At 32.6% G+C, this 125,382-nt stretch overlaps 2 protein-coding genes across 7 annotated transcripts; both read left to right on the forward strand.

The window, feature by feature from the left end:
* The first annotated feature begins 13,694 nt into the window (after positions 1-13,694).
* Positions 13,695-100,441, forward strand: LOC143080342 (hemicentin-1-like). Of its 6 annotated transcripts, none has more exons than XM_076256146.1 (58): positions 13,695-13,828; positions 31,821-31,976; positions 33,309-33,596; positions 34,013-34,324; positions 34,960-35,250; positions 35,452-35,772; positions 36,155-36,457; positions 37,158-37,466; positions 38,106-38,435; positions 38,894-39,202; positions 41,117-41,422; positions 42,182-42,487; positions 42,955-43,263; positions 43,519-43,824; positions 44,142-44,450; positions 45,107-45,412; positions 45,672-45,980; positions 46,482-46,787; positions 47,287-47,595; positions 48,236-48,541; positions 48,963-49,271; positions 49,607-49,897; positions 54,653-54,970; positions 55,406-55,723; positions 56,318-56,626; positions 57,541-57,852; positions 60,018-60,326; positions 73,826-74,134; positions 74,633-74,938; positions 75,469-75,780; positions 76,071-76,385; positions 76,796-77,098; positions 77,429-77,737; positions 78,030-78,335; positions 79,048-79,347; positions 80,050-80,349; positions 81,306-81,602; positions 81,987-82,286; positions 82,659-82,967; positions 83,469-83,768; positions 84,135-84,443; positions 84,959-85,264; positions 85,681-85,977; positions 87,188-87,490; positions 87,846-88,151; positions 88,717-89,016; positions 90,574-90,876; positions 91,490-91,795; positions 92,140-92,439; positions 92,662-92,916; positions 93,332-93,634; positions 94,128-94,379; positions 94,779-95,042; positions 95,861-95,989; positions 96,218-96,335; positions 96,593-96,661; positions 98,147-98,203; positions 99,448-100,441. In XM_076256146.1, exons 2-58 carry the CDS (start codon positions 31,889-31,891, stop codon positions 99,719-99,721), a joined length of 16,206 nt encoding a protein of 5,401 aa, XP_076112261.1. In that variant the 5' UTR covers positions 13,695-13,828; positions 31,821-31,888; the 3' UTR covers positions 99,722-100,441. The 6 variants fall into 6 exon arrangements, with proteins under 6 accessions (XP_076112261.1, XP_076112260.1, XP_076112262.1 ...); XM_076256145.1 differs by lacking the exon at positions 13,695-13,828 and adding an exon at positions 27,442-27,597; XM_076256147.1 differs by lacking the exons at positions 13,695-13,828; positions 98,147-98,203 and adding an exon at positions 27,442-27,597.
* Positions 60,333-73,816, forward strand: LOC143080344 (basement membrane-specific heparan sulfate proteoglycan core protein-like). The gene is made up of 11 exons (XM_076256151.1): positions 60,333-61,707; positions 63,420-63,725; positions 64,131-64,457; positions 64,869-65,174; positions 65,605-65,910; positions 66,196-66,501; positions 66,846-67,157; positions 67,631-67,939; positions 68,302-68,607; positions 69,002-69,304; positions 71,437-73,816. The coding sequence occupies exons 2-11, from the start codon at positions 63,518-63,520 to the stop codon at positions 71,439-71,441; spliced, it is 2,688 nt and encodes an 895-aa protein (XP_076112266.1). The 5' UTR covers positions 60,333-61,707; positions 63,420-63,517; the 3' UTR covers positions 71,442-73,816.
* Positions 100,442-125,382: the final 24,941 nt, after the last annotated feature.

Here is a 125,382-nt window from a genome sequence, read left to right on the forward strand (position 1 = left end):
ACGAATTAAGCATTAGACAAAATCCGATGAGAATAACAAACATGACAAGGACTTGCATAGCTTCTTACTATACAAATCCTTGCGTTGTCTCTGAAAAGTTTTCAGTTACTAATTTTTTGGTTATCTGTATATCCCCGTTTTAATAGCAAGTGAGTGTGCACTGATTTTAATTTTTGTGAAAAAAGGCCCATTTAACGAAATAAAAGTTATATAAATTACTGATATGTGTACGGTTGTACGTAGTACAGCAAACTTATATTTCACATTTCTAAGATGTTTTAATAATATCAAAAATCATAACATAAACTGAGAAAGAACATATGCATCAAGGTGACGATGATTATTATCTTTACAAAGATGGTGACCTCTACTTTATTTTGTACTTCATTTATGTAGCCTATGTTGGATACCGGCTGATATTTAATGATAAAAAGGTAGAGTACAGATTTTCCGAATACTTTTTTTAACATTTTTAATGAATTACATTTATTGGCAGTTTTGTTATTTTACATTCCACGCTTTTCATTGAATACAAATATAACAGATGTAATATGATTACAAATGAGACAACTCTCCACCAGAGACCAAATGACGTGGAAGAGATGTTACCTTCTATATGTAATCGTATGGCAATCAACATATACATTGATATTTACATAAAACAATATGGTATACAGCAATAAACGGCAATCACTGATAGGACTTTGGACAGGCACATACTTACAAATTAAACGTAATCTGGCGGAGTTGAAAATGTCTGTTGGCTCCCTTCTATCCCATATCCTTAGCATTGAAGTAACAGAACAACTTAAGAATAAACTATGATAAGGGCTAAATCATCTAATCAATGCAAAGCAGAAAATCAACCAATGCAAACACTAAATAAGCTTATTTTAAATGAATTTAATAGCAAGTTATAGAACCCAGACTGACATGCATGTGCTGTCAATTGACTCTCTCAATATTCAGATAATGAATAAATATGTTATTTTAATTGTGTAATGATAACAATTTTAGTAAAAAGAGATTTATCTGTCACCATCATATCATATTCGTACATAAGTGGTGAAGCCACTATTGTTCTCTAAGATGGATAGATGTGTGTTGCTATTCATTTGGCAGACATAAGAAACTGTTTAAAGCGATGTAATGAAAGTATAATAGACTTTTAACGACAAGAATGTATATGCAACTTAAACATAATAAGATTTTTTGTATTCAACTAACATGAAATAAGCAAATTTAAAAAAGTGCTCTCATGTAGTTATTCGTGTCACATTGCACATGATTTATGATTTATTACACTTAGTAAAAAATATAAGTCTGGCGTCGTTTCACTTTTTTCTTGTATTTTCAGGCGTAGTAATGGATACCCTTCGACACGATTTGGTTTTTTTCAACAAGTATTTCCCATTCAAAACTTATGGATAAATTGAAAGAGTTGTTCCTGCTTTGTTTCACATAAAATAATACCCAACGTAGAAACTAGTGTCTTGACTTTGGGAGGTATAAATCCTACTTTGTAAAAAATAATACTCTGAAACACATTTACTCCGAAAATTATCAAGCACCAAGTCAGGAATATGACAGTTCTTGTCCATTCGTTTTTGGTGCGTTTTGTTATTTGATTTTGCCATGTGATTATAGACTTTCCGAATTGATTTTCCTCTGAGTTCAGTATTTTTGTGATTTTACTTTTTCCTACTTTGTACAAAAAAATACTCTGATTGAAACACATTTACTCCGAAAATTATCAGGCTGCTGATTTATTGATTGGTAACATATATGTTACGTTTGTAGGACGTGTTACATGTTTACAACAAACAATCAACATTCCAAACTCTTCTTGCCCACTTGTAGCTTCATTAATATGAGACTACTTTCTACAATAAAGATGATGCTTTGTCGCCACATCATTCAAAATTTGATGACTTAGTTAAACACATTTATCCAATCGAACTTGTGCTAAAGGATACATAAAGGCAACAGATGTATACCGCTGTTAAAAAGTGATAAATCGATTGAGTAATCCGGGTTGCAACATAAATCTGAGGGAAACACATCAACTATAAGAGGAAATCAACGGAACAGCAAAAACACCGAAGTGCAACTGAATTTTTATATAAATAAGGCCGTTAGTTTTCTCGTTTGAATTGTTTTACCTTGTCATTTGGGGGCTTTTATAGCTGACTATAAGGTATGGGCTTTGCTCATTGTTGAAGGCCGTACGGTGACCTATAGTTGTTAATTTCTGTGTCATTTTGGTCTCTTGTGGAGAGTTGTCTCATTGGCAAGCATACGACAACTTCTTTTTTTTATAAAAAACAAAAACCAACATACATATAAACGGACTATTTGATAACAGCTGCCATATTCCTGGACATTTTAAGATAAAAAAAATCCTTTCGCTTATATGGCAATGTAAAAACAAATGCTGTTATGACAACACTACATGACAGGAATACAGTACAAACAAACGCAGGAAAACTCAGCAGAGAGAAATATATAATATATAAAAGTTCATTACAACTTATAAACCACAGAATTACAACGGAAATCTTCCGTTAACGACAGCTCGGACACTTCAAACAGTAACGTATTTTTGTGACATATATTAAATCTTTAAATTCCTACAATTAAATGGGACGCGATCCTAAAGTTCACAATTATTTTCTCAATACTAGTCCAAAAACAGGAGATACAGTTAAGTTTGTCTCATATCTTGACTAACATCTAGAAATGGACTATGAGGGTCATTGAAAACAAATATCGACATGAAAAGATGATTTCAGCTTCCCATTTGTGACAATTTCGTTACTTTCTATGCCAGCAAATGAAATATACGATATTGCATGGCTTTTGTGTCCTATCATTATTACCTTGATAGAGGGTTGATTATCACACAAGGAAGGTAATAAATAAAGGAATACAATTGGTGAAGTTGAACTCAACCCTGTGCTATGTTCAAGGACGACATGGGCGTTAAGGAATATCTGTTGCACAGATGGTAGCTGATATGTTCATAATGTCGTAACTTCAATCCCATCCCCATTTTTCCAAAATGTGAGCTATAGAATTAGACTTTATTAGAATTAACCGAGCAACACGACGGGTGCAACATATGGATCAGGAAAAGGTTACACTTCCGGAGCACATGATCTGAGATTACCCCCAGTCATTTGTTTTCTATGTTGTGTTTTGTATACTGTTATCTGTTTGGTAGTTTTTGTTTCGGAATTTCGTAGGCAGATTATTTTCTACTTCTGAGTTTGAATGTCCCTTTGGTATCTTTCGCTTCACTTTTAACGATTATTTTTTATTAGAATTATGGTTAATACCTTACTAAAACAGTGATAGAGTATCAATTTTATGACCAAAAAATGACGCAATAAGATATAACTAAAAATTATCCTAAAGTGTAACTGCTCCTGGGCAATTTGAGATAAGGACACTGTTCCTATTTTATCAAAACTATTTGATTTTTTTAACAAGAGAAAGATACAATATGTATTTGTTACTTTGTAAATCAGATATAATAGTCTCATATCTATGATGCGAACGTTTGAAAAACTAACATGTATAAGTAATTCAAACCATTTGTAAAGTCTACATGTCTATATTATATTAAGATGGACCATGAGCGATTGAAACGCATGTCCATACATCAGTGCGGATTCAGTACATGTACATGTTATATATTTATAATGGTGTTCAATTCATACAAAAAGTAATTAAACAAAACACCCGAACTTCAAGAAAATTCAAATTGAAAGTACCCTTATAAAAAGCAAAAGCAAAAGCTCAAACAACAAATCAAACGAAAGGTAAACAACTGTCATAATCCTGGCTTGGTCATATTCCAAGTCAGGAGTAGTGCAGTTGCTATCAAATAGTCCTTTTATGGGTATGCTTGTGTTTGTTTTGTTTGCACTTCAGTATTTCTGCTGTTCTGTTGTTTTATTTTTATTGTTCATGTGTTTCCCTCGGTTTAAGTTTGTAACCCAGTTTTGTTTCCTGTCAATCTATTTATGACCTTTGAACAGCGGTATAAATTATTGTGTCATCTTTTGGTACAGGCATTTCCTTTTGTAGAAAATAGTGGATTAATAATAAACAGTGTTTACAGCTGGATAAACCTCTCACTTTGTTGTATTCTTGTCTTTCATTTTTGCTTATGTGCTTTGTCTGTATGTCTTTTTATGTTTTTGAATACATATGACGTGGCTCTGTACTTATACATCACGTCGTTGTGTTATTTTGCTATGGTTAATGTGTGTATTCTTGACTTTCATTTTTGCTAATGTGCGTTGTCTATATACATTTTAGTGTTTCCTTGGTATATATGAAAGGCTGTACTTGTTACATATCGCAGTCGCATAAAATTCAATTATATTGACAACAAAGCGTGATCAAGATAAGCAAATATAAAAGTTAAAAATCTGGGTACAGCAATCAACAATTGTGGTATTATCTTAATCACTTCAAAAAATATGTCAACAAATAAAAACAAGATGACATAAATACAAATCACATACTCACAAATGAAAGAGAATAATAAAACAATGAACATAGCACAACAGAATGGTGGGATGTATAAAAACCGCACAACGCCAAAAGGAATTACAAAAATAGACTAAACCGTGAAGGCTGGTAATTTACACAGACAAATAAAAGAACCCTAACTTGTAATTAAAATGTTAAAAACGTCAGTAACTAGATTCTGTAATTCAAGACCATCATGTATAAAATGTGAAGTTGGTACGGAATGTTAATCTGTAAAGTCTTGTCATCTGCCGATGAACTTATTCTTTTTAGAAAATTGAAGAGACGTTCTTTGACATAACCCTGGTTCATCAAGTTGTTGTCCAGACACTAGGGACGCAAAAAAGCAGTAGAATAAGAGAAGAATGTCTATGAGATGAATAGATCTGTGAAACGGTCTATGACGACCGACGTCAAATTATGACAAAGCTCACATTGCTCATTTGACGGCAGGTCGATTGAGATTAACAAATCAAGTTTACAATTGTAATGCAGTGAACCTGAGTGTCATTCAAAGAAGTAAAATAACAATAGTCAAATTGTAATTATTGAGATATATCATGCATCTTTCAGGATATATATCATTCTGTCAGCAGTTGTAAAGTTCCAAATTAGACAGGACTTTAGATTTAATTTTATGAATATTGTAGAAAGAAAGTTCAAATTGATGTAGGTGACAACTATGTGTATATGTCCCAGTAGTAGGTTTTATGATCATGAATATCATCGAGCAACGAACCGTGATCGTTCATATCATATGTTCACGTCTTTGCTAAGGTTTAAAAATTTATTGTTTCGGAAGGTCACAGGTTACGACCTCTACGGAAGGAGTATCAGAAAGTAAGCTATTTCCGCCTATAAATCGCAATCTCATTTAAACTTGAAATGCGATATTTTCCCCTCATTCAGGTGAAATCAAAATGACTGAAGGCAGTCAACAACAACACACCTATGTGTTCTTTGAAGAATATGCTTATTCAGAATTGAACATTTTAACAAGTACATCTTCAAAATAAAGACAACATTTTCATATTTCTGCTACAAAAAGGAAATTTTTTCTGATAGACTGCGCAGTATTGAGGACTCACAAATGACCTTTTTTATACCCTGTGAAGCTTTAGTAACTTGAGATTTATTTATTTCCGATTTAAAGTCATTTCCACTCCAGTGCAATTTCTAATATATTATCTTCAGAAGTCTAAATACCAACCAGGTGTGACGGTCATTATTTAGATCCCATTTTGACCCTGAGAAATAATTCGTTATTTGATACGCTGTTGTACTGAAATTCAATTCTATTGTAAAGTTGTAAAACTATGATATTTAAAAGTTCACATTACTATTTAACCAATGTCATATATTATATTCAATTATTTGGATCCTTAATTTTCTGCAGACATAAAATATTTTCACTAAAGAACATGCTTTCAAATGTTCAAAGTGAATTACATTCTTTATACAGTTATCAATTAGGAATAGCTGTTACAGCATTATAACTATCGGAATACAGTAGGAAAAATAAAATTACTGAATCATGTAATCTAAACGGTTTGAGACCAAATGTGTCGACATGGTGTGTGGTCATTTTCACTCATATTCTTCCAGCCATCTTTCATTCGAAATCGACATCAACGATAGAAATTGAAATATAAGTGCATGTTTTATGTGACCATTAAAATATTTCTGTAGTAGCTATAATTCATTTTCAAATGAATGCATATGCCGGCGATTAACTCGTACCCTAGTATAATTTGTCCCGCTCCTGGCCAAGCAGATATTATTTTAAATAATACAGAATTTTATCAGTTACCCAAATTGAATTACACAGCAAGTTGTACCTTTACGAAACAAGTCTAATCTATGTTCGATGATAACATACCACTGAACCCCAAAAGATGGCTTGGTGTTAGAATTTGTAACCTTGTCCCATCCGTTTAACAGTAAGATTGGTGATAGGTAAAAAGTAAAATCATAAAAATACTGAACTCCGAGGAAAATTCAAGAGGGAAAAACCCTAATCAAATGGCAAAATCAAAAGCTCAAACACATCAAACAAATGGATCTAACAACAAATGGATACCTAATGATAATAATGGTTTTAATTGCAATTGGTATTACGCTAATAGGACTTAAAGTGATGGTAAATGATTCTTAGTGATAGATTGATGTATAAATACTCTAAAAGTACCTCAGTCGGACGGAATGTGACGTTACATCTGTTTTCCTGGGTTGGTATTGTGCTATTTTTGCAGACAACCATTTTCGTCCCTTTCAAAAACTCTTTCCTGGTTATAAAATTGATGTTTTACATTAAAGATTTCCATCCGTAACTAAAATAAAGAATGTATAGTAGTACCATCAAATAAGTCGAAAGTAGGAGAGAATATACCAAGGGCAAACATCATAAATCCACTTAAAACAGACCGTCATCATGGCCGGCCAAAAGGTAAAACTAAGAAAAGACGGAGAACAATAACAAAACATTCATCAGAAAACTAAAGGCTGAGCAGCAGGAAACCTCAAACAACTGTGGATAAACTCAGGTGTTCCGGAAGGGTAAGCAGTTCCTGCCAGTGTGGACTAGGGCAGACAACGTCATGGTTAGGTTTTGAGATGATAATAAAATTATATAGATAATCAAGAGTACAAAAAAGATTAAACAAAAACTAAAACCAAGAGTGAAATCAGATGTTCCCAGAAGGTAAGGAGTGTTTGCATGCTAAACATATTCATGATAACCTTTTCGTCCGTAACGGTTGTCCAAGTCATAGTTTTGGCATCACCTCCGAGAAGTAAACTTAAGTATCATCATTAAAAGGTCACCTGGTCCTATTAGAAATTTAAATTTGCACCTCTCTTTCTGGTCAAGTCATTTTGCTGGACCATCGTATTCGCTTTGTAATAGTATTGTCATGATATGCTTGAAATGTTTGCAATTTAATGTTTAAGAAGCCGAAATGAATTGATGATACTAGGTTTTTTGATACAGCTGACAAAATTGACCACTTGACATGTGTTCACGAATGACCTGTTAATGTATCAGTTTTATATTCTTTTCCTTCACGCTTTTTATGTTAATTTGACTGCGGTAGGTTGAACAAACAAGTTTTTTTCTTGTCTTCTGTAATTTTTCCTCCTTCAACGCTGACACTAAGCTAATAGGATTTAAAGAGCGGGTACAGTAAATGCAATTTGAATATGTTTGTATGTCATTTTTTTGCTTAGATTTCCGCTTCAGTCGCTATGACAAAGGTACTTGGCGTCGCTGAAATTTCAACTAGGTGTGTAACCCTCATTTGCTACCATTTTACGCCTGAGAAATTCAAAATGTGTATGACATCGTTTTATTAAATACCATTAGTTCCATCACACTATAAACTACTCCTATGATCTTTACTTGTTATTTCTAGTTTGATTCAGATAGTCTAATTTTTGTTGTTTTTTGTTTCCAATATGTTCTAAAATAACCCCCTTAAAATAAAATACAAGGGTGTTTATCAATATTACATACCAGTAGATCTATAAATTGAAAGGCAAATGAAAATGCATAAATAATTGATTCAATATTTCTAGACTTTCGTAAATTACTTAACTGACTGCCCTTTTGATCTGGATTCAAGCTGACAGAACCACCAGGATAACAGCTTTCTGCGTTGTGGTTTCATAAAGTTACTGGCGTTAAACATTTGTTCCTTTTCTGTGACATTCTTGGAAATATTCTTTATAATATATGTGCAATCGTATTACGATAACATACATAATTGAACGGTTGCACTTTAGCTTGTATTTGGTCATTACTCATTGTTGATAGAGACAGTTTTCTGACCATATCATTATATGTTTATTGTGTCTTTTGTTTTCTTTGACTCATAGTAAGTCATCCGGCTCTGTGATCTTTTTTGACCGATAGTAAGTCGGTCTTCTTTTATAACATTTTTGACTTTTGGTAAACACTTCTCAGTGGGATATGTTTGAAAAGTAACTTTTGAATAGTAACTTTGAACACCGGTATACTACTGTTGCCTTAAATTACGAAAAGGAAAACCTATTTCATGTTAGGTTTTTGTCATCCATTCAAAGTAATATTGTTTTAAAGTGGCAAGTGGAATAAGGCTATTTCATTAATAGTGATTGTAGAAGCATCACCATGTACACTAGTAGACAAATATCAAATAAAACATCTTGTAGCAACGAGTTTGGTCATCTGGTTGTGACCGACTAAAACAAATAGTGACAATATATTTCAACGTGAAGATTTGTTTTTAAAAGTTTAACTAATTCTTAAACTTTTAACACCAGTTTTTGATACGTGATTTCTGTCTGCATGCTAGTACTCATACTTGTATTATTTAATGTGTTTAATATTGTTTTCTATAAATGTATCCTTTCCACGAATGTACAATATTTTGTCCAATTTATTTAATTTAAGATATTAAACGGTCTTCATCAAGATTATTGAAAGGCGACACGCTACCTTAAGCTATCTATACCTATCTTGCATAACAACGATGAATGCGATTCTTAGAAGTTTGCTGTTTGTCCAGATGTTGTGCGGGTGATATCAATCTCAGTAAATATTTGCACATAAAGTAAAATGCATAACAATGCTGCGTGACTTGCATCGCTGTTTTAAGTTATTTTATTAGTTGGACCAATATGCATAACTATAAATATCTCAAGCAGACAAAAGTGGTTTAAATTTAAAATTTGAATGTCTTATGCTATAAATCTAATCAAACCGACAGTGTGCATGTTGTACTGCATCACTTCCATACAAAAGGAAATGGCATGGACTTGCATACATGTATATAAAATTTGTACAGTTTTGTCTTAAAAGTTAAAGAGGATCGCATATTTATCCCTGTCATGTATTCTGTTCTTATATATTTCTTATAGTTGACTTATCCTTTATGGGCAGTAAATATAACTGTATAGTTATTTTTAGTGCATTCGTATTGTCTTAAAAATTTGCAGGAAAAATCTACACTAATATAACAATGCAGTTCCATAAAAACAGTTAGGCCTTATAAAGTTTATAATAAATCACGGTGGGTATGGTTGTCCTGCGAGAGAACGTACTGTGCTGGTGATTTGGTCCTGACGGGTGCTGGTGGGTCCTGATTCTGTGCTGGTGGGTTTGTTTACATTGTATCAGAACGGCAATAAAACGACTGTTTTGTTGCTTAATTTTTCTCTGATGTGTCATAAGTACCATGCAAAGTATATTACAACAATATTATATTGCAAAAGTCGTGCAAGTTCGTTAAACGGAATTGTCCTGACGCTGTGCTGGTGATAAGAAAAACGGTCCTGGTTCTGTGCTCCTATGTCCTGGTTCTGTGCTTTTATATTTTAGTTAAAAGTGGCATATATTCAAGAGCATTGATGCTGTACTGTTGTTGACTAATTAGCTGTTGTCTGCTTTCTTGAAATTGACATTGTTGTGAATCTGTTTACTGTTATTATGAGAGAAAAAATACCCATATTTAAAAAAAAAAAAATTGAAATTAACTCTAATCTTATTTATTGGCCTGTTAATGGAACCCTTCTTGCCCCCTTTTAAGATAAGAAAATATGTTTACGATTTTCGGGATTACGATCATTTTGCAAGATCACCAAAATACGTTGTAATTTATACAATACTTAATATAATGTAGATGATGTGGTATGTTTGTTGTCAATGGACAAATTTCCATAAGAAACCAAAGGAAGTATGTGTTAACAACCATACGTCATCGTACGACCTTCAACAATAACCCATAAAATAAAAATGTGAAAGGTTTTGCATAAATATAGAACAAAGAACTTTCTAAGCGTTTGAATCATGTCTTTAGCAGCTTAAAACACATTTGTTTGTGAACAATTGAGTGTTGACTATAAGAATGACAATAGTATTGCGGGTTTGTTTGTTTGGTGTTTTTTTGGGGGGGGAGGGTGGGGGGAGGGAGGGGGATAAGTTAGAGCGAGGTTACAGTGAAAGCTTGGAATAGTTTCCCGTAAAATTTTAAAGGTGGATTGTAAAAGAAAAATGTATCTTATATTAGCCTTGGTCACACCTTACCGGATAGCTCGAACGGACGCCTAACGGATAACTTTTTCTCAATCCGTTCATGTCCGTTGGACGTCCGTTCTTATCCGTTAGACGTCCGTCCATATCCGTTGCATGTCCGTTAAGCGTCCGTTTTATCCGTTGACGTCCGTTCTGTCCGGTGGAAAATTTTGAGCATGTTCAAACTTTGAACGGACGTCCAACGGATAAAATGTCCGTTGAACGTCCGTTAGGCATCCGTTTTGTACGGTACTCGTCCGTTTTGTATCCGTTACGTATCCGTTATGCATCCGTTGGAGATCCGGTAGACCAATTCACCAACGGATGTCTACCGGACGCCTAACGGATAAAACGGATGTAAAACGGATATTAACGGAAGGATAACGGATAAAACGGATGACTACCGGATGTAAAATGGACAAATGCCAATTGAAATTTCTCATGGTTTATTGCCTTTAATTTTTAGATGGTTTATTGCCTTTAATTTTCAGATTATTTTGTTCATCCGTTTTATCCGTTACGCTTCCATTAGGTGTCTGTTTTATCCGGTACTCGTCCGTTGGATGTACGTTCGACGTCCATTCTGTCCGGTACGTATCCGTTTCACGTACGTTCAGTGTCCGTTGTGTGTCCGTTTGGCATTCGTTACATGTTCGTTAGTACACCAACGGACTCCCAACAGATACAAATTTCGAGCTATCCGGTAAGGTGTGACCGAGGCTATAGCTATTAAGAATCACTTGCTGTAAGATTTTTCCAACATATTTTTTTTTTGTCTAAGCGGTTATCAGGTATTTGTTTTTCGAAAATTCGATAAAACACTAAAAAATCACTATTTTATAATAGGGCAAGCTAGAATATGTCAGAGAATGAAGACGAGATAACCTAGAAAACACTAAAAAACCTAAGATTTTTTAGCTTTTTCATTTCAAAATAAATATTTTTGATAAAGAATTACGGGGGAGGAAGTGAACAATGTGTCCTACTTTTCTATATTTAAATATTTTTCATGAATAAAAATCAAATGTGCCTTGATTATAATTGAAAATGAGTAAATGAAAAAAATACCCAACTAAAATACACTTTTATTTTAATATTGGTAATATCACTAAGCTTTTAAGTTTTGTGTGTCAAACACACCATCTCTGTAGTTATGACTCCTTACTAAGATATTTCACTTCATTCATTTTTTTTCTGCATTTTTTTATATTGTGAATTCATAGAATTATTATATTAAAATGTAGCCTTAATTTATATTTAAAAAACATAAACACGCCTGGAAAGTAAAATGCGTACTCGGCTGTCTGTAATCGACCATTTTTAGACACCCCAGGCTCCTAAAAAACAAGCCGGGGTGGGGGTCCAAAGATGCAAATTAAGTACTTATATCAATATTTTATCTTTTCGTGAACGGTTTATGAAAATGTCAATTACGAAATGTGCATATATCAAGGGGAAACTTCTTGCAAAGCATTATTATTTATTATAGTTCATTATTGTATTTAGTAGAAAAAAGAGAATTTAGTGAAAATAAAATCACTATTTTTGTAGAAAATTCACAGACCTTTGTACAGAGATTTTTGTTATGTTTAGCATGGGATCAATACAAGGGTTCATTACCGAGTAAACAAATCAAAATGTCTATCTACCTTGCACATTTCAGAAAATTCGGATCAGATAACGAAACTTTGTCCAGCAACATTTATAAGCAATTTAAGATTTTGACCCTCACAGTTTCCATTCACCACAAATATTCTCGTTACAACGAATCATTTTAAATACAAAAATACCAGTTGCAGCCTTTCGTTTATCTATTAATATATGTATATATGTTATTTGAAGTTATGAAAGGCAGCAGGGTCATCAGGGTGAGGAGTCCATGTCATCTGAAATAAATGCTAAGCATAGATCTAGAAAGCGACAGATAATCATGACATTAACTTAAACTCTCTTCTTTTCGACTTTTTTCGAACAAATTGACACATAAAATGAATTATATAGTATTGTGGAATTTTTAACTTATTTTAGATACTATATATTGTTATCTGATATTGGACGAAAGATGTTGCCCTTTTATGTTATTATGTAATACAAGTTAAGATCATTTGAAAACACATATTAAACAGCCAAATGGATGCACAAGAGCTAAAATAGGAGTCATAGATCCTGTTGGCAACAATTATCTATTGATTTTGTAACATTTGTTTCAAATATGACCAACTTCTTATCCAAAATCACCAGCACCGTATCAGGACCCACCAGCACAATGACAGGACCCACCAGCACAGTATCAGGACATGAATAAATTGAGAAAATGCTAAATTTTAAGAAATTGCAATGTTTTTTCACAAAATTGTTTTGTCGTGTGGATTGCGGTATAGAAAGCGGACTCTATGAGCATTTTCGTTTTATTTTTTCAGTTCGAGATTTTCTGAAAATGAGCATTTTTGTGTTACGCTTACTGAAACAGTTTAGAGGGTCAATTTTTTAATGGTTTATATATGAACCCATAAGAAACGAAATTGAAAAATCTCAACTGTTTTCTTCCATTTTTTATGAGTGAAAACGTCAAAAATCATCATTTTCGTCTTTGTTTACATTTTTTCATTGATCACCAGCACCCGTCAGGACCGAATCACCAGCACAGTACGTTCTCTCGCAGGACAACCATACCCACCGTGATAAATACTATAAGTCTTTATTAAGGATAAGCATTACCTTAAACTTTTACTGAACTTTAATTCGTAATAACAAATGTGTGTAATAGGATTAAATGTATGGTATATCAAAGCTCATGCTATTGTTTTTATATTGCCTAATAGTTAGTATACAAGTTAACCATATTTAAAGCCTATTGGACCTTTAGTCAACGAAGCACCTGTTTATAAAGAACAAATTTATCAGATCAAACCATATTAATAGGTTAAATGTCTCTATTATATGATGTGTGTGCATTTATGATTTATAAAAGAATGTAATCAAATAAACCTGTTTTATTAGTGCAAATATTTCTGTTAGGATTCCATGCGATTAAGCGACGGCTAAATCGTCCCCATGTTTTGGATCGTTTCCACGCCTAAACAATTAGTTCTTTATTTGCACTCTATTGAACACACCTATATCGATTCATGTTTTTGTTCATACAGCAATTTTCAAAAAGCAATCAAGTGTGCATTTTTTTCGTGGTACATAATAGTAGGAGTTAATAAATGCTCTCAGGGAAAACGTTTATTAAAGGTAGGTTTGTAGTAGATACTAAATTATTCCTCCTAGCAACTATTCATAAAAGATTCGTTTTTTTAAACATTAGTTTAAATCTAATTTTAATTATGCAACTGATAGATTTTGCCTACGATATATCAATCATTGAGTTTGAACGGTTGCCTAGACTTTTTGAAGAATATCCTCCGGGCAGATTTGATATTTCAATACAATACACATTTACATAATAAGTAACTCATCTGTACGTTATCAGGAAATAATGTTGAACACTCGCCTCAACTATCAATTATCCTTTGTAAGATGGAATATTAAATTAAAATATTGGTACTTAAAATGGAGATAACCTGGTCCAGTCTGTACTATATCTAGCAAGAAGGTTGAGAACTTGTCTTAACTTAGTATCACATCCTTCAGAAAATTGAGCATTAAAATATGGGTATTTGTTAAGATGTAAGAAGAAAACTAGCAAAAAATACCGAACTCCATGGACAATTCAAAACGGAAAAGGGTAACTCATCTGTTCAATATGAAGCAACCGGTTGAACACTTGATTGTATCTAAATGTTTTGGAGTATTAACACCCCTGGCTTCTAAATGTTCATGCTTGAGCATTCCTGACGATATTAAATCCAGAAAAGGGCTTCGTCTGCACACGAAAATTATGAAGTGTTTATCTTGTCAACTTAAATCCTTCACAAGATGAAATATTAAAACATGGGTACTAAGGAGATAAAAAGTAAAATAACAAAAATACTGATACCCAAGGAAAATTCAAAACGTAAACGGGGTTACTCGTCAGTTCTATATCAAGCTATCGGTTGGAGACTTGCCTTTATCTTTCTTTTCATTTTAAAGAATACTCTAAGAATAGCTTGAATATCTATTAAAAAGGGTATCTGATATATAAATTATTCAGATTGAACAATAACCTGGACGTGTTATCTAGTATTCTAAAGATGGGTTATACACATACAGACACTTAATTATAGGAAAAAAACGATAAGATTGTCCTGAAAAAATTCCGATGGCATATTATATGTAACATGAGAGTTAAAAAGAGACAACATCCACTATTGTGGTGTACGTTTATATAGTAATACAAGTAGTAACGTCTCTAGATCATTAGCTATGCAACTTGTAAAAGTGTATCTTGGTTAAATTTGGCTATTCTGCTTCGGTGTTTTTGGTCACATGACTTCTAATGTTGTAGAGTATTTACATATTCCTGGCATCTAAATATTTAAGGTTTGAGAAATCCTGAGGATAGTAAATCAAGAAAATGGTTTCGGACGCACGTGACGAAATTTATGAAGTGTTTATTTCATTCAATGAATAACTAGAAGTAACTTATAGTTACTAGCATGTTATTCACAAAGTTTTTCTTGAAGCTCCAAAATATGCCTTCTTAGAATTTCCAAAGGATATGAATTTAAAAGCTTACTATATTAATTATGATTGATGGTCTTCAATTTTATTTTTAAATCTATATGTCCATTTTCTCTTTTCACTATATATTCTGGACATTTTAACCCATCATTACACTCTATACTTTACTTTAGCCTATTTTTTTCTCTTTCTATCCTCTATTTTCAACAAATATTCTCCATTCTGTAAACTTCATTCAGAGCCTCAACAATTGTAAGCCCAAAATATTAATTGAATCAATAGTACATGTAGAAATAAATTATTCAAAGACAAGAATAATTAATTGTTTTGTTGTTTGTTGTTTTAATCAATGGATCACCAATAAAAGGACACCAATGTACCGGTATATGCTTGTAATGTTAGTTAGTTACAACTATACATGATACTATTTGATTAAATGATTGTTATTTGTTTAAAATCCGATACTATTTACGAAGAAACATTTCAAAGACCAGTTTGGTAGTTTGGTTCAGACTTGAAATGTGCAGCACGACGGATACTGAAATCATTTGGTTGGGGTTTGTTTTTTTTTATGCCCCACCTACGATAGTAGAGGGGCATTATGTTTTCTGGTCTGTGCGTCCGTCCGTCCGTCCGTCTGTTCGTCCGTCCGTCTGTCCCGCTTCAGGTTAAAGTTTTTGGTCAAGGTAGTTTTTGATGAAGTTTAAGTCCAATCGACTTCAAATTTAGTACACATGTCCCCTATGATATGATCTTTCTAATTTTAATGCCAAATTAGAGTTTTTACCCCAATTTCACGGTCCACTGAACATGGAAAATGATAGTGCGAGTGGGGCATTCGTGTACTGAGGACACATTCTTGTTTTTTTTTTTTTTTTTGGTGTGGAGGTTTGAACATTTATTTTAGGGGTATCTGAATTGCCTTTCACCATGGTGTTTTATATCGTTCTTTGGCTTACGATTTGGATTGACTTTTTCGTATCTTCTTCCCTTATTCGCTCAATACATTAATGTCCGAACATTTCAAATGGTCCTATACAAAAATATACTCGTTGCATAGAAACAAAATCAATCATATGTTCCAACATAGGAAATGTATACAAAAACATTTTGTTTTGACAAATATAATCAATAAAGTACTCAAAGTGAACTTTATTGTACTTTTACCTTGTGATAACTATCTTTGTGTCTATTGTTAAATTGTCCATGAAGACTAACAACTCTTTGTTATATTATTGCTCGTAGACAATTACTTAATCAATATCTATACGTTTCCAATATTATTATTGTTTCAAGTGGTTACGATGTACATGTATTCATAATCATGGTATTCATTGAAGTCTAATGTAGATGGAAACCATAAATATGATAAAAATCGAAATTAATCAAATAAGTTGATGCATATTTCATTAAATCGATTCTCTTTGGCAACACACGTAATCAAAAGGTACAATATACAAAATATACCTGAAAATATTTATATAAAAATAATAGAACATTTTACCTGAAAAGGGCGAAGAAGATATAATTGGGCAATCAAAAACCAAAGTTTCAGGAAACCAGACAAAACCTCATTCATTTGATTAGATGTATAACTGGCCTTCAGTGGTGTTGTTTTGTGGGTAACTTCATGAGATTTCCCTTTTTAAATTGAATTTTCATGTAATTTCGCAGTCAACGTTGGCGAACCTCAATACTCTATTTATGATAGGTAGCTCATTTATTAAAGCAATCCATAAAGATAAGATAACGTAGCAGTTGGTCAACTCCTCTCCTGACTGGGTAGCTCATTGTCGAGGTCACAAAGTAAGCTATGAGTTTTACTACGTGTATCTTTATTCTACATTGGCTTGATGTATAGGAGGAGGGTTTAGTTCTCACAATAAATTTTTAACCCCGCAGCATTTCTGTTCCTTTCCCAAGTCAATTTTTTTTCAATTTAAGTTCATTTATACGTTTTTGAGTTTAGTATTACGTCCAATTTCACTGAACTAGTACACAGTTTTATCAAGAGGTCAGCTGAGACTCGCATACAGGTGCGAGATTTGCTAGCTGCGTTTTTAAAAGACATGTTGGTGAGCTTCGGCTATTATCTGCTCTTTGGTCTGGTTGTTTTCTCATTGACTTATTTCCCATTTCTATCTTCAATGTTGTTCTAATATTTGTTTGGTTATACTCTTCACGGTGGGATTCAGGACAGTGTAGTTTAATAACACAGTTGTAGTAGTTTTAAAAGTTGTTTTTCTTTGGGGAAATTTTACCGAATTCTGTTAGTGTGAATGTTACAAATATTACCGCTCTCAACTTTGTTTGATATCGGCATTTCATACTTAAAAGAAAATTAAACTCATATAAACTGTCGACTATCTCAATGTGGAATAAAACACTGGCACTGTCCATGTATTAGCTGTGGTAAAGATATATATGGTTTCCTTGACTTCTCAAATCATGATGAGGTATAGATGTACGGTCACCTTGACCTTTCATACTTACTTACCGTCTTACTGCCCTTATACGCCATTAGCATGTAGGACATTTATGTTGACCTCTCAGTATTTGGCTGTAGAACCCGAGGTTTGTGGGTTTTGTCTAACTGACCGGGGTGGTATAACTACGTAGCCACAAGGTCGGTCGGAATAAGAATGTTACATGAATCAACAGCCTCGTGTTCAGCCCGACCGACCAATTTACAGAACCTACCTATTGGATGTATTTCTTTTATAGTCCCGGTCTATTCTGTTGTAGTACACCTTATATTTACACTAACTCTTAAACAAACAATAATCAATCAACTATTCTCTTCCTGAATACACATAGAACATTGACTACGTCAAACAGACAACATTTAATCAATAGTATAAGTTTTGGACCTCAATAGGTACACAATTAAATAATGTCGGGTTGTGCTATACGATGCCATTTATTTCTAAATGGTCTTACATTTCTTTGTCAATGCATTCTGTACTAAATTGATTTCTAAGACATCACAAGGTTTTAAATTGGGTCTGATCCATTGTCCTTTCTTTTCTTTTGACCATAAATTTAGTTTGAGGTTAAGGTACATATATAGTTGTTATATTTCCCGCTTGACGAAGAAAAAGCATAACAAGCATATAACCAGACGAATAAGGCATACAAGACGATTTGGGAATAAAAGACAAAATAAGCATCTAAAAATTACATATACAAAGGGGTTAAAAACTCCGATAAAAGCTTAAAATGAAAACAAATTGGACACAATTTGTCCGTGAAATCGAATTTGAAAATATACACTAATGTTTAACCATAAAGCTTGAAGGCATGAAATTCAGAAACCAATTCAACCCCTATATTTTTGGTAAATGTTCTTTACTAAAATAAATATTTATATATATATATATATATATATATATATATATATATATATATATATACAACTCGTCTAAACATCAACCCAACAATGTTAGATCTGTAAATTTGCTATATGTAGCAATTATTCATTCATAATTTATAAAGTCAATAAATTTAAATTGATCGAATCATTCATTAAGGTCACGTTTAAAAAACCAACCAACAACCCCGCCCTATCTTACATGACTAATGGACAATCACTTTGATAATGAACTGCTTCATTGTGTATATATATTTTGTAGGCGTACTTTCATCTATATTTGCTACTGTACGGAGTCTTTATATTTTCCTTCAGGTGAAAATACCTACACTTATAATCCCATTTGTTAGGCTATTAAAATGTTAACATTGATGGCAGTTTACGATTACACTCCGTACTAACTGGAGGTTAACACATAAATGTCGTATATAGAGTTTTACATGCATTGGTGTGTGCTCAGATAATATCATATAAGAGAAAGTTAAAATGACTTCATTATTTTATTTATGGATGTCATTTAAGGAATCTTATGGCCATATTTCATATGTATCTTACAACATGTCCGATTACCACATGTGATTACTCCCTACCATCTTAAGAACCATTCGTTTTTTGTCGATGGTCGACTCGTATCTCTTTTTATAAAAGATATCTTTTTTTTAAATTGGCCAAATTGAAAGCAATTATTTAGGGGGATAAATTATATATTTCATGCATCAGTGCATGGTGTCAACGTTAATACCAGGAATAAATTATGGCTGTGTTAATATTTGCAAGCAATTATGGGGACAGTGACCGAACTTTCAAAAAAATGTGATTAAGTTCTGAACTTGAAGGTGAAATTAACGGCCGTGAAAATGCTTAAGATCTAATATCTTGAAACATGATTTAAGAAACAGAGTATAATTGTGAGAATTACTTCTAAGTAATCAAGGGTATAAAATTTGGTTATCCAGAAAATTGCCGCCCGGAATATAACCTATGGCCATTTGGTAAGGATGCGTAATTACAAAACTGCGTTCGATGCTAAATTCAATGCTTCATGTTTGCAGAGCGTAACACTTCCTGTACGATAACCAATTCTGACAGTTTTATTTGCATTTCATATTTCCCGTATGCATCATTTTAGTGTATGTTCAACAGGACCTTTTCACTTAAGTCTGTGACTATATTATACTAACAATAGTCCCAGCTCAAGTGTATCACTTTCTGTTGACTTTAAATCTCGCTGCCCAGTTCTCAATTCATAAGGATTTAAACACTAAATCTCGACCTTCTATCCTATTATTATAAAAATAAATATAAATAAAGATTAACAAATATACAGAGGGTTTATAGAGTCAATCACCAGTCTCCATTGGATTTATAATATGCTTGTGTAATTCAAAAAGTAAACACCTATATTAAATGTTTCGGTCAAGCGTATTAAACTTGACACGACTGGACAAACAAACATAAAATTGTCAATGATAGGGATATATGCATTGTGTGTAATCCTAAATAAAAAAGTAAATCGTATGTATGTCAATGAGACCCCAACCAAACGACAAATAAAAACAAAACTGAGATATCTATAGGTCAACAGACTGTCTTCAAATTTCAGACTAGGACACAAATAAAGATCTGTCATTCATATTAAAAACTATAAAGACTTGGAACAGACACATACACTGTATATAGAATGTGGCGGGGTTAAACATGTTAGCGGGATCACAACCCTCCCCCTAACCTGGGACAGTGGTGTAACAGTACAACATAAGAACGAACTATAAAAATCAGTTGGCAAAGGCTTAAATCATCAGATGGATACAAACAGAAATACTACACGTGGACGTGGCCGGGTACTTTTATATCCCAAAACAAAAAGACACTAAGTGCAGATCTGAGAGTACTCGCAGTTACTGACATCTAGTTCAAAGCCACTATCAACTAATTAAAAAAAAATCATGCATGTATTCATTGTATGTACTATAGGCATGTTCAAATAAATCAAGGAGGGAAATTCGTTCAAATAAAAAAATGCGTTTTAATTTGGTGAAGCTTGCGGGCCACAAATAAGTCATATTCAAACCGAAAACCCTTTTCTTTTATTGAAACTCAATGTTAACAATGTTCTGAAATTGTTAAGTAAGAGACCATAAACTCTTAGACTAGCACGATGTCATTATGCTTGTGAAATATATCACTGAACGGTACCTGTATTTTACCTATGATTCTTTCTATCTTGTGACTAGGAAATAGGTGTGCGTATATTACATTGCGAAAAGTAAATTCATCATTCGGTTCAACGATGTTTGATCATACAAATATATTTTTAAAATACTTGTCAAACAGGTTTTCCTTAACTTATTATATATGCAAATCGTAGTAGAGTCACGTTAAAAGTCACCGTCTATGATCTTAGATTACTATATAATCTCAGCTATGATACATCATTATAATTGACTATTAGACTGTTTCATAAGGAGTTATGAAACTTCAAATATATTTTTAAGAATGTTGAAAAGTTTTAAAGAATAAAAGCATGTAAATTTGTAGGCGAGATATAACTATCACGTTGTAATTATTTTCAAACGTGAATTAGACTAGTCAATTACAGCACTTATATGATTTCGAGTTAATTACCTCCTTGCGTATTTGGTATCGCAGTTCGTAATGTTATTCTCATGGTAACTGCCTATGAAATGTTTTGGCAATTTTATCCTAATAATTACCGAACTCCGAGGAAAGTCTCTAAGCAAATGACAAAATCAAAAGCTCAAACACATCAAACGAATGGATAACAACTGTCATATTCCAGTCTTGGTACGACATACATTTTAATATTTAGGAGAAAGCTTGCTATAATCAGAATAATATTTCCAATATCGACAACTGCCAATGTTTTCGAAAAGATTTAATCGGGATAGTTCCAATATGTATAACGTGCGATAACAATGACATCGGATTCAGCTTCCTCCCTACAATTAGATATCCTCCACCCTGGCCTGTAATGTACATTGTGTTACTATTAACTGGAAGGAGGCAATTTATAGTTTGAAGGTCAAAGCTACTGTTTGAGTCAAACTTTAATATGCCCAAAAACACTGTCCGTGGCATTTTCCCCTCAGATATTGCACTCGCAAATCGTGGAGTTTAATTAAATGTTCGACAATATGTATGTAATAATCTTGTTTTGTTCTCTGTGACTTGAGGTTCCTGCTGATAGAGTTTATATTTTTATATATTTATTATATAAGTTTCATTACTTTTGTAATAACAATGCCTATTTAATATAAATTGTTTATTCGATATCTTCAGGTTGCCGAAGGTATCTTATTTCATTACAAAATCTTGTTGGTAGCACATTTTCAAGTTCAATGACCAAAGTATCAATTTGAGGATACGCAAAGTCTATTATTATAATTCCATTTAAATACATGAAGCTTTAAACCATTCATTATTTTGTCGTGTCTCCGTCTATTAAATCATTTATGGAAAACCCTTACACACAAAAGAAGCTTCTTGAATAAATGTCCAATCACACTGATAATATGATATCATTATGAAAAATTGAGAATGGAAATGGGGAATATGTCAAAGAGACAACAACCCGACCGAACAGCAGAAAATAGTGGAAGGCCACCAATGGGTTTTCAACACAACGAGAAAATCCTGCACCCGGAGGTGTGCTTCATGTGGCCCTTAAACACATATGTTAGTATATTATACATGGAAATGACATAAGGTAAATGTTTAACTGCACATGTTTTGATTATTCCGTTCTATCCTCCTATGGTCCATTTTAGTCCAATACTTACGTTTTCGCTTTTTTTTTTTATACAGCCGGACTTTCAATTTGACAAATGTTTGGGTTTGAGCGTTCCTGGTAAAATCAATTTAGGAAAGGGCTTCGGACGCACGAAATTAATAAAGTGTAACACTTTTTTTTTCATTTACAACTGTTTAGAAACTAGTCATAAAATAATGCAACAAATTAAGCCTTGTTATGAAATACGGTGTGACAAAGTTATGTCAATAACCGAATTCTTCTGGAATGTGATTACCATTTTTAGAAATTTCGGAAAGGCTAGGATTCTTTTCAGGTCAGTTTCGTTCTGTTGACAGTTATGTTATATCTATTCCCTTTGTATTATACTGGCATAATTTTTAATAAAGATTAGGTTTCCAATTTGATGTAATGGTATTTTGATAAATTAAGAAGAAACTATATCAGTTGTGGTCGTTTCAATTCAATTATTGATAAAACAACTAAATGAAATACACAATTTTACATGCAAATAATTAGTGAAGTCATTGCTTGTTTACTTGATAATCATCTATGTTCGTCAAAATTTTTAGACAATGTTAAATAAAGAGTGATTGGTATTCGAAACTAAGTGTGCCACTTTTATTGTAGAGTTACTCCTTTTATGTAATGGATACCTATATTTACGGCAAAGCTTCACAAACAACCAACAAAACATCGACTGCAGTCTCTCGTAATTTGGGTGAAACATGTTTGTTTACTATTTTTTTCTGTATAGTTTGTTTGGGGTATTGTACTTTAACTTGTTTTTCTGTACTGTTTGTGACATCGTAAATTAAAATCCTTTTGGAAGTACAGCAACTGATATAATGTGCAGAACGGTATTATATATCTTATTAGCAACTAGAATTTTGAAAAAAGGAGGGTTGGAATATAAAGCTGGTTTTATTGGGTATGTTCCATGCCTGAAACCTCATCTGTCTTGTGTCTTATCTTTTTGTTTTGTTTAATTGGAAAATACTGTTTTAATGGCAGATCTTTCATGTAGCCCGTTAACTACGGAACTTATATGGACTCGGGACGATTAAGAGCATAGACACCAATTGTACAAGAGTGGATGTATGTATGTCTATAATAGATATATTTTGGTTACTTTTTTCGTTGGATTTCTGTTTACTGTATACCCCACATTCCCTTGAACTCATATCTATGTTTATATTATAATAACTGGAATACTTAAAGCAGAGACATATAATACAATTATTGTATTATATGTCTGCTTAAAGTAACATTTACAATATTCAGAAACTTTTAAATTTATGGTGTAATATGACTATCAATGTAAATTTCATTGCTCCGACATTTGCTTTTAATATATTTTAAGTGTTATCCCAGTAACATTCAAAGTATAGATTTCTCCTTGGTGTCAATGAATCTATATATAATATACAAAGCAAACAAAATGCCGCAGTAGATTTAAGGTGGTTAGCAAATTCAAATATAATAATAAAAATATAACAATATGGAGTCATTGTAAAAATTGAAAAAAGGGATTTGTCATACAATTTCAAGGCATTTATAAAACAACATTTCAGTATTCCTGTTTTATGTAACGAAATATATCGATATCGCTATATTGACTATGTTATTACATGCTACGAGCAGTACATATGTCATTGATAACGCGTTGTTAATGTCACTGATAAAAGTTAAGAAGATATCCTGAAGGCCATTCAAAACCATTGCAATCTTGGTCGCATTGCCTGTAAAAAGTGAAATCCAAAATATCCAAACAAAAACAAGAAAAGAATTATTAACACACAAAAAAAGAAGAAATTTATAAGATTTCCTTCCGAAAAAGCATCTTATAATTACGGGACGAAAATATTTCCACTTGTTCTTGGAGAGATATTCGGCCGGTAGCGCTCTAATGGTGCATACATAGTCTTTTTATATGAAGCGGTTGGTACACATACATCACATTGGTCACATGATTATTTTGAATGGTTGGTCGATAAACACAAGTTGTGGACTTACCATACCCCCTTTTTCATAGACTTAGTTTCCAATTCAAAATGTAAATGACATAACAATAAGTATTAATTTGTGTTAGTGTTAAAAGTTTCGGTGATGATAAGCCCGGGTCCCTGTATTTTCATCAACCAACTACTATGATTCTGTACGTTAAAGAACTACTGAACAACTCTTTGTCAAACAAACTCTCATTTTTAGTGGAAGTCCACATTTCAGTAAGTTCCACCACACATCCCAGTCTTCATTCGTCTCAACTCGGCCGATTCCGTACCCTCATCTAGAAGGAGAGTAGTGGATTCTACCGAGGATAGCCGAATGCCCAGTCTTTCAATTTTGGTTTAACTTGCCTAGTGGATTATTTGTATTGACTTATTCTCATTCTTAATAAACATGAAATATTTGCCACTAGACATTAAACAATATAATGTTTATGGATGTTTACACTCAGCAGCATGTCCCAAAACTGAAAAAGTTATTCGTCATTGTTTACTTTAAGAAATGCCAACATGCCATTATGAACCAGTTCTTCAACATTCATACACAATGTATGCATTGTTTTGTGAAACATTTGATATAAAGATAATGTAGTGATTATATAAATGATATCATTTGACTTGATTCATGAACTTACCATTGAAATCTCGTAAAATATACGGCAAATTTATGATGCAATATGAACATTCATTAGTTAAATTTTATGCATTTAACATGAAACCTTCTTTGTTACTTTATTGTTCATTTAATTTTATAATAAAAACGTCAAGTGAAATACCCTAGTTTTAAATAGTATGATACATGTTGATATACGTAACAATGCATCAAAGTATAGGTAATGATTTCACTGTCGCGTGCTTTACGGTGTTTGTAATTTGACTCTCTGGGATATTCAGAATCTTAATTACATATTAAACGAATCATTTTGTAATTGTAAAGCAATCTTATTATCAAAAAAGAGAGGCGAGAGATATCAAAAATTGAATGGACATTCAAACTCAAAAGTCAAAAAGAAACTGACAACGCTATGACAAAAAAAAAACTAACAACATTGGCAAATCACAACATAGACTGAGCAACACGAACACTAGCTTCAGACTAGTACACGAACCCCACCTAAAACCTGGTTGATCAAAGGTGCTCCGGAAGGGTAAGCGGCTGCGTCAGACATTGAACAGTAGATTTTCTACACAAAATAGATTTGTCAACAGGTAGAATGAAGGCCTATCGCAAAATATTGTTACAAACAGAACTCCAATCACTCTAAACACTTCGAAAGAACTTCTCGTAAATTTGTACTTTGCAATATAAATGAAATGATAAAGATGAAATAGTCCAAGATTCGTAAATACTCCGAGGCTTACCAATTTTAAAAACTTGTCGTTGTTTCTTTTAGGAATCTGAATAATTATTGTTTCGATTGGTGGAAATATTTAAAAAAAAAAAAATGATAAAAATCAACCACGCAAATTCGTATTGACTGTAAACTGGTTTGCATGTTTATAGATACGTTACGGTTGAATAAATCCCAAACTACATTGAATTATTCAGATTTTTGTAGTATATTGACTTTCTTTAATGGTCACACTGTCTAGTTTTTTCTTCTATACGTGAATTGTTTGGATTCAATATACTTTTACTGTTACCTGTATTTACCTGACATCCTAACTTTGTATAAGATATTCATGTTGATCTTTCTTTATAACTAAACCATATATTTATAGTCCATGCGTGGTTATATCATTTCCATTACAACTATCCACATCAACTAATTCAAACTATTTACTTAAATGCACATGAAAAGGGGGACTGTGAATGATCTATAAATACTCATGCACGTCTGGCACGATTAGTTACCACCCCCTTTTTTCAATGTTCCGCTCACACCCCAAATCTACGTAATTACCACCAGAAGACTTTCGTATTCTAGTTGTTTCTATATTGGTCATTTATTCACCCGAAAATGAGTATGGAACATCCTCAATCGGATGTTAAAATCAGCAACAATCTATGACATAACACAAATATTTGCTTTATATATATATATACATGAATATTAAAATAAGGATATAATTGAAAATAAACAAACTGTCATAAACCTTTCCCTATTTTGAAATTAAATTTTAACATGTTTAAGACTGCCTTAAGGATACACATCACTGATAAATCAATTTGTTTTTATCCTGTTCATCTAGCCTGTTACATCAGTTAAAGATGTTTCCATGTTATACCCCAAGGGAAAGTAACTTGTTATGGTTTACAATTAAAAATGATAAAAGAACTACTTGTGGCTGAGGAATTTGTCAGATAACTTAGTTCGTTTTATTTAACACTGTTGTATGGCGTCACAAGGCAAATATTTCCTTATGTTTTGAAATTCAATGGAAAACAAACATGAATATAATTTTGTTTGTTGTCATTTTCTTATTTATGTTACAGAAAGCATGATATAATATACAATATGAAAAAAAAAACAATATAATATACAAAACATTTGAAAAATATTCTTCGCCCAAAACTTTATTGAATCAATTTTTATTTTTCAAATGATATCTTTTTATATGTCTTAATTTAAACTACATAGAATAAAACAAATAAAAGATAAATAACCTTGTGAAATATTAACTAAATGTAAACCAAAAGTTTTAAAAAAAATATTTAAATAACTAATGATATCACCAAAAACTTTAATTTACAAACAACTTAGTGTTTAACAAAAATATTTTCTTTTGCTAAACACATATTTATAGTACTTCATTTCACTCCAATACAGCTAATTTATGAAGCAGCCAATTCATAATTATAATTGTCCATAACCATAAACTTCAAAAACAGAAAAATCAGATAATATCTACAACTCAAATTGTGTATTTTTGACGATGTTTTAACTTCAATACACACATTAGGTCTAACCTTACACATTATCAATTTGATCAAATACTTCTTTTTAATTCAAAAGTCAATTGAACCGGTTTTGCAAATAAATCTATTCATAGAAGCAATTTTCAGTCGGGTATAGCGGTGGGATGGTTCGATCCATTTGTAAAAACGGGTAGAATCAAGATCAAAATCGATTTTATGTTTAACTTAAAGAAATCTTGTTCGTCAACTTCCACCCTTTCGGTTAATGTGGGAGGACCTTGTTAGGGTGGATAATTATATAATTTGCTTAAAAATAGTTTGAGTTCTATGAGGTGTGTCATTCAAAAACTGACAGTAGTAAGAGCAAGGATTAACTCCTAAAAGATCACGGTAAGACAAATGCACAAGGATAAACTGCTTTATCTCAAATTATCACTCATTTGCTTTAAATTTATATCATAAATTTCTACAGCAATCTTGAAATGTATATCCCCAATAATATATAAATATATAAAACGCCGGTATGAAAAATGATAATATGCATCAATGTTTTCAGTAGCAGCTTGGATATATATGGCAAAATTAAAGACAAATAAAACTTTATTGATCTTCAAGTATTGATTAGCATTACCAAGGTGTAAGAAATAAATACAAGAAAAAGCCGGAGACATTTCTTAATAAAAACTATATATTTCATGCTTCAAATATTTTGGAAAACAAAAATATATATACTTAAACAAAAGAAAACAACTACCAGAAGGAAACAAAAGTGATCCAAGTTTTCGCTGCTTATATTATATGTATGGATAAAAAGAATTATATAGTGTGATTATTAAGCGTTTTCCATTTTTTTTCTCTGTGGAATATTGTGTTTAACCATCAATTTGTGCGTCTTGTTGATTACTATCCTGGGACGTTTATCTTTTTGTTTTAAAGGATACAGCTGCTGTTTATTATATTAAATTTGTGCAACTTTTGTCCAGCATCTTATCTGATTCTTTATATATTTCAATTTTTTCACAATTTTCGACTTTTTCCGGTATCGTAGTGGAATTGGGTGTTGGTGATATGCTTGGTTAATCACTTAGCACGATCATCCTCCGCTATCATGTGAGGTCATAGATTATGTATGTGCTTGTTAAATCTAATTTACATATTTACCATACATGTTATGGAAGTATTGATCGTGCTTAAAATACTCGAGTACAAACAAACCAAAACAGAAACGGTGCCATTTATGTAAATGTTGATTCACTGTAGTTACACCTGCATGGGAAGGATTATCTATTCGTGGTCTGTTAAGTAATATGCAGCAAGGACGTATATTTTATGAGGGTGGTAAAGGGGGGGGGGGGGGGTGGTTGCACGAAAAAAACGTGAAATAAGACATAATTTCACGTTGAACGTGAAATTATTTCTGTAATGAACGTTGCACGAAAAATAAATACTTTTATTTGAACCTTTTGTGACTGAGTCACTGTCTTCTTGTATATATTAACTCTTTGTTTTACTTGATATTCCCGATTTTGTATACACATTTATGATATAATTGGTTTACGGCTTTTAAAAAAGTATTTCTTGACGATCCCTGCCAAGTGTTTGAATTTTATTTGAAAAATACCGAGCACGCAAAATAAGACTTTGAAAATCACGATGCACGTAAAATTAAATAAGCAGAACACGTTGAACGAGGCACCCGTCTTGCACGACTGAACGTCAAATAAAAAAGCAAAAACACGTTGAACGTGAAATAAAAACGGCGATCACGGTGCACGAAAATAACCCTTTACCACCCTCTTTTATTATTGTTAGTTATACGTCCTTGTATGCAGTTAGTCTTTTTTACCATCAAACTAAATATTTTCGTGGAAATAAATGAAATACAGATAAATTCCATATATACAATTGAGATTTGAAACGTGGAATGTCTCAAAGAGACAACAACCCGATCAAAGAGTAGAAAACAGACTATGTCTACCAATGGATCTTCAATACAACGAGAACATCCAGCACAATGAGGCAGGTTCTTAGGAAAAAATACACTTTAAAACGAAAACAGAAGTGGAAGAAATTTTAATTAACTTGATGTCTTTTTCAGTTTTCGACAGTCAAAACTAGGTTCATTTTCTTGGTGTATCAACTCATCGAAGCAAGGGAGTTAAACACAATCTTCCAATGATTCACTATTTTCTTCTTCTTCTATTTATACAGCCGATCGTGCGACCCTCATGGGTATTCATGGTCGTTAAAAAAACACACTGACTCCCATTATTCATGATCATTCATATGTCAGTGTATGATAAGAAAGATACTGATAATTTATACAAAAGGGAAATCCAAATCTAATAAGTCTTAGAATAACTGACAACGCCAATGGGAAAAAAACAAAAAACGAGGAAAACACGGAGTAGTCCACAAAACACAACATAAAAGAGCTATCATGACACCCTTTATTTTTTTTCTTCTTCTCACATAAGGGAGCTACCATTTGATTTTTATGGGGGGGCTAGGATGAAAAATTTTGTCCTTCTTTTTTTTTTTAGTTGTAATCTCTGTCCTGCCTTTTTATTTTTTACTCTATCCGGTCCTGCCTTTTTTTTTACTAGTTATCCTGACCTTTTTTACACAAATTGTCATCCTGCCTTTTTTTTTACCAAGTTGCTCATCCTGCCTTTTTTTTTACTCAAAACTCCTGTCCTGCCTATTTTTTTCAAATTTCATCCTAGCCACCCCATAAAAATCAAATGGTAGCTCCCTAAAGTAAACAAGAATCAAGCGGCCCTCAATGATAGACAAGTGGTATATTGATATTGGCAATACGATTCTGGACAAGTTATGGACGATTTACAATTACTGTACTTAAAAGTCCTGTCACGGGCAATGATTTCATGCAATTTCGAGAAGAATTTGTAAATCAATGAAGCGAAACAGTAGCGTATTCACTCCAACATGTCCCGAATACATATGATTATTTGATAGGATCCGCACCCTCCCACATTGTCATCTTGAATAAATAGTTCTTTTTTTTTAATTCAGGGAAAGTTAATTGTGAGACTTAAAAGCTGCCTCCTCAGTTGCAGCAGAGCCTACAGTATCCTCCAGTTTTGTAGACCTATTAAAATGGTCCTAAATATTCATATTAAAGTACTATAAATTCGACTATTTAGAAAAGGTTGAATGGGATGACTTGGTGATTCTTTAACAACTTTATTCGGTATCTGTCAGGGACTCAGTTGAACAATACTGAATTCTTTCTAAGAAATATTTTTTCTTGGTATCGGCGGTATTCATATTTCGGAATTTCCGCGCCAATTTTATCGATATGAACATCTCCATACCTTTCCCCTGATCATATGGTCGCTGTTAGTAAAATCCAAATCTTTCACAGTGTGCTTGTTTCTTCTGTCTTGAATACCACTAGTAACCACTGAGAATGTTTAAAAAGAGGTCAAGAAAAATATGGTGATTTGAATATGGAAATAATATTAGTTTGGCCCATATAATTTGAATGCCCACATAGTTTTTGCTGTTTTTACACAAAACTCAAAAGTCACACTTGTATACTTGAGGCTGATTACGACACAAACAAAAATGTGCACCTTGACTCTTGAGAAGTTTTAATTTGTTCAGACTAAGATTTTTAAAGTTCAAATTTTAGTTTTGGTGTGAATGAATTAAAACCTCCATATGATTTGAATGTTATTGAAAGCGATATGTTCTTTGCTAACAGAATTTGACAAAACATTATTTTTGTTGTGGCATACACCCAGGACTAATAATGTCATTAATACTTAAGTATAATAAAGTCCCAGAATACACCAATATTGTGTTGTTTTTATGAATAAGCATGATAAGTAGCACTGAGGGGGGATAGGACCTTTATCAGGACTCCAGGACCGGGTGTTTTTAAACTCGGGATTTCAGGATTGACCCTTTCGTGATCCTGGAATTCTTTTTTCGAAACTTGAGATGTCAGGATTTAAATTTATTTTAAATTGGGACCTCAGGATTTCGTGTCTAAGCCCAGGTTTCGGGATCAGGATCACCTATAAAAAAAATTGAAAAGTATGTGCCTAATTCAGTAAAAGCACATGTACAGACCATTCATCTTTTGCAAGAGCATATATAGACTTTTTTTTACCCTGGGACATAATTGATCTTTTCTATCCTTTACAAAGTGTTATTTTTAAGGAAAAATTTCAAATGTGTGATCAAGACAAAATCTTAAACAAACAGAAATATGAAAGTCATAATAAAACAGCTTATTGTTGACTAAAATGGTCTGAAATGTATTTTGTTTAATTTTAGCAACTTGTTTGCATTTCTGCACAAAATGCACAATGAGTCATTGATTTGGTTGTTAAAGCAATAACAATCAAAACATATGGACATATATATATTCTTTTCAAAAGGAATACAAACTACAATGTACATGGTTTTAACTACAGGATTTGAGTTAATTTGAAAGGAACCAGATTGGAGTCAAAATAAAAGTGTTTGCATGATGTGTATTTATTAGTATTTTTATTCAGGTTCATAGCTATGATAATAATGATAATGTACTAGTTAGTTTTTCAATATAATGATATAATATGTATATATTTTTCTTTTAGGAAAAACACCAAACATCTAGGTCCTTGTATAAGTAATACCTGCCTGAAGTGCCACCTTGACCTCAAGGATGGGTTGGTCAAAAGCCACCAAACCACCATCAGGGATCTCCTACTTTTTCGTATTAGTTTTTGTAATTGTACCTGTATTATCTCAGAGTAAGTAATTTGATGTATAATATTCATGTCTTTTCCAAAATACTTCATGTACTTAGTAATAAATTTGAAAAATGTTGTTTTTTCCCCAAGAATTCAAATTAACTCTCCATCATCATCATTACTTAATTGTTGTTTCTTTTGAAAACGTTTAGATAAAATACTACACCTCAAAGCTATCCTTTTACATTTATACATTAATATATATATATATATATATATATATATATATATATATATATATATATATATATATATATATATATAAGTCTGAAAATTACACCAAACAGTATTAGAGTTAGATTTTATACTGACAAATTTTTGTCCGTCCCTCAGCGGGATCGAACTCACACCTTTGATACACTACAGCACCAATCGCTTAGCCTCATGTCCAGCGCTCTAGACCACTCGACCACATCCGCTATATTAAAATATAACTTCAATAGTCGTAGTGTTACCTTGTCACGGAAGGTGAATCTAGAGATAGACATGAGACACATGTTTTTTAAGCGTGTGTAGATGTTATATTATTATTTTCATACACAATGTATTTATTATTTGTCAGCAATCTAACTCAACAATTTTTATATATCATATAGGATCATGATTCATTTCATTATACAGTCACTAGAAATAAGTATATTTTACAAACAAGTCTAAACAAGTGACAAACCATACAATATACATGTCCACTGGATCTAAGAGTGATATAGATACAAGGTTAATGCAAATATTTATATAAGTCTGAAAATTACACCAAACAGTGTTAGAGTTAGATTTTATACTGACAAATTTTTGTCCGTCCCTCAGCGGGATCGAACTCACACCTTTGATACACTACAGCACCAATCGCTTAGCCTCATGTCCAGCGCTCTAGACCACTCGACCACATCCGCTATATTAAAATATAACTTCAATAGTCGTAGTGTTACCTTGTCACGGAAGGTGAATCTAGAGATAGACATGAGACACGTGTTTTTTAAGCGTGTGTAGATGTTATATTATTATTTTCATACACAATGTATTTATTATTTGTCAGCAATAATGACAAATATATATATAAGAAGTGAAAATTGCTGCCTTATTTAGTTTTATATAAAAAATCTAATAAAAGTAAATTGAAATGAAAGAAATAAAATGTTAAAACTCATTTAAATGGATTCCCCCCCCCCCCTAAAAGGTTTAATCAGAGTTTGTCAATTTTGAAATACCAAGGTGGAGATAATGGAAACAAGCTCATTGGAGCTTCGAGTTGTTCTAAGCAGTCAAATAGTGACACATGTTTTCCAACTTACAGGAAAAATATTCACTTTCACATTTTTTCTCTTTTATTAGTTCCTCCTGGACCACCATCCATCGACGGACCTCAAGTCATAGTTCTAAATAGCAATCCTACATTAACATGTACCTCTGCGCGTGGTGACCCACCACCAACAGTCAAATGGTTAAAAGATGACCAAGAAATAACAAATGGTGTTTCTACAACCCAAGTTGGTACAGCAGTGACAACATCTTTAACCTTTACTGCTACCAAAGATGATCATTTTGAGGTTTTCGAGTGTCAGGCAGAAAATGGTGTACTACAAAATCCTCTCAGTACTACTAAATTTATTGAAGTTCACTGTAAGTAGAAAACACAATTTTGATGAATATTATAACATGTTTTTTACCTTAAATTCTGATTAAATTCAGATAATATTGCATACATTTATTATTCATGTTATTGGGATTTCTGAATGATAGAGAGAAATGTTCAGAACATATTGCAGTTTCAGTTATATCTACATACACATGTATATGTAAGTTACTCAAGAAACATCTTCTAGTTTGAAAGACCATTGATAATCTGTTTATTGTTATTTTGTCTTTGACATTGTTGATGTTTACATAATTTTATAAATGCATACAATTTCTTAATGTGTCGACTTTATAACAGAACGAGATATGTATTGAACAGCTTTTTCATAGGGTAAAAGCAGTGTGCAGTTATATTGTAGTAATTTTTTATTTAATACTTTTGTTTAACCATTTGTTAATAGTTCCACCAGATGCACCAACTTTGACTGGACCAACCACTTTGACCCCAGGACAACAAGGCACATGGACATGTATTTCAGCCAATGGTTTCCCAGCTGGAGCAATGACCATGAGAAATCAAAATAAAAATACTCAGTTTACTTCTTCTGAGTTCACAACTACCACAGTATTAGATGTTAAATCATATGATGTAACTGGTGTCTTAACCTGGAGCCCTGTAATTGTTAACAATGGAGACACCATTTGCTGTGATGTTACACATACAACCACATCTTCTACTCCACAGACAATCTGCAGACAAATTACAGTTGCTAGTGAGTATAACTCAATTTGAAAGTTTTACAGCTCATTTATTTGATAGCATTCAAGTACACAAAGCATTTTTAAAAAATGCCTGTTTTTATTAGGTGGACCTCAGATTCAATTTAATCTTTGTTTTCTTATGTTATAAAAGTGGTGAGACTTCAATAAAATATATTGAATCTGAATCTGTAAGTGTTAACAGAAGGAAAATTGTAAGATCAATTAAATAATGTGGATTCATGTTTACTCATGGGATACCAAATTTTCTTTGGAATCTGTGGGTATTGGCAAACCATGAATTGAAAAAGTAAAAAAAAAAAGGTACAAATTTTTTATAAGCTTCACTGCAGACATAAGAAAAATGGCAAAACAAAATATTCAAGATAATGCGATTGTTCCCTCATCCAAGAAAATATCTATCTACGAAAAAAATAATGAATCTTCAGTTATTAAATAAGGATCAAATTAAACATTTACTCTTGACTGAAGTGTAGTTTGAACAGTTTTAATCTATATTTTTCTCCTTTTATCTTTTAATTCACATTTCAATAATGAATTAGTGAATAAACATGATAAAATGTGATATTATTTGGTCATTGTTGGTATGAAAGGGAATCATTATTGAATTTAATGGTAATTATTGTAGATCCTATTGCAATTAACGCTCCTGTGACCCAGTACACTCCAACTCTACAGACGACAGTTACTCTCCAGTGTGATGTTACACAAGGAACTGCATCTGAAATCATATGGATTAAAGATAATGTTCAATTGAATATAAACACTAATTCTCGACTTTCTGGTGGCACTGTGCCTACAGAATCTCTGACAATTACCAATGTACAACAGTCTGATGGTGGAAACTATGTCTGTCGGGGCATTGATGCTGTCACAGGAAACATTGTTAATACAGATACCATAAACGTTAACCCTGTTGGTATGTATACTCATAACATATGTACCATTTCATTTGTTTAGTTCAGACTTAATGGAAAAGCTTATCAGATACAGGTCTAGAATTTAAAAAAAAAAACACCTGTAAAAGTTTACATTGTTTTTATAGCGAAATAAAAAAAAACCCAAAGAATACATGAACAGTATCGGCAATTTTTTGAATTTGAATTTATTCTTTTTTAAGGAACTCCACCTATTACAAGTATTCCACAGTCATCATACACTCAAATTACCGGACAACAAATTATTCTGGGGTGTACAGTCCAATCACCAAACAGTCCTCTACAGGAAGTTCAGTGGACCTTTACCAATAATCAAGGACAAACGACAGACCCTATCTCTGTTTCAACCTCAAATGGAAAGTATTCAGGCTCATCAGTCAATAGTCCATCTTTGACCATAAACAGTGTTGCATCAACTGACCAAGGAACATACAGCTGTAAGGCCAGAAATCTGGTCGGGACCAGCACAAATAATCCAACAACAAGTCTAACTGTAACAGGAAGTAGGTTTATTCTATATTTTTTTAGTGTTAATTGTTAATATAAAAATAAGAAGATGTGGTATGATTACAAATGATAAAAATATTCATTAAATAATTACATGTACTTACGAAGGTGGGAAGCACTGCTGGTAAAGTTCTGACATCAAATTAAATCCATGCTGTAAAATATAATTCAGCTTTAAAAAAATTCAGGATGACTAAAGGAAAAATCTCTGAAAACCAATTAGTACTAAACACAAACAAAAGACATAAAAGTACAGATGTAAGAGTATTCAAAGGAATTTTTCTTGATGACCAATTTATGTATTATTAAATGGACTATGCAATTCTGTAGTTATTTGGATCAAGCAAGTCTTTTAATCTTTCACATTTTTTATTTAAGGTATACCTGTAGTCCAGATTAATCCAACTACCTACTCAGCAACTTATGGAAGTCAAGTGGTAATTAATTGTAATATTGTATCTGCTAGTCCTGCTGCAACTCAAGTTTACTGGCAGAGAAGTTCAAATAATCAAATTCTACGAATTGACAATGGAGACCAGGGATATCAAGGCAGTACAACATCTACCCCTTCATTAACCATTAATTTTGCCACAACTGCCAATGCTGGAGTATACACATGTTTTGCTACAAATGCTGTAGGAACAGGCAGCAGTAATCTAGGAACAGTCACAATTACTGGAGGTTAGTACTTGTATCCTAAAAGATGTCTTAAGGTGGTACCAACACCTTCACTAAAATTTTGACAAAATATTTACTTCGACCCTTTGACAAAAATATAAAAATAAAAAAAAAATTCAAGCACACACTTTATCTAAAAAATTTCATGTGATATATAGCAGTTTGACAAACAAACATTTTTATCATTGAGAAGCTTCTTAATATGTACTAAACAATAGAACTTAATTAAAATGTTCATTGATTTTTGAGAGTTATCTCCCTGTAGTATTATGTACCTTTTTTATAAGGATTTTCAGTTCCAATTCAAATTTTAGATTTTCCTCATAGAGTTGAGTGGGACAGTTGTAAACTATTTGTGTCATCACAGTGAGCATACAAAAGTAGATAGAAGATCTAGAGTATGATGATGTGCACTAATAAAAACATTACATGACTTATGGTTGGTTCGCAGACACTTAAATGAACAGAATGACTTAATTATGACTTAATTTTTGGTCAGCAGTTTGATGATGATAAGGTGTAATATTTCCAAACAGTGTAGGTATAATACTACTCAAGAAAAACTGAAAATTTCTGACGGTAACAAATGTACTCAACACGTATATGTTTTAGTTATGCACATTTTAATTTAGGATTACACTTAGCTTTCTAAATCAAACTTAAAACTGAAATGTACTAAGCAATGTTATCATTATTTTTTAAGGACTTCTGTCTGTTTTTGTCACTCCACAAAATCAAAATGTTGTCCAAGGTGCTCAGCAGAGAATAACCTGCACTGTGAGTGGAACTCCTGCTGCACAAAACATTGCCTGGCTGTTTACAGCAGCTGGTAGCAATCAGCAAACTCAACTAAACACAGGAAACAGTCAGAAATATTCACTTGGTACAACCCAGGACCCATTTTTGACTGTCCTTAACTTCCAACCAAGTGATGCTGGTACTTACGTATGTAGAGCAACAAACGCTGCTGGATCAACATCTAGTAACCCTGGGGCAACTTTAACCTATATCAGTAAGTACATTAATAACATTTATTGGGCACACCATACTTTTGTTTGTCAATAGTGCTTTTCTGTTTATGTTAATCCTATGTTTATCCATTGGAATCTGAATAGCTGGTGTAGATTTAAAATCCCTACTTCAAGGGAGGGGCTTACAAAGGAATACTTTGCCTCTCCCTTCATATGTGTCCATTAATCTGTCCTATAAACTTTGTCACTTTTTTACAAGATTTAAAAGTCAGATCTTCCTGAAATTTTGTAGCAAGCTTTATGTAAGCATTTGTTACTGTGTAATATGTTTTCAGATTCATTGATCACCAACTTCTAGTTAACTGAATACTTGCATATTCTGTACATATGATAGCCATTTATGAAATTTTTGTCATATTTTTCTTAGAAAACTGCAATCAGAACTTCCTGAAATTTACAATCAAGCTTCATCATGTGTTCACTTGAGAAAAAATATATCCATGTAAGACGACATGTCTATGTAAACACATTAAAAACATGGCTCAATGTGTTAGTGTACTTACAAAGCAGGGTTTATATTCATATCACATTATCATGATCTCGTCCTCAATATGCATTTATGATTTAATTTGCCACAGGACATTAAACAGCAATTTATCTATTACTTTATCATATTTCAGCTGTACCTACTACTAATGTTGAACCAAGACAATATACAGCAACAGTAGGTGATGCTAGTTTCCAGATTCAGTGTCTGGTAACTGCAACACCCGGAGCAACATCCTGGTACTGGACATTCCAACCTGTAGGTGGCAGTCAACAAACCATAGCCCAAGGAACAAATGACCAGCAGTATACTGTTGATAATTCTGGCACAAACCCTCACTTGACCATAAAAAGTATTGCTTTGAATGAGGCTGGAATCTACACTTGCTATGCCACCAATGCTGCTGGTACCAGTGACAGTTCCAATAATCCTAGTTCTAGACACACTTTGACAGTCACAGGAGGTTTGTTCTTTAAATACTGTTCATCAAGTTTCTATATAACAAGGAAATTCTACCGAAGGAGAATAAAGCTTTTATAAATTTCTTGTTAGGAGTTCATGTTTAAAAGTGGTTTCGTTTAGACATATGAAAATGTTGCAATATTCTTAAAGAATAGCAGTGTCCCATAGTAAAACTGCTTATTTCATGTCATCTTGGAGTAGATTAAACATATATCAATCCTTCAAGATCTTTTTGATTGCTTCATCAAAATCATTGTTTATTTGAATGACAAAAAGTGAAAACTTGAGTCAAAAAGTGTTGAAACAATTTGCATGTCTATCATATTTTTGATATGAAAGGTGATTACTTTATATTTCTTTGTATTTATAGGTTGAATAACAAGTACAAGTACCACACAACCAATATACTCTCTTTCTTTTTCAATCAGAGGTTATAAAATATATGATTATATTTTACAGCAATTTTGACTGTGACTATTTCTCCTGCAACTGCTAATGTTATCAGAGGAAACACCCAAACAATAGATTGTAATCCCCAGGGAAACCCAGCCGCTACACAAATCACCTGGTATTTTACACCATCTGGTAGTAATAGTCAGCAGTTGCTAAATATAGCCAATAGTGGTGGGAAATACAATGGTGGAACCCCAGGAAACCCTGATCTAACCATTACAGACTTCCAGACAAATAATGCTGGTTCTTATCGCTGTGCAGCAACCAATGCTGCTGGTACTGGAACTAGTAGTAATTCAGTATTGACATATGTTGGTATGTATTTACATATGTTACATGCGGTCCCAAAAATAAATGGTCATGTTACATGTACATATTTTAATAATGCATATTTTCAGGCGTGAAGGTATGTACCGGTAATTAAAACTTAAATTTTTACGATTTTTTCTGTCATCCACGATCAGGTTGATTATTATGTCTACCTAATTCGTTCAGGATGTTGATGAAATCGCCATTGTTTTTTCATCGATGGGGAGTCTTCAGATGTTCATCCGAATGAGATTCATCTTGCAGGATATAATTTGAAGACATATTGAATTCATGTGTTTTGATTCAATATAAACTGAAGTAAAGGTTCATTGTAGTTGTTATAAAATGTGCAGAATATGAAATAGTGTGTTTGTGCATTTTCCACCTTGTTTCCAACGGAACAAATTTTTTTTACGATTCCAATGGAAATTTTGTTAATTTCAATGAACGACATTGTTCATTATTTTAAATCAATATTTTGAACAATGTTGATATATCAATATTTATATCAAAGATCTTTTTTATAACTAAGCTTAAAACTTTTTATTGAGCTTATAGTTTTATAAGCATCATTTGCACTAAACTTTCAGATATATGCGTTAACATTTTGAATTTTCTCTGCTTTTCGTCAATTTGTCATTGTTCACTAATGCATACGTTTCTTGTTTTGAACTGTTATGTATGATAAGTAACGAGGTATTGTAGGCCAGGCGTAAGTAAAAACTCTGTAAATGTTACTAATTGCATGTAATATCGTAGGTATATCCAATGTGGTACATGTATTAATTCTGTAAACACAGAGAGAAAAACGCATGTGAAATAGATTAGCAGTATTTTGTAGCTTTCTCAAAGTATATCATCTGATTTAAAAATGAGGACTATTTCATAGAATAAATGTTTTAGAAATAGAGGGATTAGGAAAGGTTTTATACATAGCATAAAAATTTATACATTGCATAAAAGTAATACAGATAAGTACTCAAAACCAGGAGACACAGATGCAAATTTCTAAATTAAAAAACAATTATTTAAAAATTCTTTTGAGTAATTTCATATTTGTTAAAAAGGATATGAAATCAAGCATTCCAGCAGGGATTAAATTTATGTGAATTGCTAGAATCAGAAGGGGAGTTACATACCGATAAAAAAAAACTTGTTTAGATGATTAGTTGTAGTAGGAGCCTGCTAATTCACAATTGTTGCACTTAATTGTTTTCTCCACAAAATTGTTTCAGTGTTCACATTGTGAAGTTTAAATAGACAAAATATTGTCATTTTAGTTAAAGATTTTCCAATTAAAGAGTCTTGAATAAAATTTTATATCTTATCAGATATATAAAGTATACAGTAAAATAAATTAAGTAAAAAAAAAAAGAAAATTGCCATCAGTATCTTATCTGTTTGTTTGTTAAACAACTTTAACATGAAAAAGGTTTGAAATAAAAGATTTTAAGTTTAGTGTGAGACTGGCATAAATGGATCATGTTCATAATAATGGAGGAAATTTGAACGTCATGTAAGTATAGTTAATATTTGTATATATATAATGATGTTTCTAGTGTTTTGTGTAAAATCCCTGGATTTCATTTTTTGAAGGAAATAAATGGCTAATTCAAAAAGCTTTATAAACAATTGTGCTGGCTTTCCATGAATGTCATAGACCAACCCTTTAATGATAAAAAAATATCAATTACTAGTTTAAGTTTACTGTTAAGCAGGCATCTAGATATTTTTCTGAAGTTTTTAAATGGATAATTTTCTGCGCATTAAAGTACAAATGTATCTTATCATCCCGTTATTATGTTGTTTTAATTCCAGACCATGAATGGTTATTCTGTATATATCGTAGGAATTAAAGACATCATAAATGAATCTTATATCACAAACTTGAACGAGATTAAATGTAAACTTGGTTTTCAGATCCACTATCAATTTCTGTGACTCCTGCTGACGGCACTGCTATATATGGAGATGCCTCATACACCATTCAGTGTACCATAACTGGAACTACACCAACCTCATCCTCTTGGTCAAAAAGACCAGTATCTGGTGGTGTAGTATCGCCAATATCTGCTGGCGGCAAATATCTCATTGCTAACTCTGCAAATGCTCCACATTTAACTATTAACAATGTCGTGGAGGATGATGAGCAAGATTATTTCTGTCAAGCAACAAACGCAGCTGGAACAGTAACCAGTTCACGTGCAAGGCTGATCGTCAATGGAGGTTAGTTCACTTGTCAATACATTCTGATTCATTTCATGAAAATTTTTCTAGTTTTAAACCACAGGTTAACATCTTCTATATAAACAAATTATGTTGAATCAATTAGCTTTTGCTGAGGATTATTACATTGTTATAGTTTGTTTTGTAAAGCTGTATTCAAACATACATAATGTTAATTAAACATGAAAAGTAAACATTTTAAAAGGGGCATGCGAGTATACAGTCTCTAGTGTGTAATCAAAACAATAAAATTTCTCCATTTTAAGTTTTGTTTGAAAAATGAAGCAAATTTGTCTCAACAAACCTGGAATTCACTCAAACTTCACCAAGTTACCGATGTTGAACAGTGAATTTTACACCTGAAAATGTATAACATCCAATAAAAAAATCACTGTGACCAACATTTTGCCTTAACATTTTCTTGATTGTGTGTAGAAAGTCGTATTTTTTATGTGTGCAACATTCAAATTATTGAATTGCAAAAACTTGTCATAAAACTTCCAAATTATTTACCTCAAACCAAATAAGAGAGTATTAACCCTGTGAGTCACTCAGATGGTCCCATATCACGGCTATTTAATTTCGTGATTATCTGATTTACTTGATGTAGTTTAATAAGGAAAAATCCCAGTTTTACATATTCACGTTATTTTTCTACTCACAAAAGTTGCCAAAAATATATCGCTCTCGAAAAAAAGTTGGTTTACAGTAGTTTTACTATAGTTTCCACATAAAAAAATATGTTCAATATATTTTCAGGTCTACTAAGTGTTGCTATTTCACCATCTAATGCTGATGTCCTCCAGGGACAATCACAGTTGATCTCATGCACTGTAACAGGAACACCATCTGCAACAGCCATTTCATGGCGTTTCACACCAAGTGGATCTAGTCAACAACAAACATTAAGCTTAGGCAATACTGCCAAATATTCTGGTGGTACTACCCAGAATCCTTCATTAACAGTACAGAACTTCCAGTCATCTGATGGTGGTTCCTACGTATGTTCTGCTACAAATGCTGTGGGGACCAGTTCAAGTACAACTTCTGTACTAAGATATATCCGTAAGTTATTTAAACACAAATATTTGGTGGATCTTGTAATGCTTCACCATAGAAATGTACCAACTTTAAGATTCTATTCATAACTAAAGAATGTAAGCTTTACAAGAATGGGCTCAAACAAAACAGCCAAAACTGAATATTACCTTCACCTTTGACAGTTGATACCAAAGATTAATCATAATACTGTAGTTTTAAGAAGAAATAATTTATCTCTTGAATCTTCAAAAAATTATTTTCCAATACGAAGATTTGCATTTAATAAAGTGCCATAGCAGAACTTTGTTAGGAAGTTGACATTGTTTTTTTTATGAATTAAATGAAAAATTAAGATTTCAATCCTCTGTTTTACGGTGAACTGCTCATGCAATTATGATTATGCAAACAAATTATCAGAAAACCTTATTTAATTGAAGCTGGAGTAATTTTTGATTTTATGATATATTTCAAGTAAATGTTTTATCTTTCAGAACAACTAACAATATCTGTGAGCCCCTCAGATGGAACTGCTATTTATGGAGATTCCTCTTACACCATACAGTGTTCTATAACAGGAACACCCCAGGCTACATCATGGTCTTGGGTAAGGATGCCCATCTCTGGAGGTGGAGAAACACCAATATCTGCTGGAACCAAATACTCCATTGTTAATTCAGCCACTGCTCCACATTTAACTATTAACAATGTTGTTGAGGACGATGAACAAGATTATTACTGTCGAGCCACAAATGTAGCAGGAACACAAACCAGTACACGTGCAAGGCTTATTGTCAATGGAGGTAAGCTCTTTGTTATTTAGTTACTGTATTCAGCCATGTATAGTATGCATTTATGTCATTTATCTAAAGTACATATTTTGGGTTAAAAAGTGCAGACTATACGCAACCAGATACAGTAATAAAAAAAAAAACTATGTAGTAAATTATAAGAACTGTTTTGTGGTGACATTTAATATAATTTAACTGATATAATAAAACATTAAATATTTGCCTAATCAACTATTCACACAATGAAAAGTTTCCTTTCCTTTTCAGGGCTTTTAAGTGTAACTATTTCACCAGCTAATGCGGATGTTCTCCAAGGACAATCACAGTTGATCTCATGCACTGTAACAGGAACACCATCTGCAACAGCCATTTCATGGCGTTTCACACCAAGTGGATCTAACCAACAACAAACATTAAGCTTAGGCAATACTGCCAAATATTCTGGTGGTACTACCCAGAATCCTTCATTAACAGTACTGAACTTCCAGTCATCTGATGGTGGTTCCTACGTATGTTCTGCTACAAATGCTGTTGGAACCAGTACAAGTACAACTTCTGTACTAAGATATATCCGTAAGTATATAAAACATATATTTTTCCTAATTTTTTTTCTGATGCTTTATCCTCAATTTATTTATAATTTTATACAATTTTTTTCATGATTATCTAGTAAAAGCAGTACCTTGACCTAATGAAAAAGATTTCCATATAGTCGCTGTTCTAAACTTTCATAGAAATATTTTTAAATAAATGATATGCACATTTGCTGTCACTTTGTCTATATTAAACTGATTATGAATATAGATTTTATCAACAATTACTGCCTATTGTAAGTGACATTTTAATGTGACCATAGATGATGTATTTCAAGTAAATGTTTTATCTTTCAGAGCAACTAACAATATCCGTGAGCCCTTCAGATGGTACTGCAGTATATGGAACAGCATCTTACACCATACAGTGCTCCATAACAGGGACACCTCAGGCTACGTCTTGGACTTGGCAAAGGAGACCACAGGCTGGTGGATCATTGACGACAATATCTTCAGGAAGCAAATACTCCATTGTAAATTCTGCCACAGCTCCACATTTAACTATCAACAATATTGTGGAGAGCGATGAACAAGATTATTTCTGTGGTGCCACAAATGTGGCAGGATCACAAACCAGTTCACGCGCTAGACTCACTGTCACAGGAGGTAAGGCATTATAGTTTTAGCAAAAATAAAGTGAAAGAGACTAGAGTATTTACATATGATGAATAACTCATTATTCTTTGAAGTTAATTGTAAATTATATATTACAACACTTATGAATATGACACATCATTTATGATTTTGTAACCATTTAGTAACAAAAATTTATTTCATCCTATATAATTTTTTATCACTGACATTTAAGCTATCCTGACTCGAAAGAGCCTTTTGTGCCAGGCACTTTTTAATGGTCCTGCATCAACTATTTGCCAGAATTTCTGCAAAGCTATGCTGTAAGCCCTGACATTACCATAAAGACACTGTTTTTGTTAGGACTGTTATAAGATTTTATCATGTTTGAGGAATGGAAGGCTCTAAAATTAATTATTGGTTGATAATTTTCTCTGAAAATTTTATATGATGGATGCTTGGGGTCTAAAAAATGTGCATCCACTTCCCTCATGCATGAGCCTTATTTACACTATCCCCAGGCAGGGGAGCTCTTCAACCTCATATACAATTCTTACCCAACTAATGAGTCTTATGTAGAGGAAACATTGATCTGGTCTACCATATTAAAAGCCTGGGAAATGATGAGTTTTTAATCCGTTTCTATTGAGTAAAATTGAAACAATGAAATTATATTTTTATCTTTCCAGACCTTCTTAGTGTATCTATTTCACCAGCTAATGCTGATGTACTCCAGGGACAATCTCAGTTAATTACATGTATTGTTAGTGGAAATCCAGCAGCCACATCCATATCATGGCGTTTCACACCAAGTGGATCTAACCAACAACAAACATTAAGCTTAGGCAATACTGCCAAATATTCTGGTGGTACTACCCAGAATCCTTCATTAACAGTACTGAACTTCCAGTCATCTGATGGTGGTACCTATGTATGTTCTGCTACAAACGCTGTTGGGACACAATCTAGTACAACTTCTGTACTAAGATATATCCGTAAGTATATAAATATGTTTTGATTTCATGCCATGTATGAAATTCCCACTTGAAACATGAAATAGGAAATTTTTATAAAATATTACAATTAACATCCTTATAGGATATTCTGATAAAATATTACAATAAACATCCCATAGGATATTCCGATTAAATAATACAATAAAAAAATCTTCTCTACTTGATATGAGAACTCAAAGATTCAAAGATTATTTTAACTTTGATATCAGAAATACATTATAATCATTTTATCTTTCAGAGCAACTAACAATATCAGTGAGTCCCTCAGATGGTATTGCTATTTATGGAGATTCCTCTTACACCATACAGTGTTCTATAACAGGAACACCCCAGGCTACATCATGGTCTTGGGTAAGGATGCCTATCTCTGGTGGTGGAGAAACGCCAATATCTGCTGGAACCAAATACACCATTGTTAATTCTGCCACAGCTCCACATTTAACTATCAACAATATTGTGGAGGCCGATGAACAAGATTATTACTGTAGAGCCACAAACGTAGCAGGAACACAAACCAGTACACGTGCAAGACTTATCGTCAATGGAGGTCAGTTCTTCATGTTTTAGTTGAGAAACAGTTCTATTTTGTAGTGACAACTGATGTTAAAACCTCAGCACTTGGTCATTAAACTTTAGTTGGTACTCACAGTACAAATATATGCTCAAAACATCATATCTCCTTTGGATTAGCTGAGTTTTGAGTCTTGAGTATGATAATCAGGCTCCTAATTTTTATGACCACAATGGCCGATCTCATTATTCTCACTATTTAACCTTTGGTTCCATTTTTATAAAAAGCTTTTGAATATTTACCAATATATATTATTGTATGTAGAGTTCTGTTACCAGTGACTCTGATCATCAATTGTGAAATCGACAGCAAATAGCATCCAATCAAAAGTGTTGTGTTATTTCATTTCTTCAGAAATTTAATTGATTTCAGATGATAATTACAATTGCTGGAGCCTAATTATGTTATGAAGGGAAAAAGTAAAAAATCTGAAGAAAAAGCTGTTAAAAATAATTTTTATTATTGTTATCTTTCCAGACCTTCTTAGTGTATCTATTTCACCAGCTAATGCTGATGTTCTCCAGGGACAATCTCAATTAATTACATGTACTGTGAGTGGAAATCCAGCAGCCACAGTCATTACATGGTTTTTCACACCAAGTTCATCTAACCAACAACAAACATTAAGCTTAGGCAATACTGCCAAATATTCTGGAGGTACTACCCAAAATCCTTCATTAACAGTACTGAACTTCCAGTCATCTGATGGTGGTACCTATGTATGTTCTGCTACAAATGCTGTTGGATCACAATCTAGTACAACTTCTATTCTTAGATTCATTCGTAAGTATATAAATACATTTTGTTCAAATATTATATTCATACAATTTAGATTTAGATTATATAGGGAAAGTGGGATCTTTGAGAAATTCTGGGAAGATTAGTTTAAACAAAATTACACACTAACGAAAATGTTTGATTTGATTGATTATATTGAGGAAAGCATATGCACCACAATTAGGGCTATTCCATTAAAATGTATGTCAGACAGGGTAGGAAGGGTCTTTCAAAATATCCATGTTTTAGATAATTTTGCATAATGATAATAGAAACATACTGAAAAAAAACCCATAACCCACCTTCAATAGTTTACTTCCCTTGCTACTCTCCCATATTCATTTTAATTTCTTATAAAGGGCACCAAAAATGAACTAGTGTTTAACTATTCAGACGGGATTTCAACAGACTAATCTATATAAAAAATTAGAAACAAGAACCACTTATGAACATCATCGACAAACAAAAGCAGGTTCCTTATGTCTTTATTTTTTCTCTCTTACAGAGCAACTGACTATAGCAGTGAGTCCTTCAGATGGTACTGCTGTATATGGAACAGCATCATACACCATACAGTGCTCCATAACAGGGACACCTCAGGCTACGTCTTGGACTTGGCAAAGGAGACCACAGGCTGGTGGATCATTGACGACAATATCTTCAGGAAACAAATACTCCATTGTTAATTCTGCCACTGCTCCACATTTAACTATCAACAATATTGTGGAAGATGATGAGCAGGATTATTTCTGTGGTGCTACCAATGTTGCAGGATCTCAAACCAGTTCACGTGCTAGACTAACTGTTACGGGTGGTAAGACATTAATGTTTTAGCGAAGAAAGTAAATGTATTTACAAATGAAAAATACTTCTATTCCTAAAAGTGTTTTGCAATGCTTATAAAAGTGAATTTTCATTTAAGATTTTGTAACTATAGTAACAAACGTTTATTTCATTCTATACCTAAGAGCCTTTTGTGCCCAACATTTTGTCATGGTCCAGCTTTAACTGTTTACCAGAAATTTCTGCATAGCTAACTGTAAGCCCTTTCATTACCTTCAGCACACGGTTTACATTACAGTTGTTCTAAGATTTGTATCTGTTTTGGGGATGGATGGTACTGAAATGAACTAATCATTGATGGATAATTATCCCTGAATATTTTATATGATGAGTTGTTCAGGACAAAGAAAAGTGCATTTCAAGATCGACCCAATACAAACTCTGTAGCCTATCCCAAGGCAAAGATTGCCATAGCCATATTTGACACAACTTTTCCATATTTTAAACACTCATCAACTTCATATTTAATTAGTTCAACAATGACGAGTCTTATGTAAAAGAAAGGCTCATCTGGCCTACCAAATTCAAAGCCTTGGAACAGATGTGTTTTTGTAATCCCTTTTTCTGTAGAGTATAATTTAATTAATGACATTCTTTTATTATCTTTTCAGATCTTCTAAGTGTATCTATTTCACCAGCTAATGCTGATGTACTCCAGGGACAATCTCAGTTAATTACATGTATTGTTAGTGGAAATCCAGCGGCCACATCCATATCATGGCGTTTCACACCAAGTGGATCTAACCAACAACAAACATTAAGCTTAAGCAATACTGCCAAATACTCTGGTGGTACTACCCAGAATCCTTCATTAACAGTACTAAACTTCCAGTCATCTGATGGTGGTTCTTATGTATGTTCTGCTACAAATGCTGTTGGAACACGTTCTAGCACAACTTCAGTTCTTAGATATATTCGTGAGTATATTGAAAAATTGTATTTAGTTGCATTCAAAAGAAACATATTAGGATCTTTTATAGGTTTTTTTAGGTATGGGTTTTTCTCATTGTTGAATGGCCTTAATGTGCTCTATAGCTACAGCTAGGTAATTTGGTCTAGATTGAATAGTTGTATAATTAGAAATCATACAAGACTTCTTATTTTTATATATATACCGGTATACATGATTATAGGGTTTTTAAAATAAGACAATCACCATAAGAATAGGGGATGTTGTCATATTTGTTTGTCGGTGTTAATTTTATTAGATTTTACTTCTGTTGAGATTAACAAATGTCATATCAGTAATGAATTTTTCTGTTTGACATTTTATTTTACAGTTTGAAAAACTTTTGATACATAACATTCATAAATATTATTTTCCTTTTCTTTTTGCAGAGCAATTATCAGTAACTGTGAGTCCTTCAGATGGAACTGCTGTTTATGGAGATTCGTCTTACACAATACAGTGTTCCATAACTGGCACTCCCCAGGCCACATCATGGACTTGGACAAGGAGACCAACTGCTGGTGGTTCAGAAACAACAATATCTGGTGGAACCAAATACACCATTGTTAATTCTGCCACTGCTCCACATTTAACTATCAACAGTATTGTGGAGGCTGACGAACAAGACTATTTCTGTGCAGCCACAAATGTGGCAGGAACACAAACCAGTACACGTGCAAGGCTAACTGTCACTGGTGGTGAGTTCTCTACATTATTATCTTCCACTTCAATAGACTTAAGATTAGCAAATACTGGATTATAGTGTGCTGATAGGGGTGAGGAAAGATGGTACATTATTTGTTTTCAACTTCTATAGCTTTCAAGCTAGACCCCTTTAACCTTACCAAAAGATTAATGCACATATAATGAAGTTTTGAATCTGCTATTACGGAATTGTGTGAAGAATTTTTTTCACATTTTTCCAGAGTTGGGATTTTATTTATTTTCTAGCAAATGTAACTGAAACTACATTGTAAACAATTTACATTGATTAGTCACAAATATTTAAAACTTTGACCCATTTTCTTTTTAGAATTGTTGACCGTTTCCATCTCTCCAGCCAATGCTGAGGTCATCAGAGGAAACAGCCAAATAATTACATGTACTGTAAGTGGAAATCCATCGGTCACCAACGTAGCATGGACAAAAGATGGTCAATCTGTTAACGTGGCCGGAAACCCAACAAAATATTCTGGCGGTACTCCAGGGAACCCATCACTGACTGTTACCAATTTCGAGACAACTGATGCTGGTTCCTATGTCTGTATAGCTACCAATGCTGTGGGGAGCCAGTCTAGCTCTACTTCTGTGTTGACCTATATCGGTAGGTACTACCTATCTACCATGCCTGCAGTAGTGTCCATCCGGCTGATAGAAATATCTGACTTTAGTAACCTACCATTATGGTCAATGATTATTTATTGTTATACCTTTATATATACCACCTTATTCCCTACCAAAGCTAAACATTTAAAATGAGGATTATTTGGAACATTTTCTTTATATTTTTATGAAGAAATGAAAATTGCACGGAAAACCAAATTTTGTTTGTTTATTTTGCATTCCTCCTTTATGTTTAGTTGGAAAATATGCTCACATGCACAAATGCTGTTTTTCTTTCGTTAAAAGGTATAACAAAACAGTTATAGAATGTGTTTTTGACAACACTTTTTTTTTGGGTTAAAACCATTAACTTTTACTTACAGTCTTCAGGCTTTAGACAAGAGCATGGTCTTAAGGTTCAAATAAAACAGCTGTTGGCTTTTAACACATTCAATAACTGGTTATTGGTGTCACCAAATACGTTACTGACCTGATTAAATTTGATAGAAGTAGGTTGTATGTGTTATGTTCTTTTGGCGGGGAAGTTAACATAAGATATAAAAAACATTGTTATGACAAGAATAAGTTATGATTTCATACATTATACAGTCAGATTTGGATCAAAAAGTTTCCTAATTATCCAAATGATGATTCCGTCAATGATTCTGAAGAAACAATTTTGACTGTATTTCTTTTGAATCAAAATTCCTTTTAGTAATTATACATAATTAGTAACTGCTGAAACGAGCTTAGATACATTGTTTTATATTAAAGAACAAGCTTTCATGATAGCTGAACAATTCAGCTTACTGCAGCTTCCATAGAACAATGTATTAAACTTTTTACATTAAAAAATATTATTTTTCTCTCTTCCAGTTGAATCAAAACACATGTGACTTACTGCAACAAAATTTCTATATTTGTTTTAAACCAATAATATTATGATTTTACTAATTTTATGATATATTGTCGTACTTTCTTCCATATTATCTCCATGTCCAAAGTGGACATTATATATATAATTACGGGTTATATTAACTGACTTTGTGACACTAATACACATGTGTTTGTACTGATACTGTAATATACATTACCACTGTAGAAGGTAGTTGCACATATGTATGCAAACATCAAATGTAGTGAAAATTGTAAAAACAGCTTATATCTGACATTCTGCACTTTCAAACATGTATTTCACATTTACAAGACATTCCTTTAAAACGCATGATTATTTTGTCTCTTTCAATTTATAGATAATTTTCCCTAAAAATTAGTATTTTGGGAGGAATTTCTTTTCATACAGTTATTTAGAAACAACAATGTCACATATTCTGTAAAAAAACAGTACCTGCATGACAAGTTTGAGGACTCAGTACCGTAGTTTAATATCAGCAAGATGTACCAAAAACACATTTATTTTTGGTCATAAAGGGAAAATGGAGGTATTGCGTCACTGGGTCCACCCTTGCATATGTTATGTATTAATTCACTATCAGTTCATTTGTGAATATCATAAGATACAGTATTTTACAAAGACTGAAGTTGATTTAGAAAATGTCCTTGTGTTATGTCAAGGGGAGATAATTTCCTTTCAGAGTTTATTGAGTTGGACATGTTTATCATGAGAAAAACTACAGAATGTCAGATATACTGTTTAATGTAGAAGGTATCTTTTTAAACAAAATAACTTCTCAAAGGGGAAAAGTTTCAATTATTTCATGTAGATGGTTTTCAGTTTTGTAAATGCTTTATTTTGCTGTATTAAAGCATACATTTGTGTACAAGAAATAAAACTCCTGGTAAACAAAGACATAAAATGAAATAAAAATTACTTAAATACTCTACTAGTGACAGCACTACACATTAATTGGAGAATGAGTGTAGGGAATGATTTAATTATCACTGTTGTTACGTCAACAGTTGAATAACTTTTAAATTCTTGGATTTGCTAGGCTTATTCCTATATGTAATATTTAATAACAATTTGATTTTATCAAATAACTGGACTGGACGGAATATCTTGTAGGATAAATAATATCGGAAAATTTGTAATTAGTGCCTTGTAAATAGTTGTTGCTAAAATTGAAAAAGAAAAATTTGTTTTTGATCCAAAGTAACAACAAATAGAAAACAATATTTTAGAAAAATTTAACTAAAAATTTTATTCAATTTTGTTTTGGTCAATTATAAAAGTGATTAATAAAAGCTTTGCTAATGATGCACACCCCGCTATATACTTTATTATATCAGTCTATCACCGTAATAAAATAGGGAATCACTGCTTTGCTAATAATTGTCTAATTTTAAAATAAATAGTTTCAGCATAAAACATTACAAACTCAATGAACTTAATGCCACTAAGCTAAATTATATAGACTGTTATTTGAAAATTCTAGAAAAAGATTAATGATTAGCACTGTTTCATTTATAGTTGTTATTTGAATGATGGTCCAAGAAAAAAAGGCTATATAAAAATTCTAATCTTTTCAAATTTTCCAAATGATAAATGTAAATACAGAAATATAAAACAAAAATTATCTTCATTAAACAAAATTTCTTTCATCAATTCTGTCATTCACAAAGTTTATTAGTTTTTAATTCATACTGTAGTTGCAGACATATATCGAATTACTAAATTTAAAAGCAATAGCACATCTAAAATAGTAATTTTATTTATATGATCCTTGTAGGCAAAAATTTGACGCAGCAAAACAAAATCAAAAATTTCTGCTACCACCAAAACTAAAAATGATTCTTAGAAACCTTGGTTGTATTTTCCTATAGTGTGTATTTGAAAAAGGTCAACACCTGAAATCATGGTAAAAATATATCAGCTTAAAATGCTATATTTTTTGTGTCAAATATTTTTGTTCTTTTGTAATTTATGTTTCAGGGACTCCATTTTGTCATCAGATCGTGTGTATATGCATGATGGCATGATGAAGGTTTTACACTCCTAGTGTTGTAGCAAGCATGTTTTGTAAAGGTTTTTAATTATTGCTTTACTGGTATTCAATGGTTAAAGAATTTTTACAAAGAAAATTTTAGGAACAGATCAAACTAGAGGAGTTTCACACTGTGTGTTAAGTTTGAACACTTGTGTACACCTTTGTTGTAAAGCTTTTCACACCTCTGTTCCAAATCAAAAATAAGTTGCAAAATTCTTACTAGAGAGAGAAATGAATGCCAATAAGAATTTTATGTTAGGACAAGATATTTTTCAATCAGCCTCCAAGCTATTTTGCTTACTTGTTTTTTTTTAATTGAAGTAATGACAGTTAGCCTTTGGGCCCCTTATGATAAAATCAGTAGAAATTTTTTACATTGCCAAAAGCTTTCTCTGCCGATGTCAATTTTTTGATAGACTTGGCATTTTTACAGTTTTGAGAAAAATCTTACTTATTTTGAGGGAATCATTAAGGATAATAGGAGACTTGTTGGTATATATGTCAATGAAACAGCATCCCAATAAGACAAAAAATTAACAAAAATTGTGTTGAAAAAGAACACTTTGCATGCAGCATGTTGAAGATTATATATTACGTTGAAATATAGACGGAAAATCAGGATTTTTCTTGCATTGATTATTTGTATAGATTAACATTTCTGTGTTTGTATGGTATATGTAGTAATAAAATTTCATTTGTATATAATTATATATTTTCCTGAGTATATATATGCTTTCGTGTGTCTCTGTACATAATTATTTATTCCTGAACATATATATTTATTAATTGTCAGCTGAGTTAATACTATATATATTGTAATCACTGTGAATGCTTATAAATGTCTCAGTTTTTAGAGGTTGCGTACTAGAATTGTTGAGAAATGTTGACATCGAAGAAATAAACAAACAGATAAGTTGTCCACTGTCATTCATTGGTAGAACTAGTTAGAGTAGTCGCAAATAAAAGCGAATAACTATTTTTGGAAATTTTATCTTCAAGTTAACATTTAGAAGAATAGGAGTTATTAGATATAACTTTTTTTTTTTCAATTTATTCTTCTTTTACAAAACCATTTATAAAAAAAAATATAAAAAAAAAAAAATTCTTTAAATTTTTTGATTATTGAAATAGGGAATCTCTTCAATTAGCCTTGAAGAACTTTTAGTGGACATATACCACTACAATGGCCCTACTAATATCACACTACAATGATCCTATGCTTCAGTTTAAGTCATGCAGAATGAATACTTTGTGTATATCTGCAATGATATGTTGTATACTATATATATATTACAACAGGATACTTATTGTTTACATGTATTTATTCGAAAAGGATAACATCATCATTTAAATGAGTTATGCATTAAGTGATTTTAACTGTTGAATTCTTATAACTAAAGCAAAAATTATAAGGCCATATGGAATACAGATGGTTCTTATTACTGGCTGGAAAACTTTATTTCATTAAACTATATTTTTTAGTGTTTAGTGATGGTATTATGATTAAAACCATGCTTATAAAAAAAATTGGTCAACAAAATCTTGAGTTAACAATTTAATAATAAGAACAAGTTGGATTACCAGAACCACAATTTAAATTTTATTTGACTTGATCATTTTGAGATAATTGGTAAAATTGAGATTTTCAAATCTTGTTTTTAATCAAATAAAGCCATTAATATTTCAAACAATATTAAAGGTAAGGATTTATCAAAAAATGAATTTTCTTATTAAATTGAATTTTTATTTGAGATGATTTATATGAGTTGAAGAAATATTAAGGGGTGTGTTTGATTCTTTATTTACAGAATTCTTGTCACTTACCGTCAGCCCATCATCTGGCAGTGCTGTACTTGGAGCCCAATCGTATGTGATAGCATGCCAGATTACTGGTAACCCAACAGCCACTAACTGGTATTGGACCAAGACCCCATCCAGCGGTGGACAATCAGAGAACATCAACCGTAACACCAACAATAATAAATATACAGTTCAGGAAAACGCACAGAATCCCCAATTGACAATAAAGAATATTCAGCAATCTGATGATGCTAATTATGTGTGTAATGCACAAAATACTGCAGGGCTACGAACAAGTTCAGCTGCAAGACTTATTGTTACTGGACGTATGTATTATTACAATTATCTTGTGTTTTTTTATCACTCAAAAACACTTTAGAAGCTTTTCAGTCATCATTTATTGACCTTAGATGTAACTGGTAACTGTATTAAATAAAATCCATGTAAGTACATCAGAATCCCCTTTGGAAGCCTCTAATTTTGCTGAAAGATGTTCAAAAAATAACTAGAGATCTTGTTCTTTGCTGCAACATTTAGACAGCCTGTACCAATTTCAAAAATAATTCAGATAACTTTTTCTGTTGCGTTGTAATTTTCAAAATTGTGTTGTGTTCATTTTGTGGCATTAAAATTCATATTCAAAGGTATTTGAAAAAATTGTTGTTAAACTGGATTAAGAGTGCTATGAATAATTTTCTTAAACACAGATATTGTGTTACCAATGGACTCAATATATTACCCGATATTGTTTTTGTTTTCAGAATTAGCAAGTATTACAGCAAGTCCATCAACACAGTTTGCCAATTATGGTGCTAATTCAGTAACAATCCAGTGTAGTGTTTCTGCATCACCTTCAGCTACAGCTGTTGGATGGAGAAAAGTTTCCTTAAATGGTCAGACATCTACAGAAATAGATGCACAAAATAGCAATAATAAATATTCTATTGTCAATTCGTTGACCGCACCACATTTGACCATCAACAATGTTGACTTCAATGACGATTCCAATTATGTATGTTTTGCTACCAATGCTGTGGGTACAGGCACCAGTAATAATGCTAGAGTTGATGTCATTGGCAGTAAGTATTATTTTCTGATATTTTTATTTTAATATTTTCCTATATTTATGAACTTTAATATTAAAATCTTATTATATTGACATTAACCCTTAGAGAAATAAAAAAAAGTTATTAGCATCTAAAAAAAAGAAAAAAAGAAAAAGGGGGAGGAGAAAGAAAAGAGAAGGAAAGAGAAAATAAATATTTATTTTCCTTTTGATCAGTAAAGACAAGTTGTAACATAAGACTTATTGTGGATTTATTAATTTTTCGTTGGATACCAATTTTTGTGGATTTCGGCAGGTTATGGAGAACCAATTTAAATGTTCAACAAATTACAAATTATCTTAAGGAATGTATGCAGACTTTGCCAAAACAACAAAATGAAATATCCACAAAAAAAACCCAGAAAAATTCTTACCATGAAAAAAAATGAATCCACATCATCTATTTTCTACTTTTCATCTTATGCAATTTTGTTATCACAGTTGTACAATGTATGTTTTTGATCAGAATGATTTTTTTTCAGCTGTATTAAATGTTTAATTTATGACCTTTATTATCATGTAAAAAGATTTATTAAAAAATTCATGAAAATATCTTCCTTTGTTTTAGGTGCCCCACAAGTCTCAATACCACAGAGTGCCTACAGTGTTATATATGGAAGTGATATAACAATCCCTTGTACCATTCTTAATGCTAACCCAGCTCATTTCAGAGTCACATGGTATTATACCGGCAGTAACAACCAGCAGACTACAATCAATACTGGAGATCCTTCCCAGTACAGTGGTGGTGTCTTAGGAAACCCAGGTCTCACCATTCTCAATGCTAACAACCAAGATGCTGGATTTTATAAATGTGAAGCTGAGAATCAAGTAAACAGTGGTCAGAGTAGTAATACACAGTTGAATGTCATCGGAGGTAAGTTGGTTTATACTTATTTGTCATTCCATATTTTTTTTTACCTTCAAGCATACTAATTAGAAGACGTTGTATAATATACATGCAGAAAATATGTTTTATGCAACAAAGTTAAAATACTTGTATGTCAGTATTCTTTTTTCAAACGGGAAGTATGAGATGAAAAAATAGATAAAAGGTAGTCGTTCCTAAAGGTCTTAGCTGAGAAAAATTCTTTACAAAGTAACATTAGGCTTTAAAGCATTGTGTTCAAATTTTTTAGAAGATAATTTTTCGTAAATATTTGTTTGATTTTACTATTTAATGTGTCTTTTTTTTTTTTTAATTTAGTTTTTTTATAAATATTTGCTTTGACTTCAGTTACACTTTTATCCATAGATTTACTAAAAATTATCTTGTTGGGATATTTTCATCAAATTTGGTGTAATGCTTGTTGATTGAGGTATAAATGACTAGGAAAATGAGTGACATCAAAAATATCATAAATTTAAGATAAATTTAAGTTATTGAGCTTTAGGCTCCTGAAGTATCCGCTTTTTGCATTTTTCTGTGAGATTTACCAGCAAATATTGACAATTATGTAGAGTTTAAAGGGTTAACAGTTATAAAAACTGGACGCATGTTTAAAAAATAATGTTTCAGGGGAAATCTTTGCTATTTAAAACATAACAATCTCATTCCAGCTTATTGCTATGTTCATAACATGCTTATTTAAAGACCGTAATAATTCATTTTTTGTGTCCAATTTTGATTTTAATTTTCATTTATAGCAATTTTTTTTGAAGAGTTGCATGCTGATCTCGCATAAGTTTTCTTCTTATTTTCCCATAATTTTAAATTAAAATATAATTTGCTGATTTTGAATACTTGTTCAAAACACATATACATGAAGAGTATATTGTTCTTAAAAATAGATATACCAGTTGTTCAACTGAGCAAGACTACAGAAGTTGTTGTTTTTGATGCATCTGTTACCCTAGTCTGTTCTATCAGGTCACAAAACCCTGTTGTGACTGAAATCGTTTGGCAGTTTACAAACAGCAATCAGATTACTACACAAATAGTCATTTCCACCAGTGCTGGGAAATACAGTGGTTCCACTGTAAATAACCCATCTTTGACAATAAACAATGCGGTATTCCAAGATGCTGGAACGTATCAATGTTTTGCCCGAAACGCAGTTGGTACCGGACAAAGTTCCACCCTTGCTTTGGGTATCGCTGGCGGTAGGTGACGAGGTGAAAGTGGCGTTGCTTTGTTAACACTAACACGGTCATTTAAATCAAAAAAATATAAACATCTTTCTAAAATGATACATAAGAACTAAGTCTGGCTTTTAACAGTTTGAGGAATAACACAAATATATATTTTAATTGCCTCTTGTAAATAAAAAAAAATAACTTAATGTATAATATTTAACATTAAACCTTTGTTTTAAGTTTCTTTTTCTCCTTTGAAAAAAAAAGCTACCGTTTATAATTTGGCAAATTGAGATTAAAATAAAAAAAGAATCAAAATTTCATGTTAAGAAAATCACGTAGCAAAACAATAAATTGATGTCAAATTATTTAATAGATGTGCCAGTTGTATGGCTCAGTAGAAGTGATGACTTTGTTCTATACGGAACCAGAAATTTAAATATAGATTGCTGGATATCAACACCAGACTATCCACTTTTATCTGTTGTCTGGCAAAAAACTAGATATGGTGTCACCACACAATTAAATGTGGCCATCAGTAATGGCAAATATAGTGGCTCATCTTTAGTTCATCCTGGTCTGACAATTAACAACGCAGAATTTACAGATTCTGGTAGCTACGTATGCATCGCGACTAATCTCCTTGGTAACGGCTATAGTCCTGCCTATGAGTTAAACATATATGCTAGTAAGTCATTCAGTGTGGTATGACTTGCTTACAAAGTAACCCTTGTTGCTACATGTTCAGATATAAATTTGTTAAAAACACGGATTTAAGAAACAATATAACATGTAAAGCCATCTCCATCGATATCAAATCACTTTTTAACGTGTGTTTAAAAACATCAATGCCAACGGGAATCAGTGTGTTTTGTGGAATACACATATATTTATATTATACATAATGTTTGATTTGTATGATGTTTTTTGGGATTGGATTTCATCATAAATTATGAGTTCAGTCATTTTCATATCATAGTTTTAATAAATTGCTAAAGATATCAACAGAACCTAGCCCATTTACCAATTTGTGTATGTTTGCCTTTTTTCACTCATAAACTTTAAAATTAGCTATCACACAGTTAAACATAGTTGTGTGATACACACCATCGTCATGGTTTCTTGGCAACAGTTAAAGTATTTTCTTTCAGTACCTCTGGTGATTTAATTTTTTCGGCCACAGGCTGATGCCAATCAGTTAAGTCATCGACATAACCAATATGCTGCAGGACTAATATCAAGTGTGCCAAAACATTGGGAACAAAGTGAGCTCATATGGCAACGTGTGTTAGGATATTTGGAAAGTTAGTCGAAACTAAACAATAATGCCTTAACAAAGATATTCTTATGAAATTAACCAGTATGCAATATCAGCATTGTCAAGTATTGTAACATGGTCCAATTTTTTTTAATAAATTGATTTTTGTTATGCTTTTAATTGAATGTTTTCAAAATTAAAATACAGGTCTGATATCTTTTCTTGAAGAACATTTTTGTTTAGAAAATGCACTTCTGAATTAACCGCTGAGCTCACTTTTAAGGTAATGCTTAATATTGATGTATAAACTTCAATGGTTTGAAGTTTCACTGGTTTGTGGACAGTTATATCCTGTGTGACTGTTGCTGCTGATTTATAAGGCCATAACTTGCTGATATATAAACTCCAAGAGCAATAACCCGTAATAAGTCTGAAAATACATTTATGGTGAATTTACACAGTTTAATCATTACATATATTCTTATGTAACAATCGCTAATTAATAAAAATTTACAATATTGTCAATGACATTATAACTCTTACCACTCTAAGATATTATACTATTTCATTGAACAAGTAAAAACCACTATTTTATACATGTATAACCAGAAGTTATCATAAGTAAAATATAACAAAACTATTGATAGTATTCTTAAATGTTGCAGAATTCTTCCAGTATAAATATGAATTTTTTTTTTTTTTAATTTTCAGTCAGAAATCAATATATATTTTATATTGGTTTGTATTGTGATATGATACAAGATTTTTGTGTCGTGCATTTATTAAATTATATTATATATATTAAGTAATATACATGATATATGTAAAATACTACCTAGAAATAAGATTTATAGATGATTAAATAAGTGTTTAATGATGCTGCGATATTCTTTAGCAATTTTCTAAAAGACGTTTCTTTTTTCTATTTAAATAGGTGCATTGACTGTTACCATCCCATCATCCACATATTCCGTTTTACTTGGGAACCAGATCAGTATCACTTGTACTGTGTCAGGGTCACCTTCAGCCACCAATGTTTACTGGATGAAACAACAAACTAATGGCGGATCATTCTCCAACGTGGACATAACCGGAAACAATAGATACAGTGGTGGTACCTTAAGCAGTCCAACATTGGTAATCAACTCTGCTCAATTTAGTGACGAAGGAAACTATAGGTGTCATGGCGTCAATGCTGCAGGAGATGCTAACAGCATCGTGACAAATCTTGATGTCACTGGCAGTGAGTATAACATCATGCAGCATGGATCATGCTCCTTGTATATCTAAAAATAGATTATTTGATATGATATGTTAGAACGGTATTATTTGTAGCAAGCTGGTAGATCTAGGTTCCAACATTATTTTTTTAAGTTATTTATAGGAATATTTATTACGACAGGACCAGATTACTGAGTTTTAATTATATTTTACATGTTTGTATCACAATACCAATTTCATTTTGGACTCATTTGTGAATTGTAACATTTAATTTATTTTGTTACAGAATTGTAGTTGAGAAACGACACAAATAAAACGACAATTTCTATGATCACATTGGAAATTCAGATCAATAAATACTGATATTATATTTAATATTACAAGTGTAGTAAATGAGTCCAACATATGAATAAGGGTATTGATGAAAGCCCTTTACACATAATTTGAAATTTTAAGAATAGTTAAACTGTTTCTTAAGATTCCAAATCACATATATTATATTAATTTAGATATTATATTTCAATTGCTACCCTATTATTTAGCTCTGTTATGAAATTATAAATGGAAAATTGATAGTAATGAGAATAGCAGCTTTGCAATGCACTATCAATTAGCACATGTTCCCAGCATTGAAGAGGTAATATTGACACTGGCTGTACAAACGCTTAAATGAGTGTAAAAATTCATTCTTAAGCTATATCCATATTTGGATGTTGTATTCTTCCATTAAATGTATATATATAGTACACACAATGCTTCAACAGAGAAAAAAAATTATCTATACTTTCTTTTTTGAAGCATTGTCTATTTCTTAATATTTATTTGCTTTTTTTTTTTTAGATAGATCGCTCAAATCTGCTTCTACACGATTCAGAATCACATGCAATGAATCCAAAGTGCTTACGACAATTTTGCTTTCAGATATTTTATCGTAAAACCTTTAGTTTGTTATGTATATTTTAGAAATTTTCAGGTACAAAAGAAATATTATTACACAAGCATGCTTTGTATATAGGCAGCTGCAAGGTTGCAAGTCATTTTTTTCTACATTTTTTTCTTATCCTCTTTATTTTGCTTTGGGTTGAGACTTTGTTTGTTCCATTAACTTAAAACAATAACATTGTTTCTTGTTATTAATATTTGTACTAGCATGAGTTTAGAATATAATTTTAGTCCATGTGCACTTATTATTGCAAAACAATCTGTAAACTTAGTTGATACATTGAATTATATATGACATTGTTTAGATGATACTGTATAATTACAATAATTGAACACTTATATATTATATAGCATGGTATATGTATATGAATGATAATTTTAGTGAAGTTTTTAGTAGGCTTTTACCACAGTATACAGTTGATCCCTCAGTGTAACAATGTTATGGAAATAAATTACAACTGGTAAGAGTTTTATTTGTTGCTTTTTATGATGTGCTTGCATGTTTGTTCTTAATTTTCAAGTGCATAAACTTTAGCTGTTGAGTATAATGCATGCATCTTTAATTAATTCTGAATGCTTTTAATTTTATTTCTGGAATTAACAACTTTATGGGCATATCATGATTTTCCTCATAATTTTCATTTGCATGGCTTATTTTCTTTCTTCTTTTTTTGTGTAGAAATGACTTTTCCTTTAAAATTGAGAAAGCATTTTTTATAGAGGAGTTTATAACTATTCATAATATTAAACTGCTTATGTCTTCTTGGACTTTCTTTCTGTCTGTCTGTCTTTCCTTTTTAATTTTTTTTTCGATTTTATTAGAATTAATGTTTTATCTTTATTGTAATTAAATGGTTTAGAATTTCTTAACTTTTTCTTCATATATTAAATAAAGTTAATTTCTTTTCCTTGAATAACAACATCTTTGTAAAATTATTCTACCATATTAACATCTAGAAGTGGGTTAAGTGTTTATCAAAGTAATTTTCATCAGTTAGTTTTTAGCCCTATCTAATATTTTGAATTTTGAGTGGGGATGTGTTTTGAAATTTGTATCTTTTTCTGTACTATAATATCATAAAACATATCTCTTGCTTTGATGTCTATACTTATACTTCTTGTTGCTTAAGGAGGCTCGCGGGTATAAGATTTTCAGAAAAAAATTAAACATTTATTTTTCATTACAAATTTTATTTATTACCTTTAGTAGTTGTGACTTTATCATATGGTACAAAAATCATTTTAAAAAATCAAATCGTGTTGGCCCCAGGTGAATTTTAAAATGTAAATATCATTGAAAATGCTCCAAATTATCTCCCTTTGGTGCAAAAATGCCATTTTTTGGCATTACAATTGAAATATCTTTTTTAACTCATCGGTGACCTATATTTTTTATTGTTGTTTTCGAAGAAGCTGTACATAAACTAAATAATTGTAAAATTTAAGCGATTTCTGTAATTTAGTTTTTTTTTTATTTCGATATTACTGCTATTTCTGCTATTAATTCAACAGAAAAAAGGGACATTAACAAAAATGTATGCTTCTTTCGAAGGCAGATTGTGAGCGTAAATGAACGGTGACCCCATTATTTTATTTTATTTTTCTGTTAGGTATACGATAAAGTTCATTTATAGAAAAATATAGAGAAATCCTATATTAAATAAAAAATTTGATTTAGACCCGCGAGCCCCCTTAACAATAAATGTATTTGGAAAGGTATAATTTAAAAATGCAATACAAATAATAGTCTATGCTACTTTCCTGTTATAGTGTTGTCTTATGCTGGATAGATTATTGTTGCTAATGTTTCAGATTTAAGTACAGTCATAGAATTACCTTTATTCTGTTAAATTATAATATAAAGAACTAGTATTTCATTTGTTAAACAAAACTTTTGAAGAAAAATTATGGAAAATTTGAGCGTAAAAGATTTATTAACAATTTGTTTAAAACAAATCCATATTTAGTTAGTTTTTATCATTATAACATAATTGATTATTTTAGATTGAATATTTTATTGAGATAAAATACGAAAAGTTTAATTGTTAACTCCAAAATCATATCTTCATTTGTATACTTTGATTTTAAAAGTTGATTTGAATTTTGTCATGTATTTTGATTGGTTGATTTGAATTTTGTCATGTATTTTGATTGGTTGATTTGAATTTTTCAGGTAAGCCAGTTGTTACGATTGGTGCACCAAGCTATAGTGTTGACTATGGCAGTTCTATAACATTGGTCTGTACAGTAGTGGCTAATCCTGTATACACCATGGTCAGTTGGACTAAAACAAAAGCAGGTGGCAGCACAGAAAATGTTGATCTGTCTAACACTGCAAAATATTCTGGATCCCGAATAGGTTCACCGTCACTAACGATAAGATCAGCTGTTGATAGTGATGAAGCTACATATGTTTGTAGTGCTACCAATAGCATTGGACAGGGATCCAGTTCGGGAACTGTTTTAAATGTAGCTGGAGGTAAAGAAAGTTATATGTTAAATTTTTATTTTTTTTATTTAGTGTTTCCATTTTATTTCAATTACAGCAACTTTAGAATTGGTATGCTTAAAAACAGATAGATGCAATTGATATAAAAAAGAACATGTGGTATGATTGCCAATGAGAAAACTCTCCACAAGAGACCAAATGACACAGAAATTAACAGCTATAGGTCAATGTACAACCTTAAACAAAGGACAAAGCCCATACCGCATAGTCAACTTTAAAAAAGCCCAAGTTTTTTTTAAAGATCTTTACTGTAAAGCCATTCAGTTGGATATAAAAAAAAATTTAGAAAATAAGATTGTCAATAAAAAAACTTTGACCTTAACCATACACAACAATGAACAGAAATTTAGGAAGGAAATAATTTGTTTTTTCCAGGTCTGTTAACTGTGACTGTTCATCAGACGTCTTACTCTGTTCTCCTTGGTAACACAGCCACATTAGGTTGTTCATGGTCTGGTATCCCATCAGCAAGTTTTATCACATGGCAGAAAGTTGCCAATAATGTACCGAGAGCAACCAATAATGTGGCAGCAGATATCAATGTTGGTGCAAGCAACGGAAAATATGTTGGTGCAACTGTTTCCAGCCCTTCACTAATAATCACAAATATTGACAATGATGACAAGGCTCAGTATATTTGTACAGCGACCAATACTGCTGGAAGGGCATACAGTGATAGAACATCTCTAGATGTGACAGGAAGTAAGAACCTTTTTTTTTTTTTTTTTATTGATAAAACCAAATACTGTAAAAATGATACTGTCAACATTGATGGCATATGATATGTGTCTAGAATTTATTTAATCGCAGAATACAGCTTAATTACCAAAATCTAGCATGAAAAAATAAAGGTATTCTCAGAACTCGTATTGCTAGATAATACCATTGCAATAAAGCTTAAACAAATATTGTTTCTTTTTTATCTAACTTTCAGATAAAGTTTTAATGAAGAGATCTTTTGGTTAAAAAGACACTTAACATTTTTTGGGTTTTTTTTTAAGTTTTTAATTTTATATAACAACAATGATATATATACCTGTTTGTTAAAATTTTTTAATAGAGAAATCTATTTACTGTATAGATATTATATTGTGATATTTCATTTACTTTTAGCAATTCCTCAGGTACAGATATTACAAGATTCATACTCTGCAAATTATGGTACCTCCATCACTCTAGATTGTATCGTAACGGCAGTACCACTTCATACTGTCGTGACATGGAGAAAAACTAAAAGTGGAACAGCAACTAATATCAACGTTGCAGCCTCTTCAGGGAAATATAGTGGTGGCACAGTTAGCTCTCCATCATTAGTTATTAACAGTGCTAATCTAGACGACGAGGCCAGTTATGTGTGTAGTGCTGCAAACAGTATTGGCGTTGGGAACAGTTCGTCTACAGTACTGGATATTGTTGGAGGTAAAAAATAATAGCTGTCTTAATTTATTAAAATAGTGTATTCAGAGAGGTTAGGGTAGATTGAAATTCTTCTTTTTAACATATGTTTTATAATTTGAATAATTGTCATGGTGAAAAAAATGAACAAACTGAAAAAAAGGTATAAAATATGTTAAGGTCATAAATCATTTATTTAAAAAAAAATAGAATCATGCAAAATAAAAACTGAACAAGAAGAAATATTAAACACTTTTAAAGACTAATAGTAATAGTATATAGAAAGATGCTACAGGGAAATTCCTAAAACTGAAAAAAAGAAGAATTTTTAGGTTGGTTCTAAGAATTTCTAGGTTGCATTGATAAATGGTTATTTTTCATGTCTTAAATTGTTTAACAATCATGAATCTTTCTTTTAATTATAGATATAAAATCTTATTTGTTGTGATTACAGGTTTACTGACAGTGACCATACCAACAGGTCCATACAGTGTTCAGGTCGGCAACTCTATAACCATTCCATGTATATTATCTGGACTTCCTGCTGCCACACAAGTTCGCTGGAAAAAGATTCAGAATACCATTACTACTGATATCGACATAGCAAGTGGCGGAGGAAAGTATGCGGGATCTTTAACATCTACACCTGCTTTAACCATTCATAATGCATTGAAATCAGACTCAGCTAATTATCAGTGTACAGCTACAAATCTAGTGGGAACCTCGTCCAGCCAAGAAACTTTTCTCAGTGTCTTTGGAAGTAAGTTAGACTGCTGTAATCTTTTTTGTTAGCTTTGACTGTACAGATGTAGATTAATTTCAAACTGTGTTTTTTTCTCGAGAGAAGTTCAGTGCTTACTCTTTTATTTAAATTTTTCAGTTAGATTTGTGTCAAAGCACAATTAATGCATACATTTTACAGTAAAAATTAAATTTCAAAGCTCAGAAGTAAATTTCATATATGGGTTTCCTTTATATTTTTATTTTGTTCTTTTATAACATGGAAAACAGTATTTAGAAAATAAATATTTTTCTTTAATCTCAGATGTTCCAGTTGTGCAGATTCCAGCCAGGACATACTCAGTTAATTTTGGCGGGAATGTTATAATCCCATGTAGTATACAAGCTAATCCACTGCATACTTCTGTCCAATGGAAAAGATTTACACAAGGAACCCTACAAGATATAGATATAACAAACTCTGGTGGGAAATTCTCTGGTTCAACTTTGAACTCTCCTGATTTGGTCATTAACAATGCTATTGCTGCTGATGAAACAAACTATATATGTACAGCTACCAATGCTATTGGGACAGGCCAAAGTTTTTCAAGTTTCTTAGATGTAATTGGTGGTAAGTTGATTTATAATATTTTTAATTGACCTTTTTCATTTATTTATTTGAATTTGTATACATAATTTCTTTGTTGCTCAAATATCTCATATCGTAACTTTTTTTACAGATAATTTTGTATGTCTAGCTTACTGTTTTAGACTAGATAGAGCTCAAACATGAATGATTTATAATCCCTTCAAAATCTTTACAAAAAAAAAAAAAAAAGGCTCAATTTAAGATCTTATTTTTTAATGGTGAATGTAGGGGTCAAATACATATTGATGATTAGAACAATAATTTAAATTTAGTCCAAAAATTGAAAAAAACACATTGTATGTTATTTTTTGGTTGTTTGATTGTAGGACTACTGACTGTTACTATTCCATCAAACCAGTACTCTGTACCTGCCGGTCAGGACATACAGCTTGTCTGTAAAGTAACTGGTACCCCAGCTGCCTTTTCTGTTCAATGGAAGAAGATAACAGTTGGAAGAAGTGTAACACAGGATATAAACATTGCCACCAGTAATGGTCATTACTCTGGATCCACAGTGGACACACCTTCACTGACCATACATAATGCTGGGGAGACAGACGGTGCTAATTATATTTGTACTGCTACCAATGCTGCAGGTGTGGCCCAGAGTCAAAGTACTAATCTAAATGTTATTGGAGGTATGTGTGCAAATTTAGATACATCATACTTTTTGTAAACTATGAAATTTATTTCCAAAGTCTGCATAGTAAATTTTGTTTGTTGGTGAAATTCTTCATTTCAGGACAACAGAAGAGTAAGGAAATAGGTTTATCAATTTGTGTACTAAATATTCTCTTGAACTGACATGATTGTAACAAAAGTAGACCAGGAATTAAAAAAATCATAATTATAACATTGAGTTATAAGTATATTCTAATAATAGTATTTAAGTAAACTCTATCTTTTTGGACTTTTTGATTTTTGCAGATTTTTGAAAATCATACCAAAAAAAAACAGCTTTGCAAACAGTTTTACTTTTGTTTATTTGTAGATGAACTTAAAAGTGTTGATTTGTAGCTATTCCACAAATTTGTTTGCAACTGATTAAAAAATGTTTTTACTAGTATGAATATGAATGTGTAACAAAACTAATAAAACTTGTATATTTCAGATATCCCGACAGTAGTGATATTAAACCCTCCCTATACTGTATCTTATGGACAGACAATCACCATTCAGTGTCAGGTCACTGCTACACCTTCAGCCAACAACATTATCTGGACAAAAACCATCAATGGAGTGGATACACTGATAAATGTGGCCAGTTCTAATGGGAAATACTCTGGTTCTACTGTAGATACTCCATCTCTAACCATAACAAATACCAATATAAAGAATGACGAAGGAAACTATGTCTGTTCAGCTACCAATAGTCTGGGAACTGGTCAAAGTGCTTCTGTTTTCCTGGACGTCATTGGAGGTAAGGGATAATAAAGTCAGAATTTCTTTTACTGCCACCACGCTATTTTCACACACAATTTGTATTTATGTATGTATAATTGTGATATGCAGTCACTGACAAGATAAAGCCATGTTTTGAACATTATCAGTACATTCTGTCAAATTCTTTATTAAAATTATGTAAAATTATGTAATAAATGAATACAGATTCACAGAATTTATATTGAAATCAGAAGATTTGGTATGAGTGCCAAATGAGACAACTTTATATCCAAGTCATAATGTGTTAGAGGTAAACAATTATAGGTCAAAGTAGGACCTTCAACACATATTGTCTGCTTTAATGTTCATAGTTCATAATTGTTATTCCCATGTTTTAAGGTTTACTGACTGTCAATGTACCACAAGCTATATACACAGTTCAGCAGGGGAGCAGTATACAGATGGTCTGTTCCTGGAGTGGTACACCGAGCGCTATAGCTGTAGTATGGAAGAAGTACATCCTTGGTGTACCTACAGATATCAGTGTAACTAATGGCAATGGGAAGTATGGAGGATCTACTGTGACATCACCTTCTCTAACGATTAGTAACACTGATCAAAGCGACAAGGCTACTTATGTTTGTACTGCCACTAATGCTGAAGGAACTTCAAACAGTCAGCCAGTAAATCTGGAAGTCACTGGAGGTATGTAAATTTTAATGTAATTTGTATGCAAATTACTGATGTTTATTTGTGCTATTATTTTTGGAGTATTTATTTACTTGTAAATTATGAAACAAAAGAGAAAAATTATGACTTGATTCATAATTTGTTTTACTGATTATATTTTTCAGCATCATGTACAGAAATGACATCAATTTATCTCGTATTATTATTAAATATCAACCTTTTGAAATGATAAATGCAGGCATACATTTCTGAGAGTTAAAAACTTTATCTGTAAGTGGACCATTTATCTGTCCTGTTTTTCATTGACAGAATGACATGATGTAACTTTAAGACCCTTAGTATGCTCTCTTCCAATTTAATTAATTATCAATGTCTCAACAAAACTTAATTAGCAAATACTTTTTAACAGGTGTTCCTGTTGTGAGAGTCAAGCAGTCAGTCTACACAGTAAACCATGGAAGTTTTGTTATTTTGGAGTGTACAGTAACTGCCAATCCAACTCATACAACAGTACAATGGTATAGAATCGTTAACGGTAACCCTGTAAATGTGGATATATCCAAAACTGATAAGTATAGTGGATCTACTGTCAGCAACCCATCACTTACAGTTCTCAGTGCTTCTAATGCTGATGAAGGAAATTATGTCTGCTCAGCAACTAATTCTGTGGGAACATCTCAAAGTTCACAAACATTTTTAGATGTGCTGGGAGGTATGTCTCAAAAAATAAAAGAGTTCTTTGACAAAAGCATGCTGTTTAAAAATTTGAAGTTGAAATAGACCTGCAAGTTTTTAATAATCTAACATTTTTATTTCTCAATTTAAAATATAATTGTTTTAGTTCAGAGAATTTCAATAGAAAAGTTTATAATATGAATGATCAGTATGCATGGCTGATACTTTTTACTAGTTATATAATTTAAGCATGAACTTGGATTTTTGGGGGTTCAAATTTAAAGGATCTATTTAAAAATGTTAAATTTCCTTAGTGAATACATATTTGACCCTTCATACAGTTAAAACTTACCATTAAAGTTCTACTGAGGTAATGCTTTGATGATTGCTTCACCCTACAAATGATTCTGTAAAATATTAGACCCATTATTATGATAATTTACAAATATGAATATTAAATAAAGATATAAGAAGTTTTACTGCATGTTTCTAACCATTTCTTAAATTATTAGTAATATTTGTAAACGAATGCAGCTTTTTTTTATTTCTTTGAAAGCTTACTGTGATTGTTGCCTTTTGTTTATGTCACACAGTCAAGATGATACAATTATTGCCTTTTGTAACTTCTCCAAAATTAGCCAAAACTATTGTAAGTCTTCAAAAATCTGTCCTGATTATACATTGTATATACTATTTGGATAATGCCCTTATTACTGATAGAAAATTCTATTTAAGAATTCTGTCCAATAATTTTTTGGACAAATTGCAGCTAGGTCTTGACATATCAAAATACTCTTAAATTACTTCTAACAAAATAATTATTTACTTACACACAGATATATTGACTGTCAATATTCCCCAAAGTCAGTACCAGAACAACTTTGGCACCAATGCCACCCTTACATGTCTTGTGACGGGAAGTCCTCCTGCCACTAATGTATACTGGACAAAAAGCCATGCTGGCGGCACCTCAACAAATATTGATATGACAAATACAAACAAATATGGCGGATCATCAGTTAATAATCCTTCCCTGTTTATATCAAAAGTCGATACAAATGACGAGGGGGATTATGTCTGCTGGGCTACGAATGCCGTAGGAACAGCTCAAAGTAGTTCAACTAATTTAAAAATCAGTGGTAGTAAGTAAATCGTCCAATGTAGATGATACCCCTGTTAGAACCTCCTAATATCACTTCAGTGTGTAGTTATTATCACAACAGTAGCCATGTTTAAACACACGGGAATTCTGATATATGTCACACCCAAATCTAAATCTTAACAGACTTGTAGTCAATGTTACTCGTTAAGTTACTTGTGTCTCTTGATAACAATTTTCATGGATTATATATTAGTGGATGTTAATTAAATATGCTCATAATAATTTTTTGGCAGGTACATTTTATTTTGGTATTTATAAAAGCAAATTAAAAATCAGTTTAAAACTATGAATTAACATAAATTCATTATAATCCATGAAAATGCACATTACTCTGTGATATATTTCTATATAAGGTCCTTCCATTACACTCTTAGGTATATTGTTCTCATTTCTGTTAAGACTCTGAGACTGAAAATCTGTTTTGAATGTGAAATATATAAATACTTTCACAAGAGGCGAGAGACTGATCTGCTCTGATAAATATTCCCTTTATAAATATTTGTGTACTCTTAAATTTATAGGAGGATTTAAAAACATCTGCATTGTATTGATTTAATTATTCTGCTGTTTTAGATGGTTTATAACTTATGAATCTCATATGCATACGATTCAAACTATAAAAAGATACCTTCAATATAAAAAAATATGTTTATTTTACAACAAATTAAGTCTTTAAAACTTTCACATGAATGCTAATTACTGTGGATTCATATATTTTCATCTGTGCCATTTTATGTGAATTAAAAAAAAGATTATTTTTTTTTTGGTGGATTTATAATATGTCATTCCTTAAAAAATCTATGTATTGTAAAAGAATTAATTTGGGTGTAGCTTGAACCACAAAATTCTTAAAAATTAGTACAAATTGAATATTTATGAAACCACAGTAAATATTAATTGTAAAATTGAATACTGTGTACAATGATATGTATCATCTAAGTTTTCTGACAGTATATGTGTATGTATTGCTTATTCTTTGTAAATGATTATTTGTATTCTTTCTATAGCTTAGTGCTATTTGAAAGGTAGTATATATATTTCTATATGCTTTTTCTACCTTACTTAAGTGTTCAAGATACATGCTTTAAGCTGTGAACATTTTATAAAATTTTAATGCCTTTTCAAATTTAACTATATATATTGTAATCATCCTCATAAATTTGTTCTCTAATTTTATGGAACAATAGAGATGGAACAAAAAGCATGTTTCTTGAAGCTGTCCACAATGCTTGAGGTTTTGATATTAACTTGATATTTAATGATTTAAAAAAGAGCTAAAGATTATCTGGATAACAAAACAATAGTTCAGTTCATCATTTTCTGTATAAATTAAACATACCTGCCAACTGTCACTATTTGCGGGGGATTTCCCCCATGAAAGGTCCCACATGGAAATTTTGAAAGAGCAATTTGTCCACATTTTAACAAAACAGTTAATTTTACAACGTCTATAAGCTTTAAAAAGGTATGAAGAAGCCTAAAAACAACAATAAGTTACATTTGCAGGCCCCCTTGAAGGTTTTGTAGGACTGTAAGAGCCAACTTGCACGTGAAACCCCCATAAGCATTTTGCAAAGTTGGCAGTTTTAATTTAAAACATGCAGAAATAATATTATTTTTAATGCTGGTAATTCTAGTTAATATTAAAACCTCATGTATGTACTTAAAGCACTTTATTTTTTAATGGTTATTAATATTTGTCATACTTGACATTGGTGTAAGACTTATCCTTCTTGTTAACTTACACACAGTAATTTGTAATGGAAAAATCTTGTTTTTGTGAAGTTTTTGTTTTTGAAAGCAATCTTTTTATGTAACTGGAAAAAGTCATTTAAAACTTTTAGATTTTATGGAATTCTGATTTGCTGATACTTTTGTTCGTCTGGGTTAAAAGATGGCTGATTTAAGGGGGTAGATCTTGGTTCAGGGAGATAACTCTTTAAATCATCAGTACGTTTGTAAAAGTCAAGTTCATCAATGTATTTTAAGCATTTACCTGAAACAGATTGAAAATAATCTATGTAACCTAGAAGCTTAGAATATATTTTTAAAAATGGTTGACACAAACGTACTGATGATTTTAAGAGTTATTTCCCTTAACCTAGGTCTACCTCCTTAAAGCTTACCACTGAATACAAAACCAAGTAGAAGATGTCTTCTAGGTTTAGTTGATGGATTTTTGTGTTTTGATGATAGCTCAGTTTTCATATTATTGAATAGTTTATTATTTTAATACATGAAGATTATGTCTAAAGTATAAGAAACAGGAAGGTCTCAACAGTTGTTCCTTTGAAAGGGACAGTTTTTGTTCAGAAACTATTCAACTATTAAGCAGACTCTGCTTTAAACATTGATTTTAACCATTATTATGTATCTAAAGGGCCAACGCTATATTTACTAAATACAGTAACAATAATAAATTTGGAAAATAGATATGTTTCTGCTTATTGTTTTTAACATAATTCAAGCTGTTGGATTTCCCTTTGGATTGTTTTACAATTGGTTATCTATAGAGTTCTTTTATAGCTTAATACATGGTATGGATTTTCTCATTGTTGAAGCCAATATGGTGAACTTCAGTTGTTCATATCTTTGCCTTTGGCCTATTTTGGATAGTTGTCCAATTAGCAATCCCTAGTTTAAAAATTACTTAAGTATTTAAAATCTGAATTATATAATAGATAAATAATAATTGCAAATGCCATTGACCAAAGTGCTTTAATTGCTAAATTGTGGCTGATTTACTAGGCTTTAATGCATGTTCTATGTATATATAACTCAGTAGATTAGTATAGAAAATTATACATAATCATTAAGGGGTAAATGAACTTATAATTATATTTGTGATTTTCAGCGCACTTTTTTATGAAGTAGATTTTAACATGTGTTTGGTTTTTTGTCATTTGATTTTAAAACTGTTTACTGAGATTTGATGTGTGAAAGCACAATGGAAAATAACAGTCTTATTCACCAAAGAAAATCATATGTCATATTGAAAGGCTGTTGTCGACTTTATTTTCCATTTGATTGTATTGAGTGCCTACCAGCTTGCACAAGTTTTATTGAAACAATTTTGTACTAAACAACTAATTGTATTTTTATTTTATTTCAGCTTTCAATAAATAATAACAATCTAATTTAAATGTTTAACTTTTAAAGGTTTTACTTATTTTGTCTTAATATTTAATTTAATTGTTAATTTTAGTGTAAACGAATACACATTTTTCTTTTTTTTTTTTAAATGTGTTTGCAATGAAGTATCAATGATAATTATTAACAGTCAAACTTTTACATGAATATATAAAAGTCTTTGAATCTTAAATTTTACATGAATATTTAAATGTCTTCAAAAAAGATGAGGCAAAATTCTAATGTAAATATTTTCTTTTACTTTAGATGTACCAACTGTTACCCTGACTACAACTCTGTTCCCAGTACTAGTAGGTAATGACATTACGATTGGTTGTAATGTCATATCCAATCCAGGTGCAACTAATGTATACTGGAGGTTTGAGAACAGTGGCAGTCAAATAACCACTATCAGCCCAAACTCAAACACAGCTAAATATGGTGGATCAACAACAACTTCTCCATCACTTGTGATAAAGAATGTTGATTTCAGTGACGCTGGAAAATACACTTGTTACGCTACTAACAGTATTGGAACAGGAAACAGTCAAGAAGGAACTCTACAAGTATCTGGCCGTAAGTTTTCTAAATATACATGTTTTTATTTTTGAAATGTGTACTATTGGGTTATTTATATACATAGCTGAATAGTACAAACCATGTGTCCATAATCAGAGGCAGAGGGGAGGCTACTCTGTTTATTAAATACCGACTGTGCAAGGGCTGTATAGTTAATGCATTGTCTTTTTTACAAATGCGCTCCTAGCATGAATAGGAATAAAAAAACTGGTTTTATATCTAATAAATTACAATTTTTATGCAATTACTTTGTTTTTGAAAGGTTTTGAGAGTTTTCAGAAGAGAAAATTGTACATTCCTATACATTAAAAATACAGATTGCAATATTTACCCTATTAGGATGCTAACTTGATAAGAAAATCAAGTAACAACTGGAAGTAAATATATAAATATATCTTACTCCATATTAAGAATTACATCCTATCAAATATAAACCAAAAAAGCAAAATTACAGAATTTAGTAAACTTATTGTTCATTTTCAAATTTGTTTTCAGAGCCTCCAAATGTTGTGGTTACTTTACCAAACTACAGTGTTGATTTCGGTCAGCAAGTGACTCTTGGATGTACAGTTACTGCTAATCCAGCCCATACCAGTGTATATTGGACCAAAAATAAGAATGGTATCGTCACAAATATCAATGTGGCAAACAGTGGTGGGAAATACAGTGGGTCTACAGTTGGCAGCCCATCACTTACAATAACCAATTCTAACTTGGACGATCAAGCCAGTTATATCTGTAATGCACAGAACAGTGTTGGACTGGGATCCAGTTCTAGTACAGTTTTAACAGTCTCTGGAAGTAAGTTTTGTAATGTGTAATGAGAAATACTTGAATTATTTTTATTAGTTCAACAAAATACATTTTTTATCTGAGTTTTTGTGAGTTAGGTCAATTATATTTGTAAAAAAATCAGTATGAAATTATGCATATATATTATTGATTTGACATTAGTTGAGGTCATTATTGACTTGTTACACAAAAACATTTTACAAATAAAAATCCATTTAAATAATGCATATATTCAGCATAACTTACAGTAAATTTTAATTTCATCATATTTTGTTAAAAGTGCCAAAGATTTTATTATGTTTTCAAATTATATGAATATGATTGCTATATTTTATTTTTATTGCTTTTGATTTTGACCAATAATTGAAATGTTGAACAGATTTTACAGTTAGAGAAGCAGATAAATGTACACAGAGAAAATCTTCCAAAACAAAATATGTAAATACATTTTTGCATCAAAGCATAAACTAACTCATTCTTCAATTAAGTTAAAATCAGGGCTTTCTAACTTTTAAATACCTACATATTTTTATTTACAGATATTCCAATTGTAACTGTCACACAGAACCAATACAACGTTGATTATGGAAATACCGTAACTTTAGGCTGTACCGTCACAGCCAATCCAACACACAGTGTTGTATACTGGCAAAAAATAAAAGGAGGAGTCACATCTACAATTGATGCCAGCGCCATCTCTAATAATGCCAGATTAAGTGGTTCAACAGTCAACAGTCCAAGTCTAGTCATCACAAATGTTAATTTAGATGATATTGCATCCTACATTTGTTTTGCTCAGAATAGTGTGGGCACTGGACAGAGTCAGCAAACTAATCTGGCTGTTTCAGGAGGTAGGAGATAACTCTAGAAGTTTAATTCATTCATTTGATATTCTCCATTGATGTAATGTAGTTCAATTGATTAAAAAATACATGTTTTTGACATTCAATGTTGATCTAATGTTTTTTCTTGTTTTTTTTTTAATCAGACAGATTTATTGCATATTACATTAATATTGATATTAATTTAAAAGCAATAGGAATTTATTGATTTTTAGTCACAATCGTAACTGTTTTATAGTTTATATTTTATGGTATGTATAAAACTAGTAAATTTAAATGCTTTACAATTTGAATTACAGCCCTGCCAACTGTTGTTGTACTGTCCAATAGCTACCCAGTAACTGTAGGAGGCACAGTCACCCTACAATGTGTGGTCAATGCTAACCCAGGCCATACTGTAGTCCAGTGGAAGAGAATTGTTAATGGTCAAACTCAGGATGTCACAGGTGTGGGTGCTCCTGGTAGTGGAAGCAGATTATCAGGTTCAGCTGTAACTTCTCCAAGCTTGACAGTCAGCCAGGCTAGTTTCGCTGATGAAGGATCATACATCTGTACAGCTACTAATGCCATTGGTCAGGGATCAAGTAGTCAAACATTCTTAGACGTCACTGGAAGTAAGTTATTACAGTGGACACATTTCTTTATATATTTTATGTTAAATTTTTTGTCCAGAAATGAAGTTAATATTGTGCCATTTCAAAAACTAAATTAAGTAGTGTTATATGTCACCAAACTTTTTTTATGACTAACAGATTTTGCCAAATGCCATTAACATGAAAAGAAAGAATGTAGCAATATTTTTATAACTTTAGATATAATTTTAGAAAAATTTCTTGTCTTCAGTATTTTTAGTATAAATGAAAAAGGTACAAAAAAATAGGTTTTAGCTCTGAAATATTTATTAAATGTCTAGCATTCATCTTTAATAGAAATTAGAAAGAAAAAGTATTCCTGTGGATTTAACTTAGTACGTAAATTGTAACCCATTTAACATGTTTAATAAGCTAATGCTATTTTATTGCAGATGTCCCGACTGTACAAGTTACCCAGTCAGAATTCCAGGGAGATTTTGGACAGTCAGTAACATTAGGATGCACAGTAACAGCCAACCCATCAGAAACCAGAGTATACTGGAAAGTACTGGATAGTAATGGAGCTTTACAAAATATTGATACAGCTGTATCCCGATACAGTGGGTCTGTTGTTGGGTCACCATCTCTAATGATATCTGGACTCAATAAAGCTGATCAAGCATTTTATCAATGTTTTGCTGATAATGATGTTGGAACAGGACAGAGCAGTCAAACTTTCCTCAGAGTTCTTGGAGGTATTAATTTTATGACTTCTTGTTCAAGTATTCTTGATCATGACTGTTTTGGATTTATAATTCAAAATTAAAAAAAAAAGTAATAGCAAAATGGTTAAAAAAAAAAAAACACCTTGTTATTTTCAGAGATCCTTTTTCAAAAACAAGCATTGTTAACTAAAGGTGAAAAATACATTAAGAAATCTATACCTGTCACCAATCCCTTTTAGTTATCATCTTTAATGTAGACTTTACTTTAATATTATTAATTCCACACAAATATTTACATTATGCAATTGGTATAATTTTTCCATTTGACTAAAATTTTCTTTGTTTAATGCTGTTTAACAGAGGTCCCAGCTGTGACTACACCAGCAACACACCAGTTTACTCTTGGAACAACTGCTACACTTTCCTGTACAGTAAACGCTAACCCAGCAGCAACATCAGTTTCCTGGTCCAAATACAATAATCAGAATCAGTTAGTGGCCATCGATATGGGAACTAATAACAACCAGAAATATCAAGGATCAACTGTAGGAAACCCATCCTTGACCATATTGAACACAGTGTCAGGTGATGCAGGAAGATATGTATGCTCAGCTTCGAATGCTGTGGGTACTGGTAACTCTGGCACATCAACATTAGATATCACTGGAGGTTAGTTAAATATATAATTAAGTAACTCGTTAAAGATACCATGCTAAAAAAATTCAAGACATGCATTTTGTTTAGAAAGGAGAATTAGTTACGCTTGAATAAATCGAAGGCCGAATAAAGTATGCACAAAGTTCTGAAATCTTTTGCCTAATACAGATAAGATTATCTACTCGTTACATTTATGCCTTTATAATTAACAAAATTTTACCATTTTCACCTATTTCTCGTCTTGAAATACCATAAAATATTTAAAGGCCATCATAAACAAGTTAATTTTTTTTTCCATTTTCAGCTCTCCCAATTGTCAACATACCACAAAGTACCTATGCTATTAGCATTGGTAACCAGATAACTTTAGGATGTACAGTTTCTGCTACACCAAAAGAAACTGCTGTCTTTTGGACCAGACAATATCCCAACGCTGGTGAAATAACAGTATCAAAGGTCAATTCTGCCAAATATCAAGGACAGACAGTCAGCTCACCATCTTTAATCATCCTGAATACTGACTTTAATGATATAGCTACTTACCGGTGCTATGCTACAAATACAGTCGGAACTGGTTCAAGTAACCCCACCAGTCTCACAGTCTCAGGAAGTAAGTATTATTGTCATGTGATCTGAGGTATTTTTTAATAAGAGGTTCCATTAAAATGTATGTGTGAGGGTAAGAAGGGACTTTCAAAATATCCTTACAAACAAAGGATTATTTTTTAGATAGTTTTGCATTATGCTACATAATGGTAATAGAAGCAAACTGAAAAAGGTCACATTCAATGATTAAACATCCCTTCCTACCCTCCTTCATACATAATGATTTAGCCCTTATAAAATGTATTATGATTGCTTAGGTCACACACATAGCGACAATAATAAAGCCACACAATATTTTCCCAATGAGCCAATATTGGAAAAGTCAGAAACTTCATCTTCCAAGCATAAGCTGAACATGGAATGAACACAGGAAAGGTCTTTTGAATTGAAAAATAAATTATTTCATTTTAAGAAACTTAAGAACAGGGCCTGCTAACTCAAGTTGGATGAAATATTTGCCACTGGATGTTAAGCAACCAACAATGAATCATTTTAATCAAAATTGGTTTGCTTGATGGTACATGTATTCTTGAATTTGTAAATATTTGTACAAAATAATTATATACATTAACAACCTCCTGTTCATATAAAATGCTTTAAAATATATTTTACTGCTTTGGTTGTTAATTGTGAATACATAGTAGCAATACAATGAAAAAAATTGAAGATTTTTCTAAAATTATTTAATTTTAATCTTTTTTTGTTCTTTTTTCCAGATGTACCAAACGTTGTGATACCACTTAGTCAGTATTCTGTAAATTTTGGCAGTTCAGCAACTATACCATGTACTGTCACAGCCAATCCAACTCATACCAGCGTTCAGTGGAAAATAATCTTAAACGGACAGGAACAAAATGTTGATATGCAAAATAATAAATATTCTGGTGGAACTGTGAATTCACCAGCTCTGGTTATTGCTAATGCTCAACAGGGAGATGAAACATTTTACATTTGTACTGCAGCCAACAGTGTTGGAGCAGGACGAAGTATACAGACCTTTTTGAGGGTTGCTGGAGGTAAGGTTTATTTTGCTTAAGAAGGGGAAGGGCAGACATGCTAAGGGATAAGTTTATCTATTTTTACTTAAGAAGGGGATGGGCAGACATGCTAAGGGATAAGTTTATCTATTTTCACCTAAGAAGGGGATGGGCAGACATGCTAAGGGATAAGTCATAATAAGAGGTGTAAAGTTTTACAGACCTCTTCAAATTTTTTTGAAATAACATTTTATGTAAAGAGAGAGAATGATAGAATAGAAGAAAGTGTAGAAAGAAGAAAGGGATGGGAAAAAAGGGGATAGAATCTAGAAGAAAAGCACTAATGTCGTTGTCTTCAATGTAACTTTTACATGTATGGTCTAACATGCTTAAAAATTACAGAAAATTTGTAAAATATTTGGATTTAGATGTTTTAGATTTCCTGACATAACATCAGACCACAACAACCACTTAAAAACCTTACTGCATATGCTGCATATGTTATCTTGCTAAAATGCTTTTCATCATTTGGTCTCTGAGGGAGAGTTCTATAATTGCCAATCATACCACATCTTCTTACCTTTATATTTATTGTGAAATATTTGACTTTTTCTTCTTCTTTTATTTGCATTTCCAATTTACCAAATTTAAACAAAAAAAACCTGCAAAAATGTCTTAAAATATGTAATAATTAATTTTTTTAAAGAAGTGTTAATAACAGTAATTTTCTTTGTATTTCAGATAGACCACAGGTAGCAATTGGATCCAGTACTTACCAGGTTCAGAAGTATGGCACAGTAGAATTAGTCTGCACCATTACAGCCAATCCTGCTGCCAACACCGTACAATGGTACAGATACGATGGTGGAGTTCAAACCAGCTTACGTAACGTAGCTGGAAAATACAACACCCCCACCGTCAACAGTCCAAATCTTCAAATAATCAACGCTGATCTAAGCGATAGAGGATATTACATCTGTACAGCAGCAAATATTGTTGGAACTGGAACCTCATCCTCTACATTTGTTGATGTTACTGGCAGTAAGTAACTATAAATATGTAGACCATGGCCAGCTAAAGTCCGCCTCCCAGTGCTTGATTTTCAGGCTGCTTTGAAGACCCATTCTTGCCTTCAGCTGTTTTCTGCTCTTTGATGGGGTTGTTGTCTCTTTGACATATTCCCCATTTCCATTCTTAATTTTACTATAGGTACTGGTATATTGTAGTAATTAAAGGGTGCACTTGAAAGTAAACACATGTTTATCTTGTACTTTTTGTGTAAACTTGCAATATAATAAAGAATTATGACAAAATGTGAAAAAATGTTACTCTAGTTAAGAAAATGGATTTGGAACCTGTTTTGAAATCCATGGTATTATCATGTTATGAACATTACTGTAAATTCAGAAATTATTGTGTGCATTTATTATTGAGATTTTGTACTTTTAGACTGAAATGTGATTTTTATTTTTGCGATATGGAGAAAAATCCTGTTTAATTCCTATTAAACAAATCAAATTGCGAGTTTAAATTATTGCGATTATAACCCTGTCTCAAATTCAATGATAAAAACTTCGCAATAATTTCTGAATTTACAGAATCTCCTTTGGGGATCTGCCAGGAATTTAGCAATTATTTTAAAAAAAAACCACAAAAAAGCAAAGATTTAAATGATGACAAGCTTTGACAAAGTCCTCACTTGGGAAAAGCACATACAAAACTAGATTTCTTCCCTTCCTTTATTTAAATTTGAGGAATAATAAAAGGAACATGCATCATCAAAAACTAAGGATACCAGTAATGTTCTAAATAAAGTCAAAGTCTCAGTAAATTATCACATTTTGATATTGAAACCCTTCCATGAACAAAAAACAACTCAAAACTTTCAAATAAGAAAAAGACCCAAGTAAATAATTTTTGGGTGAAAAAAATACTTTATTGAAAAATTGAATACAAAGGGAGCTTTCCATTTCTTAAATTTGATAATTTTTTTACAGATGAGCCAATTGTTACAATTCCTCTGCCTAACTACAACGGTCAGTTTGGAGGTAATGTTGAGTTGACCTGCAATGTAGTAGCCAATCCTAGTGCAACAGTGGTATACTGGACAAAAACAGTAGGTGGTCAATCAACAACAATTGGTCAGTCTACTGGCAAATACAGCTTCTCAGTATCCAGTCCATCTCTTATGATCTCTAATCTAGATGCCAGTGATAAAGCCAGCTATACATGTTATGCTACTAATAGCATTGGCAGTGGTAACAGTCAGCCCACAACTCTAGATGTTATTGGAAGTAAGTTCATTGGTGTAATTTGCCTATTTTTTTTAATTTAAAAATAAAAATGAAATAATTTTTCACTTTCAATGTTATAACTTTTTCAAACGATAAATATGTCATCAGTAGATAGATCTTTTACAGTGAAACCTGTATTGTAAACTATAATTGCATCAAGAAATACCAAGGATATTGTTTATCATTTTAACCTTTCTATACCAGTCACATGCCTATGCAAACAGGATCTTCATTATTGAAGAAATTCTGTTCAGACAGATTTCATGGCACAATGAATTTAGATTTAACAATTTCAAGTTTACAGAATTAAAACTTGTAATGGAGAAAGAAAAAAAATTGTTCAAAAAGCCTGTTGTTTTAAATTACTATATGTTTGTATTACAGGTATTCCACAAGTAACCGTTCCTGCCACAGTCAGTGTCAACATTGGAAGTACAGCTACTTTAACTTGTTCCATTCAGGCAAATCCTACCCATAACTCTATTAGCTGGCAGAGAATTGATGGCAATAACCAAGCTACAACCATCACGATTGACAACAATAAATACTCTGGTGCTACAGTAAATAACCCAACATTGACCATCACTAATGTCCAGATGAGTGACCGTGTCAACTATGTTTGCTTTGCCACCAACAGTGTTGGAACTGGACAGAGTGGTTCACTTTTCTTGAATGTCCAAGGCAGTAAGTAAAATTTCTTGTTCAAGTGTCATTTTTTTTTTATTGAAATGGTTAAATTTTGAATGGGTGTTATTTTTGCTTATTTTGAAATCTTTTGTCAAAATAATACCTACAAATCAACAATATGGATGTGAAACATGCATTCATCTAAATTTAACCCTATCACAAAATATTATAACTTTTCTGCATGTAGAGTGATAATTGGAATCTGTTTTGGCAAGCTAGGAAAGTAAACAAGCTCAAAAGATTCAAGATTAATCTAACAATTGTTTAACAAAATATTTATATGTTGAAAAAATAAAAATCAGTTAGTTATATTGATTTGAGTGTCAAATAATAAAAAATTAAACTTTTTCTACTATTTTCAATTAACAGATCCACCAGTAGTCAGCATTGCTTCTAATACTTACCAAGCTCCATGGGGTAATTCTGTGACACTTGTCTGCACTGTCACTGCCAATCCAACACATACTAGTGTCAGCTGGAAAAAGATACAAAATGGTGTTGTGACTAACATTGTACCAGCCAATAATCCATCCAAATATGAAGGTAGTACCGTATCTTCTCCATCACTGATAATCAAGAATGCAGATAGAAACTCAGATCAGGCATTCTATGAATGTGCTGCTACAAACACTATTGGAACGGGAACCAGTTCAAGAACTTTCCTGACTGTTACAGGAGGTATGTATGAGTCTCTTTTATTTGTCATCTAGAACCAGTTTAAGTGCATGGCTTATTGTCACATGAGAAGTATCAGCCTCTTCTATTTGGTCACTTACGACCAGTTCAAGAACATTCTTTGTTGTGACAGGAGGGTGTATAAAGGTCTTTTTAAAGGTCATATGAAACCATCACTTAAGACTTTTATTATGATATGTTCAATGAAAAAGTGTTACTTATTTTGATACCTAGATTGTATTAAGTGTATGTATGTACAGGAATGATTTTTTATCTACTTTTCACTCAGTATTAAAATGTTTTGTAATAATTATTTGTAAAATTTTCTCTTAAAAATGTGGACAAATGAAAATTTGTGTAGCGTTTTTCCTCGTGAAGGAATGATTTGATTCTTGTATTCACTTAGCATATATTGCGTAACCTTAAAATTTTTTTGCATGATATGGTTGAATGATGCTGTATGATTTTCTAACATCTATATGAATGATCCCTCATTTATTGCAGATATACCAGTCGTTCAGATCCCAGACAATTACCAAGTAGAAATCGGCCAGAGTGTTGTAGTTGTATGTACAGTCACTTCCAACCCTGCCCATACAACTGTCCAATGGAAAAGAGTGAATAATAACCAGGAAACTAACCTTGATATTAGTGATTCCTCTCAGTACCAGAACGGTAACTTACAGAATCCATCTCTTACCATACTGAATGCTGCCACTGATGACGAGGGCTACTACAGATGTACTGCTACCAATTCTGTAGGAACTGGTACCAGTGCTCTTAGTTATGTTGATGTAACAGGAAGTAAGTATTGGAAGGCCATTTAGATAAGTCTGTCATTTTTTTATTTTTAGACCATAAAAAGCTAAATTTAATTGGGAGGGCAAATTTACAAACTGATAGGGGTGTTAAAATTATAGTTACTGTTTAGATACTTTACATTTTATGCATAAAACATTTCCATTTATAGCTGCTAATTCAATTGTATACTCTAGTCAACTTTCTGTTATGTCTATTCATATTCTTGAAAGGATATTTACAGGTGCAAAATTAGGTCACCACAAATTTTCTTTCACAATCCTTTTTTACTTGAATATATTAGACTTGAATAACCAAAACATAAAAAAAAGAAGGCTTGGAGATGGTGTAATTTATGTTAAATTATTTCAGATATCCTACAAGTCACAGTTCCACAAAACATCTACAATGTCAACTATGGACAAAGTGTACAACTTGTCTGTACCGTCACTGGTTCCCCAGCCGTTACAGATGTCTACTGGGTCAAGGTCAGAAACAGTGCATCAACAACCATCAGAGCCACAACTATGGATAATTCCAAATACTCAGGTGTTTCCCTCAACAATCCATCATTGACCATTCTTAACGCCAATCAAGACGACATCGCCGTGTACAAATGTTACGGAAGGAATGTCGTAGGACTTGGTGAAAGTCAACAGACACAACTCAATGTCATTGGAAGTAAGGGACTTTTAATTATAAATTTGCACACTTTCCAGTAAAATTCATATGTTCACTATGCTTATGTTAAAATGACACAAAATATAAAATAAGACCAATTGTTTAATGACGTCTGGGGTGTCACAGTGTAACTGATTCATAAAAAAAACAATTTTTTGTTAAAATTATTTCTCACTTTCCTTTAAGTCAAGTTTAAGATTGTTTTGACAAAAGGAATGTGATCTTTTGCAATTTCTTTATTTCAATTGTCTTCAATAGTCCATCATCATTAATCATATTTACTTGAAATAAATCTAGAAATGCCAAACAGTTATGAGAAGTTCTCTTTTTGTTGATGCAATGAGCAAGGACATTCAATGGGTAGGCAAGCCAATGAAATCTTAGTTGATAGAATTATTCTCTAGCACAACTTTATAAAATTTTGTCTCATTTGTCATATTAGATAGCAAGAACTGTATACAATGAAATGTACATAAAAATCCACAGTTAAATAAGCTTTTTTCCCCTCTTTTTAGGTAGGCCAGCAGTTAATGTTGATACAAGTGTTTCTGTGACATTAGGAAATTCTGTCACACTTCAGTGCACAGTCATTGCAACACCTTCTGCTACCATGGTACGCTGGAACAAAGTGAGCTCTAGCGGCACTTCAACACCAGTAGATGTAACAAACAACCCCACAAAGTATGCTGGTGGTAGCCTTAGTGTACCATCATTGACCATTTATAATGCCCAGAACACGGATGAGTCTACCTATACTTGTCAAGCTACAAATGCTGTCGGCACTACAGTCAGTTCACAGGTCAACTTAGATGTTGTAGGAAGTGAGTAAACAATCATATACAACAACAACACCAACAATTTTTATTTGTTAATCAAGATCTTGTTGGGTATACATCATTTAGGGAACAGCCTAACTACACTAAACTAAAACAAATGATAGAATAGAGGTACATGTAAACCCTCAGTTTTCAATTATTTGGTTTTCAATCATAGGTCAAAGACCAGTAAATATATTTGAGATGAATATTATACATAGAACTAATTATAAACATTTATTTCTGAAACTCACATTTCAAAAAACTTTTTGGTACATACACTAAACGGAATAAAAAATTAATTGGAACTCACAATTTTTAAATAACTTTTTGATAAATATATAACTAATTAACTTTTCTTGATATTTAGATAAGTTTTTGATAAATACATGACTAATTAATTCTCTCTTGATATTTTTTAGCCATACCTCAGGTCAACATTGGTCAGAGCCAGTACAGTGTTACCATTGGTCAAACAATTACCTTGATCTGTACGGTCACAGCAAACCCTGCCCACACAATCGTGTACTGGAGAAGGAATGTGAATGGTGTATTTACCGACCTCCAATCAAGCAATAGATACACAGGGTCTTCAGTATCTAACCCGTCTTTAACAATCACTAACACTGTAGCCGGAGATATCGGAGACTATAAGTGTTATGCCACAAATAGTGTTGGTACTGGGGAGAGTGCACAAACTTTATTAAATGTGGTCGGCAGTAAGTCAAATGCTAGCATACTAAGTCACGGTGTTTTTACTGTGTTTTGCTTTCACTTTTAATGTTAATAGCAAGGTGTGAAAGATTTGGTCGCCTACCTAAGATTTTAACACCTTTTCTATGATGTGGTTTTGTTATCTCTAATTTCCTAGATTGTTTCCTATTTTTCTATTTTCGCAGAAGAATTAAGAAAAAAGGGTTTTTAACTTTTGATACGCTTGGTAAATTCACTTGAACATCTGGGATAAAAGATATATTTCCAAATGGGAGACAATCTATGTTAGAATGGAAGGGGAGACAACCATTGGTTTGAGTTGTGAACTAACTGTACTATTGACAAGAACAACATATGTTAAACCTTGCAGCCCTATAAACAGTATGGTATGGCCTGAAAATTTCACTAATTGAAAATTTTGTTTCAGAAATAATTTTAACTTTTTATTTGAATTCTTTTGTAGGTTTAGCTTGCAGAAAGGAAATAGTCATAGCTTTATTTAATTTTCAGAAAACTGGAACTGTGATAGAAGGATATTTGTTGAACCGAAAGGTTTTAAAAATGTAACTTTCTGTTTAGAGATATAGTTGTAATAAATTAAGTAAATATAACTTAGTTAGTTTCACCTGATCAGCTAAAACAGCTACTTAATTTAGGGCATTTTATTTATTATAAGATACACACAATTTTATACACACAATAATTTAAGAAAACACTTCCTGTTGTGAAATAGAACATCCTTCAATTACCTAACTGTTTTAACTCTACCTGATCAGGTAAAATTTATATAATGATAGTGATTTATTTTATTTTAGAATGACCCCTTGTAAGCTAAAAAGAAGGACAACCTGTACACAAGACTTATTTTATACTTCACTTATTATTAGTGGAATCAGGGGGTTATGTTTAAAGCAAATATAATTCAAAACAATGATTACTCTTGTATTCAATACAATTCTCGCAAACCATTATTACAAAAAAGTCTGTCAATTTTCATTATTTGATGAATTTTGGTTTTCAATGTGCAGTATGTCATTTATTACAAAAACAGCAAGTTTTGTGCCGACTGTTAACAAACAATATTTTGGCTTTGACTAAAATTTGTACCAAATTTAAAAAGAATAATGTATTTGACTGCAAGTAGTAATTTTTGCAAGACTGACATTTGGAATCTTGAACATGATATAAATATCTAATGAATATTGTTTTGTTTAGGTGCTCCTGTGGTCAATGTTGCATCAAATGCTTACTCGGTCAACATCGGAAACTCAATTACATTACAATGTAACGTCCAAGCAAATCCTTTCCATACATCGGTAAAATGGCAGAGAGTTGATGTCAATGGTAATGCTGTAGATATCGATATGACAAACAGTCGATACACTGGTAGTGAAGTAAACTCACCATCACTGGTCATCAGTCAGACCATGAAATCTGATGAAGGACGATATGTGTGTTTGGCCACAAATGCTGTCGGAACTGGACAAAGTCAGCAGACATACTTGACAGTTGTAGGAAGTAAGTTTAAACCTCTTTTAGATTTTAATCAATATATTTGTTTACAGTTCGTTGATTTATAACTTTTACTTCTAACCTAGTTCATATTATAATTTATATTATTGATTGTAAGAAAGACTTTTGATGTTAAATTCAAATGTATTTCGCATGAACTCTCCTGCTTACACAATTTCACCCAAAACTTGATGTAACTTGTTGTTTTGTATTTGGTTTTTGCGTCTTTTTTTCCCTGGTATAGGTGATTGGTGGGGTTACATTGTCTGATTGTCTGTCCTATATTTTGATGATTGCTGTTACCCTTTTAATGTATAATGAAAAAAAAATCCAAAATAAACTTTTTCTATTTTTAACTTAGGTACACCAACCGTAACTGTAGACCAGCCACAATACTCAGCCAACAAAGGGTCCGACATCACTTTACAGTGTTCATACACTGCCAATCCTGCTGCCACCATGGTCAGATGGGAGAGAGCTAATGGAAACACTGTAGTAGAGATCGGAGATACCACCAATAATAATAAATATGGTGGCTCTACTGTCAGTTCACCATCACTTATTATTTATAACGCTGAAGAGAGTGACGAAGGAGTTTACAAATGTAAAGTTACAAACAGTGTCGGTACAGGAATTAGTACAACAACCAATCTTGATGTAGTTGGAAGTAAGTCACACAAAGTTATTTAATTTATTTTCCTGAATGCCAATTTTCACAGACTGAGGGCAAAATTATTATTTTTTTTGGTTAATATGATTTCATGGTTTTGTCAAACTCTACACGCACAAGCCTTCAGAAAATGTGTTTTTTGTGACCATTTAACTTCATTGTTTTACCCACTCCCATCAAATCCACAAAAATCAGTATTCCACAAATAAAGATGAATCCACATTATGGTGTTATTGATAAAATCTCTGTCCTCTTAGTATTGTCTTTTTCAAAATTCAGAATTTAATTCTGTAATTATATTTCAACAGAATCTATAGTCTTTACTGGAAAGAGGTCATAGTTCATTGCAATGACAAAAAAATATCAATTTAGGAAACAATTTTGTTTCATTCATTAAGTTGAAGAAAAAGTATAAAATTTCATATTTGAATTTTTGTTTACAGTTTTTTATAAGAATTTGTCAGTGACTTAGAGTATATTTGTAGAAAAAGTATACACTTAATATTTAAATTCTTAATCTTATAGATTGCACTGTTATAGTTGATGTTTATTTATGTTTCAGATATACCAATTGTCACTGTACCAACCTCTGCATACACGGTCAATGTAGATGGCTCTATCACTCTAGCTTGTCAAGTTACTGCTGACCCAACCCACACTCAGGTCTATTGGCAGAAGGTTACAGGAGGCAATACACAAACAATTACTATAAATGGAGGAAAATATACTGGATCTTCAGTTAACGTTCCTGGTCTTACTATTTCAAATGCTCAATTTGCTGATGCCGGAACATACTACTGTTTTGCAAGAAACAGCGTAGGAACGGGATCAAGTACTCAGGTTGTCTTAGCTGTCTCTGGTAGTAAGTATTGCACAATTTTCACGTTCCAGCATTCATCCAATTAACTTGTGTTTTATACGATAATAATAATTGCTGATTGTACATGTATCTCCATTATGTAGTTGATAGTTTTAACAGCATTTCATATAGACCCGACGAGATCCTGCTGGATTCACTTGCTTATTTATGTAAGTTAGCGTGCTTTGTAGATGGAATGTAATGTAGTGTAGATATAGCGTTTTAGGTATTTAAGGTTAAAATTTGCCCTTTAAGTAAAATGATTATCATTGTATTCAATAACTTTTTTATGTATTATAAAGTATAAAAAAGATAAAGATTGTGGTAAAAGGCCTTGTGATCTGTATTTGGTTTGGAAAAGAAAAATGAAGTTTTCAGTACATCATGAATTTGAGTTATATATAAGGCAACTGTATGAAAAGTTTTGAAATTCATGTATTGATAAAATTTATTTAACATTGAAATTGTTCTATTACAGCAGTTTCCTTGATTATAAGAAAAATTTATGTTAAATATTTAATTAAAATTTTTACTTTAAATATAATTTCAAATTTTATTATCATAATTTAATATAAAAACATGACCAGTTATTATGTCTGGATCACCATTTGATATATGAATAAAATTTATTTTTATCCAAACTTGATTAATAAATTGTTGATAAATGAATAAATTTGAAAATACATTGATTAAATGGAAAAGTAAGAAAATTCATACTGATAAAATCATTAATATTTATTGAACTATGAACATACAGAAATGTAAAAAAAAAAATTGAAAGAACTTTGTTATAATTCTGTTAGTAGAAATTTATTTATAACAATATTCTCTTCAGTCAATAAATATTTTCTGTCTCTGGCTTTTATTCATTAGTATATTGCTGTGCTTTGCATGCTTTAGACCTGTTTTGAGTAGTTTGTATTGCATGTGCTTTGGATTGCTGTTTTTAAACAAGAGAAAGCTTCCTTTTATTCCATATATTCTGCTTTTAGGTTAAACAGAATTATTGACAATAAAAAAAAGGTGGAAAATGCACAACCACTATTATTATTATTATGTATTGTAGATTGTAATATTTTGTTTTAGCATGTTATACTATTACAATAGAAATGCTAAAAAAAAAAGTGGAACTTTGCAATTAGGTTTTAAAAAAATGACTTATAAAATACTAGTTCTAGAAAGTATACATATTTAGATATGACAGACTGAGACACATAACAATGTTGATAAGACAACAACCCAACAACAAAATCAAACCAATAAGAGGAGGGTGAATGATAAGGGTATTTATGTATCTTGGATATTTTTATTTGTTGCTTTTTTAGCAGTAGACGAAAAAGCACCTGATGACTCAATACAAAAGAGATGTTGGGAATAACAGTAATTCATGTTGAAACAAAAGAATACTTAGATAAGCATATACATACGAAACATAAAAAAAACTATACATGAATGATGAATTTCTGTAGAATTATTTAAAGCTTTTAAGAGAGCTTTCAAAACAGTATTTTATTTACTACACAAAATTCCTATATCTCATGTTTATCCATTAATTTTCAGACACCCCAAGTGTCAGTTTGACCCAGAATGCCATGACTGTCAACTACGGAAATAACGTTACTATTGGATGTGTTGTCTCAGCTAATCCATCTCACACGTCTGTATATTGGCAGAAGATTTCAGGAGGAAATACAGTTACTATTGACATGTCAAACACAAACAAATATGGGGGAGGAACCGTGGCATCACCATCACTTAATATAATCAGAGCTGATACAAGCGATGCTGCTAATTATGTCTGTTTTGCTGCCAACTCTGTTGGAACTGGTCAAAGTAGTCAAGGAACTCTTACAGTTGCAGGAAGTAAGTTATTCTAGATGTTGTAAGAAGTTTTATCTGTGTAATATTTTGTCAGAGATTGAGAGTAGTCAAGTACTCTTACTGTAGCAGGAAGTAAGTTATTCTAAATGTGGTAGGGAGTTAATAGCTTTATAAGACTTTTTCAGACCAGGAGTAGTCAAGGAAATCAAATTGTTGCATGAAATAATTTACTCTTACTTTCCTGATTTTTGCTACAACAATGTCTCTAAAAAAATGGCAGTTCTTGAAAATGTCATTTAGTAAGAACATGATCTTTTAGAGAACCATTGAAAAAAACATAAAGTTTACGAAATTGTCTAAAGTTATAACAGTTTCATATTCCACCCACATATCTTTTATAATAAGACTCAGAATAGTTAGATTTGTAATACGGTATATATTAAATGATCAGCAAACCTTACATTTTAAATTTTAAATTTTTTTCCGTGTCAAGTGAAGAAATATCGTTTCCCTCACAATACAATAGAAGAGTCTGTATGTCTAACTACATATAGTTGTACCAATATATTTTATGCACTTAAACAATATTTTGTGTACATATTTTCATATAAAGCCAGTATCAATTTTCTAACAATTTTGACATATTTATTTGCAGGTGTACCCGTCGTTACCATTCCTCAGAATCAATACACTATCAATGTTGGCACTGATATGACTATCCCATGTAATATCCAATCCAATCCACAACACACACAAGTATACTGGACCAAGAAAGTTGGAAATAGCGCTGCACAAAATATACCACAGGGAACCAGTGATTATGGTGGTGGTAACGTAAATTCCCCATCGCTCATCATCTACAATGTGGAGGAGGCAGATGAAGCCCAGTACAATTGTTTCGCTGTTAATATCGTTGGAACTGGATCAGCTTCATCACCTACATTCTTGAATGTTATTGGAAGTATGTGTTTTTTTATTGTTAGAAAATGAAAAACTGCTCTACAGTTTTTTTGGTTTCTTTACAGGCACAATTTGCACACAGCAAATGAACATAGTGTTAACTATACATTTAAATTTATATGGGGAATAGGAAGATGTAATATTTCATTTGATTTTTGTATAACTAATCATTTTATTTAATGATTTAGAGAAATTTTACCAGAAAAGTGCTTCAGATTCTCATAATATTCAAAAAAAATATTTTTACTTCATATTGAACCTTTATTCCACTTTATTATATTTTTTGGTCTTAAAAGGATAAGACACAAGTTCAACAAATAAGATTGTCTTCTCCTTTTATTTCAGATCCACCAGTAGTTACTGCTAGTATTCCTAATTCAGTAAGATTAGGCGACCCTGTAACTATCACCTGTGTTGTAACAGCCAATCCTGGTGCTACCCAGATCAGATGGAAGTTCATCACTAATAATGCTGAGAGTGTTATTGATATAAATAACAATAACCGATACACTGGGGGCACTGTCCAAACACCAAGTCTGACCATTAGTCCAGTTGAAGAAGTAGACCGTGGAAGTTACAAATGTGAGGCTACAAATGCTGAAGGAACAGCTTCAAGCAGTCCAGTCTTTTTGAACACAGTTGGAGGTAAAAATGAATTACAATAGAGACAGATATTGTTTGCATAATTTTAATATGAAGTGCTTCCACACTGCAAATTGAATTAGAAAAATGATAGTTTGCCTAATACATTTTCCCTTAATCTACTTTTCACACAACAAAATCAAATTGGAAACAGTCATGTATGTCTGTTAGCTAATTTGAATAATTAATGCATTGTAATTTAACAATAATCTCTTTTGATTTCAGACCCTCCAACCAATCTGGCCATCAACCCAAGTCCAATAACTGTGGAGGAAGGGGAGGTAATCACTGCCACATGTTCTGCCACAGGAAACCCAAATCCTACATTCGAATGGAGAAAACTTGGATCTGATAATGTTATTTCCAATTCTCCTGTACTGACAATAAACAATGCACAGGAGAGTCACAAAGGCACATATATCTGTAAAGCTATTAATACAATGGGTTCTGGAGAGGTTCAGACCACTGTAACTGTACACTGTAAGTAGTAAAGAAGTTTTTCTTTTTTTAATTTCTTTATTTGTTTTTCAATAGTCAGAATTTTACATATCCCTACACTACCACATAGTTTTGAAGATGAATATTTCCTTTGTAGTCTTTATTTAGTCTTTATTTTACAACTGGTGAAAAACAAGCTGATTATTTGTCAATTTTTTAATCAAGATTTTAGAAATTTTTATAGAGACGAAAACCTTCCATTTTAGTGCCAAAGTCTTACTTTGTGAGAATTAAACACATCGAAGTAACTAGATGTATATAATGTTCTTAACATACTGTGGATTCATTTATTTTCGAGGGTACTAATTTTCGTGGATATCTATCGTGAACAAAACAACTCAGGATAAAATTTAGCTCAGCTTACAATAATTAAATCATCTTCAATTTTTTATTTTAGTTAAACCCAAGGTGACGATTACAACTACACCCGTTCAAGGAAAGAAGGGCCAGTCTGTTGAAATTCCATGTGAATTCACATCTAATCCATTCGCAACAAGTGTTATTTGGACCAAAATAGTTGGCGGACAATCCAGTCAACTTAATCTGAACGGCAACAAATATCAAGGAGCTACTGTCACTCATCCAAGTCTGACCATCTTAGATTTACAAGCCTCTGATATTGCTGATTACAGATGCTCAGTCCTGAACAATGTTGGTGTTGGAAATTCTAACATTGGAAGGGTTGATGTAGACTTGACCGGTAGGTTTGATGATTCATTTTACTGCTGTCTGTTACCTATATTATGCTTGGTGTTCAAAGTTGGACAATTTGGATTACGTATACATTGTATAGTTAATAGTGAATATTCAGAGTTGGACAATTCAGTTTACATATTCTAAAAATTTGGAATATTTTGATGTTTTTATTATTGCAAAAAATGCTATATGATCATGATGATATAGGTTTTTGAATGATAAAAAATTCCATTTTTGATTTTGATAACATTTTTTGTACGAAGCATTTCCTTTTTGTTGTTAAACAATCACAAAAATGAACCACCCTAAATATTCTGAATTTATATAACATTATGTACCTTTTTTTTCACATGCTTGTCTGACAATCGAAATTTTAAAATCATTTTGGTTCAAAATCAAGTAATTTAAATTAACTTTTGAATGTTCCTGAAGGAGTTAAAGCATGGCATATACAAGGATGACATTTTAATCTTGAATAACTACTTTATCTATTTCAGTTGCACCTTTCGGTATCATGATAACACCCAATGGTATTACTGTCCTGGAAGGAAACGCCTTTTCCATGTTCTGTAACGCTACAGCAAATCCTTCTCCTCAATATGAATGGTATCACAAGGATACTAAAGTAGGAGATGGACAGACATACACTGTACAAAACTCAATATGGACTCCTCATGATGGACTGTATACCTGTAAGGCTTACAACAGTGCAGGGGAACAGCAGGCAACAATTGATGTTGATGTTAAATGTAAGTATTGATAGGTCAATATTTATAGATTTATTTACCGATGATTCTGTATTTCTCTATTCTATTTGAATATTCATTATAAAACATTGTGTTATTATTCTGTTAATTGTTAGGTGTGAAATACCAGATATTTGCCGAAGTAGTATGAAACTGTTATTGAATTTTAACATATTGAGAGCTAAGAACAAAGTTGTAATTATGTTTATTAATTGTTTATTCTAAATACAGTTTGTATCAAATACAAAGATCACAACCATAAAGCCCCTCCCCTAAAAAAGGCAAAGATGTATGCAAAATGAGTTTGCCATCTTTCTCTGATTTTACAGGTAACATTTATAACAATCTTTTCCTTTATAACTTCTTTTGTACACATGTAAATTCTGAGATTTTTTTTTACAGATATACCCGTCAGTGCTGTTACCACCAATTCATTCAGCCAAGGTCTGAATTCTCCAATTACTTTGTCATGTGACACTCTTGCCAATCCGTCTGCTATCAGTTGGCAGTGGAAATACAATGGATTCATTTTGGACGGACAGACTGAGAAATTGTACACTGTTGACATGAATAATGAACAAGATGCCGGACAATACACGTGTATTGCCTACAATGAAGTTGGACACTCCGCAGACATCCATTTCAGTGTTACTGTGGGTTCTGGAGGTGAGTGCACATATATCAGTATAACATCAGCATAGTTTTTTCAATGGAGATTCTCCACATCAATAAAGTGGCAGCTGTTAAAGTATGCTTTACAATTCTTTTAGAATGTTAGAATTTTTAATGCCCCACGTAGGCGCACTATGTTTTTCAGTCTGTCTGTTTGTTTGTTGGTTTGATTGTTTGTCAGTCTGTCCCGTTTCAGTTTAAGTTTTTAGTCAAGGTAGTTTTTGATGAAGTTGAAGTCTAATCTACTTGACACTTAGTTCACATGTTCCCTATGTTATGATCTTTCTAATTTTAATGCCAAATTAGAGTTTTGACCCCAATTTCATGGTCTACTGAACATAGAAAATGATAGTACAAGTGGGGCATCTGTGTACTATGGACACATTCTTGTTTTATTATGGAGTTCACTTATAAAGCCCATAAATGATTATTCATAAGACAATGTGTCAACTCTAGAAGGGTGGATAGGGTACTATTTTGATGTAAGCCATCTGGCAAAAACAATGTACCGACAATGATGGGTTTTTTAAAACATATATTGGTGAAAAAGATTTCAAATTGAAATGAAGAAATAATACTTAGTTTGCTTCATACATATTTCCCTACCTCTATTTTGAACACACACAAAAAAATCATTGTCAAATTGAAGCATACAAATAGATAACAAAAATTTAAGGCAAAACAATAATTCAATTGAAGATGACACTTTCAGCTTGTATCATGTTGGTTTTTTTATATTGACAATCGCATTATTCAGAAAAATGGCATGATTCTTATTTTAATTATAATTTTTTTTTTTTTTTTTTTTTCAGTAACTCCTGGTACTGGAGCATCAGTAGCTTCAGCAGGATTGACTGGAGGAGAAATAGCAGCTATATGTCTAGGAATCCTGTTCTTCATCCTGCTGCTCATTGTTCTGTGTGTTTGCTGTATACTTCAAGGTAAAATTATTTTATAATTTTTTGAAATTTAAAACTGCTGTAATAAAGGATCTTAGAAATAAATAGAAGAGTTAATTAGGTCAGATGATTAAAAAATCTCCGTTCAATTTTTAAAGGACAATAAAATATTTCAATTTTAAGGGAAAAAAATACTTGCAAGAATTTTCCTGGTATTATATAGGTAAAATGGTGAATGATAAAATAATAGATTTTATATCCATTTTAAAGGTTGTTGTGCAATGTGCTTTGGCGCTGGAGCAGGTAAAGACAAAGAGAGACGTATTACACCTGACCATGAGAAACTGGATATTCCACGATTCTATGAAGTACCTACTGTTGTCACTAGGTAGGATTCTGACTTCTCAAATATTAATTTAAAATAACTACAACATGGCTGTAAATTAACAGTTTTCTGTTATATGTTTTTGACTGCATGAGTACTTGCAGAGTGTCTATTATTTATTGTTGTAATTATAAATACTAAAACTGAGTACAGTGGATATAATGTCATGAGTACAGTACTTATCAGTTTTATCAAAGAATTCTATTACTTATTAAGAAAAATCAAGCAGATAGAATATATTTATTGATTGTTGTTTTCAGGGAGCCATCAATGATTTCCAAGAGAGATGTATATGTAGATACTGTTCCAATGGCCTATGGTGCTGCTAGGTAAGAAATTAAAATATATATACACTTGGATGGGAAAATAACTCTGCAAAAAAATGTTTTACTATTAAAACCCAGTAATTTTAAAACATATGTTATGGACAAAATAATATCTCTATACTGTGGATTTATAAATGTTTTCATTGATTGAGGAAATTTTGCATTTTCCTGGAAATTTGATTTCTAAGTTGTGCCATAGCTCAAAGTCTGGATTTTTGTACATGGTTCTACTATACACAAGAAAGGTACGAAAATTGGTATCCCAAATATAATGATGAATCCACAGTAAATATTTTGTCAAACTTATTAATTGTACTTTCCCCAGTCCTTTATAATTATTGCAGCTTACATTATGATTACTGCTTTGGGATTGAATGACAGAGAAAAAAATCAACCTTTTACTGATAAACAAAGATTGATACCAGATTTTTATGCCACTTTTGTTCTAGTTAATCACATACTTAAGGTAGTGTGTTCTGCGGGAAACAAGCATTGAATTTGTTATAAAGGCACCTGATTCTTTTAATTTATTTTTTAAAACAGCCTCATTGACAATTAGACCATGTCTCCTCTTGTCTTAACTTATGTTAGTATTTATATTTTGATTTTAATTCCAAAGCAGTAATCTAATGACTGATATTCATTCCAAAAATGTTTATAACATAAACAATATATATATAATATACATTTTGTACTATATAATATGTAAAAAAACTTATGGCTTTTATATTATTATTTATATCATGGGATTTTATTTAATAATATCATACTTATAATCAGAGGCAGATTTAGTGGGGGTGGGCTTCCAGGGTGCTGTCCTTCCTTTTTGTATAAAAAAAATTGTTGATTAATTAGGGAATCACTGAACCATGACTGGAGGGAGTCCTCTTTGGCAGTCAAGGGGCCCCCTTATGAAAAAATTCCTGGATCTGCCACTGACCATTGCTTGAGAATTTGAATCAGTCTATGTTTTTACACTTGAAGGTCTTATACATAAGTTTTGTACTTTCACCATGGTACCTGTAAACATGACCTTTTTTTGGTATGCAGTTGAATAAAACTTAATCATAGATAAATGTGTGTTTCATTCTAGTTGATCTACTATTGACTGCAGTGCCCTTACACAAAAAACTACCAAAAAAATGTACTGGCTAGAAGAATTTTTAGTCATTGATCAAATATTTGGTATATTATTGTATAACAAAGAGTTAAAAATTAGCTTTGTTTTTTGTTCTGGTTTAGAAATATAGTCTTTGTTTACATCTTTTATTAGTGTCTGGGGGGTTCCTATCATATAAAACATTTGTTTGTTCTTCTTAAAGCAAAAACATGCCATGCTTTAGACTTCTGTCTGAATTTTGAAGGAAAAAAAAATGCTTAAAATGCTTTTATTCAGTTTATACTAAATCCATACTAAAGCTTACAAGGTATAATTTCAAGGTTTAGCTTTGCTTTTTAATATTCCTATTTAACATGTTTTTATTGCAGACCTCAGAATGATTATGAGATTACTAAGTACCGAGTCGTAAGACCTGAATATGATGTGTAAGTAATAGATATATCTCTCTGTTTTCTGTATAGGAAGTCTTTGATTTGATACTGTGATAAATATCACTAAAAATTATTCCCAAACATTAAGTATGGATCTGCAATAGCTATAATGTGTCTGTAAAGACTCAGAGATTTTGTGAATATGTTATTCTTATTGTTGTTTTGAAAGAGGGTGATTGAAAATGATTAAAGACAATTACGCTTGTGTATAAAATTGAGAATGGAAATGGGGAATGTGCCAAAGAGACAACAACCCGACAATAGAGCAGACAACAGCAGAAGGTCACCAACAGGTCTTTAATGTATACATAGGTAATGCAAGAAAGAATCCCCAAAATCTCCAGTACTCCATGTGAAAATTGTTCTTACAACCAAGAGAGAATTTCAATTGACCATACTGAACCAGACAGTACTGAAGGTTTATTAGAGAAAATATCTTCAACAAACCATTATATTTTCTTCCAAATGGTCTCAATCTAATTTATAAAAAAACCAATAAAAAGTTATTTAAATCAGTGGTCATCAAATTATTTGCTATGGTAGCAACACAAATTATAAGATGTTTTTATATATTCTTTGCCAAAATATAGTTTATTTATCTCTATTCCCAACATATACCATTATATAGTACCTATAGATTTTCTCAAAATATAAAATTTAATAGCAGGTAAAATGTGATGCTCCCAGCATTTCTATTCAGAAAATTATACAGGGATCAAGGATAAGCCTGTTTGGGTGTCAAGACTTGACTTATTTAAAAATCCTTTATATTTTTTTTTTACAAAATTTTGGCTTTACAATTCAGCTTATACTAAAAAAACATATATTTTTAAAAGCACAGATTTAAAAGGGATAATAATTTTGCAAGGTATAATTTGCTTGACTTATTTATCCTTTGCTTTATACTTTATTATATTTCTAGAGAAAGTTGTATTGGGTGATGTAAGGTAATTTATAAATTGATCAGTCACATTACAGAAATTTGTTGTGGTCTGAATTGTGTCAATATAAAGATAAGAAGATGTGGTATGATAGCCAATGAGACAACTACCCATCAGAGTAATGGATATAAGCAAAAATATCAACTAAAGAATAGATACTTAAAGGAATAAAAATCCTGAGTATATATACTGTTAATAATATGAAGGTAGAGGTGACATCAAAGTTTAGCAAAGAGTCTTATATTTGAAGAATTCACTGAGCATGATATCATTTAATTGAATCTTTATCTTTTTTAGGGGAGAAAGATATGTAACACATTCTGCTGCATCCCGTCCCTATTATCTACCAGCTATTGAATATACTTATGATGAAGAGGAACGTAGACGTCGCCGCAGGAAGAAGAAGAAGAGCAGGCACCATCAGGACGAACTCCGTGGGGATGAGCAGATTGTGCTAGAAGAGAGAGTAGTATCAAATGGAGGCGGAGATATCTATCGTACTACCTCCTCTAGAACTGGTAATGACGTTGAGGTTATTGCTGGACCTGAGTACTACTTTGAAGCCGAGTAATAAACTGTTGATCATTAAACTTTAACAATTCAAATGCTTTCACATAATAATTTTCTTGCTAAAAAAATAATCAAGTTAATCTTGCTCAATTTATGAATTAGAATCAACATTTTGTAGTTTAAAAGTAGGAATTTTTTCTGATACATACTTTTTTTTCGTTTTTCGTTAAATGTTTTCATGAAGTAGTATTATAGCAATGCTACATTTGTATCTTAAATTTTATTGAAAATTTAATATTTGTTATTTTTAAGAACTGTTATTTGAACGTGATATTTGCTGAAAGAATCAAAACATTCCACTGTTAAGATTTATTGTTGTTTTCTGAAATGCAAGTTAGTGATTTAATTGTTTTTTATCATTTTGTTAATAAATTTTGTACAATTTTTAAGAATTCTCATAGTGAATGTTGCATAATAGTGCTCCATGACAGTTTGTTAAGTATGTATCTAGGTTTTTATTAATTTCATTTTATACAGGGTATATGCACAAAGAAATCCAGGATGTAATCTGTTGTATGTTTTAATATTACAAGCTTTTGATATTTTATTTTACATAAAAATAATTCCACGTTATACATATCCTCAATTTTATATCAAAATTTTGTACATTGTTTTATATAGATATTTTTCTAGACCAATAGATTTTTTTATTATATATATGTATACATCATTTGTAACTATGTCACCTTATAAGATCAAATAAAAGATAGAAAATCCATAACATTTCATGTTTTACTCCGCATACCAAGTTGGTCTATGAATTATCATAGGCAGATCCAGAAGGCCTTTCCTGGGAAAAATTGGTTGATTATATAAGGAATCATTGAAGCATGACTGGAGCGGGGCCCCCTTTAGGAAAAGTTCTGGATCCGCCACTGATTAATAATTATATGCTCTACTGCAATGTCAAAAGTGTGAACTGCCTGAAGTGTAAAAAAAACGTCATTGCTTTGAGGATACCTGAAAATATATTTGAATATAGTAACACTGTGTACCTCCAGCTGTTTAGTGAGAGCCAAAGGATCAGTAACCCTTACCAGAGAATTCAGTGAAAATCAGTGGCAATTTATCATATATCGTAGCCATATTAGTATATGTTTAAAACAGAAACAAATTTATGTTTGAAAGCTAGTTCTACCTTAACCATGAAAAATAAATTTGCTGCTAGTTAACAACAATATTTGAAATAAAGAGATACGAATTAAGATGGCATGCACTCTTGGAAAAAATATTTATGTGTTCACAAACATATGTCTGTATCATTGTTCTAGTATATGCTTCATTGTGATACCTAAAAGGATAAAAACGGTCATTTTCAAAATATTACACAGAACACCAGACCACTTCAACAACAGACTATAATTAAAAACCCTGACATAAAAGTTAACCTTCAAAGAAATATACATGGTCCTGATAGTCATACGTACTTAGCACAAACCAATGGCAGGGTTGAACCAGTTATAGAAGAAGAAGAATTATTTATTATAGTGCAACCTGAATATTTGAATACATACAATGTTTTAAAATACAAAATAATCAGCCAGCCAAATAGGCTTATGATGTTATAAACCATGTGTTATTAAACTAGAATGCGCTATTCAGCTACCAACAGGAGAAATCTAACTGAATTAAGGAATACAAAAAAGCACATCATTCAAAATGATATGAAAACAACACATGTTTAATTTTATGCTCCCAAGCACTTTATGAAATTACCGTCATCAGGGAAGCAGGGTCAAAATTTGCCCCAATACTTAAGGAAGCTACATTTGTAGCTCAGATGGATACTATCACTCAAGAAAAGAAAATCAGAAACTACACTCCTTACGAGCATCATAAAGTTCAAATGTGATCAGTATCACTTTTTGATGTACAGGGATACTTAGGGGGTGAACTATTAGAGTGTTGACAAACAAAATGTATCATGGATTAGGTCTTTGGTTCAGTTTATACAACAATATGAAATGTACAGTTTGTGATTGGGTCCTTTGCTGTGAGGGAAATATTTATATTTTCACACACACAAAAAAAGGATTTCTCATAGGAATATGATTTATTGTGAGTTACTTTCTTTTGCATTTGCTGACTCAGAGATACTTTACACATTCTCTTACGTTTGAATTTGTTTAAATGAGAGTAAAAAGCTATACCAGTATTCAGTTGCATAATTCATGCAAAGTAACGTAATTCTACCAATAAGTTCCACCATTTGGATACCTGAGAAAAATAATTCAATAATATCTAAAATAGTTGGTACACACATTCAATCTGATATTGGTCTATGCAAAGTTTTAGAGATGTTGAAGTTACGCATGTGACAAACTAGATAGCATATGTAGCGTTGAACAACAACAAAAATTTGACTAAAAATGGGACTCAAAAGCCTATCAGGGTAATAAGCTCTCTCAATCAACTCAATCAACGTTGGTTAAGAATGAAAATATCTTTCTTAATGCTTCTTTTTTGGTACAGTGAACACTTCTTAGCTACATACAGTTCTTTACTAAATGGTAAAGAGAGTTAAGTTCTAGCTAACACAAAGATTTTTTTCAACATGACAAGACATTAGGTGCTTCTAAGCTTCAGAATTCTATTGAAATCCACTCTTACTGAGAAAACTTTTGGGGTTGACTTTGGTGAATAATTAAGCGGAACTAAGCTTAAATCATCTTGTCAAAATTAATGTTCTTCCTCGGGAAGTAATTCTTCAAATTCCAAGAAGAGTAAGATCTTTATTGGCAACAAAAAAAAATCTTCAGCTCTTCAGCACCCGAAACTTTCTGGTAACTTTCGAGTGCTTCGGGAACCTGGCATGGTACCTAGATCATTACCCAATGTAGGTTATTGGCCGCACTAATAGAGCCATCATTTAACTTCTACTCTTCCTAATCGCCGTTAATATACTAGTAGCAGATTTTATGCGACAGTCATATAAGTGAGAGTATAGGAAGCTAGATTTAGTCCACCATTTTCGACGTAAAAAAGCTGTAATCCATTCGTTTGATGTGGTTTCGATTTTAATATTTCCTTAGGGACTTTCCGTTTTGAATTTTCTTTGAATTTCTGTATTTTTGTTATTTTACTTTTCCTTTCAATCCAGTTGGGTCGGTTACTCTTTTTCTCAAATAAAAGTGGGAAAAAATCTCCAGATTGTAAGGTGTTGTCAGTAGTTCAAGGGTTCACGTTTTGTGTCTTCAGTTCAGTTCTATTTGTTTCGATCACGGACATCTGAATTTTCTGAAATTTCAACTTTTTTTTCCTTGAAGAAGACATTTTTATACAGATTGCTGCAAGAAAACGTGCAATCAGACCATAATATTTTGGAAAAGTATGATATATGAGCCCTCAAATTGATATTCAATTTCAAAACATGTGCAAAGATGTCTCAAACCTGTTAGGAGGGTATCTAAACGAACATCATCGGTCTACAGCCAGATTTGTTTGACAGCATGCATGAAAATATTAGAGATTAGCATTTATTCAGATGGTCTCAGTGAACCCGGCGTGAGAGTTCAATCACTAAGTTTTCGAAGCAGAACTCTCAGTCGGAGCTTCCCTCACATAGACTTGTTTGCAAACAGTCTCATCAACAAACTTCTATCCCAAAGTCCAAAAACCTTTGCTATAATGAACATATCCTGGAAGGAAATATATGCTAAGCCTGGCAGTGCCATGTTTTTGTTTATTGTTCATAATTCAGGTAGCTGATTTTTGTCTCTTCAATTGTACACATTTTGTAATTTCGGAGCCTTTTATAGCTGACGTAACAGCATACTTCATTCTAAATGGCAATACTGCTACCTTTAGTTGCCTTCATCTACGTTATTTTGCCTCTAGTGGGCAATTGTTTTATTGGCAATCCTACCACATCTTCTTATTTTATATCATGCATTTTTAGATATTTGGATGATATATTGGCTCTCAATAATGACGACGTCAGCATGTATACTAAAGAAATTTATCCTGTTGAACTTACTTTAAATAAAGCTTATACTAACAATGACCACTGCCCTTTCCTTGATCTTGATATCTATATCATTAACGGGAAGCTTAATACAAAAATTTATGATAAAAGAGATGATTTTTCATTTCCTATCGTTAATTATCCATTTTTACACGAGAGAATCGTACAAGTTGAGATATATAAACACCATACTGTATGTAACAACGTATTAGATTTTAGTGAGAGAAATTTATGTATTACAGAAAAATTCTTACACCAGGGTTTTCGATATCACAAACTAGTCAAAACATTTACTAAATTTTATCATCGGTATAAGAAAATAATTCGTAAATATAACTCAACATGCAGACATCTTATACGTTCAGGTATTTCACATCCAATCTTTTATGATAATATTCTTTACAAAGCACAAAAATGTCAGTATTCACCTCAAAAAGCTAACGTTTGAAAACCTTTAAACATCTATAATACTAAAATTACAAGGTCCAATTTGTCAGCCGTCATCGGGTAAAAACGACAAATCAAAGAATTCAACTCTATATATAACTAATATAGGACAATGGTGTAGATTAAAAATTACACCACTCCAGACCCTTTTGTTTTCAGCATAATTAATATTGCCAATAATTAACAAGTTCCGGGTCGAATCCGATACCGATACAAATAGTATATTCAGCTATTATCTTATCTGTACGTTCCGCATTTGACAGGCGCACCACCAAACGGTGTATTTAGGATTTTGCTATATACACGGGTCATAATCAAAGGACTGACACTACTAAATTCAATCATTGTCAAATTGTTCCCTATTGTAGTTTTATTCAGCAATCAGCAAGACTTTCTAAGATAACTAATATAGGACAATGCTGTTGATTAAAAAATACTCCATTCCTGGATAGCCAGGACCTTTTGTTTTCCAAATAATTAATATTTCCAATAACTGATAAGTTCCAGGTCGACGGGTTCAAACAGAAAGATTTGAAAGCAGAGAAAACTGTGTATCTTATAATCGACATGACTTATCAGATGACAATACCAATTACTGAAATAAGGCTTAGGCATAGTTATATACTTTAATTCAGTCACGGACCCGCGATATCACTGGTGTGTAATTGTACTTATTAAGAAGGGATATAGTTACGATACTGTTGTCAAGTCATTAAAGATGGCATATTTTGGCTTTAATATTGATTCACTTATAGGGTCTTTGCATCTGAACTAAACATATTTATTCAAAAAAACAGTTGTTGGCATGACACGGTTTATGTTCTCATATATTTTATGATAGTATGATACTAAACCCCTAACGGGAGGGATTGTGCCTGATATTCATATGAGGAAGACATGATCTTTCAATCAGTTTAATTGAGGTCATGAGCTGGCATGTCAGTTAACTGCTAGTAGTCTGTTGTTATTTGTGTATCATTGTCATTTTATTTATTTTCTTTTGTTACATCTTCTGACATCAGACTCGGACTTCTCTTGAACTGAATTTTAATGTGCGAATTGTTATGCGTTTACTTTTCTACAGTTGGCTAGAGGTATAGGGAGAGGGTTGAGATCTCATAAAACATGTTTAACCCCGCCGCAATTTTGCGCCTGTCCCAAGTCAGGAGCCTCTGGCCTTAATTAGTCTTGTATGATTTTTTATTCTTGTTTCTCGCGTATAATTCGGAGTTTAGTATGACGTCCATTATCACTGTACTAGTACTATACATATAATTATTTTTTAAGGGCCAGCTGATGGACGCCTCCGGGTGTGGGAGTTTCTCGCTACATTGAAGACCCATTGGTGGCATTCGGCTGTTGTCTGCTCTATGGTCGGGTTGTTGTCGCTTTGACACATTTCCCATTTCCTTTCTCAATTTTATTCCCGCCATTTAAGTTCTCGCTCCAGATCTTGTACTTCAATAATAACAGGAGATAACTGTTTGGCTATTGTTCTTTGACAAAACAGGAATGGTTTCCTGATCTTTATCTAGCTGTTGTATGACCGCTAGTTCTACCCATGAGATCAGATCTTCTGTCTCCGTTTAAAGGCGTAGTAGTTCATTGGGATCAACAGAAAAAAACTCCACCTTTTTTCGGCTACTTATAAAAAGTCTTAGAAAGATATTTCCTTTCTGAGAAATCATCAATGCATTTCTCCAAGTCATAAGACTCTTTGTCGACACTGTTAGCGATGTCAAAAGACAATATTCTCTGACAGGTTTTTTTAACATCAAACTGACCAGTTTCGAGTCTATATGCAATAAGCAGAAATTTCTTTTTTTAGAGGTGTATGGGACATTCTCCCTCAAGTTTAAGCTTGGCAATATAAGTATTGTCAATATCTTGAAATAGCAGTGTTTTTGGTAGGACAGATATTTGAAACAATGGGTTAATTTTTATTCTGGTCTGAAATTTAGTATGGAGAGGTAAAGGTTATTGTCTCGGGTTAATTTTGGGATTAAGGTTTATTTTTGTCAGTCCAAATTGTATTCCTTTTGTAACAGCAGATCAAGTACGCCACAAGTTTGTCTTATAAATGTTGCATTCTGTTAGAATTTACCTCTAGAAGAAGGATCAGTTAAATTCATGATTTTTTATTTGCCGATACCTGCCTCCGTCTTATTTTAAAAATGGGGAAAATTCAAATTTCGGAGGACCCGATGTCTGAGATCGAAAAATAGGAACTGCAGACACATAACGAGAACCATTGAACTACTGAAAACACACTAGAAAAGTACAATGTAGGAGTATATTTCTCGATTAGTGTTATCAATAACGTACGAGGGGCAATAGTATAGGTATCAGGGCCAGATTTCTTGAAGCCTTAGAGTTCCCAGAAAGTTTCTAGAGGAGGATTTCACCTTTGTTCCTCTTGAACGTTTAACAAATACAACCCAAAGATGTTGTCAGTAAGAAGGATTGCAATAAGGAGTCATAAAGCTAAGAAGCACCCATTTGCAATGTTTTGTCTATTTGAAAAACATAATATTTGTGTCAGCTAGAACTACACCCATTCAAAGATGCATATCTGCTTTGTCTGTAAAAGCTGTTTCTTCTAGGATTTGCTCATATCTCCAGAAGTGAAGAATTGAGGTAGTTCCAACATTCAAGCTCATTTTGCTTGAGTTATTTTTCATCCTGATCTTATTTTAACCATGCTTCTTTAGAAGTATTGTCAGCAAGAGAAATGAGAACTAATCAAGTACTAATTTTCTCTACGCTATGTGTTCCCATACAGAGAATCTTTCACCATTCGGTATTCAAGAGTTTGAAGCTGGTACTCAGTCTTTGTAAAACGTCATCCGTTTCTGAGCAGAAAGTTGATTCACCAGGGGTATGTCAAAGTCTCGTCTCGTCTCTTTTCTAATTCTAGAAATAAGCATGCTTATAATTGGAATTTTGTTGCATTCGATCTTCAATGAATTCGACCTCAAGATAAAAATGCTAACCATAGTAACATTATGTAGTGTCGAACTAGAATGAAACAATTATATATACACACATCCATCGAGTGATGAAAGTGATACGAGTTTAATGCAATTTGATTAGTATACCGCAGATATAAGTACCTAGTCGTTTACCTTAATTGTTTTGTACATAAACTACTAAGTGTATGTACTAATGACCATTTAAAAGATCTTGTCAGTCATAATTAATAGTAAGCAAACAATTATCTTGCATGGATCTTTTATTTATAAATCCGTGATGTGTAATCTTTGCATATCTTAAGGACTTCTGTAGACCGTTTAACATATTAAGGTGTGATCAATTATCTGTTTTTTCCATAACTATTTAAACTTTGGGTTGTTAAGGTGCGATATGTACGGATATTTCCGGATCGTTTGTTTTAAACTGTACCCCTCCTATGCTGATGAAGATTTTACAAACCCGTCATCCAGTTCATTAATTTCTTATAAACTTCATATTCTATTGAATGTTGTAACAAGGTGCTCTACATGGAATCGTTTTGATTAATTCTGTAATGTAAAATATTCCCTTAATCAAGCAATTCTTTTACGTAAATGGGAAATTTTTATAACATAAATTATCATACCGTGAATTTCTTCTGAATCCGATACTTTTAATGAATTGCTACAAGTTTAAGATTTGCGTATCTTAAAATCAAAAAAGTCAAACTTGATCTCTAAATTTCGACATTAACGTTCATTACCTTGTGTTTCAATGTCATGGCGTTTAATTTTTATTTAAATTTATGATTAGTGGTTGCAGATTTTTCAATTTTGTCTTTTGTTTTATTTGTGAAAACAAATGCCGTGCATCCAGAAATCGGTTTCATACGATCAACATTATTTTGAAGACCTTTAGATTTAGTAGAAAGATAAAATGAAAGTAACTTTTGAATTCGCTGTTCACTTTGTTTATTAATTTGCTAGCAGCAATGTATCAGTTCGAATCAGAAGATTTCGAAGCTATATACGATGTTCAAGTCAGGACAAATATATATACGGACACTACAAACCATTTAACGTTTACTAGTCGTAGAAGTCAAACAAAATTAATAATGCTGATTAGTGTTTGCCAAACACAAAAAGATTGGTGGGAGTTTTTCATGAAATCTGGTATATGGTGTTTCTTGTCGTAGCACACACGCAATCCTTTTGATTGCTTCGAATTGATCACCAATCAAGTTCGGTTCTCTGACAGAACGCAAGTTAACCGTTTTATCGGTTTGCATGCTCAAAATATATAGGTTATTGTTGAAGGCCGTACGGTGACCTATAGTTGTTAATGTCTGTGTCATTTTGGTCTCTTGTGGAAAGTTGTCTAATTGGCAATCATACCACATCTTCTTTTTTATATACAAATATAATATGCACTTTCCGTGCAAAAACCGAAGTTCCATTTTTTATCATCTACATTTTGCAATTTCACGTGTGTTCGATGTTTTTGGCTTTTTGATACAAGAAACAGTTTATGTTGTATCTAAATCAGATAAAATCTAATTGAAACAGTCCTGATCTATGAACCTCGTGTAATTGATTCTTTAAGAAAATATTACAAAAGTTAGCCATTTCATCAATTAACTTGTATTATTTCGATGATAACATTTTAAAGTATGTATCATATACAATAAAGTAGATTTCATTTGAACAAAGCTCTATTGTGACCTTTTATACAGTGATATACACTGGACAAAGCTGTATTGTTTTGGTTTTCTGGTCTAGAAATGTATGGAATTTTCTATTTAATCAGTGAATGTACACGTACTTGTTGTACAACTACTTATACTATCAATGTTAGCCATTACTACATGTGATAGTCAAACATTTTATCTCCGTATTTAGACCCTCATGTGGTATCAATCTTTAATTCCTTATTTGATTTAAAGTTATACACGCCTTATGGATAACGAGAGACCGTACTACAGGTTCTCAAGTGTTTGTTTTTGATAACGCATTGGGATTTATACAGCTTTTCTGGTTGACGTTTCTTTTAGTGTGTCCATTTTTCATAGGGATCTCGTAAATTAAGAAAAGTCAATATCGTATAAAGTGCTAACTCAAATTTGGTGGAGATATTTATAATATTAGATAAACATTCAACCTTTTTAGTGTTCATGTTTAAATCTCAAGCAATATATCCGTATAAACAAGAGATTAAAACAGGACTAACGTTTTAATGTGAATTTACTTAGTTTTCATTTTTCTTTCCATTTCTAATGTACAAAAAGATTGTTAAAATTGTAAATCTGGAATTTATTTTATATCAGTGACAGAGGAGCTTACCGTCAGAACAAATAACTTGAGAAATACTTTTTTATTTACGAAATTGAAACAAAATATTAGTGTATGTGTTTTCATTGGAGACAAATATTATTTTACTAACATATTCTAATTGTACTTAATACCAGTGAACGTTTACTTACAGAAAAAAGAATAAATAAACTGTCAACTTAAAATAACAGTTAAAATCAATTAGATTTAAATCCTTAGCAAAATAAAGTGAAATAAAAGTTCGTGTTATATTTGATCCCCAAGTTTACTGGATAACATACCCGGTTTAAGAACATTAGATAAAAGAGATATGTCAGGAAAGAAAAAATCCGCCAAACCAAAGCCTGATGCAACTCTTCACAGATATAACGTGGATTTGTTACGATGCATTGACGAAATGCGATATAAAAGAGACGAATTGCACAAAGATATATTCGATCTAACCGAGGAACAGAAGAAGATCGAATCTGATTTAGGAACTTTGACCGTAAAACTCGCGGAATTGAACGAGAGTTTGTGCCGGAAGTGCAAGGATCAAGCAGAATGTGACACTTTGATTATAGAATACGATTCAGCGTTTCAAAAACTTGTTCAAGGTTCAGAAAATCTTCTAGGAAGTATGAGAATGGCTGTTGGAACTGTTGCCCCGGAACTTTTAACTGCTAGACACGAAACTCCGTCATCATTTCGGAAATCTAGATCTCCATCTCGTCAGACGACAAGTACACGAGGTTCTCTGAGTAAATCTCAAACACAAATGTCATTACGACTGTCTACTTCAAGGATGTCAACTGGTGAACTATAATTTGATTTTATGTTTTCTTTTGATATTTTTAAGAACATTCATGTATCAAACGTATTTTTTAATATTAAATACTTCCCTTGTATATGTATGTATTTATACTATTTGCGTTCGTACAATTCAAATTCATGATATCCGATAAAAATAATACTAGGTGATTTTCAAAATGTTACTAAGTATTCTGAAAGAGTTTGTATTAGAAAATTCATATTGGTATCTTTTACGGACACATTCAAAGAACATGGCGGGGTTGAACAAGTTTAAACTGAGATTGATTTATTGATAAGTTTCCTAGTTCGGAATCCTTTTATGATATTTATTTTTCTTCTAATGTTCTTAAAGCGGGCACTTTTGAAAAATAAAATATAGTTACAACTCCTATGACAGTGGTGCAACAACACCACATATGTAAGAACAAATTATAAATTAAAGTAAGATGGAAAGGTAGTCCTAGCCCAATCATATCGGTTCTTAGCACAAAAAAATAATAAACATGAATCTGTGTTTGAAACCAAACCCGGTTCGTTGTTTCTATGTTATCATGCAATCGGGTCAAATCCTTTACTTGACATATGACTTTAGAAAGTCGCATCATTATAGACATAAGAAACACGTGTCAAGTTTCAAGATAATGTGACCACAACTGCATGGTTAACTACCTTGATGTAAACGTTTACCCCACACGGGACGAAAGACGATGAATGGACGGACGGACGGAAGAACAGACTGAACCACCGACCGACAAACATTCACATTCCTCGGATAGTTATTGGCCATTTGTACGCAGCCAGGATGTTGTACACCTGCAAGTAATTTTTCTCTATTGCATCGACCGCAAGTGGACTATTATTTATTAAAAAAAATTGAAACAAATTAATAAATCTTCTTGTACATGCACATATTATTTTATAAACTTTAGATTTTATATGATGTATGTAGAAGTTTATACGTTTGAGCATTCATATAATTTTTTCTTCACCACCCGGAGACACAGGCCCTTGTTTCTGAAAAAAATACCGCCATAACTAAAGGTACCCAACTCGTATTTGAAAAAAAAAACTCGGTAGCGAACTTTTGTTGTATTCTGATTCCGTTTTTGTTTATCTTACTGATATAATACTTGCTATTTCGCTAATTAACGTCATGAAATTATATTTTTATGTTTACAATAAGGTGTATATGACGGCTATTTCTGTTGTGGGGATCATTTGTAGAAGGCTCTCCATTACCTCCACCGTTGAATGTTTTGTCTTCCCTCAGCAAAATGGCAGTGTTCAATATCAGCACAAGACGATCTCCTTTTAACTTTTTAACAACACCAGACATGAAGGGGATGAATTTTGTTTAAAAAATACCATTATTATGGCTGACGGAGTTATTAAGAAAAATATATGAATTTCAAAGATTTATATTTTTCAATCATTTTGTTATGATCTTCATTTATCGACGTGGGTGATACATCTGGGGAATAACAATATGAAACCATCTAATTCTATAACACATGCGTCAGATTTAGACATGGTCTCATCCATGAACAAAACAAGGTTAATCATTTTCGTTAGGATTTATAGAAAACTCGAAACGAAATTTTGAAAATGTGGTCATAAAGAAATAAAAGCCATAACAAAGTTTTTATATTTCGGCCGTAATTTTAATTGCTTTGGAATTTCCATTAATGTGCTGTTCTGTTTCTAGGTGTAATTTCCCCCTATTAGTCTTTGTTAAATTTGCACTTTTCAAAAAAATGTGCAGAATTTATCTTTGTTTCAAATAAAGAAATACTTGGCCTGAGTAGGGTTTTATCCTGTACAGTACTATAGAAAAACATTCACATGACATTTCATTGCATATAAGAAAATAACCATCACTGGAAATAAACCAATCAAATTTCTCGACTTGTCTAACCTGTGTACAAGGTTTAGGAACCATGTAACCTCAAAATTACAAAATATTCTATAGTAATCCAAAATAAATAAATAATTGTGCTTTGAGATACCCAAGACATAATTATGTTTATGACAAAGAAATGTTTTACTGCAATAAAATGTAGTATTAACTTTAACTGTCAAATTCAATGGGATATTGTTTCGACCTTTTTTCATATACAACCAGATGTGACGTACCATGATTTGGTGGTATTACACCTTCAAGCGTTAGTTCACCAAGCCAATATTTATAATGATAGATCCCAAAATAATGTTAAAAATTCACCAGGATCGATTCCGTCAACACTTCTATCAACAGCCACAATCCCCCTTTATTTGAAGATGAGGGTGAGTCGCCAAAGAGGGACATGCTTTTTGTTTTCTGGTTCGTTATTTAAATTTTAATGGAAGAATATGACATGAGGGATTTAAAAAAAAATCTAACCATGCCTGCGGGCTGTAAGCTTTGTTTGATGAATTGTACTTCATAACTCACCCTTCTATTGTCTTCCTATCATGAATGAAGCTTTATTGAAACATTTAATCACTATACATAAAGAGAATAGCTGAATTGCCAATACATATTGCACAGTAGAACAGACCACACCAAACATCAACAACCGACCCCCCACCCCCACCCCCCCCCCCCTGAGAAGACAGTCAAACTTTGTTTTAACCTCAAACAAACTACAACAAAAAATGTTTAGTTATAATCTATAGCACTAAACCCTTAATATACACACAACAAAGTCCCATAAAATTTAACTTGAGGAAAACTCAAAACCTTCATTTTTAGCTCACCTGGCCGAAAGGCCAAGTGAGCTTTTCTCAGCACTTGGCGTCCGGCGTCCGTCGTCGTCCTGCGTTAACTTTAAAAAATCTTCTCCTCTGAAACTATTGGGCCAAATTTAACCAAACTTGGCCACAATCATCATTGGGGTATCTAGTTTAAAAAATGTGTCCCGTGACCCGGCCAACCAACCAAGATGGCCGCCATGGCTAAAAATAGAACATGGGGGTAAAATGCAGTTTTTGGCTTATAACTCAAAAACCAAAGCATTTAGAGCAAATCTGACATGTGGGTAAAACTGTTCATCAGGTCAAGATCTATATCTGCCCTGAAATTTTCAGATGAATCGGACATTCCGTTGTTGGGTTGCTGCCCCTGGATTGGTAATTTTAAGGAAATTTTGCTGTTTTTGATTATTATCTTGAATATTATTATAGATAGAGATAAACTTTAAACAGCAATAATGTTCAGCAAAGTAAGATCTACAAATAAGTCAACATGACCAAAATGGTCAGTTGACCACTTTAGGAGTTATTGCCCTTTATAGTCAATTTTTAACCATTTTTCATAAATCTTAGTAATCTTTTAGAAAAATCTTCTCCTCTGAAACTACTGGGCCAAATTTAACCAAACTTGGCCATAATCATCATTGGGGTATTTAGTTTAAAAAAATGTGTCCGCTGACCCGCCCAACCAACCAAGATGGCCGCCATGGCTAAAAATAGAACATGGGGGTAAAATGCAGTTTTTGGCTTATAACTCAAAAACCAAAGCATTAAGAGCAAATCTGACAGGAAGTAAAATTGTTGATCAGGTCACGATCTATCTGCCCTGGAATTTTCAGATGAATCGGATAATCGGTTGTTAGGTTGCTGCCCCTGAATTGGTAATTTTGAGGAAATTTTGCTGTTTTTAGCTCACCTGGCCCATAGGGCCAAGTGAGCTTTTCTCATCACTTGGCGTCCGTCGTCCGTCGTCCGTCGTCCGTCGTCGTCGTCGTCGTCCGTCGTTAGCTTTAACAAAAATCTTCTCCTCTGAAACTACTGGGCCAATTTTTACCAAACTTGGCCACAATCATTATTAGGGTATTTAGTTTAAAAATTGTGTCCGGTGACCCGGCCAACCAACCAAGATGGCCGCCATGGCTAAAAATAGAACATAGGGGTAAAATGCAGTTTTTGGCTTATAACTCAAAAACCAAAGCATTTAGAGCAATCTGACATGGGGTAATATTGTTCATTAGGTCAAGATCTATCTGCCCTGAAATTTTCAGATGAATCGGACATTCCGTTGTTGGGTTACTGCCCCTGAAATGGTAATTTTAAGGAAATTTTGCTGTTTTTGGTTATTATCTTGAATATTATCATAGATAGAGGTAAACTGTAAACAGCAAAAATGTTCAGTAAAGTAAGATCTACAAATAAGTCAACAAGACCAAAATGGTCTGTTGACCCCTTTAGGAGTTATTGCCCTTTATAGTCAATTTTTAACCATTTTTCGTAAATCTTGGTCATCTTTTACAAAAATCTTCTCCTCTGAAACTACTGGGCCAAATTAAACCAAACTTGACCACAATCATCATTGGGGTATCTAGTTAAACAAATGTGTCCGGTGAACTGGCCAGCCAACCAAGATGGCCGCCATGGCTAAAAATAGAACATAGGGGTAAAATGCAGTTTTTGACTTATCACTCAAAAACCAAAGCATTTAGAGCAAATCTGTCAAGTAAAATTGTTTATCAGGTCAAGATCTATCTGCCCTGAAATTTTGAGATGAAATGGACAACCCGTTGATAGGTTGCTGCCCCTGAATTGGTAATTTTAAGGACATTTTGCTGTTTTTGGTTATTATCTTGAATATTATTATAGATAGAGATAAACTGTAAACAGCAAAAATGTTCAGCAAAGTAAGGTCTACAAATAAGTCAACAGGATCAAAATGGTCTGTTGATTTCTTTAGGAGTTATTGCCCTTTATAGTCAATTTTTAACCATTTTGTAAATCTTAGTTATCTTTTACAAAAACCTTCTCCTCTGAAACTACTGCGTCAAATTAAACCAAACTTGGCCACAATCATCATTGGGGTAATTAGTTTAAAAATTGTGTCCCGTGACCTGGCCAACCAACCAAGATGGCGACCATGGCTAAAAATAGAACATAGGGGTGAAATGTAGATTTTGGCTTATAACTCTGAAACCGCAGCCTTTAGAGCAAATTTGACAGGGGTAAAATTGTTTATCAGGTCAAGATCTATCTGCCCTGAAATTTTCAGATGAATCTGACAACCTGTTGTTGGGTTGCTGCCCCTGAATTGGTAATTTTAAGGAAATTTTGCTGTTTTTGGTTATTATCTTGAATATTATTATAGATAGATTAAACTGTAAACATCAATAATGTTTAGCAAAGTAAGATTTACAAATAAGTCAACATGACGGAAATGGTCAATTGACCCCTAAGGAGTTATTTTCCTTTATAGTCAATTTTTAACAATTTTCATAAAATTTGTAAATTTTAACTAACATTTTCCACTGAAACTACTGGGCCAAGTTCATTATAGATAGAGATAATTGTAAGTAGCAAGAATGTTCAGTAAAGTAAGATGTACAAACACATCACCATCACCAAAACACAATTTTGTCATGAATCTATCTGCTTCCTTTGTTTAATATTCACATAGACCAAGGTGAGCGACACAGGCTCTTTAGAGCATCTAGTTTTGTTATTATCTTGAATATTATTATAGATAGAGATAAACTGTAAACAGCAATAATGTACAGCAAAGTAAGAACTAAAAATAAGTCAGTATGACAAAAATACTCAATTGACCCCCTAAGGAGTTCTTGCACTTCATAGTCAATTTTTAACAATTTTCTTAAAATTTGAAGATTTTCAATAACATTTTCCACAGAAAGTACTGTTATCGATAGAGATAATTGTAAGCAGCAAGAGTGTTTGGTAAAGTAAGATCTACAAACACATCACCATCACAATTTTGTCATGAATCCATCTGTGTCCATTGTTTAATATTCACATAGACCAAGGTGAGCGACACAGGCTCTTTAGAGCCTCTAGTTAATTTCGTATGGAAATTAACATTGGAAGGAGAGACCACTTCGCAAAAATGAATCTTTTTTGGTCAGTGTTTTGGTTAATTTTCCCCAAAAATATGTAAAGTATGATACTTTGATGGCGCTATAAGTTCATTATATTATATAATCTTCTGTTAATGAAATGTACATAACGGAAGAGTTATGGTTGTCTGTTCTTTGGTCGGTTTGTTGTCTCTGACATATTCCCCATTTCCATTCTCAATTTTATTATAGGTATTTTTACAAACATTCAGTTAAGTCGGTGGAATTCAACCATTGCTACATGCGAAGAAACCTTTAACTTTGTTTAGCTGATTTCTCGAAACCCTGACCCCAGAGGGCCTACTTTTCATGTGATAGTGTGAAGCAGACAAATAATGAAAATCACATGATATACTACTATGGATCAAAACAACACACTATCAATGGCGGTTAATCCCAATCTTGAAAAACTATTCTGTCTTGATCTCAATACTTCTGACAGCGTCTCACCTCAATGTGAGGACGATGAGCCGAGAGGTCAAAGATAGGTCTTTCACAGATCAGTGTAATATTTCCGCTTTCTTTAAAACGTTCTCTTATCACATTGCAACGTTCTGTCATAGACCTTACCCTTGCCATACACCGCACACCTTCATACAGTATAGCCACACAAGTTGGAACTTGAGGGCTCGGACTCAACTTCATCTGCGAAGAAGAAGTTTTACCTGGGATTCATTCAGCTATAATTGTGAAACTTGATGTTCGAGGTGAAATATGGTTTTATTCGCTGTGCATGATGTGCATGTTTTATTGTCTGCCATACTGAGTGAAATTTTTATCTTTTTGCTCGATGTGTCCGTATAGCTCACGTTGTAATTTCCATTTTAACAGAGAGATTCTTCTTTCTCGTCCATTTCTCTGGGACATTATTCTCGTTCAGAGACAACATTTGCAGTTGACTCCTTCAAGTAACGTGTCTTGTTGTCCATGAATAAAAAATGAAGAACAGTAGTAAAGTCAGGGTTTAAGTTAGAATTTTGAGGGCTTAGTCACTTTGCGCGCTATTAAATTCCACATATTTTTGTGTAACAGAAAGGGACCAAGGATGTATATTACTAGCTTCATTTTTGACTTTGTCAGATTTCAAAATACTTATGCATGATTGACATTTATTGTATGATTGACTCTATTGGCCCTATTATGAAAGATTCTGACATTGGATCCGGAAATTTAGTTCACAATTTCTCATCAGTTAGTTCCAAGGGACATTCTTGATCAACAACAGTTGGATTCCATTTTTAGCTCACCTGGCCCGAAAGGCCAAGTGAGCTTTTCCCATCACTTGGCGTCCGTCGTCCGTCGTCGTCGTCGTCCGTCGTCCGTCGTCGTCCGTCGTCCGTCGTCGTCGTGTCCGTCGTCCGTCGTCCGTCGTCGTCGTCGTCCGTCGTCGTCTGTCGTCGTCGTCCGTCGTCGTCCGTCGTCGTCGTCGTCGTCGTCGTCGTCGTCGTCGTCCGTCGTCGTCGTCGTCGTCGTCGTCATCCGTCGTCCGTCGTCGTTAACTTTTACAAAAATCTTCTTCTCTGAAACTACTGGGCCAAATTAAACCAAACTTGGCCACAATCATCATTGGGGTATCTAGTTTAAAAAATGTGTGGCGTGACCCGGCCAACCCACCAAGATGGCCGCCATGGCTAAAAATAGAACATTGGGGTAAAATGCAGTTTTTGGCTTATAACTCAAAAACCAAAGCATTTAGAGCAAATCTGACATGGGGGTAAAATTGTTTATCAGGTCAATATCTATCTGCCCTCAAATTTTCAGATTAATCCGACAACCCGTTATTGGGTTGCTGCCCCTGAACTGGTAATTTTAGGGAATGTTTGCTGTTTTTGGCTATTATCTTGAATATTATTATAGATAGAGATAAACTGTAAACAGCAATAATGTTCAGCAAAGTAAGGTTTACAAATAAGTCAACATGACCAAAATGGTCAGTTGACCCCTTTAGGAGTTATTGACCTTTATAGTCAATTTTTAACCATTTTCCGTAAATCTTAGTAATCTTTTACAAAAATCTTCTCCTCTGAAACTACTGGGCCAAATTTAACCAAACCTGGCCACAATCATCATTGGGGTATCTAGTTTAAAAAATGTGTCCAGTGACCCGGCCAACTAACCAAGATGGCCGCCATCGCTAAAAATAGAACATAGGGGTAAAATGCAGTTTTTGGCTTATAACTCAAAAACCAAAGCATTTAGAGCAAATCTGACATGTGGGTAAATCTGTTCATCAGATCAAGATCTATCTGCCCTGAAATTTTCAGATGAATCGGACATTCCGTTGTTGGGTTGCTGCCCCTGAAATGGTAATTTTAAGGAAATTTTGCTGTTTTTGATTATTATCTTGAATATTATTATAGATAGAGATAAACTTTAAACAGCAATAATGTTCAACAAAGTAAGATCTACAAATAAGTCAACATGACCAAAATGGTCAGTTGACCACTTTAGGAGTTATTGCCCTTTATAGTCAATTTTTAACCATTTTTCATAAATCTTAGTAATCTTTTAGAAAAATCTTCTCCTCTGAAACTACTGGGCCAAATTTACCCAAACTTGGCCATAATCATCATTGGGGTATCTAGTTTAAAAAATGTGTCCGCTGACCCGCCCAACCAACCAAGATGGCCGCCATGGCTAAAAATAGAACATGGGGGTAAAATGCAGTTTTTGGCTTATAACTCAAAAACCAAAGCATTAAGAGCAAATCTGACAGGAAGTAAAATTGTTAATCAGGTCACGATCTATCTGCCCTGGAATTTTCAGATGAATCGGATAATCGGTTGTTAGGTTGCTGCCCCTGAATTGGTAATTTTGAGGAAATTTTGCTGTTTTTTTGTTATTATCTTGAATATTATTATAGATAGAGATAAACTGTAAACAGCAATAATGTACAGCAAAGTAAGAACTAAAAATAAGTCAGTATGACAAAAATACTCAATTGACCCCCTAAGGAGTTCTTGCACTTTATAGTCAATTTTTAACAATTTTCTTAAAATTTGAAGATTTTCAATAACATTTTCCACAGAAAGTACTGTTATCGATAGAGATAATTGTAAGCAGCAAGAGTGTTTGGTAAAGTAAGATCTACAAACACATCACCATCACAATTTTGTCATGAATCCATCTGTGTCCATTGTTTAATATTCACATAGACCAAGGTGAGCGACACAGGCTCTTTAGAGCCTCTAATTAATTTCGTATGGAAATTAACATTGGAAGGAGAGACAACTTCGCTAAAATGAATCTTTTTTGGTCAGTGTTTTGGTTAATTTTCCCCAAAAATATGTAAAGTATGATACTTTGATGGCGCTATAAGTTCATTATATTATATAATCTCTTGTTAATGAAATGTACATAACGGAAGAGTTATGGTTGTCTGTTCTTTGGTCGGTTTGTTGTCTCTGACATATTCCCCATTTCCATTCTCAATTTTATTATAGGTATTTTTACAAACATTCAGTTAAGTCGGTGGAATTCAACCATTGCTACATGCGAAGAAACCTTTAACTTTGTTTAGCTGATTTCTCGAAAGCCTGACCCCAGAGGGCCTACTTTTCATGTGATAGTGTGAAGTAGACAAATAATGAAAATCACATGATATACTACTATGGATCAAAACAACACACTACCAATGGCGGTTAATCCCAATCTTGAAAAACTATTCTGTCTTGATCTCAATACTTCTGACAGCGTCTCACCTCAATGTGAGGACGATGAGCCGAGAGGTCAAAGATAGGTCTTTCACAGATCAGTGTAATATTTCCGCTTTCTTTAAAACGTTCTCTTATCACATTGCAACGTTCTGTCATAGACCTTACCCTTGCCATACACCGCACACCTTCATACAGTATAGCCACACAAGTTGGAACTTGAGGGCTCGGACTCAACTTCATCTGCGAAGAAGAAGTTTTACCTGGGATTCATTCAGCTATAATTGTGAAACTTGATGTTCGAGGTGAAATATGGTTTTATTCGCTGTGCATGATGTGCATGTTTTATTGTCTGCCATACTGAGTGAAATTTTTATCTTTTTGCTCGATGTGTCCGTATAGCTCACGTTGTAATTTCCATTCTAACAGAGAGATTCTTCTTTCTCGTCCATTTCTCTGGGACATTATTCTCGTTCAGAGACAACATGTGCAGTTGACTCCTTCAAGTAACGTGTCTTGTTGTCCATGAATAAAAAATGAAGAACAGTAGTAAAGTCAGGGTTTAAGTTAGAATTTTGAGGGCTTAGTCACTTTGCGCGCTATTAAATTCAACATATTTTTGTGTAACAGAAAGGGACCAAGGATGTATATTACTAGCTTCATTTTTGACTTTGTCAGATTTCAAAATACTTATGCATGATTGACATTTATTGTATGATTGACTCTATTGGCCCTATTATGAAAGATTCTGACATTGGATCCGGAAATTTAGTTCACAATTTCTCATCAGTTAGTTCCAAGGGACATTCTTGATCAACAACAGTTGGATTCCATTTTTAGCTCACCTAGCCCGAAGGGCCAAGTGAGCTTTTCCCATCACTTGGCGTCCGTCGTCCGTCGTCCGTCGTCCGTCGTCGTCGTCCGTCGTCCGTCGTCCGTCGTCGTCGTCCGTCGTCGTCGTCGTCGTCGTCGTCCGTCGTCGTCGTCCGTCGTCTGTCGTCGTCGTCGTCGTCGTCGTCGTCCGTCGTCCGTCGTCGTTAACTTTTACAAAAATCTTCTCCTCTGAAACTACTGGGCCAAATTAAACCAAACTTGGCCACAACCATCATTGGGGTATCTAGTTTAAAAATTGTGTGGCGTGACCCGGCCAACCAACCAAGATGGCCGCCATGGCTAAAAATAGAACATGGGGGTAAAATGCAGTTTTTGGCTTATAACTCAAAAACCAAAGCATTTAGAGCAAATCTGACATGGGGGGTAAAATTGTTTATCAGGTCAAGATCTATCTGCCCTCAAATTTTCAGATTAATCCGACAACCCGTTATTGGGTTGCTGCCCCTGAACTGGTAATTTTAGCGAATGTTTGCTGTTTTTGGCTATTATCTTGAATATTATTATAGATAGAGATAAACTGTAAACAGCAATAATGTTCAGCAAAGTAAGATTTACAAATAAGTCAACATGACCAAAATGGTCAGTTGACCTCTTTAGGAGTTATTGACCTTTATAGTCAATTTTTAACCATTTTTCGTAAATCTTAGTAATCTTTTACAAAAACTTCTCCTCTGAAACTACTGGGCCAAATTTAACCAAACTTGGCCACAATCATCATCGGGGTATTTAGTTTAAAAAATGTGTCCAGTGACCCGGCCAACCAACCAAGATGGCCGCCATGGCTAAAAATAGAACATAGGTGTAAAATGCAGTTTTTGGCTTATAACTCAAAAACCAAAGCATTTAGAGCAAATCTGACATGTGGGTAAAACTGTTCATCAGGTCAAGATCTATCTGCCCTGAAATTTTCAGATGAATCGGACATTCCGTTGTTGGGTTGCTGCCCCTGAAATGATAATTTTAAGGAAATTTTGCTGTTTTTGATTATTATCTTGAATATTATTATAGATAGAGATAAACTTTAAACAGCAATAATGTTCAACAAAGTAAGATCTACAAATAAGTCAACATGACCAAAATGGTTAGTTGACCACTTTAGGAGTTATTGCCCTTTATAGTCAATTTTTAACCATTTTTCATAAATCTTAGTAATCTTTTAGAAAAATCTTCTCCTCTGTAACTACTTGGCCAAATTTACCCAAACCTGGCCATAATCATCATTGGGGTATGTAGTTTAAAAAATGTGTCCGCTGACCCGCCCAACCGACCAAGATGGCCGCCATGGCTAAAAATAGAACATGGGGGTAAAATGCAGTTTTTGGCTTATAACTCAAAAACCAAAGCATTAAGAGCAAATCTGACAGGAAGTAAAATTGTTGATCAGGTCACGATCTATCTGCCATGGAATTTTCAGATGAATCGGATAAACGGTTGTTAGGTTGCTGCCCCTGAATTGGTAATTTTGAGGAAATTTTGCTGTTTTTTTGTTATTATCTTGAATATTATTATAGATAGAGATAAACTGTAAACAGCAATAATGTACAGCAAAGTAAGAACTAAAAATAAGTCAGTATGACAAAAATATTCAATTGACCCCCTAAGGAGTTCTTGCACTTCATAGTCAATTTTTAACAATTTTCTTAAAAATTGAAGATTTTCAATAACATATTCCACAGAAAGTACTGTTATCGATAGAGATAATTGTAAGCAGCAAGAGTGTTTGGTAAAGTAAGATCTACAAACACATCACCATCACAATTTTGTCATGAACCCATCTGTGTCCATTGTTTAATATTCACATAGACCAAGGTGAGCGACACAGGCTCTTTAGAGCCTCTAGTTAATTTCGTATGGAAATTAACATTGGAAGGAGAGACAACTTCGCAAAAATGAATCTTTTTGGGTCAGTGTTTTGGTTAATTTTCCCCAAAAATATGTAAAGTATGATACTTTGATGGTGCTATAAGTTCATTATATTATATAATCTTCTGTTAATGAAATGTACATAACGGAAGAGTTATGGTTGTCTGTTCTTTGGTCGGTTTGTTGTCTCTGACATATTCCCCATTTCCATTCTCAATTTTATTATAGGTATTTTTACAAACATTCAGTTAAGTCGGTGGAATTCAACCATTGCTACATGCGAAGAAACCTTTAACTTTGTTTAGCTGATTTCTCGAAACCCTGACCCCAGAGGGCCTACTTTTCATGTGATAGTGTGAAGCAGACAAATAATGAAAATCGCATGATATACTACTATGGATCAAAACAACACACTACCAATGGCGGTTAATCCCAATCTTGAAAAACTATTCTGTCTTGATCTCAATACTTCTGACAGCGTCTCACCTCAATGTGAGGACGATGAGCCGAGAGGTCAAAGATAGGTCTTTCACAGATCAGTGTAATATTTCCGCTTTCTTTAAAACGTTCTCTTATCACATTGCAACGTTCTGTCATAGATCTTACCCTTGCCATACACCGCACACCTTCATACAGTATAGCCACACAAGTTGGAACTTGAGGGCTCGGACTCAACTTCATCTGCGAAGAATTATAATTTCATTCGTTTAAACGGGCAGTGCATTAGAATGAAATTAATTTCTCTTGGGTGTTTCATCATATGTAGCATAGAGGGCGTAATGTTTTCAAAATTATTTTCGCGATATTTTATTGCCTATGTAATCATTCAGCACGACATCGTCAATCTGAGCAGTCGAATTTTCTTGATACGCTGCCTATCTTGAATTTGATAATGGACCCAAATTCTCCATTACTTGAGGAATCTCCTGCATGGTGTTTCACAACAGGAAATTTTCAGCACAAGTTAACAACAATTAAAATTTCAACAGCAGCCCTTTCGAGAACCTCATCCCGGTTGTATATGCCTTTTATTGTTTTATTGCAACATGTCCAGAACGAGCGGAACGAAGTCAGTCTAAGTTTCAGGAAGGAGCCTGCTATGGCTATGGATAACCAATATTTGAGAAATAGATGCCCATTCAACCGGAAAGCAGTCGATAGGCCAATTACGGAATTATTTATAAAGATGAGTATTTAAATATTTCTATTGGTAGTCAATCGAGTGCACACTCTCTCACACACGACTATTTTGAATATGAACAAGGTCAGTCTAAAATTATCGTCAGAGATAGATTATAGAGACATATTGATATTTGGTATAACATTGGTTGTCATGATTTCATTACCGATACCATTTTACACGCTTATAAAATACATTTTATACTACACGGCTGTCCGTTTTGTTTACAAAACAACATACAGTGATTTTGTTTTAGAAGCTATTGAAGATTTTTTGTTTTGATTATTATTGAATGTACTGATGACAAACCATTGGTTTGCTTTGATTGATTGATTGATTGTTGGTTGCTTAACGTCCAGTGGCAAATATTTCATGCATATTCAGGACGAGAACAAGTTAACAATAAATACAATAGGTAGGTTGTTGTAATAGAGGCCATCTAGGATGATGGTCGGGGAAATTTGGACTGCCACTGGAAAATGAGGGTATATTGGATAGGGACAGAAATTTTGCCTTGCAACAGGCCACCTACGGACCCCTCAAAGAGTTGTCGCAAGGGTTCTTAACGTGCAAAGAGCGTGGCACTCTCCTTACACGAGGCATCGGATTTAACGTCCCCCTTCTGACCGGACGTGACTGCGAACTTGATACATCCCGCACAGCCAAACGGACGCCCCACTTCGGCAAGCGTTTTACTGCCGGTCGGGAGAAGACCAAGTGACCATATTTCTATTCCCCAGTCACCCTTGGGGGGCCATTGGTTTGCTAATTCACTTGCTACCTCTGTTCTAAACAATGGCAATGAAAGTTTTAATTTTAGATATAGGTCATGTCAATTTACATCTATGGTAAACACCTTTGTATAATTTGTAGATATCTTGGTAGCTATGCAATCTAATTAAACAGAATTTTATTGTTTTAAGTTTGACATTCAGATTATCACCATATAGGCATATACGATCTGCATTCTAATTATCTTGGTTTTTACTGGACATATGACAAGGTATAATAATTGAGACTACAAATCCTTGGATGAAAGTTCATATATTTTTATTCTCGTCTAGTTCCCCCTTTTTGGATAAAGTTCTGCTTATTATATATTTACTAAAGTTACTTGACCTCTAATTAAATTGAGGTGAATGAAAAGAAAAAAAAAAAAAAAAAAAAAAAGAAATTTTCATGTATACATATAGATTATGGATTTGGCACCAATTCTGATATTAGCGTGTGTACAGATATTGCCACATGAGTTAAAACAAGACCTTATTGATCAAAGTGGTTGTGTCCATATGGTCTCCCAGTTATACATTGATATATTTGGTTAGTTTATTGATACAGAAAAAGCTCTCCTAAGCATACAAGTTGAGGGACTGTCATAACAAACAAGTTAAAGTATCTTCAGGATATTTAGGTTATTTTATGGGAGAACTGTAGCTTCCGTTGGTCGTATTATATCCATTTCGTATATATGTCATAGGAATGTGGCTTATATTATGATTGAATCATTAGCATTGATGTTAAATCAGCCTATTCTTCGAATCTAATATTGGACTTTCAGTTCAAAGTAAAGAGCAGCTTATACTCTGGCTGGTAAATCTTAAATGTGTTAACTCTCCTAAGCATACAAGTTGAGGGACTGTCATAACAAACAAGTTAAAGTATCTTCAGGATATTTAGGTTATTTTATGGGAGAACTGTAGCTTCCGTTGGTCGTATTATATCCATAACATTTTGT

Source organism: Mytilus galloprovincialis, chromosome 6, assembly GCF_965363235.1.
Source record: "Mytilus galloprovincialis chromosome 6, xbMytGall1.hap1.1, whole genome shotgun sequence".
In the NCBI taxonomy this organism is placed as follows: domain Eukaryota; kingdom Metazoa; phylum Mollusca; class Bivalvia; order Mytilida; family Mytilidae; genus Mytilus; species Mytilus galloprovincialis.

Bases quoted from the DNA above. Each gene is read 5' to 3' on its own strand.
- LOC143080344 (XM_076256151.1), top strand. From the start codon at position 63,518: ATGGTCAGTTGGACTAAAACAAAAGCAGGTGGCAGCACAGAAAATGTT. The intron at 65,911-66,195 runs GTAAGTTAGACT...CTTTAATCTCAG, and splicing joins TTTTCTCAGTGTCTTTGGAA to ATGTTCCAGTTGTGCAGATT. The intron at 68,608-69,001 runs GTATGTAAATTT...ACTTTTTAACAG, and splicing joins AAATCTGGAAGTCACTGGAG to GTGTTCCTGTTGTGAGAGTC.
- LOC143080342 (XM_076256146.1), top strand. From the start codon at position 31,889: ATGGGTTGGTCAAAAGCCACCAAACCACCATCAGGGATCTCCTACTTT. The intron at 79,348-80,049 runs GTAAGGTTTATT...TTTGTATTTCAG, and splicing joins CTTTTTGAGGGTTGCTGGAG to ATAGACCACAGGTAGCAATT. The intron at 85,978-87,187 runs GTAAGTCAAATG...TGTTTTGTTTAG, and splicing joins TTTATTAAATGTGGTCGGCA to GTGCTCCTGTGGTCAATGTT.